At 43.5% G+C, this 144,179-nt stretch overlaps 1 protein-coding gene across 1 annotated transcript; it reads right to left on the reverse strand.

Moving 5' to 3' along the window:
* Positions 1–41,738: 41,738 nt before the first annotated feature.
* Positions 41,739–96,153, reverse strand: LOC132591804 (zinc finger protein 501-like). Its single transcript, XM_060272243.1, has 5 exons — positions 96,061–96,153; positions 95,829–95,955; positions 92,675–93,252; positions 67,950–68,343; positions 41,739–42,037 (listed from the first exon to the last, which is right to left on the reverse strand). The coding sequence occupies exons 1-5, from the start codon at positions 96,151–96,153 to the stop codon at positions 41,739–41,741; spliced, it is 1,491 nt and encodes a 496-aa protein (XP_060128226.1).
* Between the last annotated feature and the right edge of the window lie 48,026 nt (positions 96,154–144,179).

Here is a 144,179-nt window from a genome sequence, read left to right on the forward strand (position 1 = left end):
ATATATTCCCACAGAGACATATAAATATGAAGCAGGCACTGGCTGATAAAGGTTTATGACATAAAAAAACCTGTTTTTTAAACCCCCAAAGACTCTTTTTTGCTGCTTATTCATAATGACTGTGAGTGACAACCCCACCCCTATAGCTTTCACCAAGTGCTTATTGTCCCTGTAAAATATTCAAAAGTTTTTTTTTACATTTATACTTAATTTATATATTTAAAATATATTTAATATTATGGAGGCTCTCAACACACCGGTTTGAGACTTCCTTACAGCTTGGCAGCCTAGCGCTTCCAGGAAAGCGGGTGGTGCAAGAGTTAATGAATAAGCACCCCAAAGGATACGGGCCTCTCAGCGATACTGCCTCTCAGTAATTTGTATGGATAACCTTGTATGCATTGAACATTTTGTTATGCGTTTGGCTCCCATGAATTCCTGTGCCCAGCGTTTGTTGGAACAGAAGTTTAATCAATGCTTGGAGTTCCAGACATGGGTTTAAGCAAGTACAAAAATATAAGACAGGCACGTTCCCCATGTCCAGGAGATCACCTGAAAGGCCATTGACACATAAAACATGGGTCACACAGGGGACTATGTCATTCTGGCAAATGTGTGAAGCCCCTCCCAGATGCCTGTGTTAGTTAGATGACAGAAGGCTTTCATCTGTTCGAAAAATATCAATGAAAAGGACTTTCGAAATACAGCAACTCCTTACTTGAAACTATTGAATTGCAAATTCTAGGGCAGGCATAGGCAAACTCGGCCCTCCAGATGTTTTTGGTCTACAACTCCTGTGATCCCTAGCTAGCAGAACCAGTGGTCAGGGATGATGGGAATTGGAGTCCCAAAACATCTGGAGGGCTGAGTTTGCCTATGCCTGTTCTAGGGATCCCAGTTTGATGTATTACTATGACCCAGGGGCAAGTCAGTTAAGCGGTTCAGGGGCAGTGCAACAGGATTGCAAAACTTTGGCACCAGTTTGGAGGGGGCCCCAAATTTCAGGGTTTGTAGTTAATGAAGCTCCAGAGCATGTTTTGCATTTCCCTCAGTGATGATCATTGCAAAGCTTCCTGAAGCTGCGTAGAAGTACCTAATGTATTTAGCTATTAAGAAGGCAAATAGCACCAGCATTTTGCAGTGGTGAGGCAGAAGTCAATTTGGGGTGCTGGGGTTCCTAGGATGCTGTCTTAGGGACCCTGCTACCACCCACTCACCCCTTGCAACCCCAGACAACTGCACCCCTGGGTGAGACTGACCAATGGCCCCTCCCAAAAATATACATAGAACAATTTAAATGGGGTGATCAAAAAGAGAGGCTAAATTGATGCAGTGTGTGGCAACCTCTAAACTTTGGAACTGCCTGCCTATTGACATCAAGCAGGCATCTTTACTGCACTCTTTTCAGCACCCACTTAAAACATTTTTGTTTAGGCAAGCGTATCCAGACATGTAGAAATGTTTCCTCTCTTACTTAACTGCCCTGGATTTTTAATCTTCTGAATGTTTTCAAATATTTGCTTTTAACTATTTTTAAGCAGCATCGAAATCAGATTGATTATATTCTCTGCAGCCAAGGATGGAGAAGCTCTATACAGTCAGCAAAAACAAGACCTGGAGCTGACTGTAACTCAGATCATCAGCTTCTTATAGCAAAATTCCAGCTTAAACTGAAGAAAGTAGGAAAAACCACTGGGCCAGTAAGATACAATCTAAATCAAATCCCTTATGAATACACAGTGGAAGTGAGGAACAGGTTTAAGGATTTAGATTTGGTGGACAGAGTGCCTGAAGAACTATGGATGGAGGCTCGTAACATTATACAGGAGGCAGCAACGAAAACCATCCCAAGGAAAAGGAAATGCAAGAAAGCAAAATGGCTGTCCAACGAGGCCTTACAAATAGCGGAGGAGAGGAGGCAAGCAAAATGCAAGGGAGATAGGGAAAGATACAGGAAACTGAATGCAGATTTCCAAAAAATAGCAAGGAGAGACAAGAGGGTCTTCCTAAATGAGCAATGCAAAGAAATAGAGGAAAACAATAGAATGGGGAAAACCAGAGATCTGTTCAAGAAAATTGGAGATATGAAAGGAACATTTCGTACAAAGATTACCATAATAAAGGACAAAGGTGGTAAGGACCTAACAGAAGTAGAAGACATCAAGAAGAGGTGTCAAGAATACACAGAGGAATTATACCAGAAAGATATGGAGGTCTCGTACACCTCAGGTAGTGTGGTTGCTGACCTTGAGCCAGACATCTTGGAGAGTGAAGTCAAATGGGCCTTAGAAAGCATTGCTAATAACAAGGCCAGCGGAAGTGATGATATTCCAGCTGAACTATTTAAAATTTTAAAATATGATGCTGTTAAGGTGCTACACCCAATATGCCAGCAAGTATGGAAAACTGAGCAATGGCCAGAGGATTGGAGAAGATCAGTCTACATCCCAATTCCAAAGAAGGGCAGTGCCAAAGAATGCTCCAACTACCGCACAATTGCGCTCATTTCACACGCTAGCAAGGTTATGCTTAAAATTCTACAAGGCAGGCTTAGGCAGTATGTGGACCGAGAACTCCCAGAAGTGCAAGCTGGATTTCAAAGGGGCAGAGGAACCAGAGACCAAATTGCAAACATGCGCTGGATTATGGAGAAAGCTAGAGAGTTCCAGAAAAACGTCTACTTCTGCTTCATTGACTATGCAAAAGCCTTTGACTGTGTCGACCACAGCAAACTATGGCAAGTTCTTAAAGAAATGGGAGTGCCTGATCACCTCATCTGTCTCCTGAGAAATCTCTATGTGGGACAAGAAGCTACAGTTAGAACTGGATATGGAACAACTGATTGGTTCAAAATTGGGAAAGGAGTACGACAAGGCTGTATATTGTCTCCCTGCTTATTTAACTTATATGCAGAATTCATCATGCGAAAGGCTGGACTAGATGAATCCCAAGCCGTTTCAGGAATTAAGATTGCCGGAAGAAATATCAACAACCTCAGATATGCAGATGACACAACCTTGATGGCAGAAAGTGAGGAGGAATTAAAGAACCTTTTAATGAGGGTGAAAGAGGAGAGCGCAAAATATGGTCTGAAGCTCAACATCAAAAAAACCAAGATCATGGCCACTGGTCCCATCACCTCCTGGCAAATAGAAGGGGAAGAAATGGAGGCAGTGAAAGATTTTACTTTCTTGGGCTCCTTGATCACTGCAGATGGTGACAGCAGTCATGAAATTAAAAGACGCCTGCTTCTTGGGAGAAAAGCAATGACAAACCTAGACAGCATCTTAAAAAGCAGAGACATCACCTTGCCTACAAAGGTCCGTATAGTTAAAGCTATGGCTTTCCCATTAATGATGTATGGAAGTGAGAGCTGGACCATAAAGAAGGCTGATCGCCGAAGAATTGATGCTTTTGAATTGTGGTGCTGGAGGAGACTCTTGAGAGTCCCATGGACTGCAAGAAGATCAAACCTATCCATTCTTAAGGAAATCAGCCCTGAGTGCTCCCTGGAAGGACAGATCGTGAAGCTGAGGCTCCAATACTTTGGCCACCTCATGAGAAGAGAAGAATCCTTGGAAAAGACCCTGATGTTGGGAAAGATGGAGGGCACTAGGAGAAGGGGATGACAGAGGACGAGATGGTTGGACAGTGTTCTCGAAGCTACGAACAAGAGTTTGACCAAACTGCAGGAGGCGGTGGAAGACAGGAGTGCCTGGCGTGCTATGGTCCATGGGGTCACGAAGAGTCGGACATGACTAAACGACTAAACAACAACAATTTTTAAGCAGTCATGTTTACGTTTTATTTTATAAATTTTATAAGACACTTAGAGGTTTGTTTGTTTTACACAATCAAGTTGTGTATATAGGTATGTTGTGTGTGTGTGTGCGTGCACACACACACACACATATAAATACACACACATATACATACATACATATGTACACATACACACACATATATAACCTTCAATTACACAATGAAAAACTCTGCCAAAGCAATTTACAACTAGCGTAAAAAATATGGTGTGTCCAATGCTACTCCTACTCAGAGTAGGCCCTACAGAAGTTCATAGGTTTCTTAATTAGAGCAGGTTTACTCGGGGTAGACCTGCTGAAATTAAGTAACCTATTAACCAGTTGGATACAAACTGGAGTAATAAAAATGGACACTAGCATGTTTAAAAGTCAGGATAGCAACACAATATGAGAAGGACCCATGCCTTTGATCAACTGTGAGGGGGAGTTGACTATAAAATAGCTCTAAAGCCAGCGGTGGGGAGAGGGAGAGAGAGCTTCCCTTCGCTCCCAACGGTATGCAAATGGGGCATCTTAACGTTCAAGGGCAGAACATCTTAAGATTTCAAAGAGCGCGAAACAGAGCCTACCGGTAGGTGGCGCGCATGAGCGAGAGAGACCGAAGGACTGTAGTTACATAGAGGTTTCCCTAAGCATTTACTTTTCAACCCCCGATGTGCTGCTATTCCATGCATGGGCGCAGCGGGGGAGGACAGCTGCCCGCTCCAATCAATAAAAATAAATAAAAATGTGTAGCAAAGTGAGGATCTCCCCACGCCACCCCACCCGCAACAAAAATCCTGGCTACGCCCATGATTCCGTGCAATATTTTTTCCAGGGCTTTCGCATCACGCAAACACAAAACCTCCCCGCTTTCCAAACACACATTTTTACAGCTTTTTTTTGGATACACCCAGCGGTGCCTTCTTGCAATGCAGTCCGACCCTGACCCCCCAACCTGCAAAATATCCCTTTTTGGCGGGGGTGGGGAGAGATTGAAGAGTTTCTGGTTGCCGGCAAAAGTTTTCAGAAAACTCCCACTCTGGACCCCCCATTTCCCCCTACCCCCCAATCTCTATTTGATTTTTAAAGGTCGGATCTATCCATCTTAACATCAATTGGAACAGAGCCAAACCCCCCCCCCCCGCTTTTCCCAGGAGGAAATCCCTCCTCACACGGGAGCACACACCAAGTTGCTAGACCTCTGGAGGTTTCGATTACGAAACGTAGTTCAAAACATCCAGAGAGCAAGCCGATGCAGTTATTTGCAATTATGTTTCTCCTTCACATTTATATAATATTTTACTAGGTTTTATACAAATCTAACAAGAATGAAAACAGTAACGAAAATGAAAAAAATACAAAAATAACCTAAAACAATATTAATCAACCCCCCCAAAAAGGATTCCCTGAATACCGTGACTTCCCTCCACCCCACTCTCCTGGTTTCTTAGCCATAATTTTTTCCCCTACCGAATATAATGATTACTCCAAACTTATTTTTCCTTCAGTTTTTCTAGAGTGCCCCTAAAATTACAAGTCTTCTTATAGTCCTGCCAACGTGTTAACCTGTTTACATTACCCAATCGTCTTTCTCAAATCGCCACTGCAGCCAAATTTAGCTTCAACCCAGCACAACCGAAGGGTTTCAGCTAAATTTGCCTGCGCGGGCGCTTTGAAAAAGGGTGCGCGGCTGCGCGGGCGATTTGAAAAAGACTTCTATTTTATAAATTTTGTAAGATACAGGTTTGTATCTTTGTTTTACACAATCAAGCTGTATATATATGTTGTGTGAAAACATATATATAATATTTTACTAGGTTTTATACCAATGTAACAAGAATGAAAACACACAGTAACAAAAATAAAAATCAAAAAATACAAAAATAACCTAAAACAATTTTAATCAACCCCCCACCCAAAAGATTCCCTGAATCCCGTGACCTCCCTCCACCCCGCTCTCCTGGTTCCTCAGCCATAATTCCCCCCCTACTGAATATAATTATTACTCCAAACTTATTTTTCCTTAAATTTTTCTAGAGTGCCCCTAGAATTACAAGTCTTCTTAAAATCCTGCCAGTTTGTTAACCTGTTTACAATACGAAATTGTGTTTCTCAAATCGCCATCGCAGCCAAGTTTAGCTTCAACTCAGCACAACCGAAGGGTTTAAGCTAAATTTGCCTGCGCGGGCGATTTGAAAAAATAGCAACTTAAAAAACAGAACCAACCTCAGGGACTTAGGCAGACGATGCTACTCTCTGTAGCCAAGGGGTCGCTGGCTGCTTGAAGCTGGTCGAAGACGATTTCCAGTAATGCACACGAAGCGAAGACGGCGACCTCTCCTGAACCCTGCAAATTCAAGTGCAAAAGCTTTGTAAACGGAGGGCATAAATAGTCGTGGCTGCCGAATGGAAAGTGGGGTAGAGTCAGGCAGGGGGCGTGGCAACATCTCAAACCGTCGTCCCCTCTCCTACCCCCACCCAACCAGAACGCAGAGCGTTGACCTTGTCTGGACAAAAGCGGGATAATTCAAATTGCGCAGAGACCAAAGCTGGTTTTCAGATATACAGTATTGAAAAAAAAGTGTACTTTTTCTCTATTGCATTTATCTAGCTCACCTTTTAGCTTCCAATGAGCTTCTTGTTCCTGCTTTGCGGGGGGGGGGGGGTTGAATGAGATGAGCCTTTGGGTCCAACCCTGCAATTCGATGATGCTGTGAATATCAGTTACTTGGAATTGCAGTTGTGGAGAGGGTTGTTGGGCTCAGGTACCATTTGCAGACTTCCCATTGGGGAGGGGGTATTTATTTATTTATTTACTTATTTACTTATTGTATTTATTTCCTGCCTTTTCCTCCAAGAAGCAAAAGGTGGCATGTAGGGCTTATCTCACCCTCCTCATTTAATCCCCAACAACAACCCTGTGAAGGAGGTAAGGCTGAAAGGCAGTGGCTGCCCCAGGGATACCCAGTGAGCTTCATCATGACCGAGTGAGGATTTGAACCCAGGTCCTGCACCACCCCCTGGCTCTTTCAACCATAGAATTATAAAGTTGGAAGGGACCATGAGAGTCATGTAGTCCAACCCCCTGCAAGGTAGGAATCTTTTGCCCAACATGGGTCTTGAACCCCAAACCCTGAGATTAAAAGTCTAGCACTCTACCAACTAAGCTGATGTTTAGTCAGAAGCTTCAGGCACAGTGACGTTGTCACTAAGCATAAAATAACTCATAAAGTCTCCTCCCCCCCTTTAGTTATCATTTTTACCGTTTAAAATTTTTCTTCCCACATTTTTCTTACCTTTATTATTATTAATAATATTATTATTTTTAATTTTACTTTTTAACTTCATTTTTTAAAAAATCTCCCTCCCCCCCCTCCCCGAATATCAACACTTCTACATCATTACTATCACCCCCATCTCCCACTTTTAATACATAGACTCCACCCCTTCATTTTATACACCAAATCCCCCCCTTTACTCATCTCCTCCTTATCATCCTCAACTACCCCACTTCTCACCCCCCCCACTCCCACTTTTGTCATTGTTGTTTGACTGCTGGTTGGCCTGCCTTTAAATTGAACATCATTGATAAAGATGTTGAATAAGACTGGGTCTGTCTTGGGCCCAGTCTAATTCAACAACTTTATCAATGACTTGGATGGTGGGCTTGAGGGCATCCTGAGCAAATTTGCAGATGACACCAAATTGGGAGGGGTGGCTAATACCCCAGAGGACAGGATCACACTTCAAAATGACCTTAACAGGTTAGACAACTGGGCCAAAGCAAACAAGATGAATTTTAACAAGGAGAAATGTAAAGTACTACACTTGGACAAAAAATATGAAAGGCACAAATACAGGATGGGGGACACCTGGCTTGAGAGCAGTACATGTGAAAAGGATGAGTCTTGGTAGACCACAGACTTGACATGAGTCAGCAGTGTGATGCAGCAGCTAAAAAAGCCAATGCAATTCTGGGCTGCATCAATAGGAGTATAGCATCTAGATCAAGGGAATTAATAGTACCACTGTATTCTGCTCTGGTCAGACCTCACCTGGCGTAATGTGTCCGGTTCTGGGCACCACAGTTCAAGAAGGATACTGACAAGCTGGAACGTGTCCAGAAGTGGGCAACCAAAATGGTCAAAGGCCTGGAAACAATGCCATATGAGGAACGGCTTAGGGAGCTGGGTATGTTTAGCCTGGAGAAGAGAAGGTTAAGGGGTGATATGATAGCCATGTTCAAATATATAAAAGGATGTCTTATAGAGGAGGGAGAAAGGTTGTTTTCTGCTGCTCCAGAGAAGCGGACACGGAGCAATGGATTCAAACTGCAAGAAAGAATATTCCACCTAAACATTAGGCTTGACAGGCATATGTCAAGAATGCTTTGGTGGTGTTTCCTGCTCGGCAGGGGGTTGGACTGGATGGCCCTTGTGGTCTCTTCCAACTCTATGATTCTACGATTCTATGAAACCTGCTTGTCTGACTGTTTTTGAGAGGGGAGCCCTTCCCCTCCCCCTTCCCCACCCCCCTTTGTCTTTAAAATAATAATAATAATTAAAATATTGTGGTAGAAGGCTGGGTGGAACAAAGCCGGGAAGCTGTTAAAAATCTGGGAGACTGAAGCAAGAGACCACGGTGGGCGCTAAAAAACACACAAAACAAAACAAAACGCAAGGGGAAGAGTTGTTCAACCCCAATGCATTTTAAACCTCCTCCTTGAGAGTGGGAGTGAGGGGAGAGGTGGGCTGAAGAGGGCCATAAGGAGGCACAGACCGAACCCGAGTCCACCTCCCCAGTGGCAGACCCGTTGGAGGAAGGCCTGAGCCCAGAGTCCCACTGGGAAAGACCTCTGGGTTTTGCCTTATTTTCCCCCCTTTTTAAATATTTTTTTAAAAAATAAGTTAAATAATTAGTTTATGGTTTATTAAATACATTTATATATGTTTATATATTTATATATTGTTATTTGAACTATAAATATTGTGAAACTATGGTGTTTTTTTCTTGAAGTGACACACTACCTGAGTTATGCGCAGTTTTTTGGCGAATTTTGACACACCAAGCTCAAAAGGTTGCCCATCACTGCTCTACATTGATGTATGAAAGGCAGTCTATAAGCTCCAGAAATGGCAAAATGATTCATTTCTCAAAATTTATATGCCGGTTGTTGGACACAAAGCATGACAAAGTGGTTTACAAGAAGAATAAAATAATGTTCTTATGACCTGTAGCCCAATAACACCCGGAGGGTTGAAACTTCAAACAAACCATGCCTTGCAGAGGGTGGAAAGAATCTCAGTTATTACCAGTATTTATCATCCCAGATACACTCCTGACTAAACTCCTGACTAAGACATCTCGGTTTGCAAAAGCTATGAGGGTGTAGCTGTGGAAGTGAATTAATCCAATTAATTTGAAAGGACATTGCCTTGACCCCTGGGGGTCTGGATGCCAACAAGACTTGAGGCCAGGAATAGGTTATCAGCCTCACCTTTATCTTCTTAACAATGGGGAAAGCTCTGGGCAATTGCCTGACTTAATGGGCTTTCTTTGCAAAGGTAAAAGGGGTTGGGTGGGGAGAGGAAGGAAGCCAAGGCTGGCAAAACCTATACAACCTATATGTATGTATATACAGTTGAAATTGAAATTATTCAACCCCATTGCAAATCATGTTGATTAACAAAATTTACAGACTTTCAGCCGTTTGCAATGAGCAAATAAAAGCAATGGAAATGGCTCAACAAAACGATGCTTCAGGTGCCCCCCCCCATTCAGCTGAAATTGCAATTTATACTGAAATTGCAACTTTTGTTTTTGCTTTTTGATAATCTGTGTCAGTGTTACTCTGTACTAACACTAGCATCCTTAACAATAACAGGATCTGCCTCTTTCTTACTTGTTTCTGCATCTCCATCACCAAATGGGATGACATTGAAAAATGCCAACTTTGTCCCATTTTCGGTTGAAATCCATGCTTCTGATCAACCTTATCAGCTTTGTGTCTGTCATTAACACATATAAACAGTAAATTGCAAGAACAGGAGGAAGATGAATTTCAAATAGGTCTTCAAAAGGTTTTATTTATGTAATGATAAGATGAATTCAACAAAGGGGATTGGGTAGGCCAGAATCATGCAACAGAGTTGCAGATGACACCAAATTGGGAGGGGTGGCTAATACCCCAGAGGACAGGATCACACTTCAAAATGACCTTAACAGGTTAGACAACTGGGCCAAAGCAAACAAGATGAATTTTAACAAGGAGAAATTTAAAGTACTACATTTGGGCAAAAAAATAAAATAAAAAATGAAAGGCACAAATACAGGATGGGAGATACCTGGCTTGAGAGCAGTACATGTGAAAAAAGATCTAGGAGTCTTGGTAGACCACAAACTTGACATGAGTCAACAGTGTGATGCAGCAGCTAAAAAAGCCAATGCAATTCTGGGCTGCATCAATAGGAGTATAGCATCTAGATCAAGGGAAGTAATAGTACCACTGTATTCTGCTCTGGTCAGACCTCACCTGGAGTACTGTGTCCAGTTCTGGGCACCACAGTTCAAGAAGGATACTGACAAGCTGGAACGTGTCCAGAAGAGGGCAACCAAAATGGTCAAAGGCCTGGAAACGATGCCTTACGAGGAACGGCTTAGGGAACTGGGTATGTTTAGCCTGGAGAAGAGAAGGTTAAGGGGTGATATGATAGCCATGTTCAAATATATGAAAGGATGTCATAGGGAGGAGGGAGAAAGATTGTTTTCTGCTGCCCCAGAGAAGCGGACACGGAGCAATGGATTCAAACTGCAAGAAAGAAGATTCCACCTAAACATTAGGAAGAACTTACTGACAGTAAGAGCTGTTCGGCAGTGGAATTTGCTACCAAGGAGTGTGGTGGAGTCTCCTTCTTTGGAGGTCTTTAAGCAGAGGCTTGACAGCCATCTGTCAGGAATGCTTTGATGGTGTTTGGCAGGGGGTTGGACTGGATGGCCCTTGTGGTCTCTTCCAACTCTATGATTCTATGAGTGGAACAATGGGGTCATTGTCCAAGGTGGCAAATTTGAGCAAAATCCAGCATCGCCCGAGCTCTACGAGTACGGCTTTCTCCCGATTGAAGTGCAGAGTGTTTGAGGATCGGGACATTCGCAGGGAAACCAAAATGCTTGTTTACAAAGCTATTGTACCACCGGTGTTACTGTATGCCTGCAAAACATGGATCACTTATAAACACCATCTCCAACTCCTCGAAAGGTTCCATCAATTGTGTCCCCAGTAATTTTTACACATCACTTGGGAAGATAGGTGAATTAATGCTAGTGTACTGGAAGAAGCAAAGATCGCCATTGTCAAAGCAAGGATTCTTCAACATCATAGAATCATAGAGTTGGAAGGGACCACAAGGGCCATCCAGTCCAACCCCCTGCCAAGCCTTGTTGAACTGGTCATGTTATGCAGATGCCTGATGATCGTCTTCCAAAACAACTACTCTATTCCAAACTTAAAAATGGAAAGCGTAATGCTGGCGGTCAACAAAATAGGTTTAAAGAGCGTCTCAAGGCAAATCTTTAAAAATATAGTATAAACACTGGCAACTGGGCAACACTGGCCTTTGAGCGCTCCAATTGGAGAGCAGCCTTTACCAAAGGTGCCCTGGACGCTCAAACTCAGGACGAAAGGGGAAAATGTGCTAAGAGGAAGGCAGTTTGGCACACCAAACTGATCATCATGATCAACTCCAGCCCGGACGTTGATCATCATGATCAATTTCTGCCCGGAAGCCTATGTCCCTACTGTGGAAGGACGTGTGGATCCAGAATTGGCCTCCACAGTCACTTTCAGACCCACTGTTTAAACCATAACAAAATTAAAAAATTCCTTCCAGCAGCACCTTAGAGACCTACTAAGTTTGTCATTGGTATGAGCTTTCGTGTGCATGCACACTTCCTTACATACACTGAAACAGAAGTCACCAGGTGCTTAGTGAGAGGGTGGGGAGGGGTATTACTCCCTCCTTGTGGTGGGAGTGGGTGATTGACTGACTGATAGCTGTTGACTGTTAACGACTGCAATTGGTCTTGCAGGAAAAAGCAAGGGGTGAGATGGCTAGAGAGAGCTTTATCATGTATAAAGCAACTTCTCTTTCCAATCTATTTCTGAAATTCTTTTGTAATAAGACAGCTACTTTGAGATCTTGTACAGAATGTCCTGGGAGATTGAAATGTTGTCCTACTGTTTTCTCTGTCTTGTGATTCCCGATGTCAGATTTATGTCCATTTATCCTTTGGCGTAGGGTTTGGCCTGTTTGTCCAATATAGAGAGCTGAAGGGCACTGTTGGCATTTGATGGCATACACAATGTTAGAAGATGAGCGATTAAATAGTCCTGAGATGGTATGTTGGATGTTGTTGGGGCCAATAACGGTGTTGTCCGGGGTTATGTGGCAGCAAAACCGTGTTTTTGAAGACAATCTTACTCGGCTACGAGTGATCAGCAAAGAAGAAAAAAGAAGAAGCAGCTTTCATTTTTAAAGTCCAGTAGTAAGGTCCTATGTCCTCTAGGAGAAACAATATAAGCCTACATTGATTCCTGCCCATTTGTTTAAAGCAATTTGAAGTAAAGGAGTCTGAAGTAAAGCGTTCTGTCATGGATGTTTTAGTTGAGATTCCTTGGGGTCCCTTCCAACTTTCCAATAGCATTTTAAAAGTATGATGTTAATGGGAGGTAAGGTATCCCTTTAATGGGAAGCCCAAACGCAGGACCTGGATGCAAGAACAACTCTCTCCACCCATGAATCCCAGAAACTGGGATTCAGGACTACGGCTGTCTCCAGCTGCTGTGCTTTTCAAAGGCTTTAAATTGTGGAGTTTCAATCACTAGCTAAAAGAAAAAGAAAGCCAGGCCTCTGGTCACACAATTTCCCCCAAATTTTGTTTCATTTTAAAAAACCTTTATTTGCAGATTTAAAAGAGAAAAAATAGCCTTATACAACGAATACAAATAGTAACAAAAATACAAATAGTAACAAAATAAGAATACACACAGCACATTTTATACATAGTGACCATCACATTAAGGATTTGGCCGGGCTGGTAAAGAAAAAGCATTTTATATGCAATACAACACTATGACACCAGATGGCACTGTGGAGGCCCGTCTTTCCCTCCCGGATTTTTCTGTTTAAATTCACAACACGTTTAAGTGAAACTCTTCTTTGATGTGCTCAGATCCAGTCCAAAAGGCATCCACACAAAACTGGCATCTCTAAGACATATTCTCAAATGTAGTCAAGGCAATGCAAAAGGTTGTTATTTATCAAAATGTGTGTGCTGTGTACAAAACTAAGCAGAAATAGCTCATTGCATTGCATTTGTGGTTTAGCACGCTTGCCTTTCTGCACTGCTACACATGAGGCAGCCCAGGAGCCACAGAAATGATGGAAGACCTCACATCCTACTACCGGTACAATGCAATGCCAGTAAGTCATAATTGGGGGGGGGGGGGAATGTGACGCTAGAAATAAACAAGTCAATCAAAGTGATGCCCAATACTTCCTTTCATATACAATGGGACAGTGATAAATGATATTCAAAAACATCGAAGCCACGAGATGCTGCAGTACAACTCCCAATAGCCCCAGGCTGGTGCAAATCCTGTGTGGTTGTTCTGTATTTTGGTGCGAAGGTGGGTTTTTGCTAAAAAAAAACAGACCACCACCCAAGTTCTTTGGGGGAACTCAGTGGCTGTGATGCATGTGGCCGATGAGAATTGGAGTCCAAAATATTTGGAGGGCACCAGATTGTGAAGGTTGCTGTAATTATTCATGTGCTTTCTCCCGAAGGGATACCATCATATCCACACTCTCCTGGCATTCTTTGCTACAACCTAAAGCAGTCTGCTCTGAAGGATGCTGATCCCAAACTCATTTCCTGTGGGGATTCTTGAATGTGATTCATGGCTCTTAGCCAGACATAGGCAAACTCGGCCCTCCAGATGTTTTGGGACTACAACTCCCATCATCCCTAGTTAACAGGACCAGTGGTCAGGGATGATGGGAACTGTAGTCCCCAAACAGCTGGAGAGCCAAGCCAAGTTTGCCTATGCCTGCTTTTAGCCATTGAGTTTCTCCCATGTGCAAATTTTGTAATGTGAATTAACATGTGTATTCCACCAAAACCTCGATGTTTATAAAGTGCGTTCCTCTGCGTGAATTCTCTGGTGAAGTTTAAGACTTGATCCATGGCGGAAACTCTTCTCACACTGGGAACATTGATACGGCTTCTCCCCTGTGTGGATTCTGTGGTGCCTGTTCAGGTTTCCACTCCAGCTGAAGCTCTTTCCACACTCGAAGCATTTGTACGGCTTTTCCCCTCTGTGGATTCTTTCGTGCACTCTCAGGTACGTGCTCTGAACAAAGCTCTTTCCACACTCTGAGCATTTATAGCGCTTTTCGCCAACATGGACTCTCTGGTGTGCACTAAGGTCTGAACCGTGAGAGAATTGCTTCCTGTTCTCTGAATATTCATGTGGCTTTTCTCCCATGTGGATTCTCAGATGTTTAGTAAGGTTCATCCAGCCAATGAAACCCTTTCCACACTCTGAGCACATCAACAGTCTCTCTCCATTCTCAATATTCCTTTTCTTGCCTGCACGATGTTCTGCTAGTATTGGAACTTCATGGAAGCCAGCCCCCACCGAAGCCAAGCGTTTCTTCCTCCACTTCTGCTTTTGTTCAGTTGTCTTGCTTTGAGGAAAGTTTTCTCCATCCCTTTCACCCCCATCACCTGAAAGAATCAAGGAGGAACAGATCCTCAAATCAGGAAGGAAACTCAATGAATCAAAGAAAGTAGAAAATATTGAGTGGGGATGCAAATCCTTTCAAATACATTAAACAGCCTCTGATGGTGAAAAGGAAATAGTAACTGATACTGTTACACAAAGAGTCGGACACGACTAAACAACAATAACAACTGTTACACACGCCACATTATATATGTTCCGCATTTGTTGGAAATTGATATTTTAGTATGGCAGTCTCTATACTTTGGAACTCACTGCATATTGATACGAGACTCTTTTTGGCACCTGCTTAAAACATTTTTGCTCAGACCAGTCTACCTAGATATCTAGAATACTGATGTGCTTGTAGTTTATTACTATTTTTAATCTTTTGAATTTACCCTTGTTTTCTGTTTTAACTGGGCGAAGCACAACCCAAATCCTGCAGGGGAATAGCTGTAGTTTGATGATACAACATGTGCCTTGCTTTGAGGTTTTTCTATAACCAAGCACCAAATATTTTTGTGTGTGAAACAAGTAGCATAAATTATTAGCATTAGTAAATCTATTACGCACCCTCCACCAGGAAGTCCTGGGGTGGTTTACAAAAATCCAAAATTCGTAATTTTAAAAAGGATTTTAGAAAATATTATAGTCCCAGGGAAGGGGCGGGCTCTCAAAACATGTCTCAGGTCTCAAGGCCAGGGTAGAGAGCTACGTCTGCAGCATTCAGTTACAGGTAAGAGAAAACAGGTAAGTTTTTATAAAGATGTTTTTTAAACTGAGGGGAGCCCCTGCTGTTTCTTTCAGAAGTAAATTCCAGAGCGCAGGAGACACCACTAAAAAGGTCCTGTCTCCCTCTGGTGCCCACCAGTTTAATTAAGGAGGGCGTGAGAGTCTGGTCTCACAGAAATAAAAATGTCTGCTATGTATCTGCATGGCTTGCTAGGCCAAAAATGCAGGGAGTCCCATCTCAATTAAGCACCTACCTGCTAATGTCTCTTGTTCTTCAGAGCCCTCAATGAATGCATTTTCCCATTCTTTCTGCGATGTGATGCCAGATCTGGAAATTGGTAGTCCTTTTTTTGAAAGAAATAAGATATTTTTATTTATTCAATTTATATACTCCCCTTTATCAGGGTGGAGTACAACATTAAAACACATTGCACAGCATCAATGACAAAAAGCATACTGACAGACACCTAATTATGATCATAATAATAGTCCTGCTCCACACACTTTTGCCGGTCATAGATTATTTAATAGGCATAGGCCTGGGTAATGGTATAATGCTGCCTTAAAAGTATAGCATGGATGTGTTAGGTTTTTCCTTTAAGACTGATGTGGTCAATGGTGCTACACAGAGATGTGTGTTTGCAACCTTGATCTGAATGTTAACACACCTGTGAGCTTTTGCTAATTTGAATAATTGAAGGTAGAGTTTGCTTACTGTAATGTGATTGGGTAATTGACTATTTTGAATTCTGTATTTAAGCAAATGGTTCATGGGTGTGGTGGTGGTGATGTATTGTGAAATGAGAGGAAAGGAGTAGAGGAGTGTGTTGTATATAATTGTAAATAAAAGCAAGCAAAGATACTGAAGACGACTTTGTTATTTCGTCAACCCTGCCGCTGTTGCCACTCGGTTGGTGCGTATTTTGCCCAACAGGATGGGGCCAGAGCTTATTTATTTGAATCCCCTTGACCTGCACTTTCACAGCATATATCAAGGAGGCTTGTGGCATAAATTCAATTAAATCAGAATAAATATCTGTAAAATGGTAAGCCAGTAAGCTTAATGGGATATGATATATAATGAATTGAAAAGGATGTTCAAAATAACCTTTGTAAAAAAAAAACCAGAAGCTTTTCTTTTGGGAGTTACAGGGACAGAACTACCTAAATTGTATTGAAATTTATTTATGATGAATTAATTTATTTAGGAAATCAAGATAAACTTTTTCTAAAAGAATGGAAACGCCTTATTGAATATTTACAGATAAATTGCAAACAGATAAAAACACCAGCAGGGTTACTGTAATAACCTGCAGTTTCATACCAGTTTATATTTAAAGTAGGTAATTAAATGAGCAAATTAAATGAATTTGGATATGCAGAAGATATTAAAAAATAAATTTAAGGAACCGCAGAAAGAGGGGGAATGGAGTCAAACTTTGAAATGTTAAAATGATTGTGAAATTAAAGAAATGTATAAATTTGAAAAGAATAAATAAACTTTAAAATAATAAAAAATAAATATCTGTAAAACGTGTTTACAAACACCAATAAAACAGCAACAGATACTAGCTGGCTGAAAGGGGGGGGGATCCATATTGTAAATATGTGACTAAAAGGTACAGTTTTTAAGAGACATCTGAAAGAAGGCAGGGATGGCTCCTGCCGAACCTCCTCAGGCAGGGAGTTCTGCAGGGTGGAGCCTGCCACACTAAAGGCCCTTGTCAGCTACTGTCACACGCTGTGTCGTTTCCCACAATGCACTGCCGCATAAAAGAGCAGCAACTATTCCTCCTCTCGGGATCTATCAGGCAAAAGCAAGAAGAAGCCTTACCTAAAGATACCAGATTCTCATAATTCTCCTCCATGACTTCTTTGTGCAGCACTCTCTGGCCCGGATCCAGCAAAGCCCATTCGTCCTCTTTGAAACGAACTGCCACCTCCTCAAGGGACATGGGAACCTAAAAGAGGGATGTCCCATCAAATCCCACACCTCTTGCGGGGTCTGAAAAAGGAACCCGGGGGGTCCCCTGCCCACTTCCCCAACGATTCCACCCACCCCGTACCTGTTCCAATTGGGCAGAAGCCATTTCCAGTCCGGCACAAAGAGGAGGAGGTCTAGAAGGAACCTCTGGGGTCATCTCGCTGTCTCCAAAAGTTGTTTGACATCCTATTGGGAAGACGAAGAAAACGGGGAGGCATTTTAGGCCCTGTGATTTAGCCCAAATGCTAATCTAGTAGGCATCCATGTTGGGTGTGGTGTCTCTTTGTTCTAAGCTGCTGAAGAGAATGGGTGTGTTATTCTCCATCTCCAGCAATATAGCCTGAGGCTAAAAGAGGCTGCAATGGAGAAGAGAGCTCTGATTTTAACTTGGAATACACAGTATTTGTGAACTAAGTTATTATGCTTTATGCTATGAGCAGTGTAAGAGTTATGACGCTAAGTAAATGCAACTTCTGTTCTTTAAGTTGTCTGAAGTTATATTCTGTGAGCAAATATATGCAAATATATATGGATGGTTTGTATTTCTATGCAGTCTGAACCCACTGAAACAAAGCTGATCTTTAAATGAGGTGGACTACAAAGAGAGGTGTCTCCACCCAACAAGGATTCCTGAGAGGATACATTAATGCAACCCACAGGATCCAGGCATATTCAAGAGAAGGAGAGACCATGCTGAAACCTGCTCCTTTTTGGTCCTCACCCAGAGAGGTGGTGTCCATGTCAGCCTCCTGCTTGATCTCCCTGAACAGTGGCCTCTCGGTGGCATCCTGCAGGATGTTCTCTGCCTCCATGAAACGTGAGGTTGCTTTGGATGACATCTCCTGCACCTGAGATAGGAGCCCATGCAAGGAAGTGGGGGGGGGAGAGAGACAGGAAACAGGTCAGGCAAAGGCCAGGGGTGCCATTAAATAACAGAAGATGAGTAAATGTTCAAGTATTAAGTTACTATTCCCGTATTGGCCCGTATATAAGCCACACTCCCCCCCAATTGCGATCTTGAAAAGTTAAAGTGCAACTTATATTCGCCACCTTACAAGAAAGTATCGGGTATGCAGCCAGGAGTGCGGCATTGCAGTGCCTGTCCCAAATGTAGTCCGCCGTCTTCTCCCCCAAGGCCAGGAAGGGAGAAAGCGAGGAAGGGAGCGGCTTATATTTGGGTATTGTCTCCCCCCCACCCGCCTTAACTTTTCAATGTACATCATATTTGGGCCAATATTAATAATTAATTAATAATTATTTATCCTCCCTTTCACTCTAAGGTCCCAGAGTAGGTAGCAGCATTAATAAAAAGGTAAAGGTAAAGGGACCCCTGACCATTAGGTCCAGTCGTGACCGACTCTGGGGTTGCGCGCTCATCTCGCATTATTGGCCGAGGGTGCCGGCGTATAGCTTCCAGGTCATGTGGCCAGCATGACAAAGCCGCTTCTGGCGAACCAGAGCAGCACACGGAAACGCCGTTTACCATCCCGCTGTAGCGGTTCCTATTTATCTACTTGCAGAGCTTGGAGTGCAGCGACTGAGGAAGGAGCAGAAGGGCTGCTGCCTCTTGGATTTGGGTGACTGTTCAGGCTTGTGTGGGTGTTTGTTTCTGGCTGTGACCTTGTTTGTTTCTGGCTGTGACCTTTCACCTAGAAGTGTGAGTCAGGAAGTTCAGGTGATTAGCTGTGGGCGGAGCTAGTCAGAGCTTGGAGTGCAGCGGCGCGCGCCGCAGTTTGACCCATCTTTTTGATCTAGGGCAGCAAGTCTGACACGTTTGTTAGGGGGGACCTAGGCCTCTTCCTCTTTCCCCCTTGACTTCAAGGTTTTCAAGATGGAGGTGGAGGGAACAACCGTTGTCACCTGCAATTCCTGTGCAATGTTTGTTTTCTTGCCAAAGGATGTGGGTAGCTACACGTGCAACAATTGCAAGTTGGTTGCCCTACTAGAAAACAAGGTTGCCCTTCTGGAAGAGAAGGTGCAGCAGCTTCAGGGGCGTGTATCTACGCTCCAGAGAATTAAGGAGCTGGAGCTTTTCTTGGATGCAGCAGAGCACACTGTCTGCACCAAGGAGGAGACAGGGGATCTCCCTGAGGAGGAGGTCAGTTCCCCAACACAGCAGCCAGATGTATGGAGGAACGTGACTCATAGAAGTAGAAGGCCCAGGGATCGCTCTGAGTGCTTAGAATTACACAACCGTTTTGAAGTGCTGATGGAAGACGAGGAACAGACTCCACCTGAGGATCTCTCCCTCATCACAGTTGATGAGGAATATGAAGACGAGCAGCAAAGTCAGTCCTCCGGGAATATGCAGGTAACCTTGGAAGGGACAGCACATGGAAGAATCCCAACCAAGCCTATGAAGAGGCGTGTAGTGGTGATAGGGGATTCCCTACTGAGGGGTACAGAAGCAGTGATCTGTGGGCCTGACAAGATGTCTCGAGAGGTGTGCTGTCTACCTGGGGCCAAGATCAAAGATGTAACAGAACGGCTGCAAGGAATCATAAAACCCACCGACAAATACCCCTTCCTTTTGGTGCATGTGGGAACCAATGACACTGCAAGCCATAGCTTACAGAAGATCAAAAATGATTATGAGGCTCTGGGCAGGAAGTTGAAGCAATTAGATGCACAAATTGTCATCTCTTCTGTCCTCCCAGTTGAACGACATGGCCCAGGGAGAGAGGGAAAAATAGGGGAAGTGAACAACTGGCTTCGCAAATGGTGCAAACAGGAACGGTTTGGATTCCTAGATCACGGTCTGCAGTTTCTTGAAGATGGACTTCTGGCAAGTGATGGACTGCACCTCACAAAAGTTGGGAGGAATGTTTTTGCCACAAAACTCAAAAACCTCATCAGGAGGGCTTTAAACTGACTTATGTGGGGGAGGGAGACAGTGGTCCTGAAGGTAGGAGTCTATCAAATGCTGAAGGTGATCATCCAAATGTCAAGGACCAAATGGAGCAAGCAGCATGCAGACCTAGTGGTGGGACGAAAATATCCTTAAATAAGAGACATGGGGGAATGATCAACGGTCTTCAATGTCTGTATACTAATGCACAGAGCATGGGAAATAAACAAGATGAACTTGAGCTCTTGGTACAGCAAACTAAATATGACATAATAGGCATCACTGAAACCTGGTGGGATGAGTCTCATGACTGGAATGTAGTAATAGAGGGATACAATCTATTTAAGAGAAATAGACCAAACAGGAAAGGAGGAGGAGTAGCTTTATATGTTAGGGATATGTATACCTGTGAAGAGATCCAGGATTTAAAACTTCAAAGCCAAATTGAGAGTATCTGGGTCAAAATTAAGGGAGAGAAAAACAACAGTGATCTCATTGTGGGAGTTTACTATAGATCCCCAAGCCAAACTGAGGACACAGATGATGCCTTCCTGGAACAGATGGCCAAGCATTCCAAAGGAAGTGAGATAGTAGTAATGGGGGATTTCAACTATCCTGATATTTGTTGGATGTCAAACTCAGCCAAGAGCATAAGGTCGAACAGATTCCTCACTGGCCTTGCAGACAACTTCATTGTCCAGAAAGTGGGAGAAGCAACAAGAGGATCAGCCATTTTAGATCTGGTCCTAACCAATAGTGATGACTTGGTTAGTGGGGTAGAAGTGGCAGGATCATTAGGTGGGAGTGACCATGCTCTTCTGGAGTTTATTATCCAGCGGAAAGGAGCAACCAAGCATACTAAGGTCCAAATTCTAGACTTTAAGAAAGCCAACTTCAGAAAACTTAGGGAAACGCTGGGTGAAATCCCATGGACAGTAATACTAAAAGGGAAGGGAGTTCATGATGGTTGGGAGTTTGTTAAAAGGGAGATATTAAAAGCACAACTTCAGGCAATACCAATGAGACGGAAACATGGAAGGTGCCTAAAGAAGCCAGGCTGGCTATCTAAAGAACTTTTGACTGAGTTAAGATTTAAAAGGGATATGTACAAAAAATGGAAAAGGGGGGAAATCTCCAGAGAGGAATTCAAACATATAGCCAGCACGTGTAGAGACAAAGTCAGAAAAGCTAAAGCACAGAATGAACTCAGGCTCGCTAGAGAGGTTAAAAGCAACAAAAAGGGCTTTTATGGGTATGTCCGTAGCAAAAGGAAAAACAAGGAAACAGTGGGGTCACTCAGAGGAGAAGATGGTGAAATGCAAACAGGGGACAGAGAAAGGGCAGAACTCCTCAATGCCTTCTTTGCCTCAGTCTTCTCCAAGAAAGAAAACAACGCCCAACCTGAAGAATATGGAGCAGATGATTCAGCAGGGGAAACACAGCCCAGAATAAGTAAGGAGGTAGTACAAGAATACTTGGCTAGTTTAGATGTATTCAAGTCTCCAGGGCCAGATGAACTACATCCAAGAGTATTAAAAGAACTGGCAGAGGTGATTTCAGAACCACTGGCAATAATCTTTGAAAATTCCTGGAGAACAGGCGAAGTTCCAGCAGACTGGAGGAGGGCAAATGTTGTCCCTATTTTCAAAAAGGGGAAAAGAGAGGACCCAAACAATTACCGCCCAGTCAGCCTGACATCAATACCAGGAAAGATTCTAGAGCAGATCATTAAGCAAACAGTCTGTGAGCACCTAGAAAGAAACTCTGTGATCACTAAAAGTCAGCATGGGTTCCTGAAAAATAAGTCATGTCAGACTAATCTGATTTCATTTTTTGACAGAATTACAAGCCTGGTAGATGAAGGGAACGCTGTGGATGTAGCCTATCTTGATTTCAGCAAGGCCTTTGACAAGGTGCCCCATGATATTCTTGTAAAGAAGCTGGTAAAATGTGGGCTAGACAATGCTACCATTCAGTGGATTTGTAACTGGCTTACTGACCGAACCCAAAGGGTGCTCATCAATGGCTCCTCCTCATCCTGGAGAGTAGTGACTAGTGGGGTGCCACAGGGTTCTGTCTTGGGCCCAGTCTTGTTCAACATCTTTATAAATGACTTGGATGATGGGCTTGAGGGCATCCTGAGCAAGTTTGCAGATGACACCAAATTGGGAGGGGTGGCTAACACCCCAGAGGACAGGATCACACTTCAGAATGACCTTAACAGATTAGACAACTGGGCCAAAGCAAACAAGATGAATTTTAACAAGGAGAAATGTAAAGTACTACACTTGGGCAAAAAAAATGAAAGGCACAAATACAGGATGGGAGACACCTGGCTTGAGAGCAGTACATGTGAAAAGGATCTAGGAGTCTTGGTAGACCACAAACTTGACATGAGTCAGCAGTGTGATGCAGCAGCTAAAAAAGCCAATGCAATTCTGGGCTGCATCAATAGGAGTATAGCATCTAGATCAAGGGAAGTAATAGTACCACTGTATTCTGCTCTGGTCAGACCTCACCTGGAGTACTGTGTCCAGTTCTGGGCACCACAGTTCAAGAAGGATACTGATAAGCTGGAACGTGTCCAGAAGAGGGCAACCAAAATGGTCAAAGGCCTGGAAACGATGCCTTATGAGGAACGGCTTAGGGAGCTGGGTATGTTTAGCTTGGAGAAGAGAAGGTTAAGGGGTGATATGATAACCATGTTCAAATATATAAAAGGATGTCATATAGAGGAGGGAGAAAGCTTGTTTTCTGCTGCTCCAGAGAAGCGGACACGGAGCAATGGATTCAAACTTCAAGAAAGAAGATTCCACCTAAACATTAGGAAGAACTTCCTGACAGTAAGAGCTGTTTGGCAGTGGAATTTGCTGCCAAGGAGTGTGGTGGAGTCTCCTTCTTTGGAGGTCTTTAAGCAGAGGCTTGACAGCCATCTGTCAGGAATGCTTTGATGGTGTTTCCTGCTTGGCAGGGGGTTGGACTGGATGGCCCTTGTGGTCTCTTCCAACTCTATGATTCTATGATTCTATGATTTTGACGTGCTTTCGAACTGCTAGGTTGGCAGAAGCTGGGACCAAGCAACGGGAGCTCACCCCGTCACAGGGATTCGAACCGCCGACCTTCTGATCAGCAAGCCCTAGGCTCAGTGGTTATACTAAAAACAATTCAAAACTTGGATTCATAAAAGTAAGGTGAGTCCCAAAAGCATACACCTCAAAAGCTAGGGTAAAAAATGAGCATCACCAGCATTCGCTGGAAGCTGTATAGTGCAGGTAACCCGATGTACCTCTATGGGGAAGGAATGCCACAGCTTAGGGGCCACCACAGAGAAGGCCTTCTGCCTCCCACCAAACCTCTGAGGGTGGAGGAACTACCAAGAGGGCCCCCCATCTGCTAATCCTAGCACCTGAGAGGATCTGGTAATTTATCAGCTGGAAGATTGATCAGTGAATCCAAATACAACTAAAGGATTGGGGCCTTGGAATTACCAGAGCAAAACAGTCTCTCACCTCAGCCTCCTTCTGGTCTTCCGCTTGGCTCATGAGAAAACCTTCGGCCAGGGCCACTGCCTGGGAACTGGTCTCCACTCCACATTCCCTGACCCAGCTCTCCATCTCCGGGGGGAGGACAGCCAGGAACTGCTCCAGGATCACCAGGTCCAGCATCTGAGCCTTGGTGTGCCTCTTCGGCTCCAGCCACTGTTGGCAAAGGCGGTGGAGTTGGCTGCAAAGCTCTCGGGGTCCCTCGGCCTCCTGGTAGCGGAAATGCCTGAAACGTTGGCGCCGAGCGTCTGAGCTGAGGACGTCCTCCTCACCCAGGATCTCCTGTGCGGTTCTGTTTGAGGATGTCACACTGCCCCTCACCTGGATGGTGTGAGGAGTTACCCTTGCTTTTTCCCCTGTGTCAGTTGCCACAGAGTCTTGCTCTTCCATCTTTCCTCCACAGGGACTGTCATTTGCCTTTCTTTTCTGCCTAGGAGGGAAGGAGTGTGTTGTATTGCTGCTTCTTTTGGCCTCGTCAGCCACATCTTTGTGGCATTTCATGAGGTGACTGTGCATCGCGGTGGTGGTTCCCACCTGCTGGCAACCGCTGGGCTTCCCAAGACTAACAGTTTGATGGCACAGATTGCGATGGACCACAGATTTGCTATTGGAATCCTTGGTGAAGAGCTTCCGCACAAAGGACGTTTTCCCATGATGGGCTGGTGGCTCCATGTTGGTGGCAACCTTGGGCTCAAAGGATCCAGAGCAGGTGGAGGAGTTGACTAGGGAGTGGGGCCTTTTGAAGCCAGAGGCTCCTCCTTCCTTGAGTACTGGTAGTGCCCTTTCCTCTGCACGGTCCTCCTGTACCAGCACGGTGTTGCCATCCCTTGACTCAAAATCTTGACTGCTGGTGCTCTCTAGCAAAGTGAATCCCCTCGGCTGGCATGCTACACAAGCCAGCGAAGTGGATTGCAATCTAGAAGTGCCTGACTTGTTCAGAGCGGGCGTCAATCCTAAAGTCCCTGAGACAGACCGGGTGCGAGGCCTGGAAGATGCAGTCTTGCCACTTCCTGACGCCTTATCAAGGACATCTCTGTGCTTTCTCATCATGTGACTGTGCATTGCAGTGGTTCCCACCAGCTGGCAACCGTCAGGCCTCCCGAGGCGAACCGCCCCATGGCAGAGACGGCACTGGACCACAAATTTGCTTATTGTCATGAAGTATCTCCACACGGAAGAGATCCTCTGCCTTTTTGCTGGTGGCTCCATAGCGGTGGCATCCTCTGGCTCAAGGGATGTGGAGGAGGACTGTCTTAGGGGGCATCTGCTTCTATGCAGCTCTGGGACCACGCCTGGGGTGCTGCTCAGGGGAACTTTGCCACGATGGGCTGCAGCTTGTGCTGGAAGTGGCAAGTTCAGCGTGTTGAAACCGGAAGATTCCTTCTCTTCCTCCACACTGCTCTCCAGTGCCAGAATGAAATTCTCATCCTCCGACTCAGAAAGATCCTCTTGGGAAGACTCCAGTGGAGATTCTTCAGTAGGGTTTTGGGAACCGCTCCATGCCTCTTGTATGCTGAGCTGTGGTCCCAAGCAGTTCCTTTCGATTGTCCTCTCCATCTTATTCTGCAGGTTGCCCATTGCGTAAGAGGTAGTCACTGTGAATCAATCCAGCCGAGTCTAATTTTTTTTGGGGGGGGGGCGGGGAGAAAGAGAAAAAGAATAAATCAATCACTGCTTTTCAATAGAAGCACCCATTAAAATCTAAGGGAAGGGAATTTGTATGAGCTTTAATGTGCACTGTTCATCCAAGGATAAAATTGTCGGAGCCCTCCTTATTTCCCAAGTCAGAATCTGTTTATAAATGTCAGTTGCGAAATCAACTTTTCAAACTATAATGTATTTATATATTTACACAGAGACATATAAATATGAAGCAGGCACTGGCTGATAAAGGTTTATGACATAAAAAACCTGTTTTTTAAATTCCCAAAGACTCTTTTTTTTTGCTGCTTATTCATAATGACTGTGAGTGACAACCCCACCCCTATAGCTTTCACCAAGTGCTTATAGTCCCGGAAAATATTCAAAAGTTTTTATTTATATTTATACTTAATTTATATATTTAAAATATATTTAATATTATTGGAGGCTCTCAACAGCAGTTTGAGACTTCCTTACAGCTTGGCAGCTTGGTGCTTCCAGGAAAGCGGGTGGTGCAAGAGTTAACGAATAAGCATCCCAAAGGATACGGGCCTCTCAGCAATACTGCCTCTCAGTAATTTGTATGGATAACCTCGTATGCATTGAACATTTTGTTATGCGTTTGGCTCCCATGAATTCCTGTGCCCAGCATTTGTTGGAACAGAAGTTTAATCAATGCTTGGAGTTCCAGACATGGGTTTAAGCACGTGCAAAAATATAAGACAGGCACGTTCCCCATGTCCAGGAGATCACCTGAAAGGCCATTGACACATAAAACATGGATCACACAGGGGACTATGTCATTCTGGCAAATGTGTGAAGCCCCTCCCAGATGCCTGTGTTAGTTAGATGACAGAAGGCTTTTATCTGTTAGAAAAATATCAATGAAAAGGACTTTCGAAATACAGCAACTCCATACTTGAAACTATTCAATTGCAAATTCTAGGGCAGGCATAGGGAAACTCGGCCCTCCAGATGTTTTTGGTCTACAACTCCCGTGATCCCTAGCTAGCAGAACCAGTGGTCAGGGATGATGGGAATTGGAGTCCCAAAACATCTGGAGGGCTGAGTTTGCCTATGCCTGTTTTAGGGATCCCAGTTTGATGTATTACTATGACCGAGGGGCAAGTCAGGATTGCAAAACTTTGGCACCAGTTTGGAGGGGCCCCCAAATTTCAGGGTTTGTAGTTAATGAAGCTCCAGAGCATGTTTTGCATTTCCCTCAGTGATGATCATTGCAAAGCTTCCTGAAGCTGCGTAGAAGTACCTAATGTATTTAGCTATTAAGAAGGCAAATAGCACCAGCATTTTGCAGTGGTGAGGCAGAAGTCAATTTGGGGTGCTGGGGTTCCTAGGATGCTGTCTTAGGGACCCTGCTACCACCCACTCACCCCTTGCAACCCCAGACAACTGCACCCCTGGGTGAGACTGACCAATGGCCCCTCCCAAAAATATACATAGAACAATTTAAGTGGGGTGATCAAAAAGAGAGGCTAAATTGATGCAGTGTGTGGCAACCTCTAAACTTTGGAACTGCCTGCCTATTGACATCAAGCAGGCATCTTTACTGTACTCTTTTCAGCACCCACTTAAAACATTTTTGTTTAGGCAAGCGTATCCAGACATGTAGAAATGTTTCCTCTCTTACTTAACTGCCCTGGATTTTTAATCTTCTGAATGATTTCAAATATTTGCTTTTAACTATTTTTAAGCAGTCATGTTTACGTTTTATTTTTTAAATTTTATAAGACACTTACAGGATTGTTTGTTTTAAACAATCAAGTTGTGTATATAGGTATGTTGTGTGTGTGCGTGCACACATACACATATACACACACACACATATACATACATACATATGTACACATACACACACATATATAACCTTCAATTACACAATGAAAAACTCTGCCAAAGCAATTTACAACTAGGGTAAAAAATATGGTGTGTCCAATGCTACTCCTACTCAGAGTAGGCCCTACAGAAGTTCATAGGTTTCTTAATTTCAGCAGGTTTACTCGGGGTAGACCTGCTGAAATTAAGTAACCTATTAACCAGTTGGATACAACCTGGAATAATAAAAATGGACACTAGCATGTTTAAAAGTCAGGATAGCAACACAATATGAGAAGGACCCATGCCTTTGATCAACTTTGAGGGGGAGTTGACTATAAAATAGCTCTAAAGCCAGCGGTGGGGAGAGGGAGGGAGAGCTTCCCTTCGCTCCCAACGGTATGCAAATGGGGCATCTTAACGTTCAAGGGCAGAACATCTTAAGATTTCAAAGAGCGCGAAACAGAGCCTACCGGTAGGTGGCGCGCATGAGCGAGAGAGACCGAAGGACTGTATTTACATCGAGGTTTCCCTAAGCATTTACTTTTCAACCCCCGATGTGCTGCTATTCCATGCATGGGCGCAGCGGGGGAGGACAGCTGCCCGCTCCAATCAATAAAAATAAATAAAAATGCGTAGCAAAGTGAGGATCTCCCTACGCCACCCCACCTTCAACAAAAATCCTGGCTACGCCTATGATTATGCGCAATATTTTTTTCCAGGGTTGTCGCATCACGCAAACACAAAACATCCCCGCTTTCCAAACACACATTTTTACAGCTTTTTTGGATACACCCAGCGATGCCTTCTTGCAATGCAGTCCGACCCTGACCCCCCCCCACCTGCAAAATATCCCTTTTTGGCGGGGGTGGGGAGAGAGAGAAGGTTTCTGATTGCCGGCAAAAGTTTTCAGAAAACTCCCACTCTGGACCCCCCATTTCCCCCTACCCCCCCAATCTCTATTTGATTTTTAAAGGTCGGATCTATCCATCTTAACATCAATTGGAACAGAGCCAACCCCCCCCCCCCCGCTTTTCCCGGGAGGAAATCCCTCCTCACACAGGAGCGCATAACAAGTTGCTAGACCTCTCGATGTTTCGCATTACAAAACGTAGTTCAAAACATCCAGAGAGCAAGCCGATGCAGTTATTTGCAATTATGTTTCTCCTTCACATTTATATAATATTTTACTAGGTTGTATACAAATGCAACAAGAATGAAAACACACAGTAATGAAAATGAAAAAAAACCTAAAACAGTATTAATCAACCCCCCATAAAAGGATTCCCTGAATCCCGTGACTTCCCTCCACCCCCCTCTCCTGGTTCCTTAGCCATAATTTTTTCCCCTACCGAATATAATTATTACTCCAAACTTATTTTTCCTTCAGTTTTTCTATAGTGCCCCTAAAATTACAAGTCTTCTTAAAATCCTGCCAGTTTGTTAACCTGTTTACAATACGAAATTCTGTTTCTCAAATCGCCATCGCAGCCAAGTTTAGCTTAAACCCAGCACAACCGACGGGTTTCAGCTAAATTTGCCTGCACGGACGATTTGAAAAAGGCTGCGCGGCTGCGCGGGCGATTTGAAAAAATAGCAGCTTAAAAAAAGAACCAACCTCAGGGACTTAGGCAGTAACAAAAATGGAAAATAAATAAATACAAAAATAACCTTAAACAGTATTTATCAACCCCCCAAAAAAGGATTCCCTGAATCCCGTGACTTCCCTCCACCCCCCTCTCCTGGTTCCTTAGCCATAATCTTTTCCCCTACCGATTATAATTATTACTCCAAACTTATTTTTCCTTCAGTTTTTCTAGAGTGCCCCTAAAATTACAAGTCGTCTTAAAATCCTGCCAATGCGTTAACCTGTTTACAATACCCAATCGTGTTTCTCAAATCGCCATCGCAGCCAAGTTTAGCTTCAACTCAGCACAACGGAAGGGTTTAAGCTAAATTTGCCTGCGCGGACGATTTGATAAAATAGCAACTTAAAAAACCGAACCAACCTCAGGGGGTGGGGAGAGATTGAAGAGTTTCTGGTTGCCGGCAAAAGTTTTCAGAAAACTCCCCTCTCTGTCCAGCCACACTCTGGACCCCCCAATTCCCTCTACCCCCCCCCCCCAATATCTCTATTTTATTTTTATTGGTCGGATGGATCCATCTAAACATCAATTGGAACAGAGGCAACCCCCCCCCCCCGCGCTTTTCCCGGGAGGAAATCCCTCCTCACACGGGAGCGCACACCAAGTTGCTAGACCTCTGGAGGTTTCGATTACGAAACGTAGTTCAAAACATCCAGAGAGCAAGCCGATGCAGTTATTTGCAATTATGTTTCTCCTTCACATTTATATAATATTTTACTAGGTTTTATACAAATGTAACAAGAATGAAAACGCAGTAACGAAAATGGGAAAAAAAATACAAAAATAACCTAAAACAATATTAATCAACCCCCCCCCCCAAAAAGGATTCCCTGAATCCCATGACTTCCCTCCACCCCCCTCTCCTGGTTTCTTAGCTTAATTTTCCCCCTACCGAATATAATGATTACTCCAAACTTATTTTTCCTTCAGTTTTTCTAGAGTGCCCCTAAAATTACAAGTCTTCTTAAAATTCTGCCAATGTGTTAACCTGTTTACAATACGCAATTGTGTTTCTCAAATCGCCATCGCAGCCAAGTTTAGCTTAAGCCCAGCACAACCGACGGGTTTCAGCTAAATTTGCCTGCGCGGACGATTTGAAAAAGGCTGCGCGGCTGCGCGGGCGATTTGAAAAAATAGCAGCTTAAAAAAAGAACCAACCTCAGGGACTTAGGCAGTAACAGAAATGGAAAATAAATAAATACAAAAATAACCTTAAACAGTATTTATCAACCCCCCTGTTATGTACTGAGCTGAATCCTAGAACAATAGGATTCAGAATCAGCGGGAGCTACCCAATCCAACTCCAGGTGGAAGTGAATCCGCAACCTGATTGGCCTGCTGGAGCAGCCAATCAGGCGGCTGGCAGAAGTGAATCTGCTACCTGATTGGCCTGTAGGAGCAGCCAATCAGGCTGCAGGCAGAAGTCAATCCACAATATAATTGGCCCACAGGTGTAGCCCTGAAGTAGCCAATCACGCAAGGCCCATTGTGTAAATAATGTATATAAGCAGATGGTTTTGGGAAAAGAGCCATTCGTCTTCTCTTCTTCTCCTTGATGAATATGAGCTGAATAAAGAGCATGAAATTCACTCTCACTCCGAGTATATTTCACCCCCCAAAAAGGATTCCCTGAATCCCGTGACTTCCCTCCACCCCCCTCTCCTGGTTCCTTAGCCATAATCTTTTCCCCTACCGATTATAATTATTACTCCAAACTTATTTTTCCTTCAGTTTTTCTAGAGTGCCCCTAAAATTACAAGTCGTCTTAAAATCCTGCCAATGCGTTAACCTGTTTACAATACCCAATCGTGTTTCTCAAATCGCCATCGCAGCCAAGTTTAGCTTCAACTCAGCACAACGGAAGGGTTTAAGCTAAATTTGCCTGCGCGGACGATTTGAAAAAATAGCAACTTAAAAAACCGAACCAACCTCAGGGGGTGGGGAGAGATTGAAGAGTTTCTGGTTGCCGGCAAAAGTTTTCAGAAAACTCCCCTCTCTGTCCAGCCACACTCTGGACCCCCCAATTCCCTCTACCCCCCCCCCCATATCTCTATTTTATTTTTATTGGTCGGATGGATCCATCTAAACATCAATTGGAACAGAGCCAACCCCCCCCCCGCTTTTCCCGGGAGGAAATCCCTCCTCACACGGGAGCGCACACCAAGTTGCTAGACCTCTGGAGGTTTCGATTACGAAACGTAGTTCAAAACATCCAGAGAGCAAGCCGATGCAGTTATTTGCAATTATGTTTCTCCTTCACATTTATATAAAATTTTACTACTTTTTATACAAATGTAACAAGAATGAAAACGCAGTAACGAAAATGGAAAAAAAAATACAAAAATAACCTAAAACAATATTAATCAACCCCCCCCCCAAAAAAGGATTCCCTGAATCCCGTGACTTCCCTCCACCCCCCTCTCCTGGTTTCTTAGCTTAATTTTCCCCCTACCGAATATAATGATTACTCCAAACTTATTTTTCCTTCAGTTTTTCTAGAGTGCCCCTAAAATTACAAGTCTTCTTAAAATTCTGCCAATGTGTTAACCTGTTTACAATACCCAATCGTGTTTCTCAAATCGCCATCTCAGCCAAGTTTAGCTTAAACGCAGCACAACCGAAGAATTTAAGCTAAATTCGCCTGCGCGGGCGGTTTGAAAAAGGCTGCACGGCTGCCCGGGCGATTTGAAAAAGACTTATATTTTATAAATTTTGTAAGATACAGGGTTGTTTCTTTGTTTTACACAATCAAGCTGTATATATATGTTGTGTGAGAACATATATATAATATTTTACTAGGTTTTATACCAATGTAAGAAGAATGAAAACACACAGTAACAAAAATGAAAAACAAAAAATACAAAAATAACCTAAAACTATATTATCCATCCGAAAGATTCCCTGAATCCCGTGACTTCCCTCCACCCCGCTCTCTTGGTTCCTTAGCCATAATTCTCTCCCCCCCCCCTACTGAATATAATTATTACTCCAAACTTATTTTTCCTTCAATTTTTCTAGAGTGCCCCTAAAATTACAAGTCTTCTTAAAATACTGCCAGTTTGTTATCCTGTTTACAATACGCAATTGTGTTTCTCAAATCGCCATCGCAGTCAAGTTTAGCTTCAACCCAGCACAACGGAAGGGTTTAAGCTAAATTTGGATGCGCGGCCGATTTGAAAAAGGCTGAGCGGCCGATTTGAAAAAATAGCAGCTTAAAAAAAGGACCAACCTCAGGGACTTAGGTAGTAACAAAAATGAAAAACAAAAAATACAAAAATAACCTAAAACAATATTATCCATCCGAAAGATTCCCTGAATCCCGTGACTTCCCTCCACCCCGCTCTCCTGGTTCCTTAGCCATAATTTTTTCCCCTACCGAATATAATTATTACTCCAAACCTATTTTTCCTTCAATTTTTCTAGAGTGCCCCTAAAATTACAAATCTTTTTAAAATCCTGCCAATGTGTTAACCCGTTTACAATACGCAATTGTGTTTCTCAAATCGCCATCGCAGCCAAGTTTAGCTTCAACCCAGCACAACCGAAGGGTTTAAGCTAAATTTGCCTGCGCGGGCGATTTGAAAAAATAGCAGCTTAAAAACAGAACCAACCTCAGGGACTTAGGCAGACGATGCTACTCTCTGTAGCCAAGGGGTCGCTGGCTGCTTGAAGCTGGTTGAAGACGATTTCCAGTGATCCACACGAAGCGAAGATGGCGACCTCTCCTGAACCCTGCAAATTCAAGTGCAAAAGCTTTGTAAACGGAGGGTATAAATAGTCGTGGCTGCCGAATGGAAAGTGGGGTGGGGTCAGGCGGGGGCGTGGCAACATCTCAAACCGTCGTCCCCTCTCCTACCCCCACCCAACCAGAACGCAGAGCGTTGACCTTGTCTGGACAAAAGCGGGATAATTCAAATTGCGCAAGAGAGACCAAAGCTGGTTTTCAGATATACAGTATTGGGGGGGGGGGAATGTGTACTTTTTCTCTATTGAATTTATCTAGCTCACCTTTTAGCTTCCAATGAGCTTCTGGTTCCTGCTTTGCAGGGGGGGGGGTTGAATAAGATGAGCCTTTGGGTCCAACCCTGCAATTCGATGATTCTGTGAATATCAGCTACTTGGAATTGCAGTTGTGGAGAGGGTTGTTGGGCTCAGGTACCATTTGCAGACTTCCCATGGGGGAGGGGGTATTTATTTATTTACTTATTTACTTATTGTATTTATTTCCTGCCTTTTCCTCCACGAAGCAAAAGGTGGCATGTAGGGCTTATCTCACCCTCCTCATTTAATCCCCAACAACAACCCTGTGAAGGAGGTAAGGCTGAAAGGCAGTGGCTGCCCCAGGGACACCCAGTGAGCTTCATCATGACCGAGTGAGGATTTGAACCCAGGTCCTGCACCACCCCCTGGCTCTTTCAATCATAGAATCATAAAGTTGGAAGGGACCATGAGAGTCATCTAGTCCAACCCCCTGCAAGGCAGGAATCTTTTGCCCAACATGGGTCTTGAACCCAAAACCCTGAGTCTAGCACTCTACCAACTAAACTGATGTTTAGTCAGAAGCTTCAGGCACAGTGACTTTCTCACTAAGCATAAAATAACTCATAAAGTCTCCTTTTTTCTCCCCTTTAGCTATCATTTTTACCGTTTAAAATTTTTCTTCCCACATTTTTCTTACCTTTATTATTATTATTAATATTATTATTTTTAATTTTACTTTTTAACTTCATTTTTAAAAATCCCCCTTTCCCCGCTTCCCCAATATCAACACTTCTACATCATTAATATCACCCCCATCTCCCACTTTTAATACATAGACTCCACCCCTTCATTTTATACACCAAATCCCCCCCTTTACTCATCTCATCATCCTCATCTACCCCACTTCTCACCCCCACCCCCACTTTTGTCACTGTTGTTTGACTGCTGGTTGGCCTGCCTTTAAATTGAACATCATTGATAAAGATGTTGAATAAGACTGGGTCTGTCTTGGGCCCAGTCTAATTCAACATCTTTATCAATGACTTGGATGGTGGGCTTGAGGGCATCCTGAGCAAGTTTGCAGATGACACCAAATTGGGAGGGGTGGCTAATACCCCAGAGGACAGGATCACACTTCAAAATGACCTTAACAGGTTGGACAACTGGGCCAAAGCAAACAAGATGAATTTTAACAAGGAGAAATGTAAAGTACTACACCTGGGCAAAAAGAAGAAGAAGAAAGGCACAAATACAAGATGGGAGACACCTGGCTTGAGAGCGGTGCATGTGAAAAAGATCTAGGAGTCTTGGTAGACCACAAACTTGACATGAGTCAACAGTGTGATGCAGCAGCTAAAAAAGCCAATGCAATTCTGGGCTGCATCAATAGGAGTATAGCATCTAGATCAAGGGAAGTATTAGTACCACTGTATTCTGCTCTGGTCAGACCTCACCTGGTGTACTGTGTCCAGTTCTGGGAACCACAGTTCAAGAAGGATACTGACAAGCTGGGACGTGTCCAGAAGAGGGCAACCAAAATGGTCAAAGGCCTGGAAACATTGCCATATGAGAAACGGCTTAGGGAGCTGGTTATGTTTAGCCTGGAGAAGAGAAGGTTAAGGGGTGATATGATAGCCATGTTCAAATATATGAAAGGATGTCATGGGGAGGAGGGGGAAAGATTGTTTTCTGCTGCCCCAGAGAAGCGGACACGGAGCAATGGATTCAAACTGCAAGAAAGAAGATTCCATCTAAACATTAGGAAGAACTTCCTGACAGTAAGAGCTGTTTGACAGTGGAATTTGCTACCAAGGAGTGTGGTGGAGTCTCCTTCTTTGGAGGTCTTTAAGCAGAGGCTTGACAGGCATATGTCAAGAATGCTTTGGTGGTGTTTCCTGCTCGGCAGGGGGTTGGACTGGATGGCCCTTGTGGTCTCTTCCAACTCTATGATTCTACGATTCTATGAAACCTGCTTGTCTGACTGTTTTTGAGAGGGGAGCCCTTTCCCTCCCAACTTCCCCACCCCCCTTTGTCTTTAAAAAAATAATAATAATTAAAATACTGTGGTAGAAGGCTGTGTGGAACAAAGCTGGGAAGCTGTTAAAAATCTGGGAGACTGAAGCAAGAGACCACGGTGGGCGCTAAAAAAACCCAAAACATAACAAAACAAAACGCAAGGGAAGAGGGGCTCAACCCCAATGCATTTTAAATCTCCTCCTTGAGAGTGGGAGTGAGGGGAGAGGTGGGCTGAAGAGGGCCATAAGGAGGCACAGACCGAACCCGAGTCCACCTCCCCAGTGGCAGACCCATTGGAGGAAGGCCTGAGCCCAGAGTCCCACTGGGAAAGACCTCTGGGTTTTGCCTTATTTTTTCCCCTTTTTATTTTATTTATTTTTTAAAAAATAAGTTAAATAATTAGTTTTTGGTTCATTAAATACATTTATATATTACAATTATACATTTTTGTTATTTGAACTATAAATATCGTGAAATTATGGTGTTTTTTCTTGAAGTGGCACACCGCCTGAGTTATGCTCAGTTTTTTGGCAAATTTGGACACACCAAGCTCAAAAGGTTGCCCATCACTGCTCTACATTGATGTATGAAAGGCAGTCTATAATCTCCAGATAGGGCAAAATGATTCATTTCTCAAAATTTATATGCCGCTTGTTGGACACAAAGCATGACAAAGTGGTTTAAAATAAGAATAAAATAATGTTCTTATGACCTGTATCCCAATCACGCCTGGAGGGTTGAAACTTCAAACAAACCATTCCTTGCAGAGGGTGGAAAGAATCTCAGTTATTACCAGTATTTATCATCCCAGATACACTCCTGTTGTTGTTGTTGTTTAGTCGTTTAGTCGTGTCCGACTCTTCGTGACCCCATGGACCATAGCACGCCAGGCACTCCTGTCTTGCACTGCCTCCCGCAGTTTGGTCAAACTCATGTTCGTAGCTTCGAGAACACTGTCCAACCATCTTGTCCTCTGCCGTCCCCTTCTCCTAGTGCCCTCAATCTTTCCCAACATCAGGGTCTTTTCCAAGGATTCTTCTCTTCTCATGAGGTGGCCAAAGTATTGGAGCCTCAGCTTCACGATCCGTCCTTCCAGGGAGCACTCAGGGCTGATTTCCTTAAGAATGGATAGGTTTGATCTTCTAGCAGTCCATGGGACTCTCAAGAGTCTCCTCCAGCACCATAATTCAAAAGCATCAATTCTTCGGCGATGAGCCTTCTTTATGGTCCATCTCTCACTTCCATACATCACTACTGGGAAAACCATTGCTTTAACTATACGGACCTTTGTCGACAAGGTGATGTCTCTGCTTTTTAAGATGCTGTCTAGGTTTGTCATTGCTTTTCTCCCAAGAAGCAGGCGTCTTTTAATTTCGTGACTGCTATCACCATCTGCAGTGATCAAGGAGCCCAAGAAAGTAAAATCTCTCACTGCCTCCATTTCTTCCCCTTCTATTTGCCAGGAGGTGATGGGACCAGTGGCCATGATCTTGGTTTTTTTGATGTTGAGCTTCAGACCATATTTTGCGCTCTCCTCTTTCACCCTCATTAAAAGGTTCTTTAATTCCTCCTCACTTTCTGCCATCAAGGTTGTGTCATCTGCATATCTGAGGTTGTTGATATTTCTTCCGGCAATCTTAATTCCTGAAACGGCTGGGCCCATGAATGGAGGTAAGGTGGATGTGGTCAAAGATACACTCCTGACTAAACTTAAAAAGACATCCCGGTTTGCAAAAGCTATGAGCTGTTAAAGTGAATTAATCCAATTAATTTGAAAGGACATTGCCTTGACCCCTGGGGGTCTGGATGCCAACAAGTCTTGAGGCCAGGAATAGGTTATCAGCCTCACCTTTATCTTCTTAACAATGGGGAATGCCCTGGGCAATTGCCTGACTTAATGGGCTTTCTTTGCAAATGTAAAAGGGGTTGGGTGGGGAGTGGAAAGAAGCCAAGTCTGGCAAAACCTATACAACCTATATGTATGTACAGTATATACAGTTGAAATTGAAATTATGCAACCCCCATTGCAAATCATGTTGATTAACAATATTTACAGACTTTCAGCCGTTTGCAATGAGCAAATAAAAGCAATGGAAATGGCTCAACAAAACGATGCTTCAGGTGGTCCCCCCCCCCAAATTCAGCTGAAATTGCAATTTATACTGAGATTGCAACTTTTATTTTTGCTTTTTGATAATCTGTGTCAGTGCCAGACTCTGTACTAACACCAGCATCCTTAACAGTAACAGGATCTGCCTCTTTCTTACTTGTTTCTGCATCTCCATCCCCAAATGGGATGGCATTGAAAATGCCAAATTTGTCCCATTTTGGGTTGCAATCTATGCTTCTGATCAACCTTATCAGCTTTGTGTCTGTCATTAACACATATAAACAGTAAATTGCAAGAACTCAGGCCAGGAGGAAGATGAATTTCAAATAAGTCTTCAAAAGGTTTTATTTATGTAATGATAAGATGAATTCAAATAGGAATCAATTCCAGTATGATACTGAGGCGAATAAAAATAAATTCCAGTGAAAAAATCCCAGGACAAGGCCCTGTTTCGCCAATTCTTCATCAGCAATGTTTTAATGGTCAGAGTGTACCAAGTATGTTTGCCTTCATACATACAAACAGGAACCCCAATTTCTACTGTCATTAACACATAGCCTAGAAAAATGCCATGTTGACCACATTTACTTAACTTGTTCTGCAGAGTGTGCACCCATACCTCTGAACCGAAATGTTTTAAATGTTTCACGTATGTTTTTTTCTTGTAAAGAATTTCATATGGGGTGCAACCAATGTCTGACTGGTATCTGTGATTATACACATAAGAAAAACAGCTTAGGGCATCACAACAAAAGGGATTGGGTAGGCCAGAATCATGCAACAGAGTTGCAGATGACACCAAATTGGGAGGGGTGGCTAATACCCCAGAGGACAGGATCACACTTCAAAATGACCTTAACAGGTTAGACAACTGGGCCAAAGCAAACAAGATGAATTTTAACAAGGAGAAAATTAAAGTACTACACTTGGGCAAAAAAATAAAATAAAAAATGAAAGGCACAAATACAGGATGGGAGACACCTGGCTTGAGAGCAGTACATGTGAAAAAGATCTAGGAGTCTTGGTAGACCACAAACTTGACATGAGTCAACAGTGTGATGAAGCAGCTAAAAAAGCCAATGCAATTCTGGGCTGCATCAATAGGAGTATAGCATCTAGATCAAGGGAAGTAATAGTACCACTGTATTCTGCTCTGGTCAGACCTCACCTGGAGTACTGTGTCCAGTTCTGGGCACCACAGTTCAAGAAGGATACTGACAAGTTGGAACGTGTCCAGAAGAGGGCAACCAAAATGGTCAAAGGCCTGGAAACGATGCCTTACGAGGAACGGCATAGGGAGCTGGGTATGTTTAGCCTGGAGAAGAGAAGGTTAAGGGGTGATATGATAGCCATGTTCAAATATATAAAAGGATGTCATATAGAGGAGGGAGAAAGGTTGTTTTCTGCTGCTCCAGAGAAGCGGACACGGAGCAATGGATTCAAACTGCAAGAAAGAAGATTCCACCTAAACATTAGGAAGAACTTCCTGACAGTAAGAGCTGTTTGACAGTGGAATTTGCTACCAAGGAGTGTGGTGGAGTCTCCTTCTTTGGAGGTCTTTAAGCAGAGGCTTGACAGCCATCTGTCAGGAATGCTTTGATGGTGTTTGGCAGGGGGTTGGACTGGATGGCCCTTGTGGTCTCTTCCAGCTCTATGATTCTATGATTCTATGAGTGGAACAATGGGGTCATTGTCCAAGGTGGCAAATTTGAGTAAAATCCAGCATCGCCCGAGCTCTACAAGTACGGCTTTCTCCCGATTGAAGTGCAGAGTGTTTGAGGATCGGGACATTTGCAGGGAATGTTTACAAAGCTATTGTACCACCGGCGTTACTGTATGCTTGCGAAACATGGATCACTTATAAACACCATCTCCAACTCCTCGAAAGGTTCCATCAATTGTGTCCCCAGTAATTTTTACACATCACTTGGGAAGACAGGCGAATTAATGCCAGTGTACTGGAAGAAGCAAAGATCGCCATTGTCAAAGCAATGATTCTTCAACATCATAGAATCATAGAGTTGGAAGGGACCACAAGGGCCATCCAGTCCAACCCCATGCCAAGCCTTGTTGAATTGGTCATGTTATGCAGATGCCTGATGATCGTCTTCCAAAACAACTACTCTATTCCTAACTAAAAATGGAAAGCGTAATGCTGGTGGTCAACAAAAGAGGTTTAAAGATTGTCTCAAGGCAAATCTTTAAAAATGTAGTATAAACACTGACAACTGGGAAACACTGGACTTTGAGCGCTCCATTGGAGAGCAGCCTTTACCAAAGGTGCCCTGGATGCTCAAACTCAGGACAAAAGGGGAAAACGTGCTAAGAAGAAGGCAGTTTGGCACACCAAACTGATCATCATGATCAACATGATCAACTCCCGCCCGGAAGCCTATGTCCCTACTGTGGAAGGACGTGTGGATCCAGAATTGGCCTCCACAGTCACTTACAGACCCACTGTTAAAACCATAACAAAATTAAAAAATTCCTTCCAGCAGCACCTTAGAGACCTACTAAGTTTGTCATTGGTATGAGCTTTCGTGTGCATGCACACTTCCTTACATACACTGAAACAGAAGTCACCAGGTGCTTAGTGAGAGGGTGGGGAGGGGTATTACTCCCTCCTTGTGGTGGGAGTGGGTGATTGACTGACTGATAGCTGTTGATGACTGTATGACTGCAATTGGTCTTGCAGGAAAAAGCAAGGGGTGAGATGGCTAAAAATAGCTTTATCATGTATAAAGAGATAAGAATCCAATGTCTTTATTCAGACCTGGTTTCTCCATGGTTTTAAGCTTGGTAATACGGTAAGTTGCAGTTCAGCAACTTCTCTTTCCAATCTATTTCTGAAATTCTTTTGTAATAAGACAGCTACTTTGAGATCTTGTCCAGAATGTCCTGGGAGATTGAAATGTCCTACTGTTTTCTCTGTCTTGTGATTCCTGATGTCAGATTTATGTCCATGTATCCTTTGGCGTAGGGTTTGGCCTGTTTGTCCAATATAGAGAGCTGAAGGGCCCTGTTGGCATTTGATGGCATACACAATGTTAGAAGATGAGCGATTAAATAGTCCTGAGATGGTATGTTGGATGTTGTTGGGGCCAGTAACGGTGTTGTCTGGGGTTATGTGGCAGCAAAACCGTGTTTTTGAAGACAATCTTACTCGGCTATGAGTGATCAGCAAAGAAGAAAAAAGAAGAAGAAGCTTTCATTTTTAAAGTCCAGTAGTAAGGTCCTATGTCCTCTAGGAGAAACAATATAAGCCTACATTGATTCCTGCCCATTTGTTTAAAGCAATTTGAAGTAAAGGAGTCTGAACTAAAGCGTTCTGTCATGGATGTTTTAGTTGAGATTCTTTGGGGTCCCTTCCAACTTTCTAATAGTGTTTTAAAAGTATGATGTGAATGGGAGGTAAGGTATCCCTTTAATGGGAAGCCCAAACGCAGGACCTGGATGCAAAAACAACTCTCTCCACGCATGAATCCCATAAACTGGGATTCAGAACTACGGCTGCCTCCAGCTGCTGTGCTTTTCAAAGGCTTTAAATTGTGGAGTTTCAATCACTAGCTAAAAGAAAAAGAAAGCCAGGCCTCTGGTCACACAATTTCCCCAAAATTTTGTTTCATTTTAAAAAAACCTTTATTTGCAGATTTAAAAGAGAAAAAATAACCATAGAGCAACGAATACAAATAGTAACAAAAATACAAATAGTAACAAAATACACACAGCACATTATATACATAGTGCCCATCACATACAACACTATGGCACCAGATGGCGCTGTGGAGTCCCGTCTTTCTCTCCCGGATTTCCCTGTTTAAATTTACAACACGTTTAAGTCAAACTCTCCTTTGATGTGCTCAGATCCAGTCTATATGTCCAAAAGGCATCCGCACAAAACTGGCATCTCTAAGACATATTATCAAATGTAGCCAAGGCAATGCAAAAGTTCGTTATTTATCAAAATGTGTGTGCTGTGTACAAAACTAAGCAGAAATAGCTCATTGCATTGCATTGCATAGCATTTGTGGTTTAGCACGCTCGCCTTTCTGCACTGCTACACATGAGGCAGCCCAGGAGCCACAGAAATGATGAAAGAGCTCACATCCTACTACAATGCAATGCCAGTAAGTCATAAGGGGGGGGGGGAATGTGACTCTAAAAATAAACAAGTCAATCAAAGTGATGCCCAATAATTCCTTTCAAATACAATGGGACAGTGATAAATGATATTCAAAAACATCGAAGCCACGAGATGCTGCAGTACAACTCCCAATAGCCCCAGGCTGGTGCAAATCCTATGTGGTTGTTCTGTATTTTGGTGGGAAGGTGGGTTTTTGCTACAAAATACAGACCACCACCCAAGTTCTTTGGGGGAACCCAGTGGCTGTGATGCATGTGGCCGATGAGAATTGGAGTCCAAAATATTTGGAGGGCACCAGATTGTGAAGGTTGCTGTAATTATTCATGTGCTTTCTCCTGAAGGGATACCATCATAGCCACACTCTCCTGGCATTCTTTGCTACGACCTAAAGCGGTTTGCTCTGAAGGATGCTGATCCCAAACTCATTTCCTGTGGGGATTCTTGAATGTGATTCATGGCTCTTAGCCAGCCAAACTCAGCCCTCCAGCTATTTTGGGACTACAACTCCCATCATCCCTAGTTAACAGGACCAGTGGTCAGGGATGATGGGAGTTGTAGTCTCAAAACAGCTGGAGGGCCAAGTTTGGGGGGTGCCGGCTCCTAGCCGTTGAGTTTCTCCCATGTGCAAATTTTGTAATGTGAATTAACATGTGTATTCCACCCAAACCTTGATGTTTATAAAGTGCGTTCCCTTGCGTGAATTCTCTGGTGAAGTTTAAGACTTGATTCATGGCGGAAACTCTTCTCACACTGGGAACATTGATACGGCTTCTCCCCTGTGTGGATTCTGTGGTGCCTGTTCAGGTTTCCACTCCAGCTGAAGCTCTTTCCGCACTCGAAGCATTTGTACGGCTTTTCCCCTCTGTGGATTCTTTCGTGCACTCTCAGGTACTTGTTCTGAACAAAGCTCTTTCCACACTCTGAGCATTTATAGCGCTTTTCGCCAACACGGAATCTCTGGTGTGCACTAAGGTCTGAACTGTGAGAGAATTGCTTCCTGTTCTCTGAATACTCATGTGGCTTTTCTCCCATGTGGATTCTCTGATGTTTAGTAAGGTTCATCCAGCCAATGAAACCCTTTCCACACTCTGAGCACATCAACAGTCTCTCTCCATTCTCAATATTCCTTTTCTTGCCTGCATGATGTTCTGCTAGTATTGGAACTTCACGGAAGCCAGCCCCCACAGAAGCCAAGCGTTTCTTCCTCCACTTCTGCTTTAGTTCAATTTTCTTTCCTTGAGGAATGTTTTCTTCATCCCTTTCACGCCCATCACCTGAAAGAATCAAGAAGGAGGAACAGATCCTCAAATCAGGAAGGAAACTCAAAGAATCAAAGAAAGTAGAAAATATTGAGTGGGGAGGCAAATCCTTTCAAATACATTAAACAGCCTCTGATGGTGAAAAGGAAATAGTAACTGATACTGTTACACAAAGAGTCGGACACGACTAAACAACAACAACAACTGTTACACACGCCACATTATATATGTTCCGCAGTTGTAGGAAATTGATATTTTAGTATGGAAGTCTCTATACTTTGGAACTCACTGCATATTGATATGAGACAAGTGCCTTCACCCTTTTTGGCACCTGCTTAAAACATTTTTGCTCAGACAAGTCTACCCAGATATCTAGAATACTGATGTGCTTGTAGTTTATTACTATTTTTAATCTTTTGAATTTCTGTTTTAACTGGGCGAAGCACAACCCAAATCCTGCAGGGGAAAACTGTAGTTTGATGATACAACATGTGCCTTGCTTTGAGGTTTTTCTATAACCAAGCACCAAATATTTTTGTGTGTGAAACAAGTAGCATAAATTATTAGCAGTAGTAAATCCTCCCTCCGTCAGCAGGTCCTGGGGTGGTTTACAACAATATAAAATTCGTAATTTTAAAAAGGATTTTAGAAAATTTTACAGTCCCGGGAAAGGGATGGGCTCTCACAACACGTCTCAGGTCTCAAGGCCAGGGTAGAGAGCTACGTCTTCAGCATTCAGTTACAGGTAAGAGAAAACAGGTATGTTTTTATAAATATTTTTTTAAACTGAGGGGAGCCCCTGCTGTTTCTTTCAGAAGTGAATTCCAGAGCGCAGTAGACACCACTAAAAAGGTCCTGCCTCCCTCTGGTGCCCACCAGCTTAATTAAGGAGGGCATGGGAGTCTGGTCTCACAGAAATAAAAATGTCTGCCAGGTATCTGCATAACTTGCTAGGCCAAAAATGCAGGGAGTCCCATCTCAATTAAGCACCTACCTGCTAATGTCTCTTGTTCTTCAGAGCCCTCAATGAATTCATTTTCCCATTCTTTCTGCAATGTGATGCCAGATCTGGAAATTGGTAGTCCTTTTTTTGAGAGAAATAAGATATTGTTATTTATTCAATTTCTATACTCCCCTTTATCAGGGTGGAGTACAACATTAAAACACATTGCACAGCATCAATGACAAAAAGAGCATACTGACAGACACCTAATTATGATCATAATAATAGTCCTGCTCCCCACACTTTTGCAAGTCATAGATTATTTAATAGGCATAGGGCCTGGTTAATGGTATAATGCTGCCTTAAAAGTATAACATGGATGGGGCCAGAGCTTATTTGATTCCTTTTGACCTGCACTTTCATAGCATATATCAAGGAGGCTTGTGGCATAAATTCAATTAAATCAGAATAAATATCTGTAAAATGGTAAGCCAGTAAGCTTACTGGGATATGATATATAATGAATTGAAAAGGATGTTCAAAATAACCTTTGTATAAAAAACAAAACCAGAAGCTTTTCTTTTGGGAGTTACAGGGACAGAACTACCTAAATTGTATTGAAATTTATTTATGATAAATTTATTTATTTAAGAAATCAAGATAAACTTTTTCTAAAAGAATGGAAACGCCTTATTGAATATTTACAGATGAATTGCTAACAGATAAAAACACCAGCAGGGTTACTGTAATAACCTGCAGTTTCATACAATATGCAGAAGATATAAAAAAATAATTTAAGGAACCGCAGAAAGATGGGGAAGGGAGTCAAACTTTGAAATGTTAAAATGATTGTGAAATTAGAGAAATGTATAAATTTGAAAAGTATAAATAAACTTTAAAATAATAAAAAATAATTAAATATCTGTAAAACGTGTTTACAAACATCATTATAACAGCAACAGATACTAGCTGGCTGAAGGGGGGGGGGAATCCATATTGTAAAGATGTGACTAAAATGTACAGTTTTTAAGAGACATCTGAAAGAAGGCAGGGATGGCTCCTGCCGAACCTCCACATACAGGGAGTTCTGCAGGGTGGAGCCTGCCACACTAAAGGCCCTGTTAGCTACTGTCTCACGCTGTGACGTTTCCCACAATGCACTGCCGCATACAAAGAGCAGCAACTATTCCTCCTCTCGGGATCTATCAGGCAAAAGCAAGAAGAAGCCTTACCTAAAGATACCAGATTCGCATAATTCTCCTCCATGACTTCTTTGTGCAGCACTCTCTGGCCCGGATCCAGCAAAGCCCATTCGTTCTCTTTGAAACGAACTGCCACCTCTTCAAGGGACACGGGAACCTGAAAGAGGGATGTCCCATCAAATCCCACACCTCTTGCGGGGTCTGAAAAAGGAACCCGGGTGGTCCCCTGCCCATTTCCCCAATGATTCCACCCACCCCGTACCTGTTCCAATTGGGCAGAAGCCATTCCCAGTCCGGCACAAAGAGGAGGAGGTCTAGAAGGAACCTCTGGGGTCATCTCGCTGTCTCCAAATGTTGTTTGACATCCTATTGGGAAGACGAAGAAAACGGGGAGGCATTTTAGGCCCTGTGATTTAGCCCAAATGCTAATCTAGTAGGCATCCATGTTGGGTGTGGTGTCTCTTTGTTCTAAGCTGCTGAAGAGAATGGGTGTGTTATTCTCCATCTCCAGCAATATAGCCTGAGGCTAAAAGAGGCTGCAATGGAGAAGAGACAGAGCTCTGATTTTAACTTGGAATACACAGTATTTGTGAAATAAGTTATTATGCTTTATGCTATGAGCAGTGTAAGAGTTATGACGCTAAGTAAATGCAACTTCTGTTCTTTAAGTTGTTTGAAGTTATGTTCTGTGAGCAAAGCTTCTGAACTACATTTTTGGACTGGATAATTTTTAGTTCAATACAAGGGTGAGTTTTGTTCATCCAGCAGCTTCCACGTGCGCAGAATTAATAATATCAATAGGGAGGCCACCTGAGTGGAAATCCATGAGGGGGAGAGGCCATAACTTGGTGGAAAAGCATCCCCCCAGCATCTCTAGGATAAATAAGACTCCTTGCCTGAATCCCTGGAGAGTCACTACTAGTGAGTGTGGTTGGTTTCATTCAGAATAAGGCAGCTTTCTTTGTCCCTAATCTTTCTCTGCATGCATATATATACAGTATTGAAAATTATGGTTTGTATTCCTATGCAGTCTGAACTCAATGAAAAAAATCTTATCTTTAAATAAGGTGGACTACAAAGAGAGATGTCTCCACCCAACAAGGATTCCTGAGAGGAAACATTAACGCAACCCACAGGATCCAGGCATATTCAAGAGAAGGAGAGACTATGCTGAAACCTGCTCCTTTATGGTCCTCACCCAGAGAGGTGGTGTCCATGTCAGCCTCCTGCTTGACCTCCCTGAACAGTGGCCTCTCGGTGGCATCCTGCAGGATGTTCTCTGCCGTCATGAAACGTGAGTTTGCTTTGGATGACATCTCCTGCACCTGAGATGGGAGCCCATGTAAGGAAGTGGGGGGGGGGAGAGACAGGAAACAGGTCAGGCAAAGGCCAGGGGTGCCATTAAATAACAGATGAATAAATGTTCAAGTATTAAGTTACTATTACCGTATTGGCCGGAAAAAAGCCACACTCCCCCCCCCCAAATTGTGATCTTGAAAAGTTAAAGTGCAACTTATATTCACCACCTTACAAAAAGTATCGGGTATGCAGCCAGGAGCATGGCATTGCAGTGCCTGTCCCAAACGTAGTCTGCCGTCTTCTCCCCCAAGGCCAGGAAGGTAGAAAGTGAGGAAGGGAGCAGCTTATATTCGGGTATTGTCTTCCCCCCCCACCTTAACTTTTCAATGTACGTCATATTTGGGCCAATATTAATAATTAATAATAATTATTATTATTTACCCTCCCTTTCACTCTAAGGTCCCAGGGTAGGTTGCGGCATTAATACACAATACTAAAAACAATTCAAAACTTGGATTCATAAAAGTAAGGTGAGTCCCAAAAGCATACACCTCAAAAGCCAGGGTAAAAAAATGAGCATCACCAGCATTCGCTGGAAGCTGTATAATGCAGGTAACCCGATGTACCTCTATGGGGAAGGAGTGCCACAGCTTAGGGGCCACCACAGAGAAGGCCTTCTGCCTCCCACCAAACCTCTGAGGGTGGAGGAACTACCAAGAGGGCCCCCCATCTGCTAATCCTAGCACCTGAGAGGATCTGGTAATTTATCAGCTGGAAGATTGATCAGTGAATCCAAATACAACTAAAGGATTGGGGCCTTGGAATTACCAGAGCAAAATAGTCTCTCATCTCAGCCTCCTTCTGGTCTTCCGCTTGGCTCATGAGAAAACCTTCGGCCAGGGCCACTGCCTGGGAAGTGGTCTCCGCTCCACATTCCCTGACCCAGCTCTCTATCTCCGGGGGGAGGACAGCCAGGAACTGCTCCAGGATCACCAGGTCCAGCATCTGAGCCTTGGTGTGCCTCTTCGGCTCCAGCCACTGTTGGCAAAGGCGGTGGAGTTGGCTGCAAACCTCTCGGGGTCCCTCGGCCTCCTGGTAGCGGAAATGCCTGAAACGTTGGCACCCAGCGTCTGAGCTGAGGACGTCCTCCTCACCCAGGATCTCCTGTGCGGTTCTGTTTGAGTATGTCACACTGCCCCTCACCTGGACGGTGTGAGGAGCTACCCTTGCTTTTTCCCCTGTGTCAGTTGCCACAGAGTCTTGCTCTTCCATCTTTCCTCCACAGGGACTGTCATTTGCCTTTCTTTTCTGCCTAGGAGGGAAGGAGTGTGTCGTATTGCTGCTTCTTTTGGCCTCGTCAGCCACATCTTTGTGGCATTTCATGAGGTGACTGTGCATTGCGGTGGTGGTTCCCACCTTCTGGCAACCGCTGGGCTTCCCAAGACTAACAGTTTGATGGCACAGATTGCGACGGACCACAGATTTGCTATTGGCATCCTTGGTGAAGAGCTTCCGCACAAAGGATGTTTTCCCATGATGGGCTGGTGGCTCCATGTTGGTGGCAACCTTTGGCTCAAAGGATCCAGAGAAGGTGGAGGAGTTGACGACTAGGGAGTGGGGCCTTTTGAAGCCAGAGGCTCCTCCTTCCTTGAGTACTGGTAGTGCCCTTTCCTCTGCACGGTCCTCCTGTACCAGCACGGTGTTGCCATCCCTTGACTCAAAATTTTGACTGCTGGTGCTCTCTAGCAAAGTGAATCCCCTCGGCTGGCATGCTACACAAGCCAGCGAAGTGGATTGCAATCTAGAAGTGCCTGACTTGTTCAGAGCGGGCGTCAATCCTAAAGTCCCTGAGACAGACCGGGTGCGAGGCCTGGAAGATGCAGTCTTGCCACTTCCTGACGCCTTATCAAGGACATCTCTGTGCTTTCTCATCATGTGACTGTGCATTGCAGTGGTTCCCACCAGCTGGCAACCGTCAGGCCTCCCGAGGCGAACCGCCCCATGGCAGAGACGGCACTGGACCACAAATTTGCTTATTGTCGCGAAGTATCTCCACACGGAAGAGATCCTTTGCCTTTTTGCTGGTGGCTCCATAGCGGTGGCATCCTCTGGCTCAAGGGATGTGGAGGAGGACTGTCTTAGGGGGCATCTGCTTCTATGCAGCTCTGAGACCACGCCTGGGGTGCTGCTCAGGGGAACCTGGCCACGATGGGCTTCTGCTTGTGCTGGAAGTGGCAAGTTCAGCGTGTTGGAACCGGAAGGTTCCTTCTCTTCCTCCACACTGCTCTCCAGTGCCAGAATGAAATCCTCATCCTCCGACTCAAAAAGATCCTCTTGGGAAGACTCCAGTGGAGATTCTTCAGTAGGGTTTTGGGAACCGCTCCATGCCTCTTGTATGCTGAGCTGTGGTCCCAAGCAGTTCCTTTCGATTGTCCTCTCCATCTTATTCTGCAGGTTGCCCATTGCGTAAGAGGCAGTCACTGTGAATCAATCCAGCCAAGTCTAATTTTTTTTGGGGGGGGGCGCGGGCAGGGAGAAAGAGAAGAAGAATAAATCAATCACTGCTTTTCAATAGAAGCACCCATTGAAATTTAAGGGAAGGGAATTTGTATGAGCTTTAATGTGCACTGTTCATCCAAGGATAAAATTGTCGGAGGCTCCTTATTTCCCAAGTCAGAATCTGTTTATAAATGTCAGTTGCGAAATCAGCTTTTCAAACTATAATGTATTTATATATTCACACAGAGACATATAAATATGAAGCAGGCACTGGCTCATAAAGGTTTATGACATAAAAAACCCTGTTTTTTTAAATCCCCAAAGTCTCTTTTTTGCTGCTTATTCATGATGACTGTGAGTGACAACCCCACCCCTATAGCTTTCACCAAGTGCTTATTGTCCCTGTGGAATATTCAAAAGTTTTTATTTATATTTATACTTCATTTAGAATAAGCATCCCAAAGGATACGGGCCTCTCAGCAATACTGCCTCTCAGTAATTTGTATGGATAACCTTGTATGCATTGAACATTTTGTTATGCGTTTGGCTCCCATGAATTCCTGTGCCCAGCGTTTGTTGGAACAGAAGTTTAATCAATGCTTGGAGTTCTAGACATGGGTTGAAGCAAGTGCAAAAATATAAGACAGGCACGTTCCCCATGTCCAGGAGATCACCTGAAAGGCCATTGACACATAAAACATGGGTCACACAGGGGACTATGTCATTCTGGCAAATGTGTGAAGCCCCTCCCAGATGCCTGTGTTAGTTAGATGACAGAAGGCTTTCATCTCTAAGAAAAATATCAATGGAAAGGACTTTCGAAATACAGTACAGCAACTCCATACTTGAAACTATTCAATTGCAAATTCTAGGGCAGGCATAGGCAAACTCGGTCCTCCAGATGTTTTTGGTCTACAACTCCCGTGATCCCTAGCTAGCAGAACCAGTGGTCAGGGATGATGGGAATCGGAGTCCCAAAACATCTGGAGGGCTGAGTTTGCCTATGCCTGTTCTAGGGATCCCAGTTTGATGTATTACTATGACCGAGGGGCAAGTCAGTTAAGCGGTTCAGGGGCAGTGCAACAGGATTGCAAAACTTTGGCACCAGTTTGGAGGGGCCCCCAAATTTCAGGGTTTGTAGTTAATGAAGCTCCAGAGCATGTTTTGCATTTCCCTCAGTAATGATCATTGCAAAGCTGCCTGAAGCTGCGTAGAAGCACCTAATGTATTTAGCTATTAAGAAGGCAAATAGCACCAGCATTTTGCAGTGGTGAGGCAGAAGTCACTTTTGGGGTGCTGGGGTTCCTAGGATGCTGTCTTAGGGACCCTGCTACCACCCACTCACCCCCTGCAACCCCAGACAACTGCACCCCTGGGTGAGACTGACCAATGGCCCCTCCCAAAAATATACATAGAACAATTTAAATGGGGTGGGCTTCTGGTCGCTCGCGCGGCCATGTCGGTCGAGGTTTTGCTCGCGGAGTAAAACCTGGCGCGTCAAGGATTGGGCACGTCGCTCCGGCGCAGCGGGTGCCCTCAGAAATCCCAAAAAGGGCTTTTTGGGAACGTGGTGGTTCGGCAGCGGATTTTGCGGGCTCCCCCCTCCCCGGGAAAAGGCTTTTTTTTAAGCCGCCGAGAGCGAGGGGGTCGTAGCTGCAGCGCGAACGGACCTGGCGCTTCCCTTGACAGCGCGAAGCCGCAAGACTGACTGGCAACAGCGGGCGATTCTTCCTTCAAACGAAATGCAATGAACCGTGAGTAATAAGCGGAATCAATTAGATTAATTGGAGAAATTGAAGTTTGGCCACGGATAAGGGGTTCAAAAGAAGGAAGCCAGCCCCTATCTACTGTTTGAAGCGGCAGCAGCAAAAGTTACTGAAGCCGCAAAGACTTTTTAGAGACTAAGACATTTGCTGGAGAGCTGTCAAACCTCCCCTATGGAGAGGGGGGGGGAGACGATTTAGGAGTACTCAGAGAACAATTAAGCAATTAAGTTGTAAAGACCAAAAGGGAGTCATTTGCTGGAAAGGAGGACCTGTCAGCTCAGCCAGAGAACAGAGGCTTTGTTAGTGTAACAAAGCCTCAAAAGAACTGGGAAAGAGCTGTGAAGTCTGTTTTTTTTTAATTATTTGGAAAGTTGAGACATTGTTATTTGGAAGCTAAAGACTTGCCACATTGTTGGAATTATATTGAAAAAACTGCAATAGACTGTGATAGATTTTGGCTATACCCCTATGGATTTTACCCCTATGGATTGAAAGTACTTGGTGCCTGTGAGAAAGGAACTTGGTTCCCAGCACCTACTCAGCTGTTTGGGTTTCATGAAGGCTTGGTGACCTTGGGGAACCAGCTGGAGGAATGTGAGTGTTTTCCAGCACTGCAGCCACTGTTGGCAATACAGTGGTGTTTTGAACCAAGAGGAAACGAAACTGATTTCCAGCACGTTAGCTGCTGTGTGGATTACAAAATATTATGGGTTTTGGTGAAAGGAAAGGTGTTTGCCAGCACATCAGCTGCTGTGTGGATTACAAATGATTTGTGACTTGGTTGGTGAAGATCTTAGGTGATTTCTAGCACGTTGGCTGCTGTGTGGATTATAAAATATTTTTAAAGAGAAGTTCTACTGGTCTAGCACACTAGCTGCTAAGTGGATTACAAAATTTGGGACTCTGCAAAGAAGGCACCTCTCTGGACCTGAAGATAGAACAATTATATTGTGGATTACAGCTTTTTGGTGTGGGAAGGCACACTAGCTGCCTGGTGGATTACAAATTATTTGATTGCCATAAAGGCGGAATATATAATTAGAAAATGTCGGGTACCGAGAAAAAAAATGCAATTGAGAAGGGAGTCCAGAGATCAAGCTTTTCAAGAGCAAATTTTGGAATTTATGAAAGACAATAAGCAGAGCCTACAAAGTTTAACTACAGAGGTCAAAGCTACTACAAAGTGTCTCCAGGAATTTAAAGAAGAATTTGGTGTATTGAAAAAAGACCTTCAGGAAGTAAAAACGCAGGTCTCTGGTTTAAATGTGAGAGTGACGGATATTGAAACAAATAAGTTAACAGATTTAGAAAAGTTGCAGGAAGAAACGCAAATTGGGCTTGTCTTTATTGAACTAAAAGATAAGGAGAACCAATTAAGACTCAGAAATCTGCCGGAGCTGGAGAAGGGAAAAGGAGATCTGGGAGATTTAATTGCTCAAGAATTTTCTGATTGGTGGGGCCTGGATAAAGAAGAGATAAAAGCCACTATTTTGAGGGCCTACAGAGTAGGCCCAAAAAAGAAAAAAGACTCTAATTTTTTGAATGATTGCATAGTGGTTTTTCAAACAAAGGATCAAAGAGACAACGATTCTGACAAGGAAAAATATTTTTTCAAGTGGAAATTTCCAGAGGGCCTGGCATTTAAATACAAACAAAAAGAGTATAAGATCCGATCGGTCGATGATAAAAGAAGATTTTTGGAAAGCCACGCAGAGGATTTTAAACTATCAACTGGAGGAGATCAAGGTTTGGGAGCTGGAGCTGGACCAGGAGCATTCGATCCAGAACTGCTGGCAGGATTAGGAGCTGGGACTGGTGCTGGGCCAGGGGAAGACGTTTAAATTATAAAGTAAGATAAGATGGCGTTAATAGTACTTTCGTGGAACGTGAATGGGCTAAATTCAAACGTTAAAAGAAGGAAGATTTACCATGTAGTCAAAAAGCAGAATTTGGATATTATTTGTTTACAAGAGACCCATGTAATCAGGACTCATAGAAAAATTTTACAAAACAAGTCATTGGGCCAAGAATTTATATCTGCTGATAAAGTCAAGAAAAGAGGGGTAGTCATTTATGTAAAAGAAAAATACAATCCTAAATTGTTGTTTAAGGACGAAATAGGGAGATATATTGCAGTGGAAATATCTCTGCAAGGCGAAAAATGTTTGATACTTGGAATTTATGCGCCAAATGAAGCTAAATCAGACTTTTTCAAGATTATACATACTGCGTTGTTGGATTATTTGGATTATAAGATCATAATGATGGGAGATCTTAATGGGGCTGTATCGACGATGATGGATAGAACTCAAAGACATAAAATATCCAATGATGGTAAGCTTCCAAAAACATTTTTTGATTTGGTAGAGAATTTAGATTTAATAGATGTTTGGAGGCTAAGAAATCCATTGGAAAAAGAGTTCACTTTTTTCTCGGACTCGCAAAAGTCAGGAAGTAGACTGGACTACATTTGGATTACAAAGGACTTATGTCCAAAAGTGACAAAAAGCGAGATATGCCCCAGAACTTACTCAGACCACAACGCAGTGCTAATGGAGATGAAACAGTATCTACAGGGTTCTTTTAGATGGAGAATGAATGACTCTTTATTGAGAAATGACCAGATAATTAATAAGGCCCAGAAGATGATGAAAGATTATTTCGAATTAAATTTGAATAAAGGACAAAATATTTCAGTGGTTTGGGACGCCAGCAAAGCAGTAATGAGAGGATTTTTGATTCAACAGAATACAATTTGGAAGAAGAAGAGGAATGAAAAGAAAGAAAATATTTTGGACAAATTGAAAGAAAAGGAAAAAAAATTGAGAGATAATCCGAAAAGTCAGGAAGTTCAAAAAGAGATAAAAGCTTTGCAGGTACAGTATTCCCAAATAGTAAATGAAGAAATTGAATGGAAAATTAGAAGAATGAAGCAAAGATCGTTCGAATCGGCTAATAAATGTGGGAAACTGTTGGCCTGGCAATTGAAGAAAAGACAAAAAGAGAATACAATCATAAAGATTATGGAAGAAGGAAAATCTATTGAGAACCCTGCAGAGATAAGGAAATGTTTTACAAAATACTACAAACAGCTATATAAAAAGGAAAAAGAAGATTTAGATGGGATAGAGAAATTTATAAAAGAAAATGGACTACAGAAAATTCCAGCACAACAAAAGAACCTACTAAATGGATTGGTTACAAGACAAGAGATTGAAATGGCAATTCAAGAATTGAAAAGTGACAAAGCCCCAGGACCGGATGGACTTACCTCCAAGTACTACAAAACACTAAAAAACTGGTTGATACAACCTTTAATGGAGGTAGCAAATGAGATTCTAGGGGGGGGGGCAAAGCACCAGAGACTTGGAAAGAAGCCTTTATCTCTCTGATACCAAAACCGGATGTGGACAAGACTCAGGTTAAGAATTATAGACCAATCTCCTTATTAAATGTGGATTACAAGATATTTGCTAGTATTTTGGCGTCAAGATTGAAAAGGGTGTTGAAAGACTTAATTCATAAAGACCAGGCAGGATTCCTGCCTGGAAGACATATGCAGGACAATGTAAGATTTATAATAGACATTTTGGAGAGACTGGAAGTGAAAATAAATACCAAAGCAATGTTAATTTTTGTGGATGCCGAAAAAGCCTTTGATAATATTTCGTGGAATTTTATGAAAAGAAATTTTGCAAAAATGGAGGTTGGCCAAAATTTTGTTAATGGGCTTAATGGTATTTATTCTGAGCAAAGAGCGAAGATTATTGTAAATAATGTGGTATCAGAAGAGATAAGAATTGAGAAAGGAACAAGACAAGGGTGCCCACTCTCCCCCCTGTTATTTATCTCTGTCCTTGAGGTTTTGCTGAATATGATAAGGAGCGATGAAGGTGTCAAAGGGATTACAGTGGGTTCGAAACAGTATAAGTTAAAGGCCTTTGCAGATGACTTAGTATTGACTTTGCAGAATCCCGAACAGAGTGCAGTGAGAGCACTGCAGATAATTCAAGAATTTGGCAGTGTGGCGGGTTTTAAGCTGAATAAAGGGAAAACTAAAGTATTGGATAAAAATTTGACATTACAAGAGAGACAGAATATAGAGGAATCCACAGGACTGAAGTGTGTAAAAAAGGTGAAATATCTAGGAGTTAATATGACTGCAAAAAACTTGAACTTATATAAAGACAATTATGAGAAATTATGGAAAGAAATCCAGAGAGATTTGGAAATATGGACGAGGTTGAATTTGTCTTTAATGGGCAGAATAGCAACTGTTAAAATGAATGTTTTGCCGAGAATGTTGTTCTTATTTCAGGCTCTACCGATAGTTGACAAAATGAAATGTTTTCAAGAATGGCAGAAGATATTGTCTAAATTTGTCTGGCAGGGGAAGAAGCCAAGAATTAAATATAAACTTTTGACTGATGTTAAAGAAAGAGGAGGATTTTCCCTGCCGGACTTAAAGATTTATTTTGAAGCTGCTGCTTTTTGTTGGTTGAAAGATTGGTTTTTGTTAGATAATGATGATTTGTTGGATTTAGAGGGCCATGATAATGCATTTGGTTGGCATGCATATTTATGGTATGATAAAGTGAAATTGCATAAAGGTTTTAAAAGCCATTTAATTAGGAAATCATTGTTCAATGTCTGGATGAGATATAAGGACCTGTTGGAAAGGAAAACTCCTAGGTGGATCTCACCACTTGAGGCAAAGAAACCTAAGAGGACAAATATGGATGAGAATAGGTTGAAATACAAAGATATTTTGATGGAGGTGGGAAATCATTTTAAGTTAAGACCATATGATCAACTGAAAGATAGGTTGAGCGATTGGTTTCAGTATGTGCAGATAAATGAAGCATTCAAGTTAGACAAAAAATTAGGATTCCAATCAGAAAAATCGAAATTAGAGACGGAGTTATTAGAAACAGACCATAAGAATTTGTCCAGAATGTATAATTTGCTGCTAGAATGGCACTTGAAAGATGAGCAAACAAAATCAGTTATGATTGAATGGGCCAAGGATCTGGGTCATAATGTCAGAAGTCACTTTTGGGGTGCTGGGGTTCCTAGGATGCTGTCTTAGGGACCCTGCTACCACCCACTCACCCCTTGCAACCCCAGACAACTGCACCCCTGGGTGAGACTGACCAATGGCCCCTCCCAAAAATATACATAGAACAATTTAAGTGGGGTGATCAAAAAGAGAGGCTAAATTGATGCAGTGTGTGGCAACCTCTAAACTTTGGAACTGCCTGCCTATTGACATCAAGCAGGCATCTTTACTGCACTCTTTTCAGCACCCACTTAAAACATTTTTGTTTAGGCAAGCGTATCCAGACATGTAGAAATGTTTCCTCTCTTACTTAACTGCCCTGGATTTTTAATCTTCTGAATGTTTTCAAATATTTGCTTTTAACTATTTTTAAGCAGCATCGAAATCAGATTGATTATATTCTCTGCAGCCAAGGATGGAGAAGCTCTATACAGTCAGCAAAAACAAGACCTGGAGCTGACTGTAACTCAGATCATCAGCTTCTTATAGCAAAATTCCAGCTTAAACTGAAGAAAGTAGGAAAAACCACTGGGCCAGTAAGATACAATCTAAATCAAATCCCTTATGAATACACAGTGGAAGTGAGGAACAGGTTTAAGGATTTAGATTTGGTGGACAGAGTGCCTGAAGAACTATGGATGGAGGCTCGTAACATTATACAGGAGGCAGCAACGAAAACCATCCCAAGGAAAAGGAAATGCAAGAAAGCAAAATGGCTGTCCAACGAGGCCTTACAAATAGCGGAGGAGAGGAGGCAAGCAAAATGCAAGGCAGATAGGGAAAGATACAGGAAACTGAATGCAGATTTCCAAAAAATAGCAAGGAGAGACAAGAGGGTCTTCCTAAATGAGCAATGCAAAGAAATAGAGGAAAACAATAGAATGGGGAAAACCAGAGATCTGTTCAAGAAAATTGGAGATATGAAAGGAACATTTCGTACAAAGATTACCATAATAAAGGACAAAAGTGGTAAGGACCTAACAGAAGCAGAAGACATCAAGAAGAGGTGGCAAGAATACACAGAGGAATTATACCAGAAAGATATGGAGGTCTCGTACACCTCAGGTAGTGTGGTTGCTGACCTTGAGCCAGACATCTTGGAGAGTGAAGTCAAATGGGCCTTAGAAAGCATTGCTAATAACAAGGCCAGCGGAAGTGATGATATTCCAGCTGCACTATTTAAAATTTTAAAATATGATGCTGTTAAGGTGCTACACCCAATATGCCAGCAAGTATGGAAAACTCAGCAATGGCCAGAGGATTGGAGAAGATCAGTCTACATCCCAATTCCAAAGAAGGGCAGTGCCAAAGAATGCTCCAACTACCGCACAATTGCGCTCATTTCACACGCTAGCAAGGTTATGCTTAAAATTCTACAAGGCAGGCTTAGGCAGTATGTGGACCGAGAACTCCCAGAAGTGCAAGCTGGATTTCAAAGGGGCAGAGGAACCAGAGACCAAATTGCAAACATGCGCTGGATTATGGAGAAAGCTAGAGAGTTCCAGAAAAACGTCTACTTCTGCTTCATTGACTATGCAAAAGCCTTTGACTGTGTCGACCACAGCAAACTATGGCAAGTTCTTAAAGAAATGGGAGTGCCTGATCACCTCATCTGTCTCCTGAGAAATCTCTATGTGGGACAAGAAGCTACAGTTAGAACTGGATATGGAACAACTGATTGGTTCAAAATTGGGAAAGGAGTACGACAAGGCTGTATATTGTCTCCCTGCTTATTTAACTTATATGCAGAATTCATCATGCGAAAGGCTGGACTAGATGAATCCCAAGCCGTTTCAGGAATTAAGATTGCCGGAAGAAATATCAACAACCTCAGATATGCAGATGACACAACCTTGATGGCAGAAAGTGAGGAGGAATTAAAGAACCTTTTAATGAGGGTGAAAGAGGAGAGCGCAAAATATGGTCTGAAGCTCAACATCAAAAAAACCAAGATCATGGCCACTGGTCCCATCACCTCCTGGCAAATTGAAGGGGAAGAAATGGAGGCAGTGAAAGATTTTACTTTCTTGGGCTCCTTGATCACTGCAGATGGTGACAGCAGTCATGAAATTAAAAGACGCCTGCTTCTTGGGAGAAAAGCAATGACAAACCTAGACAGCATCTTAAAAAGCAGAGACATCACCTTGCCTACAAAGGTCCGTATAGTTAAAGCTATGGCTTTCCCATTAATGATGTATGGAAGTGAGAGCTGGACCATAAAGAAGGCTGATCGCCGAAGAATTGATGCTTTTGAATTGTGGTGCTGGAGGAGACTCTTGAGAGTCCCATGGACTGCAAGAAGATCAAACCTATCCATTCTTAAGGAAATCAGCCCTGAGTGCTCCCTGGAAGGACAGATCGTGAAGCTGAGGCTCCAATACTTTGGCCACCTCATGAGAAGAGAAGAATCCTTGGAAAAGACCCTGATGTTGGGAAAGATGGAGGGCACTAGGAGAAGGGGATGACAGAGGACGAGATGGTTGGACAGTGTTCTCGAAGCTACGAACAAGAGTTTGACCAAACTGCAGGAGGCGGTGGAAGACAGGAGTGCCTGGCGTGCTATGGTCCATGGGGTCACGAAGAGTCGGACATGACTAAACGACTAAACAACAACAATTTTTAAGCAGTCATGTTTACGTTTTATTTTATAAATTTTATAAGACACTTAGAGGTTTGTTTGTTTTACACAATCAAGTTGTGTATATAGGTATGTTGTGTGTGTGTGTGCGTGCACACACACACACACATATAAATACACACACATATACATACATACATATGTACACATACACACACATATATAACCTTCAATTACACAATGAAAAACTCTGCCAAAGCAATTTACAACTAGCGTAAAAAATATGGTGTGTCCAATGCTACTCCTACTCAGAGTAGGCCCTACAGAAGTTCATAGGTTTCTTAATTAGAGCAGGTTTACTCGGGGTAGACCTGCTGAAATTAAGTAACCTATTAACCAGTTGGATACAAACTGGAGTAATAAAAATGGACACTAGCATGTTTAAAAGTCAGGATAGCAACACAATATGAGAAGGACCCATGCCTTTGATCAACTGTGAGGGGGAGTTGACTATAAAATAGCTCTAAAGCCAGCGGTGGGGAGAGGGAGAGAGAGCTTCCCTTCGCTCCCAACGGTATGCAAATGGGGCATCTTAACGTTCAAGGGCAGAACATCTTAAGATTTCAAAGAGCGCGAAACAGAGCCTACCGCGCATGAGCGAGAGAGACCGAAGGACTGTAGTTACATAGAGGTTTCCCTAAGCATTTACTTTTCAACCCCCGATGTGCTGCTATTCCATGCATGGGCGCAGCGGGGGAGGACAGCTGCCCGCTCCAATCAATAAAAATAAATAAAAATGTGTAGCAAAGTGAGGATCTCCCCACGCCACCCCACCCGCAACAAAAATCCTGGCTACGCCCATGATTCCGTGCAATATTTTTTCCAGGGCTTTCGCATCACGCAAACACAAAACCTCCCCGCTTTCCAAACACACATTTTTACAGCTTTTTTTTGGATACACCCAGCGGTGCCTTCTTGCAATGCAGTCCGACCCTGACCCCCCAACCTGCAAAATATCCCTTTTTGGCGGGGGTGGGGAGAGATTGAAGAGTTTCTGGTTGCCGGCAAAAGTTTTCAGAAAACTCCCACTCTGGACCCCCCATTTCCCCCTACCCCCCAATCTCTATTTGATTTTTAAAGGTCGGATCTATCCATCTTAACATCAATTGGAACAGAGCCAAACCCCCCCCCCCGCTTTTCCCAGGAGGAAATCCCTCCTCACACGGGAGCACACACCAAGTTGCTAGACCTCTGGAGGTTTCGATTACGAAACGTAGTTCAAAACATCCAGAGAGCAAGCCGATGCAGTTATTTGCAATTATGTTTCTCCTTCACATTTATATAATATTTTACTAGGTTTTATACAAATCTAACAAGAATGAAAACAGTAACGAAAATGAAAAAAATACAAAAATAACCTAAAACAATATTAATCAACCCCCCCAAAAAGGATTCCCTGAATACCGTGACTTCCCTCCACCCCACTCTCCTGGTTTCTTAGCCATAATTTTTTCCCCTACCGAATATAATGATTACTCCAAACTTATTTTTCCTTCAGTTTTTCTAGAGTGCCCCTAAAATTACAAGTCTTCTTATAGTCCTGCCAACGTGTTAACCTGTTTACATTACCCAATCGTCTTTCTCAAATCGCCACTGCAGCCAAATTTAGCTTCAACCCAGCACAACCGAAGGGTTTCAGCTAAATTTGCCTGCGCGGGCGCTTTGAAAAAGGGTGCGCGGCTGCGCGGGCGATTTGAAAAAGACTTCTATTTTATAAATTTTGTAAGATACAGGTTTGTATCTTTGTTTTACACAATCAAGCTGTATATATATGTTGTGTGAAAACATATATATAATATTTTACTAGGTTTTATACCAATGTAACAAGAATGAAAACACACAGTAACAAAAATAAAAATCAAAAAATACAAAAATAACCTAAAACAATTTTAATCAACCCCCCACCCAAAAGATTCCCTGAATCCCGTGACCTCCCTCCACCCCGCTCTCCTGGTTCCTCAGCCATAATTCCCCCCCTACTGAATATAATTATTACTCCAAACTTATTTTTCCTTAAATTTTTCTAGAGTGCCCCTAGAATTACAAGTCTTCTTAAAATCCTGCCAGTTTGTTAACCTGTTTACAATACGAAATTGTGTTTCTCAAATCGCCATCGCAGCCAAGTTTAGCTTCAACTCAGCACAACCGAAGGGTTTAAGCTAAATTTGCCTGCGCGGGCGATTTGAAAAAATAGCAACTTAAAAAACAGAACCAACCTCAGGGACTTAGGCAGACGATGCTACTCTCTGTAGCCAAGGGGTCGCTGGCTGCTTGAAGCTGGTCGAAGACGATTTCCAGTAATGCACACGAAGCGAAGACGGCGACCTCTCCTGAACCCTGCAAATTCAAGTGCAAAAGCTTTGTAAACGGAGGGCATAAATAGTCGTGGCTGCCGAATGGAAAGTGGGGTAGAGTCAGGCAGGGGGCGTGGCAACATCTCAAACCGTCGTCCCCTCTCCTACCCCCACCCAACCAGAACGCAGAGCGTTGACCTTGTCTGGACAAAAGCGGGATAATTCAAATTGCGCAGAGACCAAAGCTGGTTTTCAGATATACAGTATTGAAAAAAAAGTGTACTTTTTCTCTATTGCATTTATCTAGCTCACCTTTTAGCTTCCAATGAGCTTCTTGTTCCTGCTTTGCGGGGGGGGGGGGGTTGAATGAGATGAGCCTTTGGGTCCAACCCTGCAATTCGATGATGCTGTGAATATCAGTTACTTGGAATTGCAGTTGTGGAGAGGGTTGTTGGGCTCAGGTACCATTTGCAGACTTCCCATTGGGGAGGGGGTATTTATTTATTTATTTACTTATTTACTTATTGTATTTATTTCCTGCCTTTTCCTCCAAGAAGCAAAAGGTGGCATGTAGGGCTTATCTCACCCTCCTCATTTAATCCCCAACAACAACCCTGTGAAGGAGGTAAGGCTGAAAGGCAGTGGCTGCCCCAGGGATACCCAGTGAGCTTCATCATGACCGAGTGAGGATTTGAACCCAGGTCCTGCACCACCCCCTGGCTCTTTCAACCATAGAATTATAAAGTTGGAAGGGACCATGAGAGTCATGTAGTCCAACCCCCTGCAAGGTAGGAATCTTTTGCCCAACATGGGTCTTGAACCCCAAACCCTGAGATTAAAAGTCTAGCACTCTACCAACTAAGCTGATGTTTAGTCAGAAGCTTCAGGCACAGTGACGTTGTCACTAAGCATAAAATAACTCATAAAGTCTCCTCCCCCCCTTTAGTTATCATTTTTACCGTTTAAAATTTTTCTTCCCACATTTTTCTTACCTTTATTATTATTAATAATATTATTATTTTTAATTTTACTTTTTAACTTCATTTTTTAAAAAATCTCCCTCCCCCCCCTCCCCGAATATCAACACTTCTACATCATTACTATCACCCCCATCTCCCACTTTTAATACATAGACTCCACCCCTTCATTTTATACACCAAATCCCCCCCTTTACTCATCTCCTCCTTATCATCCTCAACTACCCCACTTCTCACCCCCCCCACTCCCACTTTTGTCATTGTTGTTTGACTGCTGGTTGGCCTGCCTTTAAATTGAACATCATTGATAAAGATGTTGAATAAGACTGGGTCTGTCTTGGGCCCAGTCTAATTCAACAACTTTATCAATGACTTGGATGGTGGGCTTGAGGGCATCCTGAGCAAATTTGCAGATGACACCAAATTGGGAGGGGTGGCTAATACCCCAGAGGACAGGATCACACTTCAAAATGACCTTAACAGGTTAGACAACTGGGCCAAAGCAAACAAGATGAATTTTAACAAGGAGAAATGTAAAGTACTACACTTGGACAAAAAATATGAAAGGCACAAATACAGGATGGGGGACACCTGGCTTGAGAGCAGTACATGTGAAAAGGATGAGTCTTGGTAGACCACAGACTTGACATGAGTCAGCAGTGTGATGCAGCAGCTAAAAAAGCCAATGCAATTCTGGGCTGCATCAATAGGAGTATAGCATCTAGATCAAGGGAATTAATAGTACCACTGTATTCTGCTCTGGTCAGACCTCACCTGGCGTAATGTGTCCGGTTCTGGGCACCACAGTTCAAGAAGGATACTGACAAGCTGGAACGTGTCCAGAAGTGGGCAACCAAAATGGTCAAAGGCCTGGAAACAATGCCATATGAGGAACGGCTTAGGGAGCTGGGTATGTTTAGCCTGGAGAAGAGAAGGTTAAGGGGTGATATGATAGCCATGTTCAAATATATAAAAGGATGTCTTATAGAGGAGGGAGAAAGGTTGTTTTCTGCTGCTCCAGAGAAGCGGACACGGAGCAATGGATTCAAACTGCAAGAAAGAATATTCCACCTAAACATTAGGCTTGACAGGCATATGTCAAGAATGCTTTGGTGGTGTTTCCTGCTCGGCAGGGGGTTGGACTGGATGGCCCTTGTGGTCTCTTCCAACTCTATGATTCTACGATTCTATGAAACCTGCTTGTCTGACTGTTTTTGAGAGGGGAGCCCTTCCCCTCCCCCTTCCCCACCCCCCTTTGTCTTTAAAATAATAATAATAATTAAAATATTGTGGTAGAAGGCTGGGTGGAACAAAGCCGGGAAGCTGTTAAAAATCTGGGAGACTGAAGCAAGAGACCACGGTGGGCGCTAAAAAACACACAAAACAAAACAAAACGCAAGGGGAAGAGTTGTTCAACCCCAATGCATTTTAAACCTCCTCCTTGAGAGTGGGAGTGAGGGGAGAGGTGGGCTGAAGAGGGCCATAAGGAGGCACAGACCGAACCCGAGTCCACCTCCCCAGTGGCAGACCCGTTGGAGGAAGGCCTGAGCCCAGAGTCCCACTGGGAAAGACCTCTGGGTTTTGCCTTATTTTCCCCCCTTTTTAAATATTTTTTTAAAAAATAAGTTAAATAATTAGTTTATGGTTTATTAAATACATTTATATATGTTTATATATTTATATATTGTTATTTGAACTATAAATATTGTGAAACTATGGTGTTTTTTTCTTGAAGTGACACACTACCTGAGTTATGCGCAGTTTTTTGGCGAATTTTGACACACCAAGCTCAAAAGGTTGCCCATCACTGCTCTACATTGATGTATGAAAGGCAGTCTATAAGCTCCAGAAATGGCAAAATGATTCATTTCTCAAAATTTATATGCCGGTTGTTGGACACAAAGCATGACAAAGTGGTTTACAAGAAGAATAAAATAATGTTCTTATGACCTGTAGCCCAATAACACCCGGAGGGTTGAAACTTCAAACAAACCATGCCTTGCAGAGGGTGGAAAGAATCTCAGTTATTACCAGTATTTATCATCCCAGATACACTCCTGACTAAACTCCTGACTAAGACATCTCGGTTTGCAAAAGCTATGAGGGTGTAGCTGTGGAAGTGAATTAATCCAATTAATTTGAAAGGACATTGCCTTGACCCCTGGGGGTCTGGATGCCAACAAGACTTGAGGCCAGGAATAGGTTATCAGCCTCACCTTTATCTTCTTAACAATGGGGAAAGCTCTGGGCAATTGCCTGACTTAATGGGCTTTCTTTGCAAAGGTAAAAGGGGTTGGGTGGGGAGAGGAAGGAAGCCAAGGCTGGCAAAACCTATACAACCTATATGTATGTATATACAGTTGAAATTGAAATTATTCAACCCCATTGCAAATCATGTTGATTAACAAAATTTACAGACTTTCAGCCGTTTGCAATGAGCAAATAAAAGCAATGGAAATGGCTCAACAAAACGATGCTTCAGGTGCCCCCCCCCATTCAGCTGAAATTGCAATTTATACTGAAATTGCAACTTTTGTTTTTGCTTTTTGATAATCTGTGTCAGTGTTACTCTGTACTAACACTAGCATCCTTAACAATAACAGGATCTGCCTCTTTCTTACTTGTTTCTGCATCTCCATCACCAAATGGGATGACATTGAAAAATGCCAACTTTGTCCCATTTTCGGTTGAAATCCATGCTTCTGATCAACCTTATCAGCTTTGTGTCTGTCATTAACACATATAAACAGTAAATTGCAAGAACAGGAGGAAGATGAATTTCAAATAGGTCTTCAAAAGGTTTTATTTATGTAATGATAAGATGAATTCAACAAAGGGGATTGGGTAGGCCAGAATCATGCAACAGAGTTGCAGATGACACCAAATTGGGAGGGGTGGCTAATACCCCAGAGGACAGGATCACACTTCAAAATGACCTTAACAGGTTAGACAACTGGGCCAAAGCAAACAAGATGAATTTTAACAAGGAGAAATTTAAAGTACTACATTTGGGCAAAAAAATAAAATAAAAAATGAAAGGCACAAATACAGGATGGGAGATACCTGGCTTGAGAGCAGTACATGTGAAAAAAGATCTAGGAGTCTTGGTAGACCACAAACTTGACATGAGTCAACAGTGTGATGCAGCAGCTAAAAAAGCCAATGCAATTCTGGGCTGCATCAATAGGAGTATAGCATCTAGATCAAGGGAAGTAATAGTACCACTGTATTCTGCTCTGGTCAGACCTCACCTGGAGTACTGTGTCCAGTTCTGGGCACCACAGTTCAAGAAGGATACTGACAAGCTGGAACGTGTCCAGAAGAGGGCAACCAAAATGGTCAAAGGCCTGGAAACGATGCCTTACGAGGAACGGCTTAGGGAACTGGGTATGTTTAGCCTGGAGAAGAGAAGGTTAAGGGGTGATATGATAGCCATGTTCAAATATATGAAAGGATGTCATAGGGAGGAGGGAGAAAGATTGTTTTCTGCTGCCCCAGAGAAGCGGACACGGAGCAATGGATTCAAACTGCAAGAAAGAAGATTCCACCTAAACATTAGGAAGAACTTACTGACAGTAAGAGCTGTTCGGCAGTGGAATTTGCTACCAAGGAGTGTGGTGGAGTCTCCTTCTTTGGAGGTCTTTAAGCAGAGGCTTGACAGCCATCTGTCAGGAATGCTTTGATGGTGTTTGGCAGGGGGTTGGACTGGATGGCCCTTGTGGTCTCTTCCAACTCTATGATTCTATGAGTGGAACAATGGGGTCATTGTCCAAGGTGGCAAATTTGAGCAAAATCCAGCATCGCCCGAGCTCTACGAGTACGGCTTTCTCCCGATTGAAGTGCAGAGTGTTTGAGGATCGGGACATTCGCAGGGAAACCAAAATGCTTGTTTACAAAGCTATTGTACCACCGGTGTTACTGTATGCCTGCAAAACATGGATCACTTATAAACACCATCTCCAACTCCTCGAAAGGTTCCATCAATTGTGTCCCCAGTAATTTTTACACATCACTTGGGAAGATAGGTGAATTAATGCTAGTGTACTGGAAGAAGCAAAGATCGCCATTGTCAAAGCAAGGATTCTTCAACATCATAGAATCATAGAGTTGGAAGGGACCACAAGGGCCATCCAGTCCAACCCCCTGCCAAGCCTTGTTGAACTGGTCATGTTATGCAGATGCCTGATGATCGTCTTCCAAAACAACTACTCTATTCCTAACTAAAAATGGAAAGCGTAATGCTGGTGGTCAACAAAAGAGGTTTAAAGACTGTCTCAAGGCAAATCTTTAAAAATGTAGTATAAACACTGACAACTGGGAAACACTGGACTTTGAGCGCTCCATTGGAGAGCAGCTTTACCAAAGGTGCCCTGGACGCTCAAACTCAGGACAAAAGGGGAAAACGTGCTAAGAGGAAGGCAGTTTGGCACACCAAACTGATCATCATGATCAACTCCCGCCCGGACGTTGATCATCATGATCAATTTCTGCCCGGAAGCCTATGTCCCTACTGTGGAAGGACGTGTGGATCCAGAATTGGCCTCCACAGTCACTTTCAGACCCACTGTTTAAACCATAACAAAATTAAAAAATTCCTTCCAGCAGCACCTTAGAGACCTACTAAGTTTGTCATTGGTATGAGCTTTCGTGTGCATGCACACTTCCTTACATACACTGAAACAGAAGTCACCAGGTGCTTAGTGAGAGGGTGGGGAGGGGTATTACTCCCTCCTTGTGGTGGGAGTGGGTGATTGACTGACTGATAGCTGTTGACGACTGTTAACGACTGCAATTGGTCTTGCAGGAAAAAGCAAGGGGTGAGATGGCTAGAGAGAGCTTTATCATGTATAAAGCAACTTCTCTTTCCAATCTATTTCTGAAATTCTTTTGTAATAAGACAGCTACTTTGAGATCTTGTACAGAATGTCCTGGGAGATTGAAATGTTGTCCTACTGTTTTCTCTGTCTTGTGATTCCCGATGTCAGATTTATGTCCATTTATCCTTTGGCGTAGGGTTTGGCCTGTTCGTCCAATATAGAGAGCTGAAGGGCACTGTTGGCTTTTGATGGCATACACAACGTTAGAAGATGAGCGATTAAATAGTCCTGAGATGGTATGTTGGATGTTGTTGGGGCCAGTAACGGTGTTGTCCGGGGTTATGTGGCAGCAAAACCATGTTTTTGAAGACAATCTTACTCGGCTACGAGTGATCAGCAAAGAAGAACAAAGAATAGGCAGCTTTCATTTTTAAAGTCCAGTAGTAAGGTCCTATGTCCTCTAGGAGAAACAATATAAGCCTACATTGATTCCTGCCCATTTGTTTAAAGCAATTTGAAGTAAAGGAGTCTGAAGTAAAGCGTTCTGTCATGGATGCTTTAGTTGAGATTCCTTGGGGTCCCTTCCAACTTTCCAATAGCATTTTAAAAGTATGATGTGAATGGGAGGTAAGGTATCCCTTTAATGGGAAGCCCAAACGCAGGACCTGGATGCAAGAACAACTCTCCCCAGCCATGAATCCCAGAAACTGGGATTCAGAACTACGGCTGCCTCCAGCTGCTGTGCTTTTCAAAGGCTTTAAATTGTGGAGTTTCAATCACTAGCTAAAAGAAAAAGAAAGCCAGGCCTCTGGTCACACAATTTCCCCAAAATTTTGTTTCATTTTAAAAAACCTTTATTTGCAGATTTAAAAGAGAAAAAATAGCCTTATACAATGAATACAAATAGTAACAAAAATACAAATAGTAACAAAATAAGAATACACACAGCACATTATATACATAGTGCTCATCACATTAAGGATTTCGCCGGGCTGGTAAAGAAAAAGCATTTTATATGCAATACAACACTATGACACCAGATGGCACTGTGGAGGCCCGTCTTTCCCTCCCGGATTTTTCTGTTTAAATTCACAACACGTTTAAGTGAAACTCTTCTTTGATGTGCTCAGATCCAGTCCAAAAGGCATCCACACAAAACTGGCATCTCTAAGACATATTCTCAAATGTAGCCAAGGCAATGCAAAAGGTTGTTATTTATCAAAATGTGTGTGCTGTGTACAAAACTAAGCAGAAATAGCTCATTGCATTGCATTTGTGGTTTAGCACGCTCGCCTTTCTGCACTGCTACATATGAGGCAGCCCAGGAGCCACAGAAATGATGGAAGACCTCACATCCTACTACCGGTACAATGCAATGCCAGTAAGTCATAATTGGGGGGGGGGGAATGTGACGCTAGAAATAAACAAGTCAATCAAAGTGATGCCCAATACTTCCTTTCATATACAATGGGACAGTGATAAATGATATTCAAAAACATCGAAGCCACGAGATGCTGCAGTACAACTCCCAATAGCCCCAGGCTGGTGCAAATCCTGTGTGGTTGTTCTGTATTTTGGTGCGAAGGTGGGTTTTTGCTAAAAAAAAACAGACCACCACCCAAGTTCTTTGGGGGAACCCAGTGGCTGTGATGCATGTGGCCGATGAGAATTGGAGTCCAAAATATTTGGAGGGCACCAGATTGTGAAGGTTGCTGTAATTATTCATGTGCTTTCTCCCGAAGGGATATCAGAATGTCCACACTCTCCTGGCATTCTTTTCTACGACCTAAAGCGGTCTGCTCTGAAGGATGCTCATCCCAAACTCATTTCCTGTGGGGATTCTTGAATGTGATTCATGGCTCTTAGCCAGACATAGGCAAACTCGGCCCTCCAGATGTTTTGGGACTACAACTCCCATCATCCCTAGTTAACAGGACCAGTGGTCAGGGATGATGGGAACTGTAGTCCCAAAACAGCTGGAGAGCCAAGCCAAGTTTGCCTATGCCTGCTTTTAGCCGTTGAGTTTCTCCCATGTGCAAATTTTGTAATGTGAATTAACATGTGTATTCCACCAAAACCTCGATGTTTATAAAGTGCGTTCCCCTGCGTGAATTCTCTGGTGAAGTTTAAGACTTGATCCATGGCGGAAACTCTTCTCACACTGGGAACATTGATACGGCTTCTCCCCTGTGTGGATTCTGTGGTGCCTGTTCAGGTTTCCACTCCAGCTGAAGCTCTTTCCGCACTCGAAGCATTTGTACGGCTTTTCCCCTCTGTGGATTCTTTCGTGCACTCTCAGGTACGTGCTCTGAACAAAGCTCTTTCCACACTCTGAGCATTTATAGCGCTTTTCGCCAACATGGACTCTCTGGTGTGCACTAAGGTCTGAACTGTGAGAGAATTGCTTCCTGTTCTCTGAATACTCATGTGGCTTTTCTCCCATGTGGATTCTCTGATGTTTAGTAAGGTTCATCCAGCCAATGAAACCCTTTCCACACTCTGAGCACATCAACAGTCTCTCTCCATTCTCAATATTCCTTTTCTTGCCTGCACGATGTTCTGCTAGTATTGGAACTTCATGGAAGCCAGCCCCCACCGAAGCCAAGCGTTTCTTCCTCCACTTCTGCTTTTGTTCAGTTGTCTTGCTTTGAGGAAAGTTTTCTCCATCACTTTCACCCCCATCACCTGAAAGAATCAAGGAGGAACAGATCCTCAAATCAGGAAGGAAACTCAATGAATCAAAGAAAGTAGAAAATATTGAGTGGGGACGCAAATCCTTTCAAATACATTAAACAGCCTCTGATGGTGAAAAGGAAATAGTAACTGATACTGTTACACAAAGTCGGACACAACTAAACAACAATAACAACTGTTACACACGCCACATTATATATGTTCCGCATTTGTAGGAAATTGATATTTTAGTATGGCATTCTCTATACTTTGGAACTCCCTGCATATTGATACGAGACTCTTTTTGGCACCTGCTTAAAACATTTTTGCTCAGACCAGTCTACCCAGATATCTATAATACTGATGTGCTTGTAGTTTATTACTATTTTTAATCTTTTGAATTTACCCTTGTTTTCTGTTTTAACTGGGTGAAGCACAACCCAAATCAGTGGTTCCCAACAGGTGGTCCGGGGACCCCCAGGGGTCCGCGAGCTATGCCAGAGGGGTCCTCAAGATCCTATTAGAATAAAAAATATATTAAATATATTTCGTATGATAACAGATTTTTTGTTTTGGCCGCTTCCTGCATGAGCAGAGTCTAGCGCAAAACTAGAATTAGATAGAGGCAGTAGTTCTGATGTATGCCGCAAGGACTACAAGAAACTTGGAGATAAGGCAATGAAAAAGATCCTTCCATTTGCAACCACATATCGGTGTGAGCAAGCATTTTATTCCATGTGTTTCATGAAAAACAAATATAGGAATCGGCTCGACATGCGGTCGGATTTCAGAGTGTAAGTTTCAAGTTTGGAACCTAATATTTCAGAAATAATGGACTCAAAAGGACAGATTTAACTCATCTCATTAAGAACTGAAAATTAAAACTAACTGTATACTGATGGAGTACTCTGTTGTAACGGTAAAAAACGTATAAATATAAAATATAAAAAGACTCTTAATTTGGCTCTCACTTTTTAATTTTAGGATTAGGAATTAATGGGGGTCCTTGCCACAATAGCGGCTCGATGAGGGGTCCTCGAGAAAATTTTGTTGGGAACCCTTGACCCAAATCCTGCAGGGGAATAGCTGTAGTTTGATGATACAACATGTGCCTTGCTTTGAGGTTTTTCTATAACCAAGCACCAAATATTTTTGTGTGTGAAACAAGTAGCATAAATCAAGGGTTCCCAACAAAATTAAAAAGTGAGAGCCGAATTAAGAGTCTTTTTATATTTTATATTTATACGTTTTTTACCGTTACAACAGAGTACTCCATCAGTATACAGTTAGTTTTAATTTTCAGTTCTTAATGAGATGAGTTAAATCTGTCCTTTTGAGTCCATTATTTCTGAAATATTAGGTTCCAAACTTGAAACTTTCACTCTGAAATCCGACTGCATGTCGAGCTGATTCCTATATTTGTTTTTCATGAAACACATGGAATAAAATGCTTGCTCACACCGATATGTGGTTGCAAATGGAAGGATCTTTTTCATTGCCTTATCTCCAAGTTTCTTGTAGTCCTTGCGGCATACAGCAGAACTACTGCCTCTATCTAATTCTAGTTTTGCGCTAGACTCTGCTCATGCAGGAAGCGGCCAAAACAAAAAATCTGTTATCATACGAAATATATTTAATATATTTTTTATTCTAATAGGATCTTGAGGACCCCTCTGGCATAGCTCGCGGACCCCTGGGGGTCCCCGGACCACCTGTTGGGAACCACTGGCATAAATTATTAGCATTAGTAAATCTATTACGCACCCTCCACCAGGAAGTCCTGGGGTGGTTTACAAAAATCCAAAATTCGTAATTTTAAAAAGGATTTTAGAAAATATTATAGTCCCAGGGAAGTGGCGGGCTCTCAAAACATGTCTCAGGTCTCAAGGCCAGGGTAGAGAGCTACGTCTGCAGCATTCAGTTACAGGTAAGAGAAAACAGGTAAGTTTTTATAAAGATGTTTTTTAAACTGAGGGGAGCACCTGCTGTTTCTTTCAGAAGTAAATTCCAGAGCGCAGGAGACACCACTAAAAAGGTCCTGTCTCCCTCTGGTGCCCACCAGTTTAATTAAGGAGGGCGTGAAAGTCTGGTCTCACAGAAATAAAAATGTCTGCCAGGTATCTGCATGGCTTGCTAGGCCAAAAATGCAGGGAGTCCCATCTCAATTAAGCACCTACCTGCTAATGTCTCTTGTTCTTCCGAGCCCTCAATGAATGCATTTTCCCATTCTTTCTGCGATGTGATGCCCGATCTGGAAATTAGTAGTCCTTTTTTTTGAAAGAAATAAGATATTTTTATTTATTCAATTTATATACTCCCCTTTATCAGGGTGGAGTACAACATTAAAACACATTGCACAGCATCAATGACAAAAAGCATACTGACAGACACCTAATTATGATCATAATAATAGTCCTGCTCCACACACTTTTGTCGGTCATAGATTATTTAATAGGCATAGGCCTGGGTAATGGTATAATGCTGCCTTAAAAGTATAGCATGGATGTGTTAGGTTTTTCCTTTAAGACTGATGTGGTCAATGGTGCTACACAGAGATGTGTGTTTGCAACCTTGATCTGAATGTTAACACACCTGTGAGCTTTTGCTAATTTGAATAATTGAAGGTAGAGTTTGCTTACTGTAATGTGATTGGGTAATTGACTATTTTGAATTCTGTATTTAAGCAAATGGTTCATGGGTGTGGTGGTGGTGATGTATTGTGAAATGAGAGGAAAGGAGTAGAGGAGTGTGTTGTATATAATTGTAAATAAAAGCAAGCAAAGATACTGAAGACGACTTTGTTATTTCGTCAACCCTGCCGCTGTTGCCACTCGGTTGGTGCGTATTTTGCCCAACAGGATGGGGCCAGAGCTTATTTATTTGAATCCCCTTGACCTGCACTTTCACAGCATATATCAAGGAGGCTTGTGGCATAAATTCAATTAAATCAGAATAAATATCTGTAAAATGGTAAGCCAGTAAGCTTAATGGGATATGATATATAATGAATTGAAAAGGATGTTCAAAATAACCTTTGTAAAAAAAACAAAACCAGAAGCTTTTCTTTTGGGAGTTACAGGGACAGAACTACCTAAATTGTATTGAAATTTATTTATGATGAATTAATTTATTTAGGAAATCAAGATAAACTTTTTCTAAAAGAATGGAAACGCCTTATTGAATATTTACAGATAAATTGCAAACAGATAAAAACACCAGCAGGGTTACTGTAATAACCTGCAGTTTCATACCAGTTTATATTTAAAGTAGGTAATCAAATGAGCAAATTAAATGAATTTGGATATGCAGAAGATATTAAAAAATAAATTTAAGGAACCGCAGAAAGAGGGGGAATGGAGTCAAACTTTGAAATGTTAAAATGATTGTGAAATTAAAGAAATGTATAAATTTGAAAAGAATAAATAAACTTTAAAATAATAAAAAATAAATATCTGTAAAACGTGTTTACAAACACCAATAAAACAGCAACAGATACTAGCTGGCGGAAAGGGGGGGGGATCCATACTGTAAATATGTGACTAAAAGGTACAGTTTTTAAGAGACATCTGAAAGAAGGCAGGGATGGCTCCTGCCGAACCTCCTCAGGCAGGGAGTTCTGCAGGGTGGAGCCTGCCACACTAAAGGCCCTTGTCAGCTACTGTCACACGCTGTGTCGTTTCCCACAATGCACTGCCGCATAAAAGAGCAGCAACTATTCCTCCTCTCGGGATCTATCAGGCAAAAGCAAGAAGAAGCCTTACCTAAAGATACCAGATTCTCATAATTCTCCTCCATGACTTCTTTGTGCAGCACTCTCTGGCCCGGATCCAGCAAAGCCCATTCGTCCTCTTTGAAACGAACTGCCACCTCCTCAAGGGACACGGGAACCTGAAAGAGGGATGTCCCATCAAATCCCACACCTCTTGCGGGGTCTGAAAAAGGAACCCGGGGGGTCCCCTTCCCACTTCCCCAACGATTCCACCCACCCCGTACCTGTTCCAATTGGGCAGAAGCCATTTCCAGTCCGGCACAAAGAGGAGGAGGTCTAGAAGGAACCTCTGGGGTCATCTCGCTGTCTCCAAAAGTTGTTTGACATCCTATTGGGAAGACGAAGAAAACGGGGAGGCATTTTAGGCCCTGTGATTTAGCCCAAATGCTAATCTAGTAGGCATCCATGTTGGGTGTGGTGTCTCTTTGTTCTAAGCTGCTGAAGAGAATGGGTGTGTTATTCTCCATCTCCAGCAATATAGCCTGAGGCTAAAAGAGGCTGCAATGGAGAAGAGAGCTCTGATTTTAACTTGGAATACACAGTATTTGTGAACTAAGTTATTATGCTTTATGCTATGAGCAGTGTAAGAGTTATGACGCTAAGTAAATGCAACTTCTGTTCTTTAAGTTGTCTGAAGTTATATTCTGTGAGCAAATATATGCAAATATATATGGATGGTTTGTATTTCTATGCAGTCTGAACCCACTGAAACAAAGCTGATCTTTAAATGAGGTGGACTACAAAGAGAGGTGTCTCCACCCAACAAGGATTCCTGAGAGGATACATTAATGCAACCCACAGGATCCAGGCATATTCAAGAGAAGGAGAGACCATGCTGAAACCTGCTCCTTTTTGGTCCTCACCCAGAGAGGTGGTGTCCATGTCAGCCTCCTGCTTGATCTCCCTGAACAGTGGCCTCTCGGTGGCATCCTGCAGGATGTTCTCTGCCTCCATGAAACGTGAGGTTGCTTTGGATGACATCTCCTGCACCTGAGATAGGAGCCCATGCAAGGAAGTGGGGGGGGGGGGGAGAGAGACAGGAAACAGGTCAGGCAAAGGCCAGGGGTGCCATTAAATAACAGAAGATGAGTAAATGTTCAAGTATTAAGTTACTATTCCCGTATTGGCCCGTATATAAGCCACACTCCCCCCCAATTGCGATCTTGAAAAGTTAAAGTGCAACTTATATTCGCCACCTTACAAGAAAGTATCGGGTATGCAGCCAGGAGTGCGGCATTGCAGTGCCTGTCCCAAATGTAGTCCGCCGTCTTCTCCCCCAAGGCCAGGAAGGGAGAAAGCGAGGAAGGGAGCGGCTTATATTTGGGTATTGTCTCCCCCCCACCCGCCTTAACTTTTCAATGTACATCATATTTGGGCCAATATTAATAATTAATTAATAATTATTTATCCTCCCTTTCACTCTAAGGTCCCAGAGTAGGTAGCAGCATTAATAAAAAGGTAAAGGTAAAGGGACCCCTGACCATTAGGTCCAGTCGTGACCGACTCTGGGGTTGCGCGCTCATCTCGCATTATTGGCCGAGGGTGCCGGCGTATAGCTTCCAGGTCATGTGGCCAGCATGACAAAGCCGCTTCTGGCGAACCAGAGCAGCACACGGAAACGCCGTTTACCATCCCGCTGTAGCGGTTCCTATTTATCTACTTGCAGAGCTTGGAGTGCAGCGACTGAGGAAGGAGCAGAAGGGCTGCTGCCTCTTGGATTTGGGTGACTGTTCAGGCTTGTGTGGGTGTTTGTTTCTGGCTGTGACCTTGTTTGTTTCTGGCTGTGACCTTTCACCTAGAAGTGTGAGTCAGGAAGTTCAGGTGATTAGCTGTGGGCGGAGCTAGTCAGAGCTTGGAGTGCAGCGGCGCGCGCCGCAGTTTGACCCATCTTTTTGATCTAGGGCAGCAAGTCTGACACGTTTGTTAGGGGGGACCTAGGCCTCTTCCTCTTTCCCCCTTGACTTCAAGGTTTTCAAGATGGAGGTGGAGGGAACAACCGTTGTCACCTGCAATTCCTGTGCAATGTTTGTTTTCTTGCCAAAGGATGTGGGTAGCTACACGTGCAACAATTGCAAGTTGGTTGCCCTACTAGAAAACAAGGTTGCCCTTCTGGAAGAGAAGGTGCAGCAGCTTCAGGGGCGTGTATCTACGCTCCAGAGAATTAAGGAGCTGGAGCTTTTCTTGGATGCAGCAGAGCACACTGTCTGCACCAAGGAGGAGACAGGGGATCTCCCTGAGGAGGAGGTCAGTTCCCCAACACAGCAGCCAGATGTATGGAGGAACGTGACTCATAGAAGTAGAAGGCCCAGGGATCGCTCTGAGTGCTTAGAATTACACAACCGTTTTGAAGTGCTGATGGAAGACGAGGAACAGACTCCACCTGAGGATCTCTCCCTCATCACAGTTGATGAGGAATATGAAGACGAGCAGCAAAGTCAGTCCTCCGGGAATATGCAGGTAACCTTGGAAGGGACAGCACATGGAAGAATCCCAACCAAGCCTATGAAGAGGCGTGTAGTGGTGATAGGGGATTCCCTACTGAGGGGTACAGAAGCAGTGATCTGTGGGCCTGACAAGATGTCTCGAGAGGTGTGCTGTCTACCTGGGGCCAAGATCAAAGATGTAACAGAACGGCTGCAAGGAATCATAAAACCCACCGACAAATACCCCTTCCTTTTGGTGCATGTGGGAACCAATGACACTGCAAGCCATAGCTTACAGAAGATCAAAAATGATTATGAGGCTCTGGGCAGGAAGTTGAAGCAATTAGATGCACAAATTGTCATCTCTTCTGTCCTCCCAGTTGAACGACATGGCCCAGGGAGAGAGGGAAAAATAGGGGAAGTGAACAACTGGCTTCGCAAATGGTGCAAACAGGAACGGTTTGGATTCCTAGATCACGGTCTGCAGTTTCTTGAAGATGGACTTCTGGCAAGTGATGGACTGCACCTCACAAAAGTTGGGAGGAATGTTTTTGCCACAAAACTCAAAAACCTCATCAGGAGGGCTTTAAACTGACTTATGTGGGGGAGGGAGACAGTGGTCCTGAAGGTAGGAGTCTATCAAATGCTGAAGGTGATCATCCAAATGTCAAGGACCAAATGGAGCAAGCAGCATGCAGACCTAGTGGTGGGACGAAAATATCCTTAAATAAGAGACATGGGGGAATGATCAACGGTCTTCAATGTCTGTATACTAATGCACAGAGCATGGGAAATAAACAAGATGAACTTGAGCTCTTGGTACAGCAAACTAAATATGACATAATAGGCATCACTGAAACCTGGTGGGATGAGTCTCATGACTGGAATGTAGTAATAGAGGGATACAATCTATTTAAGAGAAATAGACCAAACAGGAAAGGAGGAGGAGTAGCTTTATATGTTAGGGATATGTATACCTGTGAAGAGATCCAGGATTTAAAACTTCAAAGCCAAATTGAGAGTATCTGGGTCAAAATTAAGGGAGAGAAAAACAACAGTGATCTCATTGTGGGAGTTTACTATAGATCCCCAAGCCAAACTGAGGACACAGATGATGCCTTCCTGGAACAGATGGCCAAGCATTCCAAAGGAAGTGAGATAGTAGTAATGGGGGATTTCAACTATCCTGATATTTGTTGGATGTCAAACTCAGCCAAGAGCATAAGGTCGAACAGATTCCTCACTGGCCTTGCAGACAACTTCATTGTCCAGAAAGTGGGAGAAGCAACAAGAGGATCAGCCATTTTAGATCTGGTCCTAACCAATAGTGATGACTTGGTTAGTGGGGTAGAAGTGGCAGGATCATTAGGTGGGAGTGACCATGCTCTTCTGGAGTTTATTATCCAGCGGAAAGGAGCAACCAAGCATACTAAGGTCCAAATTCTAGACTTTAAGAAAGCCAACTTCAGAAAACTTAGGGAAACGCTGGGTGAAATCCCATGGACAGTAATACTAAAAGGGAAGGGAGTTCATGATGGTTGGGAGTTTGTTAAAAGGGAGATATTAAAAGCACAACTTCAGGCAATACCAATGAGACGGAAACATGGAAGGTGCCTAAAGAAGCCAGGCTGGCTATCTAAAGAACTTTTGACTGAGTTAAGATTTAAAAGGGATATGTACAAAAAATGGAAAAGGGGGGAAATCTCCAGAGAGGAATTCAAACATATAGCCAGCACGTGTAGAGACAAAGTCAGAAAAGCTAAAGCACAGAATGAACTCAGGCTCGCTAGAGAGGTTAAAAGCAACAAAAAGGGCTTTTATGGGTATGTCCGTAGCAAAAGGAAAAACAAGGAAACAGTGGGGTCACTCAGAGGAGAAGATGGTGAAATGCAAACAGGGGACAGAGAAAGGGCAGAACTCCTCAATGCCTTCTTTGCCTCAGTCTTCTCCAAGAAAGAAAACAACGCCCAACCTGAAGAATATGGAGCAGATGATTCAGCAGGGGAAACACAGCCCAGAATAAGTAAGGAGGTAGTACAAGAATACTTGGCTAGTTTAGATGTATTCAAGTCTCCAGGGCCAGATGAACTACATCCAAGAGTATTAAAAGAACTGGCAGAGGTGATTTCAGAACCACTGGCAATAATCTTTGAAAATTCCTGGAGAACAGGCGAAGTTCCAGCAGACTGGAGGAGGGCAAATGTTGTCCCTATTTTCAAAAAGGGGAAAAGAGAGGACCCAAACAATTACCGCCCAGTCAGCCTGACATCAATACCAGGAAAGATTCTAGAGCAGATCATTAAGCAAACAGTCTGTGAGCACCTAGAAAGAAACTCTGTGATCACTAAAAGTCAGCATGGGTTCCTGAAAAATAAGTCATGTCAGACTAATCTGATTTCATTTTTTGACAGAATTACAAGCCTGGTAGATGAAGGGAACGCTGTGGATGTAGCCTATCTTGATTTCAGCAAGGCCTTTGACAAGGTGCCCCATGATATTCTTGTAAAGAAGCTGGTAAAATGTGGGCTAGACAATGCTACCATTCAGTGGATTTGTAACTGGCTTACTGACCGAACCCAAAGGGTGCTCATCAATGGCTCCTCCTCATCCTGGAGAGTAGTGACTAGTGGGGTGCCACAGGGTTCTGTCTTGGGCCCAGTCTTGTTCAACATCTTTATAAATGACTTGGATGATGGGCTTGAGGGCATCCTGAGCAAGTTTGCAGATGACACCAAATTGGGAGGGGTGGCTAACACCCCAGAGGACAGGATCACACTTCAGAATGACCTTAACAGATTAGACAACTGGGCCAAAGCAAACAAGATGAATTTTAACAAGGAGAAATGTAAAGTACTACACTTGGGCAAAAAAAATGAAAGGCACAAATACAGGATGGGAGACACCTGGCTTGAGAGCAGTACATGTGAAAAGGATCTAGGAGTCTTGGTAGACCACAAACTTGACATGAGTCAGCAGTGTGATGCAGCAGCTAAAAAAGCCAATGCAATTCTGGGCTGCATCAATAGGAGTATAGCATCTAGATCAAGGGAAGTAATAGTACCACTGTATTCTGCTCTGGTCAGACCTCACCTGGAGTACTGTGTCCAGTTCTGGGCACCACAGTTCAAGAAGGATACTGATAAGCTGGAACGTGTCCAGAAGAGGGCAACCAAAATGGTCAAAGGCCTGGAAACGATGCCTTATGAGGAACGGCTTAGGGAGCTGGGTATGTTTAGCCTGGAGAAGAGAAGGTTAAGGGGTGATATGATAACCATGTTCAAATATATAAAAGGATGTCATATAGAGGAGGGAGAAAGCTTGTTTTCTGCTGCTCCAGAGAAGCGGACACGGAGCAATGGATTCAAACTTCAAGAAAGAAGATTCCACCTAAACATTAGGAAGAACTTCCTGACAGTAAGAGCTGTTCGGCAGTGGAATTTGCTGCCAAGGAGTGTGGTGGAGTCTCCTTCTTTGGAGGTCTTTAAGCAGAGGCTTGACAGCCATCTGTCAGGAATGCTTTGATGGTGTTTCCTGCTTGGCAGGGGGTTGGACTGGATGGCCCTTGTGGTCTCTTCCAACTCTATGATTCTATGATTTTGACGTGCTTTCGAACTGCTAGGTTGGCAGAAGCTGGGACCAAGCAACGGGAGCTCACCCCGTCACAGGGATTCGAACCGCCGACCTTCTGATCAGCAAGCCCTAGGCTCAGTGGTTATACTAAAAACAATTCAAAACTTGGATTCATAAAAGTAAGGTGAGTCCCAAAAGCATACACCTCAAAAGCTAGGGTAAAAAATGAGCATCACCAGCATTCGCTGGAAGCTGTATAGTGCAGGTAACCCGATGTACCTCTATGGGGAAGGAATGCCACAGCTTAGGGGCCACCACAGAGAAGGCCTTCTGCCTCCCACCAAACCTCTGAGGGTGGAGGAACTACCAAGAGGGCCCCCCATCTGCTAATCCTAGCACCTGAGAGGATCTGGTAATTTATCAGCTGGAAGATTGATCAGTGAATCCAAATACAACTAAAGGATTGGGGCCTTGGAATTACCAGAGCAAAACAGTCTCTCACCTCAGCCTCCTTCTGGTCTTCCGCTTGGCTCATGAGAAAACCTTCGGCCAGGGCCACTGCCTGGGAGCTGGTCTCCACTCCACATTCCCTGACCCAGCTCTCCATCTCCGGGGGGAGGACAGCCAGGAACTGCTCCAGGATCACCAGGTCCAGCATCTGAGCCTTGGTGTGCCTCTTCGGCTCCAGCCACTGTTGGCAAAGGCGGTGGAGTTGGCTGCAAAGCTCTCGGGGTCCCTCGGCCTCCTGGTAGCGGAAATGCCTGAAACGTTGGCGCCGAGCATCTGAGCTGAGGACGTCCTCCTCACCCAGGATCTCCTGTGCGGTTCTGTTTGAGGATGTCACACTGCCCCTCACCTGGATGGTGTGAGGAGTTACCCTTGCTTTTTCCCCTGTGTCAGTTGCCACAGAGTCTTGCTCTTCCATCTTTCCTCCACAGGGACTGTCATTTGCCTTTCTTTTCTGCCTAGGAGGGAAGGAGTGTGTTGTATTGCTGCTTCTTTTGGCCTCGTCAGCCACATCTTTGTGGCATTTCATGAGGTGACTGTGCATCGCGGTGGTGGTTCCCACCTGCTGGCAACCGCTGGGCTTCCCAAGACTAACAGTTTGATGGCACAGATTGCGATGGACCACAGATTTGCTATTGGAATCCTTGGTGAAGAGCTTCCGCACAAAGGACGTTTTCCCATGATGGGCTGGTGGCTCCATGTTGGTGGCAACCTTGGGCTCAAAGGATCCAGAGCAGGTGGAGGAGTTGACTAGGGAGTGGGGCCTTTTGAAGCCAGAGGCTCCTCCTTCCTTGAGTACTGGTAGTGCCCTTTCCTCTGCACGGTCCTCCTGTACCAGCACGGTGTTGCCATCCCTTGACTCAAAATCTTGACTGCTGGTGCTCTCTAGCAAAGTGAATCCCCTCGGCTGGCATGCTACACAAGCCAGTGAAGTGGATTGCAATCTAGAAGTGCCTGACTTGTTCAGAGCGGGCGTCAATCCTAAAGTCCCTGAGACAGACCGGGTGCGAGGCCTGGAAGATGCAGTCTTGCCACTTCCTGACGCCTTATCAAGGACATCTCTGTGCTTTCTCATCATGTGACTGTGCATTGCAGTGGTTCCCACCAGCTGGCAACCGTCAGGCCTCCCGAGGCGAACCGCCCCATGGCAGAGACGGCACTGGACCACAAATTTGCTTATTGTCGCGAAGTATCTCCACACGGAAGAGATCCTTTGCCTTTTTGCTGGTGGCTCCATAGCGGTGGCGTCCTCTGGCTCAAGGGATGTGGAGGAGGACTGTCTTAGGGGGCATCTGCTTCTATGCAGCTCTGGGACCACGCCTGGGGTGCTGCTCAGGGGAACTTTGCCACGATGGGCTGCAGCTTGTGCTGGAAGTGGCAAGTTCAGCGTGTTGAAACCGGAAGATTCCTTCTCTTCCTCCACACTGCTCTCCAGTGCCAGAATGAAATTCTCATCCTCCGACTCAGAAAGATCCTCTTGGGAAGACTCCAGTGGAGATTCTTCAGTAGGGTTTTGGGAACCGCTCCATGCCTCTTGTATGCTGAGCTGTGGTCCCAAGCAGTTCCTTTCGATTGTCCTCTCCATCTTATTCTGCAGGTTGCCCATTGCGTAAGAGGTAGTCACTGTGAATCAATCCAGCCGAGTCTAATTTTTTTTTGGGGGGGGGCGGGGAGAAAGAGAAAAAGAATAAATCAATCACTGCTTTTCAATAGAAGCACCCATTAAAATCTAAGGGAAGGGAATTTGTATGAGCTTTAATGTGCACTGTTCATCCAAGGATAAAATTGTCGGAGCCCTCCTTATTTCCCAAGTCAGAATCTGTTTATAAATGTCAGTTGCGAAATCAACTTTTCAAACTATAATGTATTTATATATTTACACAGAGACATATAAATATGAAGCAGGCACTGGCTGATAAAGGTTTATGACATAAAAAACCTGTTTTTTAAATTCCCAAAGACTCTTTTTTTTTGCTGCTTATTCATAATGACTGTGAGTGACAACCCCACCCCTATAGCTTTCACCAAGTGCTTATAGTCCCGGAAAATATTCAAAAGTTTTTATTTATATTTATACTTAATTTATATATTTAAAATATATTTAATATTATTGGAGGCTCTCAACAGCAGTTTGAGACTTCCTTACAGCTTGGCAGCTTGGTGCTTCCAGGAAAGCGGGTGGTGCAAGAGTTAACGAATAAGCATCCCAAAGGAAACGGGCCTCTCAGCAATACTGCCTCTCAGTAATTTGTATGGATAACCTCGTATGCATTGAACATTTTGTTATGCGTTTGGCTCCCATGAATTCCTGTGCCCAGCGTTTGTTGGAACAGAAGTTTAATCAATGCTTGGAGTTCCAGACATGGGTTTAAGCACGTGCAAAAATATAAGACAGGCACGTTCCCCATGTCCAGGAGATCACCTGAAAGGCCATTGACACATAAAACATGGATCACACAGGGGACTATGTCATTCTGGCAAATGTGTGAAGCCCCTCCCAGATGCCTGTGTTAGTTAGATGACAGAAGGCTTTCATCTGTTAGAAAAATATCAATGAAAAGGACTTTCGAAATACAGCAACTCCATACTTGAAACTATTCAATTGCAAATTCTAGGGCAGGCATAGGGAAACTCGGCCCTCCAGATGTTTTTGGTCTACAACTCCCGTGATCCCTAGCTAGCAGAACCAGTGGTCAGGGATGATGGGAATTGGAGTCCCAAAACATCTGGAGGGCTGAGTTTGCCTATGCCTGTTCTAGGGATCCCAGTTTGATGTATTACTATGACCCAGGGGCAAGTCAGGATTGCAAAACTTTGGCACCAGTTTGGAGGGCCCCCCAAATTTCAGGGTTTGTAGTTAATGAAGCTCCAGAGCATGTTTTGCATTTCCCTCAGTGATGATCATTGCAAAGCTGCCTGAAGCTGCGTAGAAGCACCTATTTGGCTATTAAGAAGGCAAATAGCACCAGCACTTTGCAGTGGTGAGGCAGAAGTCACTTTTGGGGTGCTGGGGTTCCTAGGATGCTGTCTTAGGGACCTTACTACCACCCACTCACCCCTTGCAACCCCAGACAACTGCACCCCTGGGTGAGACTGACCAATGGCCCCTCCCAAAAATATACATAGAACAATTTAAATGGGGTGATCAAAAAGAGAGGCTAAATTGATGCAGTGTGTGGCAACATCTAAACCAGGCATCCCCAGACTTCGGCCCTCCAGATGTTTGGGACTACAATTCCCATCTTCCCCGTCCACTGGTACTGTTAGCTAGGGATCATGGGAGTTGTAGGCCAAAACATCTGGAGGGCCGCAGTTTGGGGATGCCTGATCTAAACTTTGGAACTGCCTGCCTATTGACATCAAGCAGGCATCTTTACTGTACTCTTTTCAGCACCCACTTAAAACATTTTTGTTTAGGCAAGCCTATCCAGACATGTAGAAATGTTTCCTCTCTTACTTAACTGCCCTGGATTTTTAATCTTCTGAATGATTTCAAATATTTGCTTTTAACTATTTTTAAGCAGTCATGTTTACGTTTTATTTTTTAAATTTTATAAGACACTTACAGGATTGTTTGTTTTAAACAATCAAGTTGTGTATATAGGTATGTTGTGTGTGTGCGTGCACACATACACATATACACACACACACATATACATACATACATATGTACACATACACACACATATATAACCTTCAATTACACAATGAAAAACTCTGCCAAAGCAATTTACAACTAGCGTAAAAAATATGGTGTGTCCAATGCTACTCCTACTCAGAGTAGGCCCTACAGAAGTTCATAGGTTTCTTAATTTCAGCAGGTTTACTCGGGGTAGACCTGCTGAAATTAAGTAACCTATTAACCAGTTGGATACAACCTGGAATAATAAAAATGGACACTAGCATGTTTAAAAGTCAGGATAGCAACACAATATGAGAAGGACCCATGCCTTTGATCAACTTTGAGGGGGAGTTGACTATAAAATAGCTCTAAAGCCAGCGGTGGGGAGAGGGAGGGAGAGCTTCCCTTCGCTCCCAACGGTATGCAAATGGGGCATCTTAACGTTCAAGGGCAGAACATCTTAAGATTTCAAAGAGCGCGAAACAGAGCCTACCGGTAGGTGGCGCGCATGAGCGAGAGAGACCGAAGGACTGTATTTACATCGAGGTTTCCCTAAGCATTTACTTTTCAACCCCCGATGTGCTGCTATTCCATGCATGGGCGCAGCGGGGGAGGACAGCTGCCCGCTCCAATCAATAAAAATAAATAAAAATGCGTAGCAAAGTGAGGATCTCCCTACGCCACCCCACCTTCAACAAAAATCCTGGCTACGCCTATGATTATGCGCAATATTTTTTCCAGGGTTGTCGCATCACGCAAACACAAAACATCCCCGCTTTCCAAACACACATTTTTACAGCTTTTTTGGATACACCCAGCGATGCCTTCTTGCAATGCAGTCCGACCCTGACCCCCCCCCCACCTGCAAAATATCCCTTTTTGGCGGGGGTGGGGAGAGAGAGAAGGTTTCTGATTGCCGGCAAAAGTTTTCAGAAAACTCCCACTCTGGACCCCCCATTTCCCCCTACCCCCCAATCTCTATTTGATTTTTAAAGGTCGGATCTATCCATCTTAACATCAATTGGAACAGAGCCAAACCCCCCCCCCCCGCTTTTCCCGGGAGGAAATCCCTCCTCACACAGGAGCGCATAACAAGTTGCTAGACCTCTCGATGTTTCGCATTACAAAACGTAGTTCAAAACATCCAGAGAGCAAGCCGATGCAGTTATTTGCAATTATGTTTCTCCTTCACATTTATATAATATTTTACTAGGTTGTATACAAATGCAACAAGAATGAAAACACACAGTAATGAAAATGAAAAAAAAAACTAAAACAGTATTAATCAACCCCCCATAAAAGGATTCCCTGAATCCCGTGACTTCCCTCCACCCCCCTCTCCTGGTTCCTTAGCCATAATTTTTTCCCCTACCGAATATAATTATTACTCCAAACTTATTTTTCCTTCAGTTTTTCTATAGTGCCCCTAAAATTACAAGTCTTCTTAAAATCCTGCCAGTTTGTTAACCTGTTTACAATACGAAATTGTGTTTCTCAAATCGCCATCGCAGCCAAGTTTAGCTTAAACCCAGCACAATCGACGGGTTTCAGCTAAATTTGCCTGCGCGGACGATTTGAAAAAGGCTGCGCGGCTGCGCGGGCGATTTGAAAAAATAGCAGCTTAAAAAAAGAACCAACCTCAGGGACTTAGGCAGTAACAAAAATGGAAAATAAATAAATACAAAAATAACCTTAAACAGTATTTATCAACCCCCCAAAAAAGGATTCCCTGAATCCCGTGACTTCCCTCCACCCCCCTCTCCTGGTTCCTTAGCCATAATCTTTTCCCCTACCGATTATAATTATTACTCCAAACTTATTTTTCCTTCAGTTTTTCTAGAGTGCCCCTAAAATTACAAGTCGTCTTAAAATCCTGCCAATGCGTTAACCTGTTTACAATACCCAATCGTGTTTCTCAAATCGCCATCGCAGCCAAGTTTAGCTTCAACTCAGCACAACGGAAGGGTTTAAGCTAAATTTGCCTGCGCGGACGATTTGATAAAATAGCAACTTAAAAAACCGAACCAACCTCAGGGGGTGGGGAGAGATTGAAGAGTTTCTGGTTGCCGGCAAAAGTTTTCAGAAAACTCCCCTCTCTGTCCAGCCACACTCTGGACCCCCCAATTCCCTCTACCCCCCCCATATCTCTATTTTTTTTTTATTGGTCGGATGGATCCATCTAAACATCAATTGGAACAGAGCCAACCCCCCCCCCCCGCGCGCTTTTCCCGGGAGGAAATCCCTCCTCACACGGGAGCGCACACCAAGTTGCTAGACCTCTGGAGGTTTCGATTACGAAACGTAGTTCAAAACATCCAGAGAGCAAGCCGATGCAGTTATTTGCAATTATGTTTCTCCTTCACATTTATATAATATTTTACTAGGTTTTATACAAATGTAACAAGAATGAAAACGCAGTAACGAAAATGGAAAAAAAATACAAAAATAACCTAAAACAATATTAATCAACCCCCCCCCAAAAAAAGGATTCCCTGAATCCCATGACTTCCCTCCACCCCCCTCTCCTGGTTTCTTAGCTTAATTTTCCCCCTACCGAATATAATGATTACTCCAAACTTATTTTTCCTTCAGTTTTTCTAGAGTGCCCCTAAAATTACAAGTCTTCTTAAAATTCTGCCAATGTGTTAACCTGTTTACAATACGCAATTGTGTTTCTCAAATCGCCATCGCAGCCAAGTTTAGCTTAAGCCCAGCACAACCACGGGTTTCAGCTAAATTTGCCTGCGCGGACGATTTGAAAAAGGCTGCGCGGCTGCGCGGGCGATTTGAAAAAATAGCAGCTTAAAAAAAGAACCAACCTCAGGGACTTAGGCAGTAACAGAAATGGAAAATAAATAAATACAAAAATAACCTTAAACAGTATTTATCAACCCCCCTGTTATGTACTGAGCTGAATCCTAGAACAATAGGATTCAGAATCAGCGGGAGCTACCCAATCCAACTCCAGGTGGAAGTGAATCCGCAACCTGATTGGCCTGCTGGAGCAGCCAATCAGGCGGCTGGCAGAAGTGAATCTGCTACCTGATTGGCCTGTAGGAGCAGCCAATCAGGCTGCAGGCAGAAGTCAATCCACAATATAATTGGCCCACAGGTGTAGCCCTGAAGTAGCCAATCACGCAAGGCCCATTGTGTAAATAATGTATATAAGCAGATGGTTTTGGGAAAAGAGCCATTCGTCTTCTCTTCTTCTCCTTGATGAATATGAGCTGAATAAAGAGCATGAAATTCACTCTCACTCCGAGTATATTTCACCCCCCAAAAAGGATTCCCTGAATCCCGTGACTTCCCTCCACCCCCCTCTCCTGGTTCCTTAGCCATAATCTTTTCCCCTACCGATTATAATTATTACTCCAAACTTATTTTTCCTTCAGTTTTTCTAGAGTGCCCCTAAAATTACAAGTCGTCTTAAAATCCTGCCAATGCGTTAACCTGTTTACAATACCCAATCGTGTTTCTCAAATCGCCATCGCAGCCAAGTTTAGCTTCAACTCAGCACAACGGAAGGGTTTAAGCTAAATTTGCCTGCGCGGACGATTTGAAAAAATAGCAACTTAAAAAACCGAACCAACCTCAGGGGGTGGGGAGAGATTGAAGAGTTTCTGGTTGCCGGCAAAAGTTTTCAGAAAACTCCCCTCTCTGTCCAGCCACACTCTGGACCCCCCAATTCCCTCTACCCCCCCCCCATATCTCTATTTTATTTTTATTGGTCGGATGGATCCATCTAAACATCAATTGGAACAGAGCCAACCCCCCCCCCCCGCTTTTCCCGGGAGGAAATCCCTCCTCACACGGGAGCGCACACCAAGTTGCTAGACCTCTGGAGGTTTCGATTACGAAACGTAGTTCAAAACATCCAGAGAGCAAGCCGATGCAGTTATTTGCAATTATGTTTCTCCTTCACATTTATATAAAATTTTACTACTTTTTATACAAATGTAACAAGAATGAAAACGCAGTAACGAAAATGGAAAAAAAAATACAAAAATAACCTAAAACAATATTAATCAACCCCCCCCCAAAAAAAGGATTCCCTGAATCCCGTGACTTCCCTCCACCCCCCTCTCCTGGTTTCTTAGCTTAATTTTCCCCCTACCGAATATAATGATTACTCCAAACTTATTTTTCCTTCAGTTTTTCTAGAGTGCCCCTAAAATTACAAGTCTTCTTAAAATTCTGCCAATGTGTTAACCTGTTTACAATACCCAATCGTGTTTCTCAAATCGCCATCTCAGCCAAGTTTAGCTTAAACGCAGCACAACCGAAGAATTTAAGCTAAATTCGCCTGCGCGGGCGGTTTGAAAAAGGCTGCACGGCTGCCCGGGCGATTTGAAAAAGACTTATATTTTATAAATTTTGTAAGATACAGGGTTGTTTCTTTGTTTTACACAATCAAGCTGTATATATATGTTGTGTGAGAACATATATATAATATTTTACTAGGTTTTATACCAATGTAAGAAGAATGAAAACACACAGTAACAAAAATGAAAAACAAAAAATACAAAAATAACCTAAAACTATATTATCCATCCGAAAGATTCCCTGAATCCCGTGACTTCCCTCCACCCCGCTCTCTTGGTTCCTTAGCCATAATTCTCTCCCCCCCCCCTACTGAATATAATTATTACTCCAAACTTATTTTTCCTTCAATTTTTCTAGAGTGCCCCTAAAATTACAAGTCTTCTTAAAATACTGCCAGTTTGTTATCCTGTTTACAATACGCAATTGTGTTTCTCAAATCGCCATCGCAGCCAAGTTTAGCTTCAACCCAGCACAACCGAAGGGTTTAAGCTAAATTTGCCTGCGCGGGCGATTTGAAAAAATAGCAGCTTAAAAACAGAACCAACCTCAGGGACTTAGGCAGACGATGCTACTCTCTGTAGCCAAGGGGTCGCTGGCTGCTTGAAGCTGGTCGAAGACGATTTCCAGTAATGCACACGAAGCGAAGACGGCGACCTCTCCTGAACCCTGCAAATTCAAGTGCAAAAGCTTTGTAAACGGAGGGTATAAATAGTCGTGGCTGCCGAATGGAAAGTGGGGTAGGGTCAGGCAGGGGGCGTGGCAACATCTCAAACCGTCGTCCCCTCTCCTACCGCCACCCAACCAGAACGCAGAGCGTTGACCTTGTCTGGACAAAAGCGGGATAATTCAAATTGCGCAAGAGAGACCAAAGCTGGTTTTCAGATATACAGTATTGGGGGGGGGGGAAATGTGTACTTTTTCTCTATTGAATTTATCTAGCTCACCTTTTAGCTTCCAATGAGGGGGGGTTGAATAAGATGAGCCTTTGGGTCCAACCTTGCAATTCGATGATTCTGTGAATATCAGCTACTTGGAATTGCAGTTGTGGAGAGGGTTGTTGGGCTCACGTACCATTTGCAGACTTCCCATGGGGGAGGGGGTATTTATTTATTTATTTATTTACTTATTGTATTTATTTCCTGCCTTTTCCTCCACGAAGCAAAAGGTGGCATGTAGGGCTTATCTCACCCTCCTCATTTAATCCCCAACAACAACCCTGTGAGGGAGGTAAGGCTGAAAGGCAGTGGCTGCCCCAGGGACACCCAGTGAGCTTCATCATGACCGAGTGAGGATTTGAACCCAGGTCCTGCACCACCCCCTGGCTCTTTCAATCATAGAATCATAAAGTTGGAAGGGACCATGAGAGTCATCTAGTCCAACCCCCTGCAAGGTAGGAATCTTTTGCCCAACATGGGTCTTGAACCCAAAACCCTGAGATTAAAAGTCTAGCACTCTACCAACTAAACTGATGTTTAGTCAGAAGCTTCAGGCACAGTGACTTTCTCACTAAGCATAAAATAACTCATAAAGTCTCCTTTTTTCTCCCCTTTAGCTATCATTTTTACCGTTTAAAATTTTTCTTCCCACATTTTTCTTACCTTTATTATTATTAATATTATTATTTTTAATTTTACTTTTTAACTTCATTTTTAAAAATCCCCCTTTCCCCGCTTCCCCAATATCAACACTTCTACATCATTACTATCACCCCCATCTCCCACTTTTAATACATAGACTCCACCCCTTCATTTTATACACCAAATCCCCCCCCTTTACTCATCTCATCATCCTCATCTACCCCACTTCTCACCCCCACTTTTGTCACTGTTGTTTGACTGCTGGTTGGCCTGCCTTTAAATTGAACATCATTGATAAAGATGTTGAATAAGACTGGGTCTGTCTTGGGCCCAGTCTAATTCAACATCTTTATCAATGACTTGGATGGTGGGCTTGAGGGCATCCTGAGCAAGTTTGCAGATGACACCAAATTGGGAGGGGTGGCTAATACCCCAGAGGACAGGATCACACTTCAAAATGACCTTAACAGGTTAGACAACTGGGCCAAAGCAAACAAGATGAATTTTAACAAGGAGAAATGTAAAGTACTACACCTGGGCAAAAAAAAATGAAAGGCACAAATACAAGATGGGAGACACCTGGCTTGAGAGCGGTGCATGTGAAAAAGATCTAGGAGTCTTGGTAGACCACAAACTTGACATGAGTCAACAGTGTGATGCAGCAGCTAAAAAAGCCAATGCAATTCTGGGCTGCATCAATAGGAGTATAGCATCTAGATCAAGGGAAGTATTAGTACCACTGTATTCTGCTCTGGTCAGACCTCACCTGGTGTACTGTGTCCAGTTCTGGGCACCACAGTTCAAGAAGGATACTGACAAGTTGGAACGTGTCCAGAAGAGGGCAACCAAAATGGTCAAAGGCCTGGAAACGATGCCTTACGAGGAACGGCTTAGGGAACTGGGTATGTTTAGCCTGGAGAAGAGAAGGTTAAGGGGTGATATGATAGCCATGTTCAAATATATAAAAGGATGTCATATGGAGGAGGGAGAAAGGTTGTTTTCTGCTGCTCCAGAGAAGCGGACACGGAGCAATGGATTCAAACTGCAAGAAAGAAGATTCCACCTAAACATTAGGAAGAACATACTGACAGTAAGAGCTGTTTGGCAGTGGAATTTGCTACCAAGGAGTGTGGTGGAGTCTCCTTCTTTGGAGGTCTTTAAGCAGAGGCTTGACAGCCATCTGTCAGGAATGCTTTGATGGTGTTTGGCAGGGGGTTGGACTGGATGGCCCTTGTGGTCTCTTCCAACTCTATGATTCTATGATTCTATGAGTGGAACAATGGGGTCATTGTCCAAGGTGGCAAATTTGAGTAAAATCCAGCATCGCCCGAGCTCTACAAGTACGGCTTTCTCCCGATTGAAGTGCAGAGTGTTTGAGGATCGGGACATTTGCAGGGAAACCAAAATGCTTGTTTACAAAGCTATTGTACCACCGGCGTTACTGTATGCTTGCGAAACATGGATCACTTATAAACACCATCTCCAACTCCTCGAAAGGTTCCATCAATTGTGTCCCCAGTAATTTTTACACATCACTTGGGAAGACAGGCGAATTAATGCCAGTGTACTGGAAGAAGCAAAGATTGCCATTGTCAAAGCAATGATTCTTCAACATCAACTTCATTGGAGGGGTCATGTTGTGCGGATGCCTGATGATCGTCTTCCAAAACAACTACTCTATTCCAAACTTAAAAATGGAAAGCGTAATGCTGGCGGTCAACAAAATAGGTTTAAAGAGCGTCTCAAGGCAAATCTTTAAAAATATAGTATAAACACTGGCAACTGGGCAACACTGGCCTTTGAGCACTCCAATTGGAGAGCAGCCTTTACCAAAGGTGCCCTGGACGCTCAAACTCAGGACGAAAGGGGAAAATGTGCTAAGAGGAAGGCAGTTTGGCACACCAAACTGATCATCATGATCAACATGATCAACTCCCGCCCGGAAGCCTATGTCCCTACTGTGGAAGGACGTGTGGATCCAGAATTGGCCTCCACAGTCACTTACAGACCCACTGTTAAAACCATAACAAAATTAAAAAATTCCTTCCAGCAGCACCTTAGAGACCTACTAAGTTTGTCATTGGTATGAGCTTTCGTGTGCATGCACACTTCCTTACATACACTGAAACAGAAGTCACCAGGTGCTTAGTGAGAGGGTGGGGAGGGGTATTACTCCCTCCTTGTGGTGGGAGTGGGTGATTGACTGACTGATAGCTGTTGATGACTGTATGACTGCAATTGGTCTTGCAGGAAAAAGCAAGGGGTGAGATGGCTAAAAATAGCTTTATCATGTATAATGAGATAAGAATCCAATGTCTTTATTCAGACCTGGTTTCTCCATGGTTTTAAGCTTGGTAATACAGTAAGTTGCAGTTCAGCAACTTCTCTTTCCAATCTATTTCTGAAATTCTTTTGTAATAAGACAGCTAATTTGAGATCTTGTACAGAATGTCCTGGGAGATTGAAATGTCCTACTGTTTTCTCTGTCTTGTGATTCCTGATGTCAGATTTATGTCCATTTATCCTTTGGCGTAGGGTTTGGCCTGTTTGTCCAATATAGAGAGCTGAAGGGCCCTGTTGGCATTTGATGGCATACACAATGTTAGAAGATGAGCGATTAAATAGTCCTGAGATGGTATGTTGGATGTTGTTGTGGCCAGTAATGGTGTTGTCTGGGGTTATGTGGCAGCAAAACCGTGTTTTTGAAGACAATCTTACTCGGCTATGAGTGATCAGCAAAGAAGAAAAAAGAAGAAGAAGCTTTCATTTTTAAAGTCCAGTAGTAAGGTCCTATGTCCTCTAGGAGAAACAATATAAGCCTACATTGATTCCTGCCCATTTGTTTAAAGCAATTTGAAGTAAAGGAGTCTGAACTAAAGCGTTCTGTCATGGATGTTTTAGTTGAGATTCTTTGGGGTCCCTTCCAACTTTCTAATAGTGTTTTAAAAGTATGATGTGAATGGGAGGTAAGGTATCCCTTTAATGGGAAGCCCAAACGCAGGACCTGGATGCAAAAACAACTCTCTCCACGCATGAATCCCATAAACTGGGATTCAGAACTACGGCTGCCTCCAGCTGCTGTGCTTTTCAAAGGCTTTAAATTGTGGAGTTTCAATCACTAGCTAAAAGAAAAAGAAAGCCAGGCCTCTGGTCACACAATTTCGCCAAAATTTTGTTTCATTTTAAAAAAACCTTTATTTGCAGATTTAAAAGAGAAAAAATAACCGTAGAGCAACAAATACAAATAGTAACAAAAATACAAATAGTAACAAAATACACACAGCACATTATATACATAGTGCCCATCACATACAACACTATGGCACCAGATGGCGCTGTGGAGTCCCGTCTTTCTCTCCCGGATTTCCCTGTTTAAATTTACAACACGTTTAAGTGAAACTCTCCTTTGATGTGCTCAGATCCAGTCTATATGTCCAAAAGGCATCCGCACAAAACTGGCATCTCTAAGACATATTATCAAATGTAGCCAAGGCAATGCAAAAGTTCGTTATTTATCAAAATGTGTGTGCTGTGTACAAAACTAAGCAGAAATAGCTCATTGCATTGCATTGCATAGCATTTGTGGTTTAGCACGCTCGCCTTTCTGCACTGCTACACATGAGGCAGCCCAGGAGCCACAGAAATGATGAAAGAGCTCACATCCTACTACAATGCAATGCCAGTAAGTCATAAGGGGGGGGGGAATGTGACTCTAAAAATAAACAAGTCAATCAAAATGATGCCCAATAATTCCTTTCAAATACAATGGGACAGTGATAAATGATATTCAAAAACATCGAAGCCACGAGATGCTGCAGTACAACTCCCAATAGCCCCAGGCTGGTGCAAATCCTATGTGGTTGTTCAGTATTTTGGTGCGAAGGTGGGTTTTTGCTACAAAATACAGACCACCACCCAAGTTCTTTGGGGGAACCCAGTGGCTGTGATGCATGTGGCCGATGAGAATTGGAGTCCAAAATATTTGGAGGGCACCAGATTGTGAAGGTTGCTGTAATTATTCATGTGCTTTCTCCCGAAGGGATATCAGAATGTCCACACTCTCCTGGCATTCTTTTCTACGACCTAAAGCGGTTTGCTCTGAAGGATGCTGATCCCAAACTCATTTCCTGTGGGGATTCTTGAATGTGATTCATGGCTCTTAGCCAGCCAAACTCAGCCCTCCAGCTGTTTTGGGACTACAACTCCCATCATCCCTAGTTAACAGGACCAGTGGTCAGGGATGATGGGAACTGTAGTCTCAAAACAGCTGGAGGGCCAAGTTTGGGGGGTGCCGGCTCCTAGCCGTTGAGTTTCTCCCATGTGCAAATTTTGTAATGTGAATTAACATGTGTATTCCACCCAAACCTCGATGTTTATAAAGTGCGTTCCCTTGCGTGAATTCTCTGGTGAAGTTTAAGACTTGATCCATGGCGGAAACTCTTCTCACACTGGGAACATTGATACGGCTTCTCCCCTGTGTGGATTCTGTGGTGCCTGTTCAGGTTTCCACTCCAGCTGAAGCTCTTTCCGCACTCGAAGCATTTGTACGGCTTTTCCCCTCTGTGGATTCTTTCGTGCACTCTCAGGTACTTGTTCTGAACAAAGCTCTTTCCACACTCTGAGCATTTATAGCGCTTTTCGCCAACACGGAATCTCTGGTGTGCACTAAGGTCTGAGCTGTGAGAGAATTGCTTCCTGTTCTCTGAATACTCATGTGGCTTTTCTCCCATGTGGATTCTCTGATGTTTAGTAAGGTTCATCCAGCCAATGAAACCCTTTCCACACTCTGAGCACATCAACAGTCTCTCTCCATTCTCAATATTCCTTTTCTTGCCTGCATGATGTTCTGCTATTATTGGAACTTCACGGAAGCCAGCCCCCACAGAAGCCAAGCGTTTCTTCCTCCACTTCTGCTTTAGTTCAATTTTCTTTCCTTGAGGAATGTTTTCTTCATCCCTTTCACGCCCATCACCTGAAAGAATCAAGAAGGAGGAACAGATCCTCAAATCAGGAAGGAAACTCAAAGAATCAAAGAAAGTAGAAAATATTAAGTGGGGAGGCATATCCTTTCAAATACATTAAACAGCCTCTGATGGTGAAAAGGAAATAGTAACAGATACTGTTACACAAAGAGTCGGACACGACTAAACAACAATAACAACTGCTACACACGCCACATTATATATGGTCCGCATTTGTAGGAAATTGATATTTTAGTATGGCAGTCTCTATACTTTGGAATTCCCTGCATATTGATATGAGACAAGTGCCTTCACCCTTTTTGGCACCTGCTTAAAACATTTTTGCTCAGACAAGTCTACCCAGGTATCTAGAATACTGATGTGCTTGTAGTTTATTACTATTTTTAATCTTTTGAATTTACCCTTGATTTCTGTTTTAACTGGGCGAAGCACAACCCAAATCCTGCAGGGGAATAGCTGTAGTTTGATGATACAACATGTGCCTTGCTTTGAGGTTTTTCTATAACCAAGCACTAAATATTTTTGTGTGTGAAACAAGTAGCATAAATTATTAGCAGTAGTAAACCTACTACGCACCCTCCGTCAGCAGGTCCTGGGGTGGTTTACAACAATCTAAAATTCGTAATTTAAAAAGGGATTTTAGAAAATTTTACAGTCCCGGGAAAGGGGTGGGCTGTCAAAACACGTCTCAGGTCTCAAGGCCAGGGTAGAGAGCTACGTCTGCAGCATTCAGTTACAGGTAAGAGAAAACAGGTAAGTTTTTATAAAGATTTTTTTAAACTGAGGGGAACCCCTTCTGTTTCTTTCAGAAGTGAATTCCAGAGTGCAGGAGACACCACTAAAAAGGCCCTGCCTCCCTCTGGTGCCCACCAGCTTAATTAAGGAGGGTGTGGGAGTCTGGTCTCACAGAAATTAAAAATGTCTGCCAGGTATCTGCATGGCTTGCTAGGCCAAAAATGGAGGGAGTCCCATCTCAATTAAGCACATACCTGCTAATGTCTCTTGTTCTTCAGAGCCCTCAATGAATGCATTTTCCCGTTCTTTCTGCAAGGTGATGCCAGATCTGGAAATTGGTAGTCCTTTTTTGGAGAGAAATAATATATTATTTATTCAATTTCTATACTCCCCTTTATCAGGGTGGAGTACAACATTAAAACACATTGCACAGCATCAATGATGAAAAGAGCATACTGACAGACACCTAACTATGATGATGATGATGATGATAATAATAATAATAATAATAATAATAATAATAATAATAATAATAATAATAATAATAAATAATATATTTATACCCCGCCCATCTGGCCAGGTTCCCCCAGCCACTCTGGGCGGCTTCCAACAAAATATTAAATACAGAAATCCATCAAACATTAAAAGCTTCCCTAAACAGGGCTGCCTTAAGATGCCTTCTAAAGGTCTGGTAATTGTTGTTCTCTTTGACCTCTGGTGGGAGGGCATTCCACAGGGTGGGTGCCACTACTGAGAAGGCCCTTTGCCTGCTTCCCTGTAACTTGGCTTCTCGTAGTGAGAATAGTCCTGCTCCCCATACTTTTGCAGGTCATAGATTATTTAATAGGCATAGGGCCTGGGTAATGGTATAATGCTGCCTTAAAAGTATAGCATGGATGGGGCCAGAGCTTATTTATTTGAATCCTTTTGACCTGCACTTTCATAGCATATATCAAGGAGGCTTGTGGCATAAATTCAATTAAATCAGAATAAATATCTGTAAAATGGTAAGCCAGTAAGCTTACTGGGATATGATATATAATGAATTGAAAAGGATGTTCAAAATAACCTTTGTAAAAAAAAAACCCAGAAGCTTTTTTTTGGGAATTACAGGGACAGAACTACCTAAATTATATTTAAATTTATTTATGTCTGCGACTACAACAGCAAGTATGTTACTCGCCCCAAAATGGAAAGAAGCAGAAGTCCCAGCAAAGGAAGAATGGATGCAAAAACTTATGGAATATGCAGAAATGGTGAAACGTACCAGAAGAATAAGAAATCAAGATAAACTTTTTCTAAAAGAATGGAAACGCCTTATTGAATATTTACAGATAAATTGCAAACAGATAAAAACACCGGCAGGGTTACTGTAATAACCTGCGGTTTCATACAAGTTTATATTTAAAGTAGGTAATTAAATGATCAAATTAAATGAATTTGGATATGCAGAAGATGTTAAAAAATAAATTTAAGGAACCGCAGAAAGAGGGGGAAGGGAGTTAAACTTTGAAATGTTAAAATGATTGTGAAATTAAAGAAATGCATAAATTTGAAAAGTATAAATAAACTTTAATATAATAAAAAATAAATAAATATCTGTAAAACATGTTTACAAACACCAGTAAAACAGCAACAGATACTAGCTGGCTGAAGGGGGGGGGGCGAATCCATATTGTAAGGATGTGACTAAAAAGTACAGTTTTTAAGAGACATCTGAAAGAAGGCAGGGGTGGCTCCTGCCAAACATCCACAGACAGGGAGTTCTGCAGGGTGGAGCCTGCCACACTAAAGGCCCTTGTCAGCTACTGTCACACAGGCAAAACCTTACCTAAAGATACCAGATTCGCATAATTCTCCTCCATGACTTCTTTGTGCAGCACTCTCTGGCCCGGATCCAGCAAAGCCCATTCGTTCTCTTTGAAACGAACTGCCACCTCTTCAAGGGACACGGGAACCTGAAAGAGGGATGTCCCATCAAATCCCACACCTCTTGCGGGGTCTGAAAAAGGAACCCGGGTGGTCCCCTGCCCATTTCCCCAATGATTCCACCCACCCCGTACCTGTTCCAATTGGGCAGAAGCCATTTCCAGTCCGGCACAAAGAGGAGGAGGTCTAGAAGGAACCTCTGGGGTCATCTCGCTGTCTCCAAACATTGTTTGACATCCTATTGGGAAGACGAAGAAAACGGGGAGGCATTTTAGGCTCTGTAATTTAGCCCAAATGCTAATCTAGTAGGCATCCATGTTGGGTGTGGTGTCTCTTTGTTCTAAGCTGCTGAAGAGAATGGGTGTGTTATTCTCTATCTCCAGCAGTCTGATCTTTAAATAAGGTGGACTACAAAGAGAGGTGTCTCCACCCAACAAGGATTCCTGAGAGGAAACATTAACGCAACCCACAGGATCCAGGCATATTCAAGAGAAGGAGAGACCATGTTGAAACCTGCTCCTTTATGGTCCTTACCCAGAGAGGTGGTGCCCATGTCAGCCTCCTGCTTGATCTCCCTGAACAGTGGCCTCTCGGTGGCATCCTGCAGGATGTTCTCTGCCTTCATGAAACATGAGGTTGCTTTGGATGACATCTCCTGCACCTGAGATAGGAGCCCATGCAAGGAAGTGGGGGGGGGGAGACAGGAAACAGGTCAGGCAAAGGCCAGGGGTGCCATTAAATAACAGAAGATGAATAAATGTTCAAGTATTAAGTTACTATTACTGTATTGGCCCCTATATAAGCCACACTCCCCCCCCCAATTGCGATCTTGAAAAGTTAAAGTGCAACTTATATTCGCCACCTTACAAAAAGTATTGGGTATGCAGCCAGGAGCGCGGCATTGCAGTGCTTGTCCCAAACGTAATCCCCCATCTTCTCCCCCAAGGCCAGGAAGGGAGAAAGTGAGGAAGGGAACGGCTTATATTTGGGTATTGTCTTCCCCCCGCCTTAACTTTTCAATGTACATCATATTTGGGCCAATACAGTATTATTATCATCATCATTAATAATAATTGTTATTTACCCTCCCTTTCACTCCAAGGTCCCAGGGTAGGTTGCGACATTAATACACAATACTAAAAACAATTCAAAACTTGGATTCATAAAAGTAAGGTGAGTCCCAAAAGCATACACCTCAAAAGCCAGGGAAAAAAATGAGCATCACCAGCATTTGCTGGAAGCTGTATAATGCAGGTAACCAGATGTACCTCTATGGGGAAGGAGTGCCACAGCTTAGGGGCCACCACAGAGAAGGCCTTCTGCCTCCCACCAAACCTCTGAGGGTGGAGGAACTACCAAGAGGGCCCCCCATCTGCTGATCCTAGCATCTGAGAGGATCTGGTAATTTATCAGCTAGAAGATTGATCAGTGAATCCAAATACAACTAAAGGATTGGGGCCTTGGAATTACCAGAGCAAAACAGTCTCTCACCTCAGCCTCCTTCTGGTCTTCCGCTTGGCTCATGAGAAAACCTTCGGCCAGGGCCACTGCCTGGGAAGTGGTCTCCACTCCACATTCCCTGACCCAGCTCTCCATCTCTGGGGGGAGGACAGCCAGGAACTGCTCCAGGATCACCAGGTCCAGCATCTGAGCCTTGGTGTGCCTCTTCGGCTTCAGCCACTGTTGGCAAAGGCGGTGGAGTTGGCTGCAAACCTCTCGGGGTCCCTCGGCCTCCTGGTAGCGGAAATGCCTGAAACGTTGGCGCCGAGCGTCTGAGCTGAGGACGTCCTCCTCACCCAGGATCTCCTGTGTGGTTTTGTTTGAGGATGTCACACTGCCCCTCACCTGGATGGTGTGAGGAGCTACCCTTGCTTTCCCCCCTGTGTCAGTTGCCACAGAGTCTTGCTCTTCCATCTTTCCTCCACAGGGACTGTCATTTGCCTTTCTTTTCTGCCTAGGAGGGAAGGAGTGTGTCGTATTGCTGCTTCTTTTGGCCTCGTCAGCCACATCTTTGTGGCATTTCATGAGGTGACTGTGCATCGCGGTGGTGGTTCCCACCTGCTGGCAACCGCTGGGCTTCCCAAGACTAACAGTTTGATGGCACAGATTGTGACGGACCACAGATTTGCTATTGGCATCCTTGGTGAAGAGCTTCCGCACAAAGGACGTTTTCCCATGATGGGCTGGTGGCTCCATGTTGGTGGCAACCTTTGGCTCAAAGGATCCAGAGCAGGTGGAGGAGTTGACGAATAGGGAGTGGGGCCTTTTGAAGCCAGAGGCTCCTCCTTCCTTGAGTACTGGTAGTGCCCTTTCCTCTGCACGGTCCTCCTGTACCAGCATGGTGTTGCCATCCCTTGACTCAAAATCTTGACTGCTGGTGCTCTCTAGCAAAAGGAATTCCATTGGCTGGCATGCTACACAAGCCAGTGAAGTGGATTGCAATCTAAAAGTGCCTGACATGGACCGAGTGCGAGGCCGGCAGGGTGTCCTCTTGCCACTTCCTGCTGCCTTGTTAAGAGCGGGCGTCAATCCCAAAGTGCCTGAGACAGACCGGGTGCGAGGCCTGGAAGATGCAGTCTTGCCACTTCCTGACGCCTTGTCAAGGACATCTCTGTGCTTTCTCATCATGTGACTGTGCATTGCAGTGGTTCCCACCAGCTGGCAACCGTCAGGCCTCCCGAGGCGAACCGCCCCATGGCAGAGACGGCACTGGACCACAAATTTGCTTATTGTCGCGAAGTATCTCCACATGGAAGAGATCCTCTGCCTTTTGGCTGGTGGCTCCATAGCGGTGGCGTCCTCTGGCTCAAGGGATGTGGAGGAGGACTGTCTTAGGGGGCATCTGCTTCTATGCAGCTCTGAGACCACGCCTGGGGTGCTGCTCAGGGGAACCTGGCCACGATGGGCTTCTGCTTGTGCTGGAAGCGGCAAGTTCAGCGTGTTGGAACCGGGAAGTTCCTTCTCTTCCTCCACACTGCTCTCCAGTGCCAGAATGAAATCCTCATCCTCCGACTCAAAAAGATCCTCTTGGGAAGACTCCAGTGGAGATTCTTCAGTAGGGTTTTGGGAACCGCTCCATGCCTCTTGTATGCTGAGCTGTGGTCCCAAGCAGTTCCTTTCGATTGTCCTCTCCATCTTATTCTGCAGGTTGCCCATTGCGTAAGAGGTAGTCACTGTGAATCAATCCAGCCGAGTCTAATTTTTTTGGGGGGGGGGGGCGGGGAGAAAGAGAAAAAGAATAAATCAATCACTGCTTTTCAATAGAAGCACCCATTAAAATCTAAGGGAAGGGAATTTGTATGAGCTTTAATGTGCACTGTTCATCCAAGGATAAAATTGTCGGAGCCCTCCTTATTTCCCAAGTCAGAATCTGTTTATAAATGTCAGTTGCGAAATCAGCTTTTCAAACTATAATGTATTTATATATTCACACAGAGACATATAAATATGAAGCAGGCACTGGCTGATAAAGGTTTATGACATAAAAAACCTGTTTTTTAAATTCCCAAAGACTCTTTTTTTTTGCTGCTTATTCATAATGACTGTGAGTGACAACCCCACCCCTATAGCTTTCCCCAAGTGCTTATTGTCCCGGAAAATATTCAAAAGTTTTTATTTACATTTATACTTAATTTATATATTTAAAATATATTTAATATTATGGAGGCTCTCAACACACCGGTTTGAGACTTCCTTACAGCTTGGCAGCCTAGTGCTTCCAGGAAAGCGGGTGGTGCAAGAGTTAACGAATAAGCACCCCAAAGGATACGGGCCTCTCAGCGATACTGCCTCTCAGTAATTTGTATGGATAACCTTGTATGCTTTGAACATTTTGTTATGCGTTTGGCTCCCATGAATTCCTGTGCCCAGCGTTTGTTGGAACAGAAGTTTAATCAATGCTTGGAGTTCCAGACATGGGTTTAAGCAAGTGCAAAAATATAAGACAGGCACGTTCCCCATGTCCAGGAGATCACCTGAAAGGCCATTGACACATAAAACATGGGTCACACAGGGGACTATGTCATTCTGGCAAATGTGTGAAGCCCCTCCCAGATGCCTGTGTTACCGGTAGTTAGATGACAGAAGACTTTTATCTGTTCGAAAAATATCAATGAAAAGGACTTTCGAAATACAGCAACTCCATACTTGAAACTATTCAATTGCAAATTCTAGGGCAGGCATAGGGAAACTCGGCCCTCCAGATGTTTTTGGTCTACAACTCCCGTGATCCCTAGCTAGCAGAACCAGTGGTCAGTGTTGATGGAAATTGGAGTCCCAAAACATCTGGAGGGCTAAGTTTGCCTATGCCTGTTCTAGGGATCCCAGTTTGATGTATTACTATGACCGAGGGGCAAGTCAGGATTGCAAAACTTTGGCACCAGTTTGGAGGGGCCCCCAAATTTCAGGGTTTGTAGTTAATGAAGCTCCAGAGCATGTTTTGCATTTCCCTCAGTGATGATCATTGCAAAGCTTCCTGAAGCTGCGTAGAAGTACCTAATGTATTTAGCTATTAAGAAGGCAAATAGCACCAGCATTTTGCAGTGGTGAGGCAGAAGTCAATTTGGGGTGCTGGGGTTCCTAGGATGCTGTCTTAGGGACCCTGCTACCACCCACTCACCCCTTGCAACCCCAGACAACTGCACCCCTGGGTGAGACTGACCAATGGCCCCTCCCAAAAATATACATAGAACAATTTAAGTGGGGTGATCAAAAAGAGAGGCTAAATTGATGCAGTGTGTGGCAACCTCTAAACTTTGGAACTGCCTGCCTATTGACATCAAGCAGGCATCTTTACTGCACTCTTTTCAGCACCCACTTAAAACATTTTTGTTTAGGCAAGCGTATCCAGACATGTAGAAATGTTTCCTCTCTTACTTAACTGCCCTGGATTTTTAATCTTCTGAATGTTTTCAAATATTTGCTTTTAACTATTTTTAAGCAGCATCGAAATCAGATTGATTATATTCTCTGCAGCCAAGGATGGAGAAGCTCTATACAGTCAGCAAAAACAAGACCTGGAGCTGACTGTAACTCAGATCATCAGCTTCTTATAGCAAAATTCCAGCTTAAACTGAAGAAAGTAGGAAAAACCACTGGGCCAGTAAGATACAATCTAAATCAAATCCCTTATGAATACACAGTGGAAGTGAGGAACAGGTTTAAGGATTTAGATTTGGTGGACAGAGTGCCTGAAGAACTATGGATGGAGGCTCGTAACATTATACAGGAGGCAGCAACGAAAACCATCCCAAGGAAAAGGAAATGCAAGAAAGCAAAATGGCTGTCCAACGAGGCCTTACAAATAGCGGAGGAGAGGAGGCAAGCAAAATGCAAGGGAGATAGGGAAAGATACAGGAAACTGAATGCAGATTTCCAAAAAATAGCAAGGAGAGACAAGAGGGTCTTCCTAAATGAGCAATGCAAAGAAATAGAGGAAAACAATAGAATGGGGAAAACCAGAGATCTGTTCAAGAAAATTGGAGATATGAAAGGAACATTTCGTACAAAGATTACCATAATAAAGGACAAAAGTGGTAAGGACCTAACAGAAGCAGAAGACATCAAGAAGAGGTGGCAAGAATACACAGAGGAATTATACCAGAAAGATATGGAGGTCTCGTACACCTCAGGTAGTGTGGTTGCTGACCTTGAGCCAGACATCTTGGAGAGTGAAGTCAAATGGGCCTTAGAAAGCATTGCTAATAACAAGGCCAGCGGAAGTGATGATATTCCAGCTGCACTATTTAAAATTTTAAAATATGATGCTGTTAAGGTGCTACACCCAATATGCCAGCAAGTATGGAAAACTCAGCAATGGCCAGAGGATTGGAGAAGATCAGTCTACATCCCAATTCCAAAGAAGGGCCGTGCCAAAGAATGCTCCAACTACCGCACAATTGCGCTCATTTCACACGCTAGCAAGGTTATGCTTAAAATTCTACAAGGCAGGCTTAGGCAGTATGTGGACCGAGAACTCCCAGAAGTGCAAGCTGGATTTCAAAGGGGCAGAGGAACCAGAGACCAAATTGCAAACATGCGCTGGATTATGGAGAAAGCTAGAGAGTTCCAGAAAAACGTCTACTTCTGCTTCATTGACTATGCAAAAGCCTTTGACTGTGTCGACCACAGCAAACTATGGCAAGTTCTTAAAGAAATGGGAGTGCCTGATCACCTCATCTGTCTCCTGAGAAATCTCTATGTGGGACAAGAAGCTACAGTTAGAACTGGATATGGAACAACTGATTGGTTCAAAATTGGGAAAGGAGTACGACAAGGCTGTATATTGTCTCCCTGCTTATTTAACTTATATGCAGAATTCATCATGCGAAAGGCTGGACTAGATGAATCCCAAGCCGTTTCAGGAATTAAGATTGCCGGAAGAAATATCAACAACCTCAGATATGCAGATGACACAACCTTGATGGCAGAAAGTGAGGAGGAATTAAAGAACCTTTTAATGAGGGTGAAAGAGGAGAGCGCAAAATATGGTCTGAAGCTCAACATCAAAAAAACCAAGATCATGGCCACTGGTCCCATCACCTCCTGGCAAATAGAAGGGGAAGAAATGGAGGCAGTGAAAGATTTTACTTTCTTGGGCTCCTTGATCACTGCAGATGGTGACAGCAGTCATGAAATTAAAAGACGCCTGCTTCTTGGGAGAAAAGCAATGACAAACCTAGACAGCATCTTAAAAAGCAGAGACATCACCTTGCCTACAAAGGTCTGTATAGTTAAAGCTATGGTTTTCCCATTAATGATGTATGGAAGTGAGAGCTGGACCATAAAGAAGGCTGATCGCCGAAGAATTGATGCTTTTGAATTATGGTGCTGGAGGAGACTCTTGAGAGTCCCATGGATTGCAAGAAGATCAAACCTATCCATTCTTAAGGAAATCAGCCCTGAGTGCTCCCTGGAAGGACAGATCGTGAAGCTGAGGCTCCAATACTTTGGCCACCTCATGAGAAGAGAAGAATCCTTGGAAAAGACCCTGATGTTGGGAAAGATGGAGGGCACTAGGAGAAGGGGATGACAGAGGACGAGATGGTTGGACAGTGTTCTCGAAGCTACGAACAAGAGTTTGACCAAACTGCAGGAGGCGGTGGAAGACAGGAGTGCCTGGCGTGCTATGGTCCATGGGGTCACGAAGAGTCGGACATGACTAAACGACTAAACAACAACAATTTTTAAGCAGTCATGTTTACGTTTTATTTTATAAATTTTATAAGACACTTAGAGGTTTGTTTGTTTTACACAATCAAGTTGTGTATATAGGTATGTTGTGTGTGTGTGTGCGTGCACACACACACACACATATAAATACACACACATATACATACATACATATGTACACATACACACACATATATAACCTTCAATTACACAATGAAAAACTCTGCCAAAGCAATTTACAACTAGCGTAAAAAATATGGTGTGTCCAATGCTACTCCTACTCAGAGTAGGCCCTACAGAAGTTCATAGGTTTCTTAATTTCAGCAGGTTTACTCGGGGTAGACCTGCTGAAATTAAGTAACCTATTAACCAGTTGGATACAAACTGGAGTAATAAAAATGGACACTAGCATGTTTAAAAGTCAGGATAGCAACACAATATGAGAAGGACCCATGCCTTTGATCAACTGTGAGGGGGAGTTGACTATAAAATAGCTCTAAAGCCAGCGGTGGGGAGAGGGAGAGAGAGCTTCCCTTCGCTCCCAACGGTATGCAAATGGGGCATCTTAACGTTCAAGGGCAGAACATCTTAAGATTTCAAAGAGCGCGAAACAGAGCCTACCGGTAGGTGGCGCGCATGAGCGAGAGAGACCGAAGGACTGTAGTTACATAGAGGTTTCCCTAAGCATTTACTTTTCAACCCCCGATGTGCTGCTATTCCATGCATGGGCGCAGCGGGGGAGGACAGCTGCCCGCTCCAATCAATAAAAATAAATAAAAATGTGTAGCAAAGTGAGGATCTCCCCACGCCACCCCACCCGCAACAAAAATCCTGGCTACGCCCATGATTCCGTGCAATATTTTTTCCAGGGCTTTCGCATCACGCAAACACAAAACCTCCCCGCTTTCCAAACACACATTTTTACAGCTTTTTTTTGGATACACCCAGCGGTGCCTTCTTGCAATGCAGTCCGACCCTGACCCCCCAACCTGCAAAATATCCCTTTTTGGCGGGGGTGGGGAGAGATTGAAGAGTTTCTGGTTGCCGGCAAAAGTTTTCAGAAAACTCCCCTCTCTGTCCAGCCACACTCTGGACCCCCCAATTCCCTCTACCCCCCATATCTCTATTTGATTTTTATTGGTCGGATCGATCCATCTAAACATCAATTGGAACAGAGCCAGCACCCCCCCCCCGCTTTTCCCGGGAGGAAATCCCTCCTCACACGGGAGCACACACCAAGTTGCTAGACCTCTGGAGGTTTCGATTACGAAACGTAGTTCAAAACATCCAGAGAGCAAGCCGATGCAGTTATTTGCAATTATGTTTCTCCTTCACATTTATATAATATTTTACTAGGTTTTATACAAATCTAACAAGAATGAAAACAGTAACGAAAATGAAAAAAATACAAAAATAACCTAAAACAATATTAATCAACCCCCCCAAAAAGGATTCCCTGAATACCGTGACTTCCCTCCACCCCACTCTCCTGGTTTCTTAGCCATAATTTCTTCCCCTACCGAATATAATGATTACTCCAAACTTATTTTTCCTTCAGTTTTTCTAGAGTGCCCCTAAAATTACAAGTCTTCTTAAAATCCTGCCAGTTTGTTAACCTGTTTACAATACGAAATTGTGTTTCTCAAATCGCCATCGCAGCCAAGTTTAGCTTCAACCCAGCACAACCGAAGGGTTTAAGCTAAATTTGCCTGCGCGGACGATTTGAAAAAAGCAGCTTAAAAAAAGAACCAACCTCAGGGACTTAGGCAGTAACAAAAATGGAAAATAAATAAATACAAAAATAACCTAAAACAGTATTTATCAACCCCCCCCCCAAAAAAAGATTCCCTGAATCCCGTGACTTCCCTCCAGCCCCTCTCCTGGTTCCTTAGCCATAATCCCCCCTACCGAATACAATTATTACTCCAAACTTATTTTTCCTCCAGTTTTTCTAGAGTGCTCCTAAAATTACAAGTCTTCTTATAGTCCTGCCAACGTGTTAACCTGTTTACATTACCCAATCGTCTTTCTCAAATCGCCACTGCAGCCAAATTTAGCTTCAACCCAGCACAACCGAAGGGTTTCAGCTAAATTTGCCTGCGCGGGCGCTTTGAAAAAGGGTGCGCGGCTGCGCGGGCGATTTGAAAAAGACTTCTATTTTATAAATTTTGTAAGATACAGGTTTGTATCTTTGTTTTACACAATCAAGCTGTATATATATGTTGTGTGAAAACATATATATAATATTTTACTAGGTTTTATACCAATGTAACAAGAATGAAAACACACAGTAACAAAAATAAAAATCAAAAAATACAAAAATAACCTAAAACAATTTTAATCAACACCCCACCCAAAAGATTCCCTGAATCCCGTGACCTCCCTCCACCCCGCTCTCCTGGTTCCTCAGCCATAATTCCCCCCCCTACTGAATATAATTATTACTCCAAACTTATTTTTCCTTCAATTTTTCTAGAGTGCCCCTAGAATTACAAGTCTTCTTAAAATCCTGCCAGTTTGTTAACCTGTTTACAATACGAAATTGTGTTTCTCAAATCGCCATCGCAGCCAAGTTTAGCTTCAACTCAGCACAACCGAAGGGTTTAAGCTAAATTTGCCTGCGCGGGCGATTTGAAAAAATAGCAACTTAAAAAACAGAACCAACCTCAGGGACTTAGGCAGACGATGCTACTCTCTGTAGCCAAGGGGTCGCTGGCTGCTTGAAGCTGGTCGAAGACGATTTCCAGTAATGCACACGAAGCGAAGACGGCGACCTCTCCTGAACCCTGCAAATTCAAGTGCAAAAGCTTTGTAAACGGAGGGTATAAATAGTCGTGGCTGCCGAATGGAAAGTGGGGTAGGGTCAGGCGTGGGCGTGGCAACATCTCAAACCGTCGTCCCCTCTCCTACCGCCACCCAACCAGAACGCAGAGCGTTGACCTTGTCTGGACAAAAGCGGGATAATTCAAATTGCGCAGAGACCAAAGCTGGTTTTCAGATATACAGTATTGAAAAAAAAGTGTACTTTTTCTGTATTGCATTCATCTAGCTCACCTTTTAGCTTCCAATGAGCTTCTTGTTCCTGCTTTGCGGGGGGGGGGTTGAATGAGATGAGTTTTTTGGTCCAACCCTGCAATTCGATGATGCTGTGAATATCAGTTACTTGGAATTGCAGTTGTGGAGAGGGTTGTTGGGCTCAGGTACCATTTGCAGACTTCCCATTGGGGAGGGGGTATTTATTTATTTATTTATTTACTTATTTACTTATTGTATTTATTTCCTGCCTTTTCCTCCAAGAAGCAAAAGGTGGCATGTAGGGCTTATCTCACCCTCCTCATTTAATCCCCAACAACAACCCTGTGAAGGAGGTAAGGCTGAAAGGCAGTGGCTGCCCCAGGGATACCCAGTGAGCTTCATCATGACCGAGTGAGGATTTGAACCCAGGTCCTGCACCACCCCCTGGCTCTTTCAACCATAGAATTATAAAGTTGGAAGGGACCATGAGAGTCATCTAGTCCAACCCCCTGCAAGGTAGGAATCTTTTGCCCAACATGGGTCTTGAACCCCAAACCCTGAGATTAAAAGTCTAGCACTCTACCAACTAAGCTGATGTTTAGTCAGAAGCTTCAGGCACAGTGACGTTGTCACTAAGCATAAAATAACTCATAAAGTCTCCTCCCCCCCTTTAGTTATCATTTTTACCGTTTAAAATTTTTCTTCCCACATTTTTCTTACCTTTATTATTATTATTAATATTATTATTTTTAATTTTACTTTTTAACTTCATTTTTTAAAAAATCTCCCTTCCCCCCTCCCCCAATATCAACACTTCTACATCATTACTATCACCCCCATCTCCCACTTTTAATACATAGACTCCACCCCTTCATTTTATACACCAAATCCTCCCCTTTACTCATCTCCTTCTTATCATCCTCAACTACCCCACTTCTCACCCCCCCACTCCCACTTTTGTCATTGTTGTTTGACTGCTGGTTGGCCTGCCTTTAAATTGAACATCATTGATAAAGATGTTGAATAAGACTGGGTCTGTCTTGGGCTTGAAAGGATTGGGCTTGAGGGCATCCTGAGCAAGTTTGCAGATGACACCAAATTGGGAGGGGTGGCTAATACCCCAGAGGACAGGATCACACTTCAAAATGACCTTAACAGGTTAGACAACTGGGCCAAAGCAAACAAGATGAATTTTAACAAGGAGAAATGTAAAGTACTACACTTGGACAAAAAATATGAAAGGCACAAATACAGGATGGGGGACACCTGGCTTGAGAGCAGTACATGTGAAAAGGATGAGTCTTGGTAGACCACAGACTTGACATGAGTCAGCAGTGTGATGCAGCAGCTAAAAAAGCCAATGCAATTCTGGGCTGCATCAATAGGAGTATAGCATCTAGATCAAGGGAATTAATAGTACCACTGTATTCTGCTCTGGTCAGACCTCACCTGGCGTAATGTGTCCGGTTCTGGGCACCACAGTTCAAGAAGGATACTGACAAGCTGGAACGTGTCCAGAAGTGGGCAACCAAAATGGTCAAAGGCCTGGAAACAATGCCATATGAGGAACGGCTTAGGGAGCTGGGTATGTTTAACCTGGAGAAGAGAAGGTTAAGGGGTGATATGATAGCCATGTTCAAATATATAAAAGGATGTCTTATAGAGGAGGGAGAAAGGTTGTTTTCTGCTGCTCCAGAGAAGCGGACACGGAGCAATGGATTCAAACTGCAAGAAAGAATATTCCACCTAAACATTAGGCTTGACAGGCATATGTCAAGAATGCTTTGGTGGTGTTTCCTGCTCGGCAGGGGGTTGGACTGGATGGCCCTTGTGGTCTCTTCCAACTCTATGATTCTACGATTCTATGAAACCTGCTTGTCTGACTGTTTTTGAGAGGGGAGCCCTTCCCCTCCCCCTTCCCCACCCCCCTTTGTCTTTAAAATAATAATAATAATTAAAATACTGTGGTAGAAGGCTGGGTGGAACAAAGCCGGGAAGCTGTTAAAAATCTGGGAGACTGAAGCAAGAGACCACGGTGGGCGCTAAAAAAACACAAAACAAAACAAATTGCAAGGGGAAGAGGGGTTCAACCCCAATGCATTTTAAACCTCCTCCTTGAGAGTGGGAGTGAGGGGAGAGGTGGGCTGAAGAGGGCCATAAGGAGGCACAGACCGAACCCGAGTCCACCTCCCCAGTGGCAGACCCGTTGGAGGAAGGCCTGAGCCCAGAGTCCCACTGGGAAAGACCTCTGGGTTTTGCCTTATTTTCCCCCCTTTTTAAATATTTTTTTAAAAAATAAGTTAAATAATTAGTTTATGGTTTATTAAATACATTTATATATGTTTATATATTTATATATTGTTATTTGAACTATAAATATTGTGAAACTATGGTGTTTTTTTCTTGAAGTGACACACTACCTGAGTTATGCGCAGTTTTTTGGCGAATTTTGACACACCAAGCTCAAAAGGTTGCCCATCACTGTTCTACAGTCTATAAGCTCCAGAAATGGCAAAATGATTCATTTCTCAAAATTTATATGCCGGTTGTTGGACACAAAGCATGACAAAGTGGTTTACAAGAAGAATAAAATAATGTTCTTATGACCTGTAGCCCAATAACACCCGGAGGGTTGAAACTTCAAACAAACCATGCCTTGCAGAGGGTGGAAAGAATCTCAGTTATTACCAGTATTTATCATCCCAGATACACTCCTGACTAAACTCCTGACTAAGACATCTCGGTTTGCAAAAGCTATGAGGGTGTAGCTGTGGAAGTGAATTAATCCAATTAATTTGAAAGGACATTGTCCTCCAGATCCACCACTAACTTGACCCCTGGGGGTCTGGATGCCAACAAGACTTGAGCCTCACCTTTATCTTCTTAACAATGGGGAAAGCTCTGGGCAATTGCCTGACTTAATGGGCTTTCTTTGCAAACGTAAAAGGGGTTGGGTGGGGAGAGGAAGGAAGCCAAGGCTGGCAAAACCTATACAACCTATATGTATGTATATACATACAGTTGAAATTGAAATTATTCAACCCCATTGCAAATCATGTTGATTAACAATATTTACAGACTTTCAGCCATTTGCAATGAGCAAATAAAAGCAATGGAAATGGCTCAACAAAACGATGCTTCAGGTGCCCCCCCCCATTCAGCTGAAATTGCAATTTATACTGAAATTGCAACTTTTGTTTTTGCTTTTTGATAATCTGTGTCAGTGTTACTCTGTACTAACACTAGCATCCTTAACAATAACAGAATCTGCCTCTTTCTTACTTGTTTCTGCATCTCCATCACCAAATGGGATGACATTGAAAAATGCCAACTTTGTCCCATTTTGGGTTGAAATCCATGCTTCTGATCAACCTTATCAGCTTTGTGTCTGTCATTAACACATATAAACAGTAAATTGCAAGAACAGGAGGAAGATGAATTTCAAATAGGTCTTCAAAAGGTTTTATTTATGTAATGATAAGATGAATTCAACAAAGGGGATTGGGTAGGCCAGAATCATGCAACAGAGTTGCAGATGACACCAAATTGGGAGGGGTGGCTAATACCCCAGAGGACAGGATCACACTTCAAAATGACCTTAACAGGTTAGACAACTGGGCCAAAGCAAACAAGATGAATTTTAACAAGGAGAAATTTAAAGTACTACATTTGGGCAAAAAAATAAAATAAAAAATGAAAGGCACAAATACAGGATGGGAGATACCTGGCTTGAGAGCAGTACATGTGAAAAAGATCTAGGAGTCTTGGTAGACCACAAACTTGACATGAGTCAACAGTGTGATGCAGCAGCTAAAAAAGCCAATGCAATTCTGGGCTGCATCAATAGGAGTATAGCATCTAGATCAAGGGAAGTAATAGTACCACTGTATTCTGCTCTGGTCAGACCTCACCCGGAGTACTGTGTCCAGTTCTGGGCACCACAGTTCAAGAAGGATACTGACAAGCTGGAACGTGTCCAGAAGAGGGCAACCAAAATGGTCAAAGGCCTGGAAACGATGCCTTACGAGGAACGGCTTAGGGAACTGGGTATGTTTAGCCTGGAGAAGAGAAGGTTAAGGGGTGATATGATAGCCATGTTCAAATATATAAAAGGATGTCATATAGAGGAGGGAGAAAGGTTGTTTTCTGCTGCTCCAGAGAAGCGGACACGGAGCAATGGATTCAAACTGCAAGAAAGAAGATTCCACCTAAACATTAGGAAGAACTTACTGACAGTAAGAGCTGTTCGGCAGTGGAATTTGCTACCAAGGAGTGTGGTGGAGTCTCCTTCTTTGGAGGTCTTTAAGCAGAGGCTTGACAGCCATCTGTCAGGAATGCTTTGATGGTGTTTGGCAGGGGGTTGGACTGGATGGCCCTTGTGGTCTCTTCCAACTCTATGATTCTATGAGTGGAACAATGGGGTCATTGTCCAAGGTGGCAAATTTGAGCAAAATCCATCATCGCCCGAGCTCTACGAGTACGGCTTTCTCCCGATTGAAGTGCAGAGTGTTTGAGGATCGGGACATTCGCAGGGAAACCAAAATTCTTGTTTACAAAGCTATTGTACCACCGGTGTTACTGTATGCCTGCAAAACATGGATCACTTATAAACACCATCTCCAACTCCTCGAAAGGTTCCATCAATTGTGTCCCCAGTAATTTTTACACATCACTTGGGAAGATAGGTGAATTAATGCTAGTGTACTGGAAGAAGCAAAGATCGCCATTGTCAAAGCAAGGATTCTTCAACATCATAGAATCATAGAGTTGGAAGGGACCACAAGGGCCATCCAGTCCAACCCCCTGCCAAGCCTTGTTGAACTTGTCATGTTATGCAGATGCCTGATGATCGTCTTCCAAAACAACTACTCTATTCCTAACTAAAAATGGAAAGCGTAATGCTGGTGGTCAACAAAAGAGGTTTAAAGACTGTCTCAAGGCAAATCTTTAAAAATGTAGTATAAACACTGACAACTGGGAAACACTGGACTTTGAGCGCTCCATTGGAGAGCAGCTTTACCAAAGGTGCCCTGGACGCTCAAACTCAGGACAAAAGGGGAAAACGTGCTAAGAGGAAGGCAGTTTGGCACACCAAACTGATCATCATGATCAACTCCCGCCCGGACGTTGATCATCATGATCAACTTCCGCCCGGAAGCCTATGTCCCTACTGTGGAAAGACGTGTGGATCCAGAATTGGCCTCCACAGTCACTTACAGACCCACTGTTAAAACCATAACAAAATTAAAAAATTCCTTCCAGCAGCACCTTAGAGACCTACTAAGTTTGTCATTGGTATGAGCTTTCGTGTGCATGCACACTTCCTTACATACACTGAAACAGAAGTCACCAGGTGCTTAGTGAGAGGGTGGGGAGGGGTATTACTCCCTCCTTGTGGTGGGAGTGGGTGATTGACTGACTGATAGCTGTTGACTGTTAACGACTGCAATTGGTCTTGCAGGAAAAAGCAAGGGGTGAGATGGCTAGAGAGAGCTTTATCATGTATAAAGCAACTTCTCTTTCCAATCTATTTCTGAAATTCTTTTGTAATAAGACAGGTACTTTGAGATCTTGTACAGAATGTCAAAATCCAGATGGTTGGACAGTGTTCTCGAAGCTACGAACATGAGTTTGACCAAACTGCGGGAGGCAGTGCAAGACAGGAGTGCCTGGCGTGCTCTGGTCCATGGGGTCACGAAGAGTCGGACACGACTAAACGACTAAACAACAACAACAGAATGTCCTGGGAGATTGAAATGTTGTCCTACTGTTTTCTCTGTCTTGTGATTCCCGATGTCAGATTTATGTCCATTTATCCTTTGGCGTAGGGTTTGGCCTGTTTGTCCAATATAGAGAGCTGAAGGGCACTGTTGGCATTTGATGGCATACACAATGTTAGAAGATGAGCGATTAAATAGTCCTGAGATGGTATGTTGGATGTTGTTGGGGCCAATAACGGTGTTGTCCGGGGTTATGTGGCAGCAAAACCGTGTTTTTGAAGACAATCTTACTCGGCTACGAGTGATCAGCAAAGAAGAAAAAAGAAGAAGCAGCTTTCATTTTTAAAGTCCAGTAGTAAGGTCCTATGTCCTCTAGGAGAAACAATATAAGCCTACATTGATTCCTGCCCATTTGTTTAAAGCAATTTGAAGTAAAGGAGTCTGAAGTAAAGCGTTCTGTCATGGATGTTTTAGTTGAGATTCCTTGGGGTCCCTTCCAACTTTCCAATAGCATTTTAAAAGTATGATGTTAATGGGAGGTAAGGTATCCCTTTAATGGGAAGCCCAAACGCAGGACCTGGATGCAAGAACAACTCTCTCCACCCATGAATCCCAGAAACTGGGATTCAGAACTACGGCTGTCTCCAGCTGCTGTGCTTTTCAAAGGCTTTAAATTGTGGAGTTTCAATCACTAGCTAAAAGAAAAAGAAAGCCAGGCCTCTGGTCACACAATTTCCCCCAAATTTTGTTTCATTTTAAAAAACCTTTATTTGCAGATTTAAAAGAGAAAAAATAGCCTTATACAACGAATACAAATAGTAACAAAAATACAAATAGTAACAAAATAAGAATACACACAGCACATTATATACATAGTGCTCATCACATTAAGGATTTGGCCGGGCTGGTAAAGAAAAAGCATTTTATATGCAACACAACACTATGACACCAGATGGCACTGTGGAGTCCCGTCTTTCCCTCCCGGATTTTTCTGTTTAAATTCACAACACGTTTAAGTGAAACTCTTCTTTGATGTGCTCAGATCCAGTCCAAAAGGCATCCACACAAAAGTGGCATCTCTAAGACATATTCTCAAATGTAGCCAAGGCAATGCAAAAGGTTGTTATTTATCAAAATGTGTGTGCTGTGTACAAAACTAAGCAGAAATAGCTCATTGCATTGCATTTGTGGTTTAGCACGCTTGCCTTTCTGCACTGCTACACATGAGGCAGCCCAGGAGCCACAGGAATGATAGAAGACCTCACATCCTACTACCGGTACAATGCAATGCCAGTAAGTCATAATTGGGGGGGGGGGAATGTGACGCTAGAAATAAACAAGTCAATCAAAGTGATGCCCAATACTTCCTTTCATATACAATGGGACAGTGATAAATGATATTCAAAAACATCGAAGCCACGAGATGCTGCAGTACAACTCCCAATAGCCCCAGGCTGGTGCAAATCCTGTGTGGTTGTTCTGTATTTTGGTGCGAAGGTGGGTTTTTGCTAAAAAAAAACAGACCACCACCCAAGTTCTTTGGGGGAACCCAGTGGCTGTGATGCATGTGGCCGATGAGAATTGGAGTCCAAAATATTTGGAGGGCACCAGATTTTGAAGGTTGCTGTAATTATTCATGTGCTTTCTCCCGAAGGGATACCATCATATCCACACTCTCCTGGCATTCTTTGCTACAACCTAAAGCAGTCTGCTCTGAAGGATGCTGATCCCAAACTCATTTCCTGTGGGGATTCTTGAATGTGATTCATGGCTCTTAGCCAGACATAGGCAAACTCGGCCCTCCAGATGTTTTGGGACTACAACTCCCATCATCCCTAGTTAACAGGACCAGTGGTCAGGGATGATGGGAACTGTAGTCCCCAAACAGCTGGAGAGCCAAGCCAAGTTTGCCTATGCCTGCTTTTAGCCATTGAGTTTCTCCCATGTGCAAATTTTGTAATGTGAATTAACATGTGTATTCCACCAAAACCTCGATGTTTATAAAGTGCGTTCCTCTGCGTGAATTCTCTGGTGAAGTTTAAGACTTGATCCATGGCGGAAACTCTTCTCACACTGGGAACATTGATACGGCTTCTCCCCTGTGTGGATTCTGTGGTGCCTGTTCAGGTTTCCACTCCAGCTGAAGCTCTTTCCACACTCGAAGCATTTGTACGGCTTTTCCCCTCTGTGGATTCTTTCGTGCACTCTCAGGTACGTGCTCTGAACAAAGCTCTTTCCACACTCTGAGCATTTATAGCGCTTTTCGCCAACATGGACTCTCTGGTGTGCACTAAGGTCTGAACTGTGAGAGAATTGCTTCCTGTTCTCTGAATATTCATGTGGCTTTTCTCCCATGTGGATTCTCTGATGTTTAGTAAGGTTCATCCAGCCAATGAAACCCTTTCCACACTCTGAGCACATCAACAGTCTCTCTCCATTCTCAATATTCCTTTTCTTGCCTGCACGATGTTCTGCTAGTATTGGAACTTCATGGAAGCCAGCCCCCACCGAAGCCAAGCGTTTCTTCCTCCACTTCTGCTTTTGTTCAGTTGTCTTGCTTTGAGGAAAGTTTTCTCCATCCCTTTCACCCCCATCACCTGAAAGAATCAAGGAGGAACAGATCCTCAAATTAGGAAGGAAACTCAATGAATCAAAGAAAGTAGAAAATATTGAGTGGGGATGCAAATCCTTTCAAATACATTAAACAGCCTCTGATGGTGAAAAGGAAATAGTAACTGATACTGTTACACAAAGAGTCGGACACGACTAAACAACAATAACAACTGTTACACACGCCACATTATATATGTTCCGCATTTGTTGGAAATTGATATTTTATTTTTTATTTTTTTTATTTATTTTTTTTCGGTTACATAATACAAACAAATCTATATCTTTATTTCTCCTATTAACATTTACCTAAAGTTAAAATCCCAAAAAAAAACTATTGCTTACAGTTGCGTCAGAAAGGAGAGGAGCAATGGAGAAAGAGAAAAAACGGCTGAGAATTATCTTAGACATAAATAAAATCAACGATTAAAAGAGAAAAAAGAAAAAAGAAAAAAAGGAGAAAGGAAAAAAAGGGGGAAAAACAGACTAAGAAAAGAAGGAGGCAAGCCCCAGTTGACTGATTCAACAGTCATATCTTAAGCACTTAGTTACACCACATCTACTATAACTTCCACCGCACTTTGCACAGAATTTCAATCTTCTATACTTCTATGTCTTGTCCTCTTAGTACAATACACTAACTTCTGTTAGCAAAACTGAAGTCTTCAAATTCATACACAGTTATTCTAAGCATAGCCATGTTCTGTTGCCCAATCCTATTTTGTTTAAATAATCATTTAAGCACTCCCACTGTTCCTTAATTTTGTGTCTAGGTTTGTTACGAATCAGATCAGTTAATTTTGCTAGTTCTAAATATTCGCAAAGTTTGTCAATCCATTCTCCTCTCGTAGGTATCTTAGGTTCTTTCCATGATTTAGCAATGATCATCCTTGCTGCTGTTGCTGCATAAAGATATATATTGATCTTATCTGAAGGTATTTCATTATTAAGAATTCCCAATAAATAGGCTTCTGCTTTCTTACTAAACGGAGCTTTGATTAATTCTTGAACTTCCCTGTGTATCATTTCCCAAAATATTTTAATTTTGGGGCATGACCACCACATGTGGTATAACGTTCCGGTAGTTTGCCCACACCTCCAGCATTTGTCATTACTATTCTTATTTATTTTGGCTATTTTTTCAGGCGTTAAGTACCACCTATAATGCACTTTCATAAAATTCTCTTTTAAAGCATAGCAGGCTGTGAAATTAATTTGTTTATCCCAGAAATCTTTCCATTTTTTGTATTCAATCTGATAACCTAGATCTTTTCCCCATTTTTCCATGTATTTGTTCTTACTTTCTTGTTCCCAGTCCTGCTCATTTAAAAGTTTGTACATTTTCGAGAGGGTTTTTCCCTTGCTGTTGATGATTTCTGATTCAAATCTCGTTTTTGTTTCTCCAAATCCTCTTTCCTTTATATCTCTTTCAAATGTAGCTTTTAATTGATAGTATTCTAGCCAGGATATTCCTCTGTTCTTAAGATCATCATATTCTTTAAGTTTAATACTATCGTTGTCCTTTTCGGTAATTTCTCTATACGTAGGCCAGACCTCTTTCTTATAGCATCTTAATGTGGCACTAGTGGTTTTCAGCCCGTTTAATAACGGGCGCTAGAATCCTGGGGTTCGGAGAAGCGCTTGCGCAGCGCTTCTCCGAACCCTGGGACCTGTCATTGCTGTCGGCAGCAAGGGGACAGGAACGGAGGAGGAGAAAGCGCTGCTTTCTCCTCCTCCGTTCCTCTCCCGCAGCCGCCGTCAGCAAGGAGACCTCCCAGGGTTCGGAGAAGCGCTTGCGCAGCGCTTCTCCGAACCCTGGGACCTGTCATTGCTGTCGGCGGCAAGGGGACAGGAACGGAGGAGGAGAAAGCGCTGCTTTCTCCTCCTCCGTTCCTCTCCCGCAGCCGCCGACAGCAAGGAGACCTCCCAGGGTTCGGAGAAGCGCTTGCGCAGCGCTTCTCCGAACCCTGGGACCTGTCATTGCTGTCGGCGGCAAGGGGACAGGAACGGAGGAGGAGAAAGCGCTGCTTTCTCCTCCTCCGTTCCTCTCCCGCAGCCGCCGACAGCAAGGAGACCTCCCAGGGTTCGGAGAAGCGCTTGCGCAGAGCTTCTCCGAACCCTGGGACCTGTCATTGCTGTCGGCAGCAAGGGGACAGGAACGGAGGAGGAGAAAGCGCTGCTTTCTCCTCCTCCGTTCCTCTCCCGCAGCCGCCGACAGCAAGGAGACCTCCCAGGGTTCGGAGAAGCGCTTGCGCAGCGCTTCTCCGAACCCTGGAACCTGTCATTGCTGTCGGCGGCAAGGGGACAGGAACGGAGGAGGAGAAAGCGCTGCTTTCTCCTCCTCCGTTCATCTCCCGCAGCCGCCGACAGCAAGGAGACCTCCCAGGGTTCGGAGAAGCGCTTGCGCAGAGCTTCTCCGAACCATGGGACCTGTCATTGCTGTCGGCGGCAGGGGGACAGGAACGGAGGAGGAGAAAGCGCTGCTTTCTCCTCCTCCGTTCCTCTCCCGCAGCTGCCGACAGCAAGACCTCCTCCCAGGGTTCGGAGAAGCGCTTGCGCAGCGCTTCTCCGAACCCTGGGACCTGTCATTGCTGTCGGCGGCAGGGGACAGGAACGGAGGAGGAGAAAGCGCTGCTTTCTCCTCCTCCGTTCCTCTCCCGCAGCCGCCGTCAGCAAGGAGACCTCCCAGGGTTCGGAGAAGCGCTTGCGCAGCGCTTCTCCGAACCCTGGGACCTGTCCTTGCTGTCGGCGGCAGGGTGACAGGAACGGAGGAGGAGAAAGCGCTGCTTTCTCCTCCTCCGTTCCTCTCCCGCAGCCGCCGACAGGAAGCAGACATCCCTGGGACCCGTCCTTGCTGTCGGCGGCAGGGGGACAGGAACGGAGGAGCGCTTTCTCCTTCCTTCCTCTCCCCCAGCCGCCGACAGGAAGGACGCGCGCACTCTCCCCCCCGCCTCCTCCAACCGCCGCTCCTCACGGGCCAGGGAGGGTTGTGAGGAGGCCTTCGCCGGCCTCCACCCTCGCTTCCCTGACGTGCCCTGCAGTGAGGCGGTGTCCGGCGGGAGCGGCGGTTGGAGGAGGCAGAGGGGGGGGAGAGTGCGCGCGGGCAGTCTCTGCTGTCCAATCCCTGTGTCTCAGGGGTACATGCGCAGTACCTCAGGGACACACGGGACAACTGGACGCAGGGACATCTTGGACATTATTATATAGGATTAGCTTCCACCGGTGATGCCCACCAGGGAGTCCTATCTATGATTTTATCTTTAGTTCTTTCCCAGACCTCCCATAGGGCCCTCCTTAAGATGTGACTTTGAAATTCTTTGTTTTTCTTTCCTTTTTCATAAAACAAGTAACCATGCCACCCAAAGATCTTGTTTACCCCCTCTAGTTCCAGAATATCCGATTTTTTTAACGTTAACCAATCTTTTATCCAGGTCCAGCAGGCTGCCTCAAAGTATTTTTTCAAGTCTGGTAGGGCAAATCCCCCGATCTTTCTGGGGTTCGTTAATATCTCTGCCTTCATCCTTGCCTTTCTTCCCTGCCAAATGAAGTCCGTCAAGTCTTTTTGCCACTCTTTTAGATATTTGGTTCCAATTAATATGGGAATGTTTTGAAACAGGAACAGAATTTGGGGGAGAATCACCATCTTAATCATAGATACCCTACCCCAAATGGATAGGTTCATACACTTCCATTTTACCAATTTTTTCTTTACTTCTTTCCATTTCTCGATGTAATTATCCTTCAATAAATTTGTGTTCTTGTTAGTTATCTGAATCCCTAGGTAGTTGACTTTTTTCTCAATTTTAATCCCTGTTATTTTTTCCAAACTCTCTTGATCCTTTACTCTCATATTTTTCGTTAGCATTTTCGATTTGTCTTTGTTTAACCTAAATCCTGATACTTCCCCAAACTTCCCCATCTCAATCATTCCTGTTACAATTCCTTCCTCCGGATTTTCGGTCATAATGATTAGATCGTCAGCGAACGCTTTAGTTTTAAAACAGTAGGCTCCTAATTTTATTCCTTTAATCGCTTTGTTTCCCCTAATTGCTATCAGTAAAGTCTCCAGGGTTGTGATGAATAACAGGGGGGACAGGGGGCAGCCCTGTCTTGTACCCCTCTCTATGCTAAATTCTTCGGTGAGTTCATTATTTATAATTAACCTTGCTCTTTGTTCACTATAAATTGCTTTGATTCCCCTTAAGAACCTTTGCCCCAGTTTTAGATTTTCACAGGTGTTTATCATAAAATCCCAAGACACACGGTCAAAGGCTTTCTCCGCGTCAACTAACAGCATTGCTGTCGCCATGCTTGGTTTAAAATCTAAATATTCCATTAAATCAATAATTACCCTGATGTTATCCTTAATTTGTCTCTCGGGAAGGAAACCCGCTTGATCTTTTCCAATTATCCTAATTAATACACTCTTTAGTCGATTTGCTAATATTCCGGTAAATATCTTGTAATCAATATTTAATAAAGATATTGGTCTAAAGTTCTTAATTAATTTCACATTTGAGTCTCCTTTGGGAATCAACGTTATTAATGCTTCTTGCCAGGACTTTGGTAATACGCCTTTCTCCAAAACTCCATTCATTATTTCCTTTAATCTCGGTGTTACCACTTCTTCTAATATCTTATAGTACTTGACGGAGATTCCGTCAGGGCCTGGCGATTTCCCTTCTTTCAATTTCTTAATCATATTTCTGATTTCCTCCTCCTGAATTTCAGCATTTAAAAGTTGAAATTCTTCCTCATTAATTTCTGGTAATTTATTTCGGGCCAAATAATTCTGTATTGCTTTCTCGTCTTTCCCTTCCTCCTTGTAAAGTGTTTTATAATAATTTATAAATCTTTCCTTAATTTGTTGTGGGTCCGTAATTTCTAGATCTTCTTCCATTATTTTATTTATTATTCTATCATTCTGTTTTTCCTTTAGTAACCAAGCTAGCATTTTTCCGGGTTTATTAGCGGATTCAAAATATCTCTGTTTCGTCCAAAGTATTTTATTTCGAACTTCCCTGTTTACTATTTCTGAGAGGTGGTTTTGTAATCTTTTCACATGTTGTCTTAATTCCTCGTTTTTGGGATCTTTCGTTAAATCTTTTTCTTTATCCCTAATTTGTTTATTCATTTCCATTATATTTTTCTCTTTCTCTTTTTTTATCTTAGTCATTTGTTGAATACTGAACCCTCTCATATAGGCTTTACTTGCCTCCCAGATTGTTCTTTTGTCTGTGTCCTGTCTTTCATTTATTTCAAAGTATTCTTTCAGGGTATCTTTGGCTTTCTTAACTCTTAGTTCGTCCCTCCAGATCTCGTCATTTAATCTCCACCTTCCACTCATGTTATTCCTAAACTTCAATTGAATCAATACCGGGTTGTGATCTGATATCGATCTGTTCTGTATTTCTGCTTTATCTAACTTCAGCATTAACTTTTTCGTTAGCCAAATTGAATCTATCCTTCCCCCTGACCTATTGGCTTCGGAGTAATGTGTGATATCTTTTACCGTGGGGTTTTTAGTTCTCCAAGCATCATACAGCTCAAAATTCTCGATTAGTTGAAAAAAAGAGAGGGGTAATTTACCTGAGTTACTGGACCTTTCTTTGGGTGTTCTATCCATTTCCGTGGAAATAACTCCGTTCATATCCCCCATCAGTATCATATTTTCCCCCATATAGTTCCATAACCTCTCCTCTACACTTTTAAAAAACTCATCTTTTCTGGTGTTTGGGGCGTAAATCCCTATTACAATCACCTTCCCGACCTTAGAACATATCTCCACTCCTATCACTCTCCCTTCTTCATCACTAAATAGCAACTGGGGTTTTAATGTTGGGTTAATATATAACACCACCCCCCTTTTCTTCTCCTTTCCTGCTGTCACAAAATCTACTCCCAGCCTACTGTTCTTTAACACTCTCACATGGTTCTTACAAATGTGTGTTTCTTGCAAACACACTATATCACATTTTTTCTTCTTCAGTAAATATTCTATTTTGTTTCTTTTAAATTTCCCATTCATTCCGTTCACATTCCACGATACACATTTCATCTTTTACAGAACCTTTATTACTATATTAACATAAATTAGTTTGCGCTTTCACACCTTAATTCTCACCTTGGGATTCAAGAGGCACGTCAGAAAGGTCAAGGGCAAAGGGTTCCCCCCCCCCTCTAGTTGGATCTACACAGAAAATAATGATAATAAAAAATACTAGACAAATTAACGTTACCCAAGAAACGGAGAAGAAACAATAAACAAAAGCTTCAACTATAAAATAAAATACGGAAATCAAAAATAAAGGGTAGGCTGATCTATTCCCCCTGAAATTATACTAGTTCGTACTAATCATCTATTAATTTCAAAAACCACTACAGTTCTTACTCTAAAAATTTTTCTCCGCCTAGTTCTTCACAATACTTCCTCCAAAAGCTCTTCGTATCGTCTACTGATTTAAAGTAACGTCTCCTCTCTTTGTAAGTAAACGAAAGTCCCTCCGGGAGTTCCCATTTAAACAATATGTTATTATTCCTCAATGCCGTCGTTAAGAATTTGTAATTGTCCCTCTTTTTCAATATGCGGACCGGAGTCTCTTTCATTATCTCAACCCCCCTTCCTTCTATAATTAGTGGCTCAGTTCTGCTTTTTTGTAAAAGTTTGTCCCTCAGCAATCTTGAGTTCAGAAATAGCAGGCAATCTCCCGGACCACTTCTAGTCTTGTTTTTGTTTGGTCTTATCCTATATATTTTGTCAATGTCGAGAGTCAGGTCATCCTCCTCCACCCCCAACCAGGCTGCCAGCTCTTTAGTCAATTTGGTTGCTATTTCCTCATCCTGTGATTCTTTCACTCCTTTCACGCGGAGAATCATCTCTTTTTGCTTCATTTCCAGCACTGCCATGGAATCATAAATTCCTTCTTGAATTTTCTTTAATTCACTTACTTCTTCTTTGTGTTTTTCCTGAAGCCTTTTCAGCTCTCTTTGTTCCTGTTGAACTTTTTTCACTATCTCATCCTGTTTCTGTGATTTAGTTTGGATTTCTTGGAATGATGTCTCTAGCTCCTTATACTTTTTAGTTTGTTGATTAACTTGTTCTGTAAGTTCTATAATTAAATTTGAGTTTTTCTCAATTTTAGATCCCATCATTTCCATTTTCCCATCCATTATTTTTATATTCCCATCTAGACTTGCTATCTTGTCACCTAGGTTCTTTTCCATTCTTTCCATCAATGCTATTAGCTCTTTCATATCTGAGTTGGTTTCTCCCTCCGCGATTGATGTTCTACGCAGTTGGTTTTGTGCAGAACCAAGTCCACTTACCCTGTTTCTCATATTTTAAGACATACCCATAAAATAAGCCATAGCAGGATTTTTAAGCATTCAAGGAATATAAGCCATACCCCGAAAATAAGACATAGTGATAGGCGCAGCAGCAATGCCGGCCGCGGCAGGAGGAGGAGGAAAAAAATAAGACATCCCTTGAAAATAAGCCATAGTGTGTTTTTTTGAGGAAAAAATAAATATAAGACGTGTCTTATAATATGAGAAACACGGTATTGTTTGATGCTTCTTTGAGCCCATCTGATCTTGAGCTTTATCTCTCTCTTTGTGTCTTTCCTTTATTTCAATTTTCAATTTTTGGGGGGTTTTACTTCAAAGGGTTGGTTAGGCAGTTTTTACATCTGGGAATTCCCTTTGAGTTAGTCTCTAACAGTCCATATTATATTTTCTAACCATTCTTGTTTTAATAATGTAGTTGTCCTGCTCCAGGCGTGTTGTGCTGAGTTAATATTTCACCCCTTGGATGGTTGTTATTTTATTTTCCCAGCAGGGGTTAACAGTCTTTTTTTTGTTTTTTATTAGTTTTGAGTTTGGTTTGGGTGTCGTTTACCTGCTCACCACTGGTGTCGCTGTTGCGGGAGGTCTCTCTTTGCACACTGCTCTCGCCTCCTCTTCTCTTCCTTCCTCGTAGTGCCACTAATTCCGGTGGCGCCAGCGGTGTTTGCAGCTCTTAAAGGTACCTCCTCTCTTTTCTTTCTTTCTTATCCCTTCCCAAACACTCTTAATTAGTTCTCAGTCTCTTAATTTCTCAATTGCCGTTGTTATTACTTCAGTAGTTGTTGTTTTCAACGATACTAAGTTGTTGTTTCGGCGATACTAAATTTCAGTCTTTGAGCTCGATGAGGGGGATACTGTAAAAACCTCTCGGAACGTATCGTCGTTCGTCCCGTTCTGTATGTAGACTCTCACCTCCCTTTCCTTCACTCGTTCTTGGTTAAATTCTCGAATCTTTCCAAGTCTTATTTTCAGTATATACGGAAAAAAACGTCTCTGTATGTTATTTGGACATTCAGACGCTGTGCTTGGTTACGGCCCCCCTCGCGCGTCTCAGTTGCACTTGTTTAGTTTAAAACACTTTTAAGTCTCTTCCCCCTCTCGCGTCTCACAATTAGCGTTCAGGTTTCCTTTGTCCTTTTCCCAGAGAGGGGGACTTAAATTTGCTATTGTTGAATAAAAAGCTCGGGAGAGCTTGGCGTTCTTTAGTCGGGCTCTTCGGGCGTTTTCCGCAGACAAAGGATTGTTGCCCTTTAGCGTCGGAGTTCCCTGCTTCCCCTTACCTTCAACCTTTCGGGGTTAAAAGCCGGAGTATTTTCGGGGCTCCTCTTTGACGCAGCCTTGGGCTATTGCCCTCAGGATTCCCCCCTGAGGTCGGGAGACTTACGCCTAGCCCCCGTTTAGCTTTGCCGGCGTTCAATCTGCCTCAAAGGTTACCAGAGCGCAGATCGCCGCCCGAACTCCAGAGCGCCTTTTTGGCACCTGCTTAAAACATTTTTGCTCAGACCAGTCTACCTAGATATCTAGAATACTGATGTGCTTGTAGTTTATTACTATTTTTAATCTTTTGAATTTACCCTTGTTTTCTGTTTTAACTGGGCGAAGCACAACCCAAATCCTGCAGGGGAATAGCTGTAGTTTGATGATACAACATGTGCCTTGCTTTGAGGTTTTTCTATAACCAAGCACCAAATATTTTTGTGTGTGAAACAAGTAGCATAAATTATTAGCATTAGTAAATCTATTACGCACCCTCCACCAGGAAGTCCTGGGGTGGTTTACAAAAATCCAAAATTCGTAATTTTAAAAAGGATTTTAGAAAATATTATAGTCCCAGGGAAGGGGCGGGCTCTCAAAACATGTCTCAGGTCTCAAGGCCAGGGTAGAGAGCTACGTCTGCAGCATTCAGTTACAGGTAAGAGAAAACAGGTAAGTTTTTATAAAGATGTTTTTTAAACTGAGGGGAGCCCCTGCTGTTTCTTTCAGAAGTAAATTCCAGAGCGCAGGAGACACCACTAAAAAGGTCCTGTCTCCCTCTGGTGCCCACCAGTTTAATTAAGGAGGGCGTGAAAGTCTGGTCTCACAGAAATAAAAATGTCTGCCAGGTATCTGCATGGCTTGCTAGGCCAAAAATGCAGGGAGTCCCATCTCAATTAAGCACCTACCTGCTAATGTCTCTTGTTCTTCCGAGCCCTCAATGAATGCATTTTCCCATTCTTTCTGCGATGTGATGCCAGATCTGGAAATTGGTAGTCCTTTTTTTTTGAAAGAAATAAGATATTTTTATTTATTCAATTTATATACTCCCCTTTATCAGGGTGGAGTACAACATTAAAACACATTGCACAGCATCAATGACAAAAAGCATACTGACAGACACCTAATTATGATCATAATAATAGTCCTGCTCCACACACTTTTGCCGGTCATAGATTATTTAATAGGCATAGGCCTGGGTAATGGTATAATGCTGCCTTAAAAGTATAGCATGGATGTGTTAGGTTTTTCCTTTAAGACTGATGTGGTCAATGGTGCTACACAGAGATGTGTGTTTGCAACCTTGATCTGAATGTTAACACACCTGTGAGCTTTTGCTAATTTGAATAATTGAAGGTAGAGTTTGCTTACTGTAATGTGATTGGGTAATTGACTATTTTGAATTCTGTATTTAAGCAAATGGTTCATGGGTGTGGTGGTGGTGATGTATTGTGAAATGAGAGGAAAGGAGTAGAGGAGTGTGTTGTATATAATTGTAAATAAAAGCAAGCAAAGATACTGAAGACGACTTTGTTATTTCGTCAACCCTGCCGCTGTTGCCACTCGGTTGGTGCGTATTTTGCCCAACAGGATGGGGCCAGAGCTTATTTATTTGAATCCCCTTGACCTGCACTTTCACAGCATATATCAAGGAGGCTTGTGGCATAAATTCAATTAAATCAGAATAAATATCTGTAAAATGGTAAGCCAGTAAGCTTAATGGGATATGATATATAATGAATTGAAAAGGATGTTCAAAATAACCTTTGTAAAAAAAACAAAACCAGAAGCTTTTCTTTTGGGAGTTACAGGGACAGAACTACCTAAATTGTATTGAAATTTATTTATGATGAATTAATTTATTTAGGAAATCAAGATAAACTTTTTCTAAAAGAATGGAAACGCCTTATTGAATATTTACAGATAAATTGCAAACAGATAAAAACACCAGCAGGGTTACTGTAATAACCTGCAGTTTCATACCAGTTTATATTTAAAGTAGGTAATTAAATGAGCAAATTAAATGAATTTGGATATGCAGAAGATATTAAAAAATAAATTTAAGGAACCGCAGAAAGAGGGGGAATGGAGTCAAACTTTGAAATGTTAAAATGATTGTGAAATTAAAGAAATGTATAAATTTGAAAAGAATAAATAAACTTTAAAATAATAAAAAATAAATATCTGTAAAACGTGTTTACAAACACCAATAAAACAGCAACAGATACTAGCTGGCTGAAAGGGGGGGGGATCCATATTGTAAATATGTGACTAAAAGGTACAGTTTTTAAGAGACATCTGAAAGAAGGCAGGGATGGCTCCTGCCGAACCTCCTCAGGCAGGGAGTTCTGCAGGGTGGAGCCTGCCACACTAAAGGCCCTTGTCAGCTACTGTCACACGCTGTGTCGTTTCCCACAATGCACTGCCGCATAAAAGAGCAGCAACTATTCCTCCTCTCGGGATCTATCAGGCAAAAGCAAGAAGAAGCCTTACCTAAAGATACCAGATTCTCATAATTCTCCTCCATGACTTCTTTGTGCAGCACTCTCTGGCCCGGATCCAGCAAAGCCCATTCGTCCTCTTTGAAACGAACTGCCACCTCCTCAAGGGACATGGGAACCTAAAAGAGGGATGTCCCATCAAATCCCACACCTCTTGCGGGGTCTGAAAAAGGAACCCGGGGGGTCCCCTGCCCACTTCCCCAACGATTCCACCCACCCCGTACCTGTTCCAATTGGGCAGAAGCCATTTCCAGTCCGGCACAAAGAGGAGGAGGTCTAGAAGGAACCTCTGGGGTCATCTCGCTGTCTCCAAAAGTTGTTTGACATCCTATTGGGAAGACGAAGAAAACGGGGAGGCATTTTAGGCTCTGTAATTTAGCCCAAATGCTAATCTAGTAGGCATCCATGTTGGGTGTGGTGTCTCTTTGTTCTAAGCTGCTGAAGAGAATGGGTGTGTTATTCTCCATCTCCAGCAATATAGCCTGAGGCTAAAAGAGGCTGCAATGGAGAAGAGAGCTCTGATTTTAACTTGGAATACACAGTATTTGTGAACTAAGTTATTATGCTTTATGCTATGAGCAGTGTAAGAGTTATGACGCTAAGTAAATGCAACTTCTGTTCTTTAAGTTGTCTGAAGTTATATTCTGTGAGCAAAGCTTCTGAACTACATTTTAGGACTGGATAATTTTTAGTTCAATACAAGGGTGAGTTTTGTTCATCCAGCAGCTTCCACGTGCGCAAAATTAATAATATCAATAGGGAGGCCACCTGAGTGGAAATCCATGAGGTGGAAAGGCCATAACTTGGTGGAAAAGCATCTCCCCAGCATCTCTAGGATAAATAAGACTCCTTGCCTGAATCCCTGGAGAGTCACTACTAGTAATTGTGGTTGGTTTCATTCAGAATAAGGCAGCTTTCTTTGTCCCTCATCTTTCTCTGCATGCAAATATATATGGATGGTTTGTATTTCTATGCAGTCTGAACCCACTGAAACAAAGCTGATCTTTAAATGAGGTGGACTACAAAGAGAGGTGTCTCCACCCAACAAGGATTCCTGAGAGGATACATTAATGCAACCCACAGGATCCAGGCATATTCAAGAGAAGGAGAGACCATGCTGAAACCTGCTCCTTTATGGTCCTCACCCAGAGAGGTGGTGTCCATGTCAGCCTCCTGCTTGATCTCCCTGAACAGTGGCCTCTCGGTGGCATCCTGCAGGATGTTCTCTGCCTTCATGAAACGTGAGGTTGCTTTGGATGACATCTCCTGCACCTGAGATAGGAGCCCATGCAAGGTAGTGGGGGGGGGGAGAGAGGAAACAGGTCAGGCAAAGGCCAGGGGTGCCATTAAATAACAGAAGATGAGTAAATGTTCAAGTATTAAGTTACTATTCCCGTATTGGCCCGTATATAAGCCACACTCCCCCCCCAATTGCGATCTTGAAAAGTTAAAGTGCAACTTATATTCGCCACCTTACAAGAAAGTATCGGGTATGCAGCCAGGAGTGCAGCATTGCAGTGCCTGTCCCAAATGTAGTCCGCCGTCTTCTCCCCCAAGGCCAGGAAGGGAGAAAGCGAGGAAGGGAGCGGCTTATATTTGGGTATTGTCTCCCCCCCCCCCGCCTTAACTTTTCAATGTACATCATATCTGGGCCAATATTAATAATTAATTAATAATTATTTACCCTCCCTTTCACTCTAAGGTCCCAGAGTAGGTAGCAGCATTAATAAAAAGGTAAAGGTAAAGGGACCCCTGACCATTAGGTCCAGTCGTGACCGACTCTGGGGTTGCACGCTCATCTCGCATTATTGGCCGAGGGAGCCGGCGTATAGAATCCAGGTCATGTGGCCAGCATGACAAAGCCGCTTCTGGCGAACCAGAGCAGCACACGGAAACGCCGTTTACCATCCCGCTGTAGCGGTTCCTATTTATCTACTTGCAGAGCTTGGAGTGCAGCGACTGAGGAAGGAGCAGAAGGGCTGCTGCCTCTTGGATTTGGGTGACTGTTCAGGCTTGTGTGGGTGTTTGTTTCTGGCTGTGACCTTGTTTGTTTCTGGCTGTGACCTTTCACCTAGAAGTGTGAGTCAGGAAGTTCAGGTGATTAGCTGTGGGCGGAGCTAGTCAGAGCTTGGAGTGCAGCGGCGCGCGCCGCAGTTTGACCCATCTTTTTGATCTAGGGCAGCAAGTCTGACACGTTTGTTAGGGGGGACCTAGGCCTCTTCCTCTTTCCCCCTTGACTTCAAGGTTTTCAAGATGGAGGTGGAGGGAACAACCGTTGTCACCTGCAATTCCTGTGCAATGTTTGTTTTCTTGCCAAAGGATGTGGGTAGCTACACGTGCAACAATTGCAAGTTGGTTGCCCTACTAGAAAACAAGGTTGCCCTTCTGGAAGAGAAGGTGCAGCAGCTTCAGGGGCGTGTATCTACGCTCCAGAGAATTAAGGAGCTGGAGCTTTTCTTGGATGCAGCAGAGCACACTGTCTGCACCAAGGAGGAGACAGGGGATCTCCCTGAGGAGGAGGTCAGTTCCCCAACACAGCAGCCAGATGTATGGAGGAACGTGACTCATAGAAGTAGAAGGCCCAGGGATCGCTCTGAGTGCTTAGAATTACACAACCGTTTTGAAGTGCTGATGGAAGACGAGGAACAGACTCCACCTGAGGATCTCTCCCTCATCACAGTTGATGAGGAATATGAAGACGAGCAGCAAAGTCAGTCCTCCGGGAATATGCAGGTAACCTTGGAAGGGACAGCACATGGAAGAATCCCAACCAAGCCTATGAAGAGGCGTGTAGTGGTGATAGGGGATTCCCTACTGAGGGGTACAGAAGCAGTGATCTGTGGGCCTGACAAGATGTCTCGAGAGGTGTGCTGTCTACCTGGGGCCAAGATCAAAGATGTAACAGAACGGCTGCAAGGAATCATAAAACCCACCGACAAATACCCCTTCCTTTTGGTGCATGTGGGAACCAATGACACTGCAAGCCATAGCTTACAGAAGATCAAAAATGATTATGAGGCTCTGGGCAGGAAGTTGAAGCAATTAGATGCACAAATTGTCATCTCTTCTGTCCTCCCAGTTGAACGACATGGCCCAGGGAGAGAGGGAAAAATAGGGGAAGTGAACAACTGGCTTCGCAAATGGTGCAAACAGGAACGGTTTGGATTCCTAGATCACGGTCTGCAGTTTCTTGAAGATGGACTTCTGGCAAGTGATGGACTGCACCTCACAAAAGTTGAGAGGAATGTTTTTGCCACAAAACTCAAAAACCTCATCAGGAGGGCTTTAAACTGACTTATGTGGGGGAGGGAGACAGTGGTCCTGAAGGTAGGAGTCTATCAAATGCTGAAGGTGATCATCCAAATGTCAAGGACCAAATGGAGCAAGCAGCATGCAGACCTAGTGGTGGGACGAAAATATCCTTAAATAAGAGACATGGGGGAATGATCAACGGTCTTCAATGTCTGTATACTAATGCACAGAGCATGGGAAATAAACAAGATGAACTTGAGCTCTTGGTACAGCAAACTAAATATGACATAATAGGCATCACTGAAACCTGGTGGGATGAGTCTCATGACTGGAATGTAGTAATAGAGGGATACAATCTATTTAAGAGAAATAGACCAAACAGGAAAGGAGGAGGAGTAGCTTTATATGTTAGGGATATGTATACCTGTGAAGAGATCCAGGATTTAAAACTTCAAAGCCAAATTGAGAGTATCTGGGTCAAAATTAAGGGAGAGAAAAACAACAGTGATCTCATTGTGGGAGTTTACTATAGATCCCCAAGCCAAACTGAGGACACAGATGATGCCTTCCTGGAACAGATGGCCAAGCATTCCAAAGGAAGTGAGATAGTAGTAATGGGGGATTTCAACTATCCTGATATTTGTTGGATGTCAAACTCAGCCAAGAGCATAAGGTCGAACAGATTCCTCACTGGCCTTGCAGACAACTTCATTGTCCAGAAAGTGGGAGAAGCAACAAGAGGATCAGCCATTTTAGATCTGGTCCTAACCAATAGTGATGACTTGGTTAGTGGGGTAGAAGTGGCAGGATCATTAGGTGGGAGTGACCATGCTCTTCTGGAGTTTATTATCCAGCGGAAAGGAGCAACCAAGCATACTAAGGTCCAAATTCTAGACTTTAAGAAAGCCAACTTCAGAAAACTTAGGGAAACGCTGGGTGAAATCCCATGGACAGTAATACTAAAAGGGAAGGGAGTTCATGATGGTTGGGAGTTTGTTAAAAGGGAGATATTAAAAGCACAACTTCAGGCAATACCAATGAGACGGAAACATGGAAGGTGCCTAAAGAAGCCAGGCTGGCTATCTAAAGAACTTTTGACTGAGTTAAGATTTAAAAGGGATATGTACAAAAAATGGAAAAGGGGGGAAATCTCCAGAGAGGAATTCAAACATATAGCCAGCACGTGTAGAGACAAAGTCAGAAAAGCTAAAGCACAGAATGAACTCAGGCTCGCTAGAGAGGTTAAAAGCAACAAAAAGGGCTTTTATGGGTATGTCCGTAGCAAAAGGAAAAACAAGGAAACAGTGGGGTCACTCAGAGGAGAAGATGGTGAAATGCAAACAGGGGACAGAGAAAGGGCAGAACTCCTCAATGCCTTCTTTGCCTCAGTCTTCTCCAAGAAAGAAAACAACGCCCAACCTGAAGAATATGGAGCAGATGATTCAGCAGGGGAAACACAGCCCAGAATAAGTAAGGAGGTAGTACAAGAATACTTGGCTAGTTTAGATGTATTCAAGTCTCCAGGGCCAGATGAACTACATCCAAGAGTATTAAAAGAACTGGCAGAGGTGATTTCAGAACCACTGGCAATAATCTTTGAAAATTCCTGGAGAACAGGCGAAGTTCCAGCAGACTGGAGGAGGGCAAATGTTGTCCCTATTTTCAAAAAGGGGAAAAGAGAGGACCCAAACAATTACCGCCCAGTCAGCCTGACATCAATACCAGGAAAGATTCTAGAGCAGATCATTAAGCAAACAGTCTGTGAGCACCTAGAAAGAAACTCTGTGATCACTAAAAGTCAGCATGGGTTCCTGAAAAATAAGTCATGTCAGACTAATCTGATTTCATTTTTTGACAGAATTACAAGCCTGGTAGATGAAGGGAACGCTGTGGATGTAGCCTATCTTGATTTCAGCAAGGCCTTTGACAAGGTGCCCCATGATATTCTTGTAAAGAAGCTGGTAAAATGTGGGCTAGACAATGCTACCATTCAGTGGATTTGTAACTGGCTTACTGACCGAACCCAAAGGGTGCTCATCAATGGCTCCTCCTCATCCTGGAGAGTAGTGACTAGTGGGGTGCCACAGGGTTCTGTCTTGGGCCCAGTCTTGTTCAACATCTTTATAAATGACTTGGATGATGGGCTTGAGGGCATCCTGAGCAAGTTTGCAGATGACACCAAATTGGGAGGGGTGGCTAACACCCCAGAGGACAGGATCACACTTCAGAATGACCTTAACAGATTAGACAACTGGGCCAAAGCAAACAAGATGAATTTTAACAAGGAGAAATGTAAAGTACTACACTTGGGCAAAAAAAATGAAAGGCACAAATACAGGATGGGAGACACCTGGCTTGAGAGCAGTACATGTGAAAAGGATCTAGGAGTCTTGGTAGACCACAAACTTGACATGAGTCAGCAGTGTGATGCAGCAGCTAAAAAAGCCAATGCAATTCTGGGCTGCATCAATAGGAGTATAGCATCTAGATCAAGGGAAGTAATAGTACCACTGTATTCTGCTCTGGTCAGACCTCACCTGGAGTACTGTGTCCAGTTCTGGGCACCACAGTTCAAGAAGGATACTGATAAGCTGGAACGTGTCCAGAAGAGGGCAACCAAAATGGTCAAAGGCCTGGAAACGATGCCTTATGAGGAACGGCTTAGGGAGCTGGGTATGTTTAGCCTGGAGAAGATAAGGTTAAGGGGTGATATGATAACCATGTTCAAATATATAAAAGGATGTCATATAGAGGAGGGAGAAAGCTTGTTTTCTGCTGCTCCAGAGAAGCGGACACGGAGCAATGGATTCAAACTTCAAGAAAGAAGATTCCACCTAAACATTAGGAAGAACTTCCTGACAGTAAGAGCTGTTCGGCAGTGGAATTTGCTGCCAAGGAGTGTGGTGGAGTCTCCTTCTTTGGAGGTCTTTAAGCAGAGGCTTGACAGCCATCTGTCAGGAATGCTTTGATGGTGTTTCCTGCTTGGCAGGGGGTTGGACTGGATGGCCCTTGTGGTCTCTTCCAACTCTATGATTCTATGATTCTATGATTTTGACGTGCTTTCGAACTGCTAGGTTGGCAGAAGCTGGGACCAAGCAACGGGAGCTCACCCCGTCACAGGGATTCGAACCGCCGACCTTCTGATCAGCAAGCCCTAGGCTCAGTGGTTATACTAAAAACAATTCAAAACTTGGATTCATAAAAGTAAGGTGAGCCCCAAAAGCATACACCTCAAAAGCTAGGGTAAAAAATGAGCATCACCAGCATTCGCTGGAAGCTGTATAGTGCAGGTAACCCGATGTACCTCTATGGGGAAGGAATGCCACAGCTTAGGGGCCACCACAGAGAAGGCCTTCTGCCTCCCACCAAACCTCTGAGGGTGGAGGAACTACCAAGAGGGCCCCCCATCTGCTAATCCTAGCACCTGAGAGGATCTGGTAATTTATCAGCTGGAAGATTGATCAGTGAATCCAAATACAACTAAAGGATTGGGGCCTTGGAATTACCAGAGCAAAACAGTCTCTCACCTCAGCCTCCTTCTGGTCTTCCGCTTGGCTCATGAGAAAGCCTTCGGCCAGGGCCACTGCCTGGGAACTGGTCTCCACTCCACATTCCCTGACCCAGCTCTCCATCTCCGGGGGGAGGACAGCCAGGAACTGCTCCAGGATCACCAGGTCCAGCATCTGAGCCTTGGTGTGCCTCTTCGGCTCCAGCCACTGTTGGCAAAGGCGGTGGAGTTGGCTGCAAAGCTCTCGGGGTCCCTCGGCCTCCTGGTAGCGGAAATGCCTGAAACGTTGGCGCCGAGCGTCTGAGCTGAGGACGTCCTCCTCACCCAGGATCTCCTGTGCGGTTCTGTTTGAGGATGTCACACTGCCCCTCACCTGGATGGTGTGAGGAGTTACCCTTGCTTTTTCCCCTGTGTCAGTTGCCACAGAGTCTTGCTCTTCCATCTTTCCTCCACAGGGACTGTCATTTGCCTTTCTTTTCTGCCTAGGAGGGAAGGAGTGTGTTGTATTGCTGCTTCTTTTGGCCTCGTCAGCCACATCTTTGTGGCATTTCATGAGGTGACTGTGCATCGCGGTGGTGGTTCCCACCTGCTGGCAACCGCTGGGCTTCCCAAGACTAACAGTTTGATGGCACAGATTGCGATGGACCACAGATTTGCTATTGGAATCCTTGGTGAAGAGCTTCCGCACAAAGGACGTTTTCCCATGATGGGCTGGTGGCTCCATGTTGGTGGCAACCTTGGGCTCAAAGGATCCAGAGCAGGTGGAGGAGTTGACTAGGGAGTGGGGCCTTTTGAAGCCAGAGGCTCCTCCTTCCTTGAGTACTGGTAGTGCCCTTTCCTCTGCACGGTCCTCCTGTACCAGCACGGTGTTGCCATCCCTTGACTCAAAATCTTGACTGCTGGTGCTCTCTAGCAAAGTGAATCCCCTCGGCTGGCATGCTACACAAGCCAGCGAAGTGGATTGCAATCTAGAAGTGCCTGACTTGTTCAGAGCGGGCGTCAATCCTAAAGTCCCTGAGACAGACCGGGTGCGAGGCCTGGAAGATGCAGTCTTGCCACTTCCTGACGCCTTATCAAGGACATCTCTGTGCTTTCTCATCATGTGACTGTGCATTGCAGTGGTTCCCACCAGCTGGCAACCGTCAGGCCTCCCGAGGCGAACCGCCCCATGGCAGAGACGGCACTGGACCACAAATTTGCTTATTGTCGTGAAGTATCTCCACACGGAAGAGATCCTCTGCCTTTTTGCTGGTGGCTCCATAGCGGTGGCATCCTCTGGCTCAAGGGATGTGGAGGAGGACTGTCTTAGGGGGCATCTGCTTCTATGCAGCTCTGGGACCACGCCTGGGGTGCTGCTCAGGGGAACTTTGCCACGATGGGCTGCAGCTTGTGCTGGAAGTGGCAAGTTCAGCGTGTTGAAACCGGAAGATTCCTTCTCTTCCTCCACACTGCTCTCCAGTGCCAGAATGAAATTCTCATCCTCCGACTCAGAAAGATCCTCTTGGGAAGACTCCAGTGGAGATTCTTCAGTAGGGTTTTGGGAACCGCTCCATGCCTCTTGTATGCTGAGCTGTGGTCCCAAGCAGTTCCTTTCGATTGTCCTCTCCATCTTATTCTGCAGGTTGCCCATTGCGTAAGAGGTAGTCACTGTGAATCAATCCAGCCGAGTCTAATTTTTTTTGGGGGGGGGGGCGGGGAGAAAGAGAAAAAGAATAAATCAATCACTGCTTTTCAATAGAAGCACCCATTAAAATCTAAGGGAAGGGAATTTGTATGAGCTTTAATGTGCACTGTTCATCCAAGGATAAAATTGTCGGAGGCTCCTTATTTCCCAAGTCAGAATCTGTTTATAAATGTCAGTTGCGAAATCAGCTTTTCAAACTATAATGTATTTATATATTCCCACAGAGACATATAAATATGAAGCAGGCACTGGCTGATAAAGGTTTATGACATAAAAAACCTGTTTTTTAAATTCCCAAAGACTCTTTTTTTTTGCTGCTTATTCATAATGACTGTGAGTGACAACCCCACCCCTATAGCTTTCACCAAGTGCTTATAGTCCCGGAAAATATTCAAAAGTTTTTATTTATATTTATACTTAATTTATATATTTAAAATATATTTAATATTATTGGAGGCTCTCAACAGCAGTTTGAGACTTCCTTACAGCTTGGCAGCTTGGTGCTTCCAGGAAAGCGGGTGGTGCAAGAGTTAACGAATAAGCATCCCAAAGGATACGGGCCTCTCAGCAATACTGCCTCTCAGTAATTTGTATGGATAACCTCGTATGCATTGAACATTTTGTTATGCGTTTGGCTCCCATGAATTCCTGTGCCCAGCATTTGTTGGAACAGAAGTTTAATCAATGCTTGGAGTTCCAGACATGGGTTTAAGCACGTGCAAAAATATAAGACAGGTACGTTCCCCATGTCCAGGAGATCACCTGAAAGGCCATTGACACATAAAACATGGATCACACAGGGGACTATGTCATTCTGGCAAATGTGTGAAGCCCCTCCCAGATGCCTGTGTTAGTTAGATGACAGAAGGCTTTTATCTCTAAGAAAAATATCAATGAAAAGGACTTTGGAAATACAGCAACTCCATACTTGAAACTATTCAATTGCAAATTCTAGGGCAGGCATAGGGAAACTCGGCCCTCCAGATGTTTTTGGTCTACAACTCCCGTGATCCCTAGCTAGCAGAACCAGTGGTCAGGGATGATGGGAATTGGAGTCCCAAAACATCTGGAGGGCTGAGTTTGCCTATGCCTGTTTTAGGGATCCCAGTTTGATGTATTACTATGACCGAGGGGCAAGTCAGGATTGCAAAACTTTGGCACCAGTTTGGAGGGGCCCCCAAATTTCAGGGTTTGTAGTTAATGAAGCTCCAGAGCATGTTTTGCATTTCCCTCAGTGATGATCATTGCAAAGCTGCCTGAAGCTGCGTAGAAGCACCTATTTGGCTATTAAGAAGGCAAATAGCACCAGCACTTTGCAGTGGTGAGGCAGAAGTCACTTTTGGGGTGCTGGGGTTCCTAGGATGCTGTCTTAGGGACCTTACTACCACCCACTCACCCCTTGCAACCCCAGACAACTGCACCCCTGGGTGAGACTGACCAATGGCCCCTCCCAAAAATATACATAGAACAATTTAAATGGGGTGATCAAAAAGAGAGGCTAAATTGATGCAGTGTGTGGCAACATCTAAACCAGGCATCCCCAGACTTCGGCCCTCCAGATGTTTGGGACTACAATTCCCATCTTCCCCGTCCACTGGTACTGTTAGCTAGGGATCATGGGAGTTGTAGGCCAAAACATCTGGAGGGCCGCAGTTTGGGGATGCCTGATCTAAACTTTGGAACTGCCTGCCTATTGACATCAAGCAGGCATCTTTACTGTACTCTTTTCAGCACCCACTTAAAACATTTTTGTTTAGGCAAGCCTATCCAGACATGTAGAAATGTTTCCTCTCTTACTTAACTGCCCTGGATTTTTAATCTTCTGAATGATTTCAAATATTTGCTTTTAACTATTTTTAAGCAGTCATGTTTACGTTTTATTTTTTAAATTTTATAAGACACTTACAGGATTGTTTGTTTTAAACAATCAAGTTGTGTATATAGGTATGTTGTGTGTGTGCGTGCACACATACACATATACACACACACACATATACATACATACATATGTACACATACACACACATATATAACCTTCAATTACACAATGAAAAACTCTGCCAAAGCAATTTACAACTAGCGTAAAAAATATGGTGTGTCCAATGCTACTCCTACTCAGAGTAGGCCCTACAGAAGTTCATAGGTTTCTTAATTTCAGCAGGTTTACTCGGGGTAGACCTGCTGAAATTAAGTAACCTATTAACCAGTTGGATACAACCTGGAATAATAAAAATGGACACTAGCATGTTTAAAAGTCAGGATAGCAACACAATATGAGAAGGACCCATGCCTTTGATCAACTTTGAGGGGGAGTTGACTATAAAATAGCTCTAAAGCCAGCGGTGGGGAGAGGGAGGGAGAGCTTTCCTTCGCTCCCAACGGTATGCAAATGCGGCATCTTAACGTTCAAGGATCAATGCCTTGTCGTGGCGAAGGGGCTTGAATAACTCAGAGAAGCTATGAGCTATGCCATGCAGGGCCACCCAAGATGGACAGGTCATAGTGGAGAGTTTTGACTAAACGTGATCCACCTGGAGAAGGAACTGGCAAGCCACTCCAGTATCCCTGCCAAGAAAACTCCATGGACAAAGACAACAGGCATATAAAAGTTATGACGCTGGAAGATGAGCCCCTCAGGTCGGAAGGCGTCCAACATGCTACTGAGGAAGAGCGGAGGACAAGTACAAGTAGATTCAGAGCTGATGAAGCGGCTGGGCCAAAGCCGAAAGGACGCTCAGTTGCGGATATGCCTGGAAGCGAAAGGAAAGTCCGATGCTGTAAAGAAAAATATTGCATAGGAACCTGGAATGTAAGAACCATGAGTGGAGGTAAGCTGGATGTGGTCAAAAATGAGATGACAAGAATAAATATCGACATCCTGGGCATCAGTGAACTAAAATGGAAGGGAATGGGCGAATTCAGTTCGGGTGACTATCATATCTACTACTGTGGGCAAGAATCCTGTAGCAGAAATGGAGTGGCCCTCATAGTCAACAAAAGAGTGGCAAAAGCTGTAATGGGATGCAATCTCAAAAATGACAGAATGATCTCGATACGAATCCAAGGCAGACCTTTTAACATCACAGTAATCCAAGTTTATGCACCAACTACCGGTGCTGAAGAAAGTGAAATTGACCAATTCTATGAAGACCTACAACAACTTCTAGAAATGACACCAAAGAAGGATGTTCTTCTCATTACAGGGGATTGGAATGCTAAAGTAGGGAATCAAGAGATAAAAGGAACAACTGGCAAGTTTGGCCTTGGAGTTCAAAATGAAGCAGGGCAAAGGCTAATAGAGTTCTGTCAAGAGAACAAGCTGGTCATCACAAACACTCTCTTCCAACAACACAAGAGACGACTCTACACATGGATATCACCAAATGGGCAGCATCGAAATCAGATTGATTATATTCTCTGCAGCCAAAGATGGAGAAGCTCTATACAGTCAGCAAAAACAAGACCTGGAGCTGACTGTAACTCAGATCATCAGCTTCTTATAGCAAAATTCCAGCTTAAACTGAAGAAAGTAGGAAAAGCCACTGGGCCAGTAAGATACAATCTGAATCAAATCCCTTATGAATACACAGTGGAAGTGAGGAACAGGTTTAAGGATTTAGATTTGGTGGACAGAGTGCCTGAAGAACTATGGATGGAGGCTCGTAACATTATACAGGAGGCAGCAACGAAAACCATCCCAAGGAAAAGGAAATGCAAGAAAGCAAAATGGCTATCCAACGAGGCCTTACAAATAGCGGAGGAGAGGAGGCAAGCAAAATGCAAGGGAGATAGGGAAAGATACAGGAAGCTGAATGCAGATTTCCAAAAAGCAGCAAGGAGAGACAAGAGGGTCTTCTTAAATGAGCAATGCAAAGAAATAGAGGAAAACAATAGAATGGGGAAAACCAGAGATCTGTTCAAGAAAATTGGAGATATGAAAGGAACATTTCGTGCAAAGATTACCATAATCAAGGACAAAAGTGGTAAGGACCTAACAGAAGCAGAAGACATCAAGAAGAGGTGGCAAGAATACACAGAGGAATTATACCAGAAAGATATGGAGGTCTCGTACACCCCAGGTAGTGTGGTTGCTGACCTTGAGCCAGACATCTTGGAGAGTGAAGTCAAATGGGCCTTAGAAAGCACTGCTAATAACAAGGCCAGTGGAAGTGATGATATTCCAGCTGAACTATTTAAAATTTTAAAAGATGATGCTGTTAAGGTGCTACACCCAATATGCCAGCAAGTTTGGAAAACTCAGCAATGGCCAGAGGATTGGAGAAGATCAGTCTACATCCCAATTCCAAAGAAGGGCAGTGCCAAAGAATGCTCCAACTACCGCACAATTGCGCTCATTTCACACGCTAGCAAGGTTATGCTTAAAATTCTACAAGGCAGGCTTAGGCAGTATGTGGACCGAGAACTCCCAGAAGTGCAAGCTGGATTTCGAAAGGGCAGAGGAACCAGAGACCAAATAGCAAACATGCGCTGGATTATGGAGAAAGCTAGAGAGTTCCAGAAAAACGTCTACTTCTGCTTCATTGACTATGCAAAAGCCTTTGACTGTGTCGACCACAGCAAACTATGGCAAGTTCTTAAAGAAATGGGAGTGCCTGATCACCTCATCTGTCTCCTGAGAAATCTCTATGTGGGACAAGAAGCTACAGTTAGAACTGGATATGGAACAACTGATTGGTTCAAAATTGGGAAAGGAGTACGACAAGGTTGTATATTGTCTCCCTGCTTATTTAACTTATATGCAGAATTCATCATGCGAAAGGCTGGACTAGATGAATCCCAAGCCGGAATTAAGATTGCCGGAAGAAATATCAACAACCTCAGATATGCAGATGACACAACCTTGATGGCAGAAAGCGAGGAGGAATTAAAGAACCTTTTAATGAGGGTGAAAGAGGAGAGCGCAAAATATGGTCTGAAGCTCAACATCAAAAAAACCAAGATCATGGCCACTGGTCCCATCACCTCCTGGCAAATAGAAGGGGAAGAAATGGAGGCAGTGAGAGATTTTACTTTCTTGGGCTCCTTGATCACTGCAGATGGTGACAGCAGTCACGAAATTAAAAGACGCCTGCTTCTTGGGAGAAAAGCAATGACAAACCTAGACAGCATCTTAAAAAGCAGAGACATCACCTTGCCGACAAAGGTCCGTATAGTTAAAGCTATGGTTTTTCCAGTAGTGATGTATGGAAGTGAGAGCTGGGCCATAAAGAAGGCTGATCGCCGAAGAATTGATGCTTTTGAATTATGGTGCTGGAGGAGACTCTTGAGAGTCCCATGGACTGCTAGAAGATCAAACCTATCCATTCTTAAGGAAATCAGCCCTGAGTGCTCCCTGGAAGGACAGATTGTGAAGCTGAGGCTCCAATACTTTGGCCACCTCATGAGAAGAGAAGACTCCCTGGAAAAGACCCTGATGTTGGGAAAGATTGAGGGCACTAGGAGAAGGGGACGACAGAGGACAAGATGGATGGACAGTGTTCTCGAAGCTACGAACATGAGTTTGACCAAACTGCGGGAGGCAGTGCAAGACAGGAGTGCCTGGCGTGCTATGGTCCATGGGGTCACGAAGAGTCGGACACGACTAAACGACTAAACAAAACAAAAACAAACGTTCAAGGGTAGAACATCTTAAGATTTCAAAGAGCGCGAAACAGAGCCTACCGGTAGGTGGCGCGCATGAGCGAGAGAGACCGAAGGACTGTATTTACATCGAGGTTTCCCTAAGCATTTACTTTTCAACCCCCGATGTGCTGCTATTCCATGCATGGGCGCAGCGGGGGAGGACAGCTGCCCGCTCCAATCAATAAAAATAAATAAAAATGCGTAGCAAAGTGAGGATCTCCCTACGCCACCCCACCTTCAACAAAAATCCTGGCTACGCCTATGATTATGCGCAATATTTTTTCCAGGGTTGTCGCATCACGCAAACACAAAACATCCCCGCTTTCCAAACACACATTTTTACAGCTTTTTTGGATACACCCAGCGATGCCTTCTTGCAATGCAGTCCGACCCTGACCCCCCCACCTGCAAAATATCCCTTTTTGGCGGGGGTGGGGAGAGAGAGAAGGTTTCTGATTGCCGGCAAAAGTTTTCAGAAAACTCCCACTCTGGACCCCCCATTTCCCCCTACCCCCCAATCTCTATTTGATTTTTAAAGGTCGGATCTATCCATCTTAACATCAATTGGAACAGAGCCAAACCCCCCCCCCCGCTTTTCCCGGGAGGAAATCCCTCCTCACACAGAAGCGCATAACAAGTTGCTAGACCTCTCGATGTTTCGCATTACAAAACGTAGTTCAAAACATCCAGAGAGCAAGCCGATGCAGTTATTTGCAATTATGTTTCTCCTTCACATTTATATAATATTTTACTAGGTTGTATACAAATGCAACAAGAATGAAAACACACAGTAATGAAAATGAAAAAAAACCTAAAACAGTATTTATCAACCCCCCATAAAAGGATTCCCTGAATCCCGTGACTTCCCTCCACCCCCCTCTCCTGGTTCCTTAGCCATAATTTTTTCCCCTACCGAATATAATTATTACTCCAAACTTATTTTTCCTTCAGTTTTTCTATAGTGCCCCTAAAATTACAAGTCTTCTTAAAATCCTGCCAGTTTGTTAACCTGTTTACAATACGAAATTCTGTTTCTCAAATCGCCATCGCAGCCAAGTTTAGCTTAAACCCAGCACAACCGACGGGTTTCAGCTAAATTTGCCTGCGCGGACGATTTGAAAAAGGCTGCGCGGCTGCGCGGGCGATTTGAAAAAATAGCAGCTTAAAAAAAGAACCAACCCCAGGGACTTAGGCAGTAACAAAAATGGAAAATAAATAAATACAAAAATAACCTTAAACAGTATTTATCAACCCCCCCAAAAAAGGATTCCCTGAATCCCGTGACTTCCCTCCACCCCCCTCTCCTGGTTCCTTAGCCATAATCTTTTCCCCTACCGATTATAATTATTACTCCAAACTTATTTTTCCTTCAGTTTTTCTAGAGTGCCCCTAAAATTACAAGTCGTCTTAAAATCCTGCCAATGTGTTAACCTGTTTACAATACCCAATCGTGTTTCTCAAATCGCCATCGCAGCCAAGTTTAGCTTCAACTCAGCACAACGGAAGGGTTTAAGCTAAATTTGCCTGCGCGGACGATTTGATAAAATAGCAACTTAAAAAACCGAACCAACCTCAGGGGGTGGGGAGAGATTGAAGAGTTTCTGGTTGCCGGCAAAAGTTTTCAGAAAACTCCCCTCTCTGTCCAGCCACACTCTGGACCCCCCAATTCCCTCTACCCCCCCCCCCATATCTCTATTTTATTTTTATTGGTCGGATGGATCCATCTAAACATCAATTGGAACAGAGCCAACCCCCCCCCCGCGCTTTTCCCGGGAGGAAATCCCTCCTCACACGGGAGCGCACACCAAGTTGCTAGACCTCTGGAGGTTTCGATTACGAAACGTAGTTCAAAACATCCAGAGAGCAAGCCGATGCAGTTATTTGCAATTATGTTTCTCCTTCACATTTATATAATACCCTGTTTCTCATATTTTAAGACATACCCATAAAATAAGCCATAGCAGGATTTTTAAGCATTCAAGGAATATAAGCCATACCCCGAAAATAAGACAAAGTGATAGGCGCAGCAGCAACGCCGGCCGCGGCAGGAGGAGGTGCAAAAAAATAAGACATCCCTTGAAAATAAGCCATAGTGTGTTTTTTTGAGGAAAAAATAAATATAAGACGTGTCTTATAATATGAGAAACACGGTATTTTACTAGGTTTTATACAAATGTAACAAGAATGAAAACGCAGTAACGAAAATGGGAAAAAAAATACAAAAATAACCTAAAACAATATTAATCAACCCCCCCCCCAAAAAGGATTCCCTGAATCCCATGACTTCCCTCCACCCCCCTCTCCTGGTTTCTTAGCTTAATTTTCCCCCTACCGAATATAATGATTACTCCAAACTTATTTTTCCTTCAGTTTTTCTAGAGTGCCCCTAAAATTACAAGTCTTCTTAAAATTCTGCCAATGTGTTAACCTGTTTACAATACGCAATTGTGTTTCTCAAATCGACATCGCAGCCAAGTTTAGCTTAAGCCCAGCACAACCGACGGGTTTCAGCTAAATTTGCCTGCGCGGACGATTTGAAAAAGGCTGCGCGGCTGATTTGAAAAAATAGCAGCTTAAAAAAAGAACCAACCTCAGGGACTTAGGCAGTAACAGAAATGGAAAATAAATAAATACAAAAATAACCTTAAACAGTATTTATCAACCCCCCTGTTATGTACTGAGCTGAATCCTAGAACAATAGGATTCAGAATCAGCGGGAGCTACCCAATCCAACTTCAGGTGGAAGTGAATCCGCAACCTGATTGGCCTGCTGGAGCAGCCAATCAGGCGGCTGGCAGAAGTGAATCTGCTACCTGATTGGCCTGTAGGAGCAGCCAATCAGGCTGCAGGCAGAAGTCAATCCACAATATAATTGGCCCACAGGTGTAGCCCTGAAGTAGCCAATCACGCAAGGCCCATTGTGTAAATAATGTATATAAGCAGATGGTTTTGGGAAAAGAGCCATTCGTCTTCTCTTCTTCTCCTTGATGAATATGAGCTGAATAAAGAGCATGAAATTCACTCTCACTCCGAGTATATTTCACCCCCCAAAAAGGATTCCCTGAATCCCGTGACTTCCCTCCACCCCCCTCTCCTGGTTCCTTAGCCATAATCTTTTCCCCTACAGATTATAATTATTACTCCAAACTTATTTTTCCTTCAGTTTTTCTAGAGTGCCCCTAAAATTACAAGTCGTCTTAAAATCCTGCCAATGCGTTAACCTGTTTACAATACCCAATCGTGTTTCTCAAATCGCCATCGCAGCCAAGTTTAGCTTCAACTCAGCACAACGGAAGGGTTTAAGCTAAATTTGCCTGCGCGGACGATTTGAAAAAATAGCAACTTAAAAAACCGAACCAACCTCAGGGGGTGGGGAGAGATTGAAGAGTTTCTGGTTGCCGGCAAAAGTTTTCAGAAAACTCCCCTCTCTGTCCAGCCACACTCTGGACCCCCCAATTCCCTCTACCCCCCCATATCTCTATTTTATTTTTATTGGTCGGATGGATCCATCTAAACATCAATTGGAACAGAGCCAACCCCCCCCCCGCGCTTTTCCCGGGAGGAAATCCCTCCTCACACGGGAGCGCACACCAAGTTGCTAGACCTCTGGAGGTTTCGATTACGAAACGTAGTTCAAAACATCCAGAGAGCAAGCCGATGCAGTTATTTGCAATTATGTTTCTCCTTCACATTTATATAATATTTTACTAGGTTTTATACAAATGTAACAAGAATGAAAACGCAGTAACGAAAATGGAAAAAAAATACAAAAATAACCTAAAACAATATTAATCAACCCCCCCCCAAAAAAGGATTCCCTGAATCCCGTGACTTCCCTCCACCCCCCTCTCCTGGTTTCTTAGCTTAATTTTCCCCCTACCGAATATAATGATTACTCCAAACTTATTTTTCCTTCAGTTTTTCTAGAGTGCCCCTAAAATTACAAGTCTTCTTAAAATTCTGCCAATGTGTTAACCTGTTTACAATACCCAATCGTGTTTCTCAAATCGCCATCTCAGCCAAGTTTAGCTTAAACGCAGCACAACCGAAGAATTTAAGCTAAATTCGCCTGCGCGGGCGGTTTGAAAAAGGCTGCACGGCTGCCCGGGCGATTTGAAAAAGACTTATATTTTATAAATTTTGTAAGATACAGGGTTGTTTCTTTGTTTTACACAATCAAGCTGTATATATATGTTGTGTGAGAACATATATATAATATTTTACTAGGTTTTATACCAATGTAAGAAGAATGAAAACACACAGTAACAAAAATGAAAAACAAAAAATACAAAAATAACCTAAAACAATATTATCCATCCGAAAGATTCCCTGAATCCCGTGACTTCCCTCCACCCCGCTCTCTTGGTTCCTTAGCCATAATTCTCTCCCCCCCCCTACTGAATATAATTATTACTCCAAACTTATTTTTCCTTCAATTTTTCTAGAGTGCCCCTAAAATTACAAGTCTTCTTAAAATACTGCCAGTTTGTTATCCTGTTTACAATACGCAATTGTGTTTCTCAAATCGCCATCGCAGTCAAGTTTAGCTTCA

The sequence above is a fragment of the Zootoca vivipara genome, chromosome 2, assembly GCF_963506605.1.
Source record: "Zootoca vivipara chromosome 2, rZooViv1.1, whole genome shotgun sequence".
In the NCBI taxonomy this organism is placed as follows: Eukaryota; Metazoa; Chordata; class Lepidosauria; order Squamata; family Lacertidae; genus Zootoca; species Zootoca vivipara.

Excerpts from the sequence above, each read along its gene's own strand:
- LOC132591804 (XM_060272243.1), bottom strand. The coding sequence starts at position 96,153 with ATGTTTGGAGACAGCGAGATGACCCCAGAGGTTCCTTCTAGACCTCCT. Across the intron at positions 93,253-95,828 it reads TGCGAATCTGGTATCTTTAG|GTGATGGGCGTGAAAGGGAT; the intron begins GTAAGGTTTTGC and ends TGATTCTTTCAG. Across the intron at positions 42,038-67,949 it reads GAGTTTCCGCCATGGATCAA|ACCTTAGTGCACACCAGAGA; the intron begins GTCTTAAACTTC and ends CTCACAGTTCAG.